This window comes from Cupressus sempervirens, chromosome 5, assembly GCF_028749045.1.
Source record: "Cupressus sempervirens isolate cs-2001-9-10 chromosome 5, ASM2874904v1, whole genome shotgun sequence".
Classification (NCBI taxonomy): domain Eukaryota; kingdom Viridiplantae; phylum Streptophyta; class Pinopsida; order Cupressales; family Cupressaceae; genus Cupressus; species Cupressus sempervirens.
This window is the reverse complement of record NC_143122.1, coordinates 985,011,918-985,156,096: the sequence shown is the minus strand read 5'-3', so window position 1 is coordinate 985,156,096 and position 144,179 is coordinate 985,011,918. Positions and strand designations below refer to the sequence as shown.

Below are 144,179 nucleotides of genomic sequence, written 5' to 3'. Positions count from 1 at the left end.
CAAATTCTTCAGCTTCATCACTTGTCCTCTCCCCTTGCTCTATCTTCCTCAATTCTGGTGCAGTCCTTGGGCTACTTCAATATACAATTTGGAATGGTGATCTACCAGTACTCTTATTTATAGAGTTATTGTAAGAAAACTCTGCTTGTGGTAGATTCTTGGGCTTATCCCCAACTAAACATCTCAACAAATTGCTCAGAATTCTATTTACCACTTCAGTCTGTCCTTCAATCTGCGAGTGATGTGTAGAACTAAACTTCAACTCTATTCTCAACTTCTTCCACAATGTTGTCCAGAAATATCCCACAAATTTAGTATCTCTGTTAGAAACTATACTCCTTGGGAGACCATGTAGTCTTACCACCTCTCTGAAAAACAAGTCTGCAATATGGACAGCATCATGAGTTTTGTGGCATGGAATGAAATGTGCCATTTTGGAGAACCTATCAACCACCACAAATATTGAGTCATTACCCCTTTGTGTCCTTGGCAATCCAAGAACAAAATCCATACTTATGTCCTCCCACGACTTTGATGGAATAGGCAATGGCTAATATAGTCTAGTATTGTGACTAAATCCCTTTGCCACTTGACAAACCTAACAATTTTGTACAAACTTCTTCACACCCTGTGACATTTGAGGCCAAAATAATGTTCTTTCAGAATGGCAATGGTCTTATCTCGACCAAAATTTCATGCCATCCCTCCACTGTGTTTCTCCTTAATCAAATTTTCTCTCATGGAACTCCTTGGAATGCACAATTAACTGCCCTTGAACAACATACCATCTTGAATCAAATAGTCTAGCCACTTGGTTCTATCTACAGCAACAGGCTCTTTACAAGCTTTCCATGCTTTAGCAAAATCAGGATCCTCAGGGTACAGATTTGTTAGGAACCTGTGTGTTCCTTCTGTTTATTTTATTACAGTAGAGTTGTTGGACGCATATGCTTTGTAAGTCGTCCCGTGAGTTTATTTTATTATCCCACATGCATAGGTAGTATTACTTTTCTAGATCGTACCCAGTATATAAGAATAGGTTGAGGCCCTTGATGGGCACGGACGAATTTATTGTATTGAGCTTGCTCAAAGGAGGTTACCCCCTCGAAGTGGCCTGCAATCAGTAGATTTATTCTGAGTTCTGCTATCACTTTGTATTCTGTTATTTCGAGCATTCTCACGATATTGCTATAAGGAGGTTCTTCTCATCTGGTATCAGAGCACTCTCTTGGGCTCGCTGGGTGGAAATTACATCAATTTTTTTTTTTTTCTGTCATGGCCTTCAGGTTCCTCTCACTTCTAATATCTCTTGTTATTGCAATAATTCATTTCAGTTGTTCTGTCTGTGAGTGAATTTTTCTAAGTCGACTGTTAAGAAAAAAAAAAAAAAAAAAAAGAGTAAAAAATTTTTCTGTTTTTTAGTCGTAGCTTCCTTGTTTGCTTTCTGTTTCTGCTCATACTTCCGCAGAACGTCTGCAATATCGTTTCGCATACTTCCTTCCTTGGCAACCCAACCCCAAATTTTACATATCAAAGCCCTAAATCCCTCATTTATCTAATTTTAGGGTTTGCCCTATCTTTTTCACCTCTCATCCAATCGCCACCAAACTGAGCCACAAGATTCAATTCCTCATTTTGCTCCCTTATCCCTCTTGGACTGTTCGCCTCATTTCGCCTCCCTACCCTTGAAACCCTCATTTTTCTTTTTCCCTTGTCCCTAGATAGTCTCCCACCACCCGTCGAACACCCATTTCCTATATGAGTTTTACCCAAATCCAAGTTTGCCGTAACTAAAAAAGTTTTTGTTTCTCATCTTCTACCCATTTCAAAAAAAAAAAAAAAAAAAAAAACCCTTGTTTTATGGTTGTTACGCGTACAGGAGCAAAAATCATGGAAGAGGAAATTGCATCCCTCAAAACCAGACTTCAAGATCTGGATGACAAAATTCTGGGTCTTAACTTTCAGCAGTCAGCCATGAGCCGAAACCATTCAGGAGATACTGGGTCCTCTTCTGGCAATTTTCGTGGACCAAAGCTTGATTTTCCACGCTTCGATGGTTCTGATCCGACTGGATGGATCTATAGGGCAGAGCAGTATTTCAGCTTGCATAATACTTTGGATAACCACAAAGTCTCCCTTGCATCTTTTCATTTGGAACATGAAGCTCTTCAATGGTTCCGTTGGTACATCAAGGCTAATGTAGGCCCAACGTGGAGCGAATTGTGCACCCTCATTTTGGAGCGCTTTGGCCCTAGTTCCTTTGATGATTTCACAGGAGCACTCACTAAACTGCGTCAAACAGGCACTGTAAGAGAATACCAGACAGAGTTTGAAAAATTAGCTAATCACACAGAGGGCTTGTCTGATGAATTCTTCCGTAGTTGTTTTGTCAGTGGTCTGAAGGATGCACTTCGCTCAGAAGTCAAAATGTTTTGACCTACTACAATGATGGAAGCCCTTGGGTTGGCTAAGTTAGCGGAAGACAAGATTAGTGCTCTACAACGCTCCAGATCTAATTTTGTTCCATTCAGAAATACAGGTTCTCACAACCCTCCAGTCATACCAGCTCCCAGAACTACTCCGATCAAGCACTTGTCTGAAACAGAGATGCGAGTTAGGCGAGACAAAGGGCTTTGTTATAATTGTGATGAGAAATGGTCTCGGGGCCATAGATGTGTTCAGCAAAAGCTCTATCTCTTGGATGTGGATTCTCCACCGGAACTGGAAGAATATGTAGATGCTCAGGAAACAGTGGATGCTGAGGTTGAGCCTCACCAGCCTGAACCTCCTTCCCCAGAAGCTCCACCAGAGATATCTGTCCATGCTTTGGCAGGAGTCACTACTCCACAAACCATGCGGGTCCAGGGTTTCTTCAAGAAGATCCCTCTTACTATACTCATTGATTCTGGTAGCACTCATAACTTCATTGATCCACGAATAGCCAAACAGGCTAATTGCTTTATCCATCCCTGCTCTAGCTTTGAAGTCATGATTGCCAATGGGGGCACTTTACCTTGTAAAGGGAAATGTCGCAATGTGCGTCTCTCTATTGGAGCTTATAACATGCGCTCTGACATGTTTGCCTTACCCTTAGGTGGTTGTGATGTGGTTTTGGGTGCCCAATGGTTACGCACTCTTGGCCCCATTCTCTGGGATTTTGCTGAACTTTGGATGCAGTTTTCAGCCGAGGGGCACCAACACACTTTGAAAGGCTTACAACCAGGGTCTCTCAGCATCATCAGTTCACACCGTATGGAAAAACTTCTTAAGAAGAATTCACATGGTGTCATCGCTCAGCTCCATTCCATTCAGATGCAGCCATCAGCAGTCTCTAGCACTCCTGCCGATCTCCAACACATTTTGGACAAGTATTCTGGTATATTTGCTGAACCTGTGGGATTACCTCCTTCTCGTCCAGAGGACCACCGTATTCAGCTCCTTCCTGGCAGTGTTCCGCCCAACATCAGGCCCTACCGCTACCCATTTCATCAGAAGACCGAAATCGAGATACTTGTCCGTGACTTACTGAAGCAAGGTATTATTCGCCCTAGTACCAGTTCCTTTTCTTCTCCAGTTCTGCTTGTTCGCAAAAAAGATGGGTCATGGCGACTCTGCATTGATTTCCGAGCACTTAATTATCTCACTATAAAGGACAAGTTTCCCATTCCAGTTGTTGATGAACTTCTTGATGAACTTCATGGGGCTCATTTTTTCTCCAAGTTAGATCTTCGTTCTGGGTATCATCAAATTCGGGTTAATGAGGAGGATATACCTAAAACTGCCTTCCGCACACATGATGGTCACTATGAATTTTTAGTCATGCCCTTTGGCCTCACGAATGCTCCTTCAACATTTCAGGCAGTGATGAATAACATATTTCGACCATACCTCCGAAAATTCATTCTGGTCTTCTTTGATGATATCCTCATATATAGCAAAACTTGGGCTGAGCATCTCCATCATCTGGAGCTTGTCTTGCAACTTGTCTCTGATCATCAACTCTGTGCAAAACTATCTAAATGTGTGTTTGGCCAGGAGGAAGTGGAGTATCTCAGGCATATTGTTGCACACCATGGAGTGCGGGTGGATCCTACAAAAATAGATGCCATGAAAACTTGGCCGCATCCTAAAACTCTCAAGAGCCTTCGGGGTTTTTTGGGGTTGACTGGCTACTACCGCAAGTTTGTCAAAGATTACGGGAAAATTGCAGCACCATTGACAGCTCTGTTAAAAAAGGATGCCTTCTCCTGGACCCCTGTTGCTGAGACTGCATTTGAACAACTGAAACAGGCTATGTGCAGTACACCTGTTCTCGCGATGCCAGATTTTTCCAAACCCTTCACTATTGAGAGTGATGCTTGCGGCAATGGATTGGGTGCTATTCTCCTGCAAGATGACCATCCTATTGCGTTCACTAGCAAAGCCCTCTCTGGTAAGAATCTAGCCCTCTCTACTTATGAAAAAGAAATGATGGCTATTTTGCATGCTGTACAGAAGTGGCGGCCATACCTCTTAGGGAGTCATTTTTGCATCAGAACCGATCACCAAAGTCTGAAATACTTCCTGGAACAACGGGTATCCTCTCCTACACAACAGAAATGGGTCAGCAAACTCATGGGGTATGATTATGAGATCACCTACAAGAAGGGTAAGGAGAATATTGTGGCAGATGCTCTTTCTCGCACATTTGATAATCAAGCTTCCCTTTCCGCTATTTCTAAGCCCATTCCCAATTGGTTAGCGTCTGTTCAGCAGGGCTATGACAGTGACTCTTCTTTATCTCAAATCATTCACCAGCTAGCCAATAATCCTTCTGCTATACCACATTACTCTTGGGATGGTGCTTCTCTTCGATACAAGGGTCGGCTAGTGCTTCCTCAGAACCCAGCTCTACATCAGGCTATTTTTTATGAACTCCATGCTTCTCCTTCAGCAGGGCACTCAGGCTTCCTCAAAACTTATGAGCGAGCAAGGAGAAACTTCTTTTGGAAAGGGATGAAACAGACGATTCAACAGATGGTGGCTGAATGTGATACTTGCCAACGCCACAAGGGTGAAACGACCCTCCTTCCTGGCTTGCTCGAACCATTGCCCATCCCTACACGGATTTGGACTGATATTTCTATGGATTTCATTGAAGGGCTTCCTAAATCCGGTGGCAAGACAGTGATCTTGGTTGTGGTTGATCGTCTCTCGAAATATAGTCATTTTTGTGCCCTCAGCCACCCCTATACTGCCTCCTCTGTTGCACAAATCTTCATGGACCAGATATTTCGTCTTCATGGACTCCCTTCTTCCATTGTCTCTGATCGTGATGCAACTTTTACCAGTCATTTTTGGACTGAACTGTTTCAGAAAACTGGCACCAAACTGAAGATGAGTTCGGGCTATCACCCACAAACTGATGGTCAAACAGAAATTGTCAATAAATGCTTGGAAACTTATCTTCGTTGCTTCACTTCCGAACAGCAACATCAGTGGGCCAAGTGGCTCCCTTTAGCTGAATGGTGGTACAATACCTCTTACCACACTGCCTCTAAAATGACTCCATATGAAGCAGTCTATGGTCAGGCACCTCCAGTGCTCCTTCCCTACACTCCCAACAGCTCACCAGTCCAGGCAGTTGACATAGTTCTCCGCAGCAGGGATCAGATTCTTCGTACCTTACAGGATAATCTTCACATGGCCCGTAATCGGATGAAACAGCAAGCAGATCAACACCGTTCTGAGCGCTCATTTCAAGTTGGGGATATGGTTTTTCTTCGTCTACAGCCATACAAACAATCCTCCCTAAAGCTGAAAGGGCGTCATAAGCTGGCCCCAAAATTTTATGGGCCTTATCAGGTTCTGCAGAAGATTGGTTCAGTTGCTTATAAACTGGAACTTCCTCCTTCTTCCCGCATTCATCCAGTCTTTCATGTTTCTTGTCTAAAGAAAGTTCTGGGTACCACTGTCAGAGCACAAACTACTCTCCCTGAAATGGATACGGAAGGATCCATTATCCTAGAGCCGGTGGCAATCATTGACCAGCGCACTCGCCAGCTTCGCTCTCGCTCCATCTCTGAGGTCTTGATTCAGTGGCATGGCATGCAACCAGAGGATGCTACCTGGGAACCCCTTCTTCAGATTCAACAACAATTTCCACACCTTAAGCTTTGAGGACAAAGCTTTTTTCTAAGGGAGAGGGGATGTTAGGAACCTGTGTGTTCCTTCTGTTTATTTTGTTACAGTAGAGTTGTTGGACGCATATGCTTTGTAAGTCGTCCCGTGAGTTTATTTTATTATCCCACATGCATAGGTAGTATTACTTTTCTAGATCGTACCCAGTATATAAGAATAGGTTGAGGCCCTTGATGGGCACGGACGAATTTATTGTATTGAGCTTGCTCAAAGGAGGTTACCCCCTCGAAGTGGCCTGCGATCAGTAGATTTATTCTGAGTTCTGCTATCACTTTGTATTCTGTTATTTCGAGCATTCTCACGATATTGCTATAAGGAGGTTCTTCTCAAGATTCTTGAGTTCATCAAACCCAACTACTTCAACTTGCATTATTGTAAGCAACAACTACCTCCTACTTAATGCATTTGCAACCCTATTAGATTTTCCACTTCTATGCTTCAACACAAATGTATAACTCTGCAAGAACTCTACCCACTTCATATGCCTCTGATTCAATTTACCTTGGCTATTTAGATACTATAATGCTTAGTGATCATTATATAAAACAAATTCCTTTGGCAATAAATAATGCCTCCATTTCTTTAAGGCCTAAACTATTGCATAGAACTCTTGATCATAAATAGAATACTTATTTTTCACATAATTCAATTTTTCACTAAAATATGCAATAGGCTTACCTTCTTGGCTTAATACAGCCCCAATAGTGCTACCACTAGCATTACAATCCACCTGGAACACCTTTCTAAAATATAGAAGTGCTAACATAGGTTGTTCTGTCACCTTCTTCTTCAGTATTTCAAAACTTCTCGCAGCTGCCGTAGTCCATTTGAACTCTTTTCTGTCCCCTCTTATTGTGTCAGTCAAGGGTGCACATATGCTACTGAAATTCTTAATGAACTTCCTATAAAAACTAACCAAACCATGAAATGATCTTACCTCAGTAGAAGACCTTGGAGTGGGCCATTCCAAGATGGATTTTACCTTCTATGAATCCATTTTGAGACCTTCAGGTGATATAACAAACCCCAAGTAGACTAATTCCTTTTTAGCAAAGGTACACTTCTTCAGATTAATTAACAGTTTCTCTTCCCTCAACCTCTCAAGAACACTACGAATATGCAATAAATGTTCTTCCAAAGTCTTGCTGAAAATTAAAATATCATCCAAATAAACAATAACAAATTTTCCCAAGAACTTCTTAAGTACCTCATTCATAAGCCGCATGAAGGTGCTTGGGGCGTTCGTCAATCCAAAGGGCATGACTAACCACTCATAAATGCCCTCCTTGGTCTTGAAGGTAGTTTTGCACTCATCTCCTTCTCGTATCCATATTTGGTGATAACTACTCTTGAGATCTATCTTTGTGAAGTACTGAGCTCCACTCAAACAATCCATAAGATCATTCATTCTTGGCAAAGGAAACCGATACTTGATGGTTATCCTATTTATAGCTTGAGAGTTTGTACACATCCTCCACTCTCCATCCTTCTTTGGTGCTAGTACTATAGGTACTACACATGGACTTAGGCTCTCCTGAATCAACCCCTTCCTCAATAGCTCCTGAACCTATCTATTTAGCTCCTCAGTTTCAGTAGGAGTCATCCTGTGAGCAGCCTTGTTAGGAAAACTAGGTCCTAGGATCAAATCTATCTGATGACTGATTTGCCTTACTAGTGAAAATCCTTCTGGAACATTATTAGAGATGATATCTCCAAACTCACCTAATAAATCTAAAACTTCAAGTGGTATTTCACTACTACCTTCTTTATTTTTCCTAGGAATCAAAGCATAGCACATACGCTGATGTTTCATGCCATCTAAAAACTTCCTTCCATCAACAAGATAAATCCTAGCACTGCTACATACCTTTTCGCCTTCCTTTTTCATGGGCTTCAATTTGTGGCAAACTCCATCCTTTGTTAGAGAGTATGTGTTTGCATGACCATCATGTACTACATGCCTATCAAACTGCCATGATCTAACCAACAATAGATGGCAAACATCCATTGGAATAACATCACGGAGAACTTCATCATGGTAACTCCCAATTTTGAACTTCACTAAACATTGTTCACTTACCAAGACCTTATGATCATCCTTCACCCAAGTGATATAATAGGGTTGGGGTTGTTTCTCCCTCTTGAGCTTCAGCTTAGAGACCATCTCCTCTGATACCAAGTTATCAGTGCTACCACCATCAATGATCACATCACAACATTTATCCTCACACTTGCACCTAGTACGGAATAGACTCCTCCTTTTCCCTAGTTCAATCTCACCACTTAGTAGGACCCTTTCATTTACTAAAGTCTCTCCTCTTTTCGCATCCTCTAAATGTTATGATTGTGCATCCTCATCCACATGAGCAACCCTAGCTTGACCCTCAGCTCTCCTATCTATCCTTCCTTGTCATTGAGGGCATTCAAAGGCACAATGACCTTCTTCATTGAAATGGAAATAGGTACCACAAAAGCCTCCTCTTCCTTGTCCACATCCTCTACCTCTTCCTCTCTGATTTCCAAAGTCTTGATCACGGGAGCGGTTGAAACCCTCGTTCCTCTAGTTTCTGCTAGTACCCACATCTTCATTTATCTTTTGGATTTCATTTCAGCCTCTAGATAACCTACCACTACCCTTTCCTCCTTGACCATGCCCTCTTTGTCTCCCTTCAAACCTTTTATTTAGCTTCTCTTCAACTCATAGGGCAAACTGGTATGCCTCCTCAACGTTGGTCATTCTTACCAAACTTAATTCCTCTTGGATGCTAGGTCGCAACCCACTGATATAATGAGAAACCTTCTCCTTATTTTCTTCTTCATGCCCCACTCTAATTAGAAGTCGATAAAACTCCTCTGTATATTCTTGGACTGATTTTCCTACTTCTTTTAACCCATGTATCTTCTTAAATAAATCAAGCTCGTAGTCAACAGGGATGAACTGCTTCTTTAGTTTGTCCACCATGTGATCCCACCTTGTGATCTTCTCCTTTCCTCTTCTATTTATTTCCAATTGAACTTCTTGCCACCAAATTTTGGCATGTCCTTTCAGTTTGGCCTTTGCAAACTTAACCCTATCTGGATCCTTGATATCCTCATACTCAAAGTACTCTTCTAGTTCATTGATCCAGTCGGTCAACTCATCTGGTTTCAGATTTCTTAAAAATACACCCACATCAATTGTAGGTATTTTCCCAATCTTAGTAATGGCCCTAAAAGCCTCTCCTCTGCCTAATTTAGAACTTCCCCATCAACTTCCCCTTCTGGTCCAATTTCTTCATCTTCATTGTCATCCTCACTTTTCGTCACCTGTAGTAACATTTGTTCCCCTATGGAGCTCCTCCTACAACACTTGCACCTGCCTTTGGAGGGCTCTAACCTCCTCATGATTAATAGCTTTGGCCCTTCCACCATGCTCTCTTCATGGAGGCATCTTCTTAATTCAAACCCATAACCACACAGTCATAGTGCAAACTGCCTCACAATTGGCACTCTATCTAAACACTCAGAAAAACTTGCTCTGATACCACTTGATGCGGTCAAGCCAAATGATAGAATGGACATAACAAGAAAGGGGAAAACTTTATTAACTATGTAAATATGCTAATAAATTTATTATAGATAAAATAGACTTCAAAACATACCCTAAGGGGTTACAATAGTATAAATTTGGAGATAATTTCTCTTTTTAGTACCTCCTCTCAAACTCCACTCTAAATTGCCTTTTACAATGCCAAAAATGTTCTTAAATAGACCCCAAAGGGTTAAGGATTAGGAATACATTCTAGAAAGTGCTAGTTGGCATCCACCGACCAAATAGAAGGCTCCAAAAGTCACATTAGAAGTCGGCACAAAATTAGAAGAATCCAGAAACGGTAATCAAACTTTCGAGAGGCATAACTTTTGAACCGTACCTTCGATTGACAAGCCGTTTACATTTTTGAAAAGCTCTCGAAGTGCTCTATAGCCCTATGGACCAGCTACACTTGTCCCCCATTTTTCAGCCCTATTTGATGTCATTTAATGCCCCTAACTCTACTTTGAAGCATTCTTAGGATGTCTCCAAAAATCAAAAAATTGTGATAACTTTCAAACTGTGGGGCTTTTTGACCTGATTCTTTTTCTGGAATGCTCTAAATTACAATGACAATCATTTGACCAATTTACACCTTCTAGTTCACCAAAATGATGGCTCAATTACATACTCCAATTTTTCTGACATTTACATGTATCCCAAGGTGATTAAAAACTCTAACCTAGAACACTAATAGTGGAACTATGAGAGTTGGAACCTTTATTTGACCCAAATGGATATCCAGAAATGAAAACACATGAAACAAAAACTAAGTCTAAGTACATTTTTTTGGGTGACACAAGATTGCCCTTATACCTCTGGATGCTCCTGCATCACTTAAATATGCATTTAATGCAAGGGGTTTATTTAATTTGTAATCTCTAGGATAACTTGTGGCTTAGTTGGGTATAAGTAGGGGGTTTTGTGGAGTCTTAGATCATTTATTCATTCATGGAGTGATTCATTCATTCAAAAGAGTCAGTATGGAGAGTAGTTGAAGAGTGAGTTTTCTTAAGTTTGTGGATAGAGCATCGAATGTGAGGTAGTTTATAGTAGGATTATAGTGGAGATATGAGTTTGTGAGAAGGGCTAGTGGCTATGGTTTGGAACCAAGGAGGTTTCTTGGTGGCTTGCAAGCATAAGTTGAGATCTTGGAAGTTTCTACCATATTGCTATTATGTTACAAATCTGGATTAGCTAGGGTTTGGATTGGATCTTGAGGGATCTTGTAGAACTATTATTGTGATTGTTGTTGTATTTGGTCATAACCTGGAAGGCCTTACATCCGAGCATATTGCATGTAAATAGTTATTATATGAATAAAGAGTTGTGATTTGGTATCAAATTTTGCATTGTTGTCATCTTGTGTTATGTTTCCATTGTGTGTTTTTTGCTAAAAGATAGGACATCTCCTTTGGGGATTCTCCTACCTTGCATTGTGTCAGGTGGTATCAGAGAGAAGGTTGTTCCTAAGTGTGTAGACAGATCATCAAAGTTGTGGCAATTTGCACCAGGACTTGGGTTGGAGAAGTAGATCTCAGAAGATCTTTAATCTAGTGGTGGAGTTTCTTTTTGGGGTCCTAGGTCTCTTGGTTGCATGGTGGCAGATCATGGTTTTGACTTACAAATTATAGAGGGCTCGTAGATGGATCAATGGATGCAAAGATGGAAGGTTGATCTTTTTGAGGCATAATCATAAAGAGTTTGCATAATGTGTATTGTAGATTCATGTTCTTGGACTTGTGATTTGGTTCCTGATTATCCGTACGAGGTGATAGGTTGTCATCTGACTTGTAAACAATTGATTTTTATCACAAGGAGCATGAGAATGATTTTTTTTCAGAGGGTTTACGAAGATTTTGGGAGATAGCTCTAAGAGGATTGGACCCTAGGATGATTGTGAATCTATGTGATGTGGTGGAGATGAGGCTTTCGTAGATGTATGCTAGGTTTGAAGCTAGCTTGGTTGATCAAGTTAAGGATGGGATAAGGAAGGCATTCCATAGATGTTTGTGGAGTTGGAGTCTACCAATCCAGAAGAGAGTTATATGGCTGGTTAAGAGACTTGTTCGAGAGAGAAGATGGCATAATAAGGTCGACGTAGAAGAGGATGGTTTTCTTGATTAGTTTGTGGAGTTTGATACAAAACCTACAGAGTAACTAGAGGTTGTTGCTAAAGGTATTTCTAACCTTGTTGATGTTGGAATTTAGATTGGTTTTCATGATCATTTGGTTGAGTCTGACATGGAGATTGCAGAGCACTTGGTCATGGATGATCTAGTTGTTGTTGGTGATGAGTTCTATGTTGTAGAGAATCTTGTTGTGAGCAATGGCATTTTTGGTGTCGTGAGTTTGGAATATGTTGATGGAGATCTTCATATTGTTGTTGATGTGGAGTTTTTTTTTTTGGTGCGGATTCACTTGTTGATGATTTACTGGTGAAGCATTATGTTCAGTTTATTCCTAGGAGTGAGCATACTTATTGGGTGGTTGAGATTCTATTGTTTGATAGAATGATGTAGATGTGGATGATTTTCATGTTGGTTTGGAAGCCTTTGGTAAAGATGAAGATGGTTTTTGATCTTTCTTTGGGCATCAAAGTGTGGGATACACTTTTCTATTTACCTAGGGAGTCTAATGCAAGAGCATCTTGGGTATGCTTGGTGACTACTTTGTATTTTATGGGAGGAGGCTTAGTAGTTGCTTTGGAGGATTCTTGGACTAGTTCTTGGTCAAAGAAGGACTAGTGCTCAGCATGCTCTAGGAGCTCGACATGGTTTGTTGTGCTTAGCATGTATTAGGATTTTGTGGTCACTCCGTAGTTTGTTGGGGCCAACTAGAGGTCTTGGTGCATTTAATGCATGTAGCATGTGATTGTGTCATGGATCGATCTAGGAGTTTGTGTGGACCTATTTATGGTCTTGGTTATCTCTCCTATGTGCATTTAAATCTATATTATAAACTTGCAGCTTGTCCTAAGTATTTTGTGTGGTTATCATGTGTAAATTGTAGGTTAATGTGAGCGTTAACATTTTTTATTTGATGTTTGTTGTGAGCTGACTTGTGTTTTAAATATGCATTTAATGCAAGGGGTTTATTTAATTTATAATTTCTAGGCCAACTTGTGGCTTAGTTGGGTATAAGTAGGGGGTCTTGTGGAGTCATATACCTTTCATTCATTCATGGAGTGATTCATTCATTCAAAGAAGTGAGTCTAGAGAGTAGCTAAAGAGTGAGTTTTCCTGAGTTTGTGGACAGAGCACCAAATGTGAGGCAGTTTACAGTAGGATTATGGTGGAGATGTGAGTTTTTAAGAAGGGCTAGTAGTTTTAGTTTGGAAACAAGGAGGTTTCTTGGTGGCTTGTGAGCATAAGTTGAGATCTTGGAGATTTCTACCAGATTGCTATTATGTTACAGATCTAGGCTAGCTAGGGTTTGGATTAGATCTTGAGGGATCTTGCAGAATTGTTATTATGTTTGGCCTTAACTCGGAAGGCCTTATAGTTAGGCATATTGCATGTAAACAATTATTATATGAATAGAGAGTTGTGATTTGATATCAAATCTTGCATTGTTGTTATCTTGTGTTGCATTTCCACTATGTGTTTATTTGTCGGGGGCTAGGACATCTCCTTTGGGTATTCTCATGCCTTGCACTGTGTCAGTTAAGAGTAATAAGGACTATTAGGTCCACCTTGTTAAAGGATTTGGGACTGATGCACCTATTAGGATGAATCAGTGGATTGATCTCTAAAATACAACTCTAATTGCTATTGGAGATCCTTTCAAGTAAAATGATCACCTGACTTTGATAGATGAGTCTCTTCCTTTACATATGTTGCTTGTAGACTTTTGAATGATTTGGCCTTGTACATTCTCTTCTATACAACATTTTTCAACTCATTACATATATATTTTGGATAACCAAAATACCTTATACTTATATCCATCCAAATAATTCCATCATAGGTTTGCTACAATATAAACATTTCAAAAAACAATCACCAAGTTGGCTTAGTACTGTAACTTGGGTCCAATGGCTTACTCAGGCGATACTGAAGACACTCGAGCACCACTATCACCTTGGCTAACTCTAGTGTTTGGTTGATACTAGATGCTTATTTTATACTGATCACTTCGTAGACACTTATTACTTGTTTCACATTGTTCTGACAACTTGATTATCATCTTAGAATAAAACTATTTTGTTGACTTGGTTCTCACTGGAGCTCAATAGACACTGTCAACTCAGTTGACACTATAGCTTGGTGGGAACTATCAGCTCGGTTGACACTTCTTACTTCATGTAAGGTTAAAATTGTTTTCTTGGTTCCTTTATGAGATTAGTTAACACTGTAAAATGGTAACTCGGTTACTACTATCTTTCCATTATGACTAAGTGTTTTGACACTAATTAACAATATATCTTACCATGAGATAAACAATCTCCCCCTTTGACATTAGTGGAAAAGACACTTATCATGCACAAGATCTAAAATTCAAAATTTCTTTGGTCAAACTCCCCCTTTGAGTATGCTTTGTTCTGTAGCTCGATTTGCACTGAAGACTCTACAATTCAATTTGAACTAAAAACTTTGTCTTTTATTTTTCAAAATTATTTTTGTTTTTCTACTTTTTACGTATCTTCCTTGTTGTAAATATTTTCTCCTCCTTATACATATCTCCCTTGATATGTATATAAATATGTACATTTCCTATACTTTCCCATTTAATGTACTTTTCCCCTTATTTTGTTGCAAATACCAAAAATTTACAAGGTTATGCCAAAATGAGAAAGAAAGTCATGGTGTACCTTCAAAACCATAGAAAAAGTCTTATCCCAGTTATCTTGTAGCACTTTCAAAATATGTAGATCAATCTGAAGCTCTACTGATAACACATTCATGTGATCTAGAATTGATAGATTTGTATCTTTGACTAGTGTCCTTGCATGATCCATTCTCTTCTGCATAATGTCCATGTGGGGAAGTGTCATACTTTGTATATCAACTAATGTTTCCCTTATTCTGCCTTCTTCCCTTAGCAGTTTTGCCTAAAGATCTGTCAAAAATCTAGTTTTAACAAAATGATTTGAACTGGAACTCAGATTTAGTGCCAACTAATTTGCACTATCCGTCAAGTCCATATCAATCTTGGCCAGTTTATCTTTTATTTCCTTGGTAAAGTTAGTGGAATCACTCAACTTAACAAATAAAAACACAACATTATTTATAGCATTTTCTAATGTAGAAATTAAAGTAGATAACTCTACTTGATCAATTGTTATTTTCTATACTACATTCTCTAGCACTTTATTCTCAAACTTCCTTTTAGCTTTCTCAAGAGTTTATCCTATCCATTAGTGTCCTCACTAAATTTATGTACAATATCAATTAAGTGATCAATGATAGGGTCTTTTTCATTTACCTCTATAGATAGAGCATCTAGAAATATTTATTTGATGTCTTCAAAAACTTTTCTTCTATCTCTTTCAACCCTTAGCATTCATTTTTTTTCTCTTTTCTTCCATAGTTCTCCCAAAATATCCATTTTCTAGGCAGATAGATTTGATTGGTCCCAATTTGGAATCACAATATCCTCTTCTAGATCTATGCCATCAACTATCTTCTCTTTACCTTTACTCTTGATAGCTGAAGAAGGAATGATCTCTTTGCCTTTGTCAATTGAGTCCTTTTGTTGTTGCTCAGTTGAGACTATGGGAGCTTATTGCTCAGTTTTCTCTAGGAGAGAGCTCAGTGAAGGTGTAACGGTATTCACTTCATAGCTTGGTTGAATTAGATTCAACTCAATGGATTGTTGATCAGGTGTTGCCTTAGGTGGAGTGGAAGGAAGTAATGTCATTACCTCTATAGTAATCTTCTCAAGATCAGACTCTTCAATTTTCTAAACCTCTAGTAGGTCTCCCTCTTCCTTGATATCAAAAATATGTTTCCATGTGTTTTTTGTGGACTACAAAGCATCTTCTATCTTATTTGACAAAACTTGAAAAGTTTTAAATCTAAGAGTTTGTTTGCTTTCATATTTGGATATTTCCTACTTGATTTCTTTGTCAGAGAGATTAGGCATGAGACTCCTTAGAGTCTTCCCTCTAAAATCCTTCTCTTTTTTGTTGCATTGTCTCAATGGTGAGATACATCCATCAGCAGTGCTTTAGGAGTTTTCCCTTTAAGTTTATAAGGGTCATATTTCCATCCTACCATCTTTTCAACTAATGCTTCCTCAATCTATTTCTACTCTCTTTGCTTCTAGAGTCATACTTGAAGTATTTAAATCCTGCCATATCCCTTTCTTCCCTTATATTTTTCAATTATTTCTCAAAAGTAGGGGGTGACTTCTTCAAAGAAATAATTGGGGTGTTATCTTCATCTGCATCATCCTCATCCTCATTGTCTAGCCTTAGTTTCTTCCTCAGTTTCCTTGGCTCTGAGGTAGTAATCATAGGAGTAGACTTTGGTATTCTCTTTGGTGGAGGTTTGTATGGTGTCTTTGCCTTCTTCTTGTAAGGTTCCTCTACCTCTTATTCTTCATCTTCTTCTTCATCTTTCTCTTATATATCATCACCCTTTCCTTCAGTGAGCATAAGAGGTGAATTTGATTTTGCAAGTTTCTTCCAAATGATTTCTAGCCTCTTCTTTCCTCTCTTCATAATTTGAGGGATCTGAATCTCAAGTAAGATTCTTTTCTTTGCTTCTTCATATGTCCCAAAAATAAGTATCCTTGGGGTCCATGGGCTCATTGATGAGAGCCTCAATAATGTCTCTTGTTTCATCAATATTTACCTCATATTCTAGAGGTTTTACCCATGCAATCCTAGGTCTGATTGCTTGTATATGAACTTTGTCACAATCAACCAGGAATCATATATCTTGCTCATAATAACCTACTAGTTTCTTAGGGATCTTAAGCCTTCTTTTCATCCTTTCCTTGAAGTTATCAAAGTATGCATCAATGATCCTTTCAAAGTTCTCACCCATCTCATTCATGAATTCATTAATCTAATACAATATTGGGGTGTCCTTCTTCCAAACAACATTTCCTTTTGAAGGAAATAATTTATGTGCATACTTGCATGAGTTATTCTTGGAGGCATGGATGCTCTCCATGTTCTTGCTTAGTTGGGTGTGTTGAACCTCGCCTAGGTCAAATGATAGATTCTTCTTCATGACCTTGTATGCTAGGTCCACTACCTCACATGACATGCTCTTCTGGGGGCTTAAACTATAGATTTTATGTGCAATGACATGGATGCCAAACTTGATTTCCATGTCAGTCACATTGTTTAACTTCATGCCTCTTCCAACCCATTCATCTATGGTTAGCTTTTCTAATTATGCCTAACCTAGGGTTTTAGTAGCCTTTGACTACTCCATCATTGGATACCCTATTATCATGTAAATCATCTTCTTCATGATGGGATAGCTTTGCTCCAGCCAGAATGACATGTCATGGACTCAGCTTAGTATAAGCTTGATCCATTTGATTCAAAATTTCTTTGCATGTCGATGATGTGGGTCAAACCCTTGACCTCCAAATTCTTGTGCTCTAGCTTCAACACATCTGTAAGAATTTGCCTAAGGGAAAAATTCACCTAGGAACTAAGAACTCAAACACAAGCACACAGTAGACCAAAGAGAGAGAGTATGATCAGAATAACAATGTATTCAATAACTGGTTAAGAGTACACTAGGAGTGCCTGAATATAAAGGCCTTTGAGATACATTTAGAATGTCTCGTAATGAGCACCATGAAGTGTCATACAACCAAGCACATGTCCACCAGATATGAGTTATCCTCCATTAAGCACGAAAATAAGTGCGGTGATGAGAGCATAAGCCTACAAGGGTGTGACACATAAAACAGTGTTGTAGACACCATGTGCTTAAATAGAGTTGCATACTCCTATGTTGTCTACATGACAACTCAAAAGGTGTTCAAACTCCTAAGTGCCTCACCAATAAAAATAATAAAATAATGAAAAATAATTAAATAATGCATTAACCTAAGTAAACTTAAGTAAGTGTAAAAAGTAAATACTTATTTACACCAACAACCCCCCTTAAGTGCAACTTAGGGGAATGCCCTTAAGCTTACGAACTAGGATGAAGATGCATAATGGGTCCTGGCTACTAGGCCATATCAGGTACCCATGTACATAATGAAGATGAAATCTCCCATAAAGCGGGGAAAGAGGGAAAACCTCATGGGAAAAACCCTCTCCCAAAAAGAGAGATGAATAAGGATGCATCGATGGATAGAGTAATCAAGACCCCCCCATTATGAAATACATCCATGTATATACAAGAAAGAATGGAGAAGGACAAAACCTCCTATGAGGAAAAAATCCCCCCCAAAAAAGGAGAAGAAGGAGATGAGGTAGCCCCCCCCCCTTAAAAGTAGTGTGTCGATCAATGAGAAATGCTCTGATGTAGAAGCTGATCCATGACCTCTGTATGATGTTCCTCCCCTTTGGAAGAAACAAAGGCAAGGGTACCTATGAGATAAATCCCCTATATGGAGAAGAAATCCCTATGATGACTGGTATCTCTAAAACCTGTTCAAAAGTCCCTGTGTTGATACTAATGATGGGTTCCTCCAAAACTTCTGAAGAGAAGAGTAGATCGAACAAGGAAGGAGGTAGAACCTATCTTAGGAAACTAATAGTCTTCTCAAATGTGAAAGAGATCTCCTGCGGATGCTATAAAGAAGAATCCACAATCACACCAATCTGGAAGGATTGATCATGTAGAGCATGGAGTTGAGGGTCAAAGTGGGCCCTCGCAACAAGTGTAGAAGACTCCTCAACAAAGAGAAGCAAGAAATCATCATAAAAGTCTCCCATGTCTACTCTGTGTGACTCCAAGAACAGAACTAAAATGTTTGGTAAGAAATCATCACCTGGAAGACCATGAGTACCCTGCAGTGCTGAAGTACATGAATCTGTCACTGCGAAAAAGGAAGGAATATCCACCTCAAAAAGAAGACGAAGGTCATCAATAATATCTCCCACGTCTTCAATGTGAGACTCCATGAATAACTATGCAATGTCTGAGAGGAAGTCTTCACATGAAGGTACAGTAGGAAGACCTAAACTATCTTGTTGCACTGATTCTAAAGCATCTGTGGCTGAAATAGGATTAGTAAGAGTAACAGGAGTTGGAGGTGTGATCTCATCTAAAGAGGAGTCAGCTAAAATTGGAGGAAGAAGATCTTCTGGGAATGGAGGAATAGCTGGATCTCCATAATGCTCCCAAAGATACACCCAAAAAACATATGGATCAGATGACTTAATTTTGATCAGCTTTTTCAAAACTTTATATTCCATATGTAAATAGAGAGTACGCCAAATGATGTCACGCTAATCAAAAGTAAACTCAAGATCTAGTGCATAGGGCAGTACATTGTGCTGATGGAGATATCTGATAGCAAGTTGACTCCATTCATGATAGTTGTGTGGGGTCAATTCAATCAAATCTTCCTCTTCCATGATGGACCAATCAAAGAAACCTACAAAAAAAATCAAAGAACACCCCCTGAAAAAGTTGTTGTTGGCACTTGAAAGCCACTTGCCAATTTAGGGCCTATTTTTGAAAGTAATATTTCTGTTCATAGAACCTATAATGTGATTTCAGATCTAGAAAGTAGACAAAAAAATATGCACTTTCAAAAAAAATGAAACTTGATTTGGAGTCCGGATGAGCCCGTACCAACCATTTTAAGTGGCAAAATTTGAGATTTTGGAGTTGTAAAAAAATTCAGAAATAGAGATCTCAAACCACCTACATCAATGTGTAGATCACGAAATCCTACCCCAAAACAAAAAAAATTGCTCGCAAAAAGGAGTCTGTATGAGGAAGATATCGATGTTTGAAAATCGTTGTTGTTGTTATTTTTTCTGAATCACCGCCGCGCCTCCAAAAAACAAATGGCTCTAGATTTTGCCTTAGATGTCCGATTTGGACCAAAAAAAATCTGATCTAGGGGTTTTTGGACATTTTGAATGTGATACAAATATCAGATTTGCACCAGCAAGCTTCAATCTTCACCTGCAAAAAATCTCTCTTATGGCCCTATGGCCAAAAAAATTTCAAAAAATAATGCAGATCCAAAAAAATAGTAGAGATGTATATGAAAAAAAGTGTAGATCTGAAAATTAAATGTACAGATCTGAAATGATCATACCAATTTTGCAAATTAGTCCATCAGGTGCCAGTTTGCAAAAAAAAAAAGTTTGCCTCACAATCGACTTTGGCCTAGGGTAGGCAGCTTTGTAGCCGATTTTCACCGATTCAGCGTTTCGAATGCAATGGAAAGGTTAGATCTAGTGTTGGACAGTCCCAAGATTCGGGCTGGGGTGATGAAACAAGCGAGAGGTCTCGAACGGCTTGTGATGAGAAAATCTCCAAGTTGCTCTGATACCATGTAAGAATTTGCCTAAGGGAAAAATTCACCCAGGAACTAAGAACTCAAACACAAGCACACAGTAGACCAAAGAGAGAGAGTATGATTAGAATAACAATTTATTCAATAACTGGTTAAGAGTACACTAAGAGTGCTTAAATATAAAGGCCTTTGAGATACATCTAGAATGTCTCGTAATCAGCACCATGAAGTGTCATACAACCAAGCACATGTCCAACAGATATGGTTTATCCTCCATTAAGCACGAAAGTAAGTGCGGTGATGAGAGGATAAGCCTACAAGGGTGTGACACGCAAAATAGTGTTGTAGACACCATGTGCTTAAATAGAGTTGCATACTCCTATGTTGTCTACATGACAACTCAAAAGGTGTGCAAACACCTAAGTGTCTCACAAATAAAAATAATTAAATAATGCATTAACCTAAGTAAACTTAAGTGTAAAAAGTCAATACTTATTTACACCAACAACATCATTATCGCACAATGCACCATATGTCTAATCTAGCTCAAAATTCCCTAGTTCTTGAATAGAACAATAATAGAATGACCTGATGTCGTGAATGAGATGTACCTTGGGAGGAATTGATGAGTGAGCCCCTTGAGGATCCTTCTCCTCGGCAATCATTTGATACACTTTGAATTTTGGAGGAATGCAATTAGAACTCTTCACAAACATTTATGAACTCTTTTTTACCTTTACACTAGAAGATGTTGTCGTAATACTCAGTTGATGGACTTGAAGATGTTGACTTTGCCTAAGACTTTCGTTCAAAAAAAAATCTCTTAATCACTTTGGGGACTCAAGGAATGTTGCACTTGTAGTAAACTCTGAATTCACAATGAGGAAATAGAACTACGATTGCTCCCTTTTATCAAATTTTCAATTTTAGGGCTCCATTAATGCTTCGTACCTAGGTAGCTAAGAAATTCTTGGTTTGGTCTTCAACCTTTGAATGCTCAGCTAACACTAACCAACCATGCTCAGTTGAGTCAGCGACTCGGTTGAGTCTACTCATGCTTGGTTAGGTCTAAGGAGTAACTCGATTAGGCCTAAGGAGTGACTTAATTAGAACAAACAGCTCAATCAAGTCTAATAATTTCTTCTATCCAAGTGCATTTTTTATGTTGATCTAGACTTTCATGCTTGGATGATTGAAACTGGTGTGGAATATTAATTTGATCATGGCTCCAGTGGTCTCCTTGCCTATTCAAGTAGAGATAATTGAATCACCCAATTCATTTCCATTGGTGCAATAACATCACTATGTTCACTTGAATTCTCTAGATATTTCCTCACCCATTTCTGTGTCATTTTAACCCTAACCTTGTCAACCTTTGATTTCTTTTCATCTTCAACTTTACCTCTATTCATGTAGTTCTTTGCTAGATGACCAAGTTCTTTGCATACATAACATCTTTTGGTAGGATTCCTCTTTCTGAAGCGAGTCCTCATGTAATTGGCTCCAATGTGTCCATACTCTCCACATAGATAACATCTACACCAAGTGTTGTAATTCCAACCAAAGATTGCTTTATCTAGTTATTATGTAGGATTCTCTTTCTTGGTTTTGCACTCTGAAGATTTATGACCTTGTTTGTTGCATGTGAAACATTTTCCTTCAAACTTAGTTTTTTATGTGCATTCACTTTCTCTCCATGCTTGTTACAACTATAACATTTTCCATTAAACTTTGACTCTTCATTGCTCCAACATTTGATTGAATTATGTCTTGTCTTTCCATAATGACTGCATGTAGGTCTTTTATTATTTTGAGCTCCTTATTGTGATGACTCTCCTTGTTCAATGTATGCCAATCCTGCTTTCCCTTTGTGTCTATTCTAAGATATTTCAGTTAACTGATCCATGCTTTCTTGTGATCTCATCATTCTTTCATTGGTTTCTCTTTTTTCTCTAAGATCATTCTTGATTCTTTCATTTTTTGTCCTCATATTGATGACTTCTTTATTTGTATTATTTAGTCGATTTGTCCTGTTTACCTGATGTAGTGAAAGCTGGTGTATTTTATTGCCTTTTTCTTCTAATATGGAGTTGAATAGTCTTTTGTCTTCTTCTTCCATAATTTTATTATTTTCAGCTTGGTTCTTCTATTCCATGACTTCACATATCCTGACTGAATGTGTCTATTTTTCTCTTTTCAATCTTCTAACTTCTTCTTAAAGAGTAAGGTTCCTTCCAAGTAAATCGTCTATAGATGCATTTGTTTCATCTAAACTTATTTCTTTGCAAATATCTTCAATTATTTCTTCTATGTATACATTGTCATTCATCTTTTATGCCAATTCTTTTCTTCTTTTTAGGGATTGGGAGAGTTGATCCTTTAATTTCTTGATTTGTTCCATGGCCACATGTAGATCCAACTTTTCATTCTCAATGGCTTTCTCTAGCTTGTATACTTCCATTGTCTCTAATATTTTCTCTCAAAATGCTAAACTTCTGATAATATAACCTTGCTCTAATACCGATTGTTGGAAATGTAATGCAAACTAGGTGACTGTGAGGGGGGGTGAATCAGGAACTACTTAAACTTCTTTCACTTAAACCACTTTGTTAAGTTATCTAATCTACTTGCATGCAAGAAACATAAAGTAGTAAAGTAACAACACCATAACACAATATTTAGTAACCTAGAAACCCTCCAAGTAGAAGGTAAAATTGGGGTGGGGATGATAGCCACAATGCTTCACTACTGCAGTAATAAAGTTGGCTTGTTAAGGCTTACAATTGATCACTTCTAGTGATCTTACTCAATCAAGAGTAATAAGGATTGTTAGGTCCACCTTATGAAAGGATTTATACAATACAATTAAGTATGTATTCTGTTAGGCATTTCTGCAAAGGACTATTAGGTCCACCCTATTAAAGGATTTGGGATTGATGTACCTACTAGGATGAATCAATGGATTTATTTCTAAAATGCAACTCTGACTGCTAATGAAGATCCTTTGAATTAAATTGATCACCTAACTATAATAGATGAGTCTCTTCCTTTCCATATGCTTCTTGTAGCCTTCTAAATATTCTGCCCTGCCATATTCACTTCTATAAAAAGTTCTTCAACTATACATCTTCTTTTGGATAACCAAGATACCTTATATTTATCCAAATAATTCCTTCATAAGTCAGCTACAACATAAATAGTTCCAAAAAAAATCACCAAGTTAGCTTAGTATTGTAACATGGATCTAATGGCTTACTCGAGTGATACTAAAGACACTCAGTCACCACTGTCACTTTGGCTAACTCTGGTACTCGGTTGATACTAGATGCTTGGTTCATACTGATCACTCAGTCTATGGATTTGTGCTAACTAATCCCTCATTTTCTTTGTATTAGTGTATTCCTTCACATCATCAAATTTAGTGTAACTCATGGAAGATGCCAAATCTATCATCATTTGATTATGCTCATGCTTCTCCTTCATTTGTTCAATTGTCATGGGTCTAGGAACTTCAATGTATTTATTTTCTAAGTAATACAATGTAGAATCTCCAACTCTAGATAGATGCAATTTCATTAGTCATTGCTATGTTGGGAATTTCTCTTCATTCAACTTAGGTATCTCTCTCTTGTATATCTTGATCTTTAGCTTAATTCCTTCAAACTTTTCTTACAAGCACCAAATGCTTTGATAACAATTATTAGAATGATAGAATAATTTAGAGGTGGGGTGAATCAATTATCCTCAAGTATGATGTACCAATTCAACTTTTACTAACTTCAAACAACTTAAACAACCTCATAAAATGACTCAGTCTATTTAGCAACTCATCAGCAACTTAACATGTTCATTCATCACTTAACTCTATGTTTAGTATATTTTGACTTATAGAAAATAAACAACAATAAATAGCATGTATCACACAAATTACATTCACACATATATGACACCAAGATTTAACATGGAAACCCAATTTGGAAAAAACTGCCAAGTAACATGCTACCACTTTTCACTCTTCTAAAGTGAGCTCGATTAAGAGCTAACCATGTTAAAGGTTACAAAACACACTATTAGGTGTGATCTTGTTAAAGGATCTAATTTCCCTATTAGAAGTGGCCTAGTTAGAGGACTTTAGATCATTCCATTAGAATTATACCTTGATTAAAGTATTTTTTAAATGATTATTTTTTATTAAGTAAAATAGGTTTTGAAGGGTGCCTGAAACCCTGTACAAGTCTAAAGATTTTCAATGAAAGCATAAACAAAAGGTACAACAAACAAACGTTGAGCTGGTCACCCCCCAAACTAAGGGTAACCATGGTGACAAAAAGCTAGTCACCAGCCAAAAGAAAAGATCCAGCAAGGAGGCAAGGCCAGATGCATAACGATTTGCCCTTTGAATTAGAGCCTCCCTATTGTTAATTAAACCTTTATTAAAGGATTTTAACTGCCACAATGGTTGGTAAGTAATGAATAAGTTTGATATTCCAAGATACAACTCACATTATAAATTTAGATCTCTATTTGGTTCATTCGCCAGTTCATTGACTACTTCATCTCTAATCTAATTGGAAATCCTTCAAGAAAACACACTTCACCAATCTCCTCACTTTTTCGCTGCCACTCTTTCCTTCATAGGTTCTCCACAAAATTGCCAATCAACAATGAACTGACCTTAGAAAACATCTCTTATGCCTCCTTAAATAGGCGTCTTTGATCTTTTTTCATTTAAACATCACCATAGATGTTAGGGTTTGATTAGATTCAATGAATCTATCCATCATGTTTTCCTTCTAATCCTTTCTTGATACTTCTAGAATCTTCTCAATGAATCCTTTCTTTTGATCGCATAACAAATCCAATTCATGCTTTAGATATGCTAGCTCATCAATGCTTATCATTTATGTGTTTTGACTAATCTGAAAATTCAATTATGTTAGCCTCAAAATTGATTGTTGTACAATTTTTTATTTTTCTAACACTCAGTCATCACTTTGTTCTTCTACTCGATCAACACTCTGTAGTTCGGTCACTATTGTTCTATGGTCAGCTTTCACTGGCTTGCTCTGTCGCTACTATAGTTGCTTCATTAGATTTCTTGGCCATAACTATTACTCGACTAATATTGTTTGCTCCTTAATCTCTTAAGCTCCTTATTCTTCTATTCCATTAGCCTAGTAAAACTGTCACTTGGTCAAGCTTAGCATTTTACTCAAATTATTTTCTCTTCTATACATAAATTTCCACTATCTTCTTCACTTCATATAATAATTAAACAATGCATTATCTTGTCAAAGACTAACTGATCAAGTGTCCATTGTAATTCCAAAATACTCACTCATTTTTATTCAAGAGTCAACAACTTCGCTAGGTCATCTAGTTATCTCTCTTTTCAAATCCTCTTCATCAATCAACTGATATGGCACTCTAAACTATTTGTAAATGTCTTACTAGTAAGGTTTAACATCAATGAAAATATAACAATTGTTCCAAATGTAGTTTCTAACACAATTGAGCTAGAATATACTAAGAATTCTTAAGAAATTAATTCTTTTGAATTCTCTATGAAAACTGGCAGCAATTACCTAAGATAATAAAATATTGAAATGATTTTACCTTTGGGTAAATTTATTTTATAAGTTTGGGATCAACTTGAATGGTTTAGATTCATCCATGATGAGTGGTTAAGATCAATATTCACTTGATCCATGTGAGTTATCCATGTGATCATTCCATTATTATGGGGATTTAAGTCATTTGTCTCCTAGTTATGAGATAGAAATTAGGATATTTAATATAATTAATTAATTAATTACTCTAGGAAAGTTATTTAATTGCTCAAATTTTATCAATTAGGCTAAAATAATTACTTAATGGACTGATCAATTTGAACAACCTTCAATGTTAGATTATTTGAGTAATTTATTTTTGATTGATTATCCTATAAAATTGATTAAATTTACTGACAAAATTGAGTGATTGATTTGGTCATAGGGCAATTTTGATTAATTTGTCAATTTAGGCCTCTTGGTTGGACTAGTCTATTTTTAGGTTATCTTGGTTGTTAAATCTTTGATTGTGCGTTTTAGATTTGATAAATTTATCAAAAGTTTTTTTAAGCATAAATTATTCATCCTTGCCACTTCCCCCTCACTTGATTATCTTAGTGGACTTTACTTTCTAGCAATTAAGAGGCATGTCTTTGTAGAGGCATGTCACTTTAACTCTCATTAGTTATCAATAATATTTTCTTATTTTCATGATTAAGAATGTGGTTATAACTTATATATAATAATATAATATAATATAATATGTATATGTATGTATGTATGTATGTAATGTATGTATGTATGTATGTATGTATGTATGTATACGAGAATTTATAGAAAATGAGTTTGAGATATTTTGTAATGATAAAGGAATCAAGAGACAGACTTCTGCACCTAGGACCCCTCCACAAAATGGGATTGCTAAAAGGAGGAATAGACTTGTAATGGATTGTGTTAGAACACTGATGATAGAGAAGAATGTTGCTTTGAAATATTGGAGAGAAGCTGTCAGTACAACTATCTATACCTTGAACCGAATACGAGTCAACAAATGTACAAACTCCATAGCTTTTGAACTATGGTATGGATACTCGCCCAATGTAAAATATTAAGGTATTTGGAAGCAAGTGTTACATTCTTAAGGAGAACAGAAATTGAAAGTTTGATTCTAAAAGTGAAGAAGGTATATTCTGAGGCTATTTCACAAGAAGTAAAGCTTATAATTGTTTAAATATTAACACTAACAAAGTTGTGGAAAGTGCAAACGTGAAGTTTGATGAATATATAGAGTTACATGAAGCTAAACCTATAAAGGAACTTGAAGACTACAAAACTTTTTGTGTACTTCTATGAAGACATGACTAATGATTCTTTTGAAGTAAATCAAACATTGTATAGGTCTATGATTGGAAAATTGCAATATGTAGTTCATAGCAAACTTGATATTGCATTAGTTGTTGGGATTGTTGTAAGATTTTCTACAAATCCTAAGGAGAATCATTTGATGGCTATCAAAAGGATTATGAGATATCTTAAAGGAATAGAAAACTATGGTCTATACTACAAGAAAAATGATAAGTTTGAATTGAGAGCCTATACAGATGCTAATTGGGATGGAAACATTGATGACAGAAAAGTACAAGTGCTGGAGCATTTTTCTTAGGAAAAGGATTAGTCTCATGGACTAGTAAGAAACAAAATAATATATCACAATCTACTGTTGAAGTTGAATATGTGGTTGTTGCAGTGAATTGTACAAATATGGTATGGATCAAACAATTACTCAAAGGAATGAAGGAGGAGATTATTGAACCTATGATACTCTATTATAACAATACAAGTGCTATAAACATATCTAAGGACCTTGTGATGCATACAAAGACAAAGCATATTGCAATCAAGTATCATTAATTGAGAGAGATGGTTCAAAACAAAGAAGTGAGGATGGAATATGTGAATAGAAAAGAACAAATAGTTGATATATTTACAAAGGCTTTACCTAAGGATGCTCATGAGTATCTAAGAGGTAAACTAGGAGTGACACCCCTATCCAAAGCTACTTAAGAATTAAAAGTAGTGCCCTTCATCAACTGAGTTGAATGTCATATTTTAAAATTTGATGCAGTGGATCTTACTTTAGAAGCTGCCTAAAGTAATCAAGAAACTAGAATAGAAGATCAGTCACAAGCAAGGTGACAAAGGGAGAACCTGCATTGATCATATATACATGATGAGATAACAAGTCTTTGATATTGTTGTCAAAGAGGGAGAAAACTAATGAGCGAGATAGATAGGGAGATAGACATGAAAAATCTTAAGTAAACAAGGGATAACATACTATAGAAGGAGATACATTGAAGGAAATTGACAAAGTTCACATTACCCTACACAAAGGAAGGACACATAAAGATAGAGGGAGATATTTCAACACAAGGTATTATTTTTTGTTGGTATTAGTTTTCCATCAATGCCAAAGGGAGATTGTTGAAAAGAGATTCTTTGATGTGTGGAATCTATCATGGAACAATCATTATTTTGTCAATGTTGTCAAACCTACTACCTATTAGTAAGACGATAAATTTTTGGTCTAAATGTTATCATTTGTTTGATTGATGAAGTGGATTTGAAAAGGAAGGATAACAAGAGTACCTACAGAAAAGTTGATTTATATGGTGCATAAAAGGAGCATTAAGATCAAGTAAGACATGGATGATATGATGTATTGTGTATCTACTTAAGGCTGGAATTAATGGATACACTAGCCAAGTCTAGAAGAATAAGGAAAGCAAAATTTGTCTGTTAAGCTTGACCTAGTGATCACTAGGAGTCGAGTGATGTTAGTTCAAGCCGAGCAAAAAATCAGTTAGTGTCGAGAAAACTAAAGAAATAGTGTATGCCAAGTGAATTTAGTATGTGCCAAGTGACGGTAAAAAGATAGTATGTGTCGAGTAAATTTTAGTGGACGTCAAGTAACCTAGTGTGTGTTGAGCATTAGAAGCAAGTTATTGATGAGTGACATCAATAAGAGTTTGATCAAATATTTTCTAAATCTGAGCTGACAAAGTTGATTTCTTGGATTATGTGAAGCATGTGGAAGATAAGCTTGATGAGCTAGTGGCACAAAATTCAAGATAAACCATTTTGAGGTGAATTCAAAGAGGATTGTAGAAGTTTCTAGAGGGAACAAAATGGAAAGAGGGAGGATTCAATGAATCTAACCTAATCCTAAGATAGACAATTGTGGTTGAGCGAAAAAAATGCCTAAATTCTCTTTATAAGGGGATAGAAGGCCAAAAGAAACTATTCTCATGTGTGAGAACCTAACTAAGGCAAGGATTCTAGGGTGTTGCTTCATATGGTGGCTAAATAGAAGAGTCTTCAATTAGCATACAAAGAAAGAAGGCTTAAGGAAATGCATGCTTGAAGGGTAAACAAGTTGTTAGAGATAAAGAATATGAATCCTAAGTAGAATGGAGGATTGAACCAGAGATCTATAATCTACAAGTGAGTTGTGATTTGTTATCAGATCATGTCCTACTATTACTTTCTAACAATTGTATCAATTTGGACAAATCCTTTGGATTAAGGTTCACCTAACAATCATTTGTAAATCCTTTAACCGGGTGACATTCTAATAGAATGTTCTAAAGTCCTCTAACAAGGCTCACTCCTAACATGGTGATTGAAATCCTTTAACTAGGTCACATTTAATAGTATGTATTATAACCTTTAACAAGGTTGGCCTTTCATAGGGCATCACTTTAGAAGAGTGAAAATTGGTAGCATGTTACTGGTGGTTTTTCCCAAATCGGGTTTCCAAGTAAAAATCCTTGCGTCAAATTGTGTGAATGATTTTGTGGTGCTTAATTTTTACATTTTTACAAAGTTCTTCTGACCTAGGACAGTGACCTACGAAATCATGGAATTATTCAATGCATGTGTGATACATAATAAGGATATATGGATATGAATTTGTTAAGTGCTAAAATTTTAATTGGGATATTTGGACCTTGGATAACTAATTCACCCCCCCCTCCCCCCAGTTATTCTAAAGCATTCCAACAATACACAGACACATATGTGTGTGTATTTCTACTTTATTATCAATAATACTATTTCTCCATGGCAGTAATCATGAAGGATAGATATCAAATTTTTGGGATTGATAGGTCATTCAAACATTTGATTTCATTGACTAGAATCATATGATCGATGCTACAATAATTAACATAGAGGCCTTGTGCTTTCTTGTAGATCTCTATTTTATGTGAAAATGAGGTGTCCAAGGTTACTTCTATACTATTTTTAGGATAAAAAATAAAGCAAGCTGGCGAGGTCACTCAATTTTCAAAATTAAATCCCTGAGACAAAATTGGCCCAAGACCAAATATACCTGGGGTATAGGTCAACCTTGCCAACCTCAAATAATATGGGTCAACTAGGTCAACCTATACCAAGGTTATCCCAAGGAGGGGTATGTTAAAAATAGGGAATACTAAAAGTGAGGTGAATTAGTAGTCCAAAATTTTTTCCCAATTATAGATTTTAGCATATAACCATAAACTGACATAGATGAACAAATTAAAAAGTAAAGTACACAACACAATGTAACTCATAATATCATATTTTTTAACCAATATAATTCACCAAGAAATGATGCACTAATCCAAAAAATACTATCAAAGGAGTGTTGAGCTTGTTAGGAGTCTACTAGATACATTTAGTACATCAGTCCTTGCTAGAGGAATAGACCTTGTTGGAGGCCTTAACCCAATTAGGATTTGTATTACAAAAGGACCTCACTTCTCATTAAATTAATTACAATCTATATAAGAGGAATAGATATTGTACCAAAACTAACTACACTGATATCTTCAATATTTGATTAGTCCTTATATGTTCCTTGCATTTGATTGAATTCCCATATAATATTTGATAGCAAATGACCATCAATACATACATATAACAATATACATAAAGCTCACATAACATACTTATAACATCATGTCTCTTTGCATATCCAAAATGTCTTCTTATATACCCTCCACATTTCTCCTACTAGATGGCTTGATAGAAAAATGTGGAAACACTTATCAAAACTTTTTATCCAAACTAGGATGTCGTCCCTACATTTCCAAGTTCATGAATTGTCAAGAAAAATCAATTCCTTTGCCAAATTATTTGTTCTTTACCACATACGCAAATTCTGTGATAACAAACTAACTTCATGCTTTCTTATATTAATATTGGAAGACATAAATATGTCATATATGAACTCTATAATGACATAATACAAAATTGTGGCCAAACCTAGTCATTATTAACTTTAACCCTATTCCTAATTAAATCCCAACCATAAGTGAAATACTAAACATGATTGAATCAATCAAAAAATATTATACATGATTGAATAGTTGTACTAATTACACCCTAACCCAAATTGAACTCTAAAGTTATCTCTAAACTTGAACAAATCATAATCCTAATTGAACTTTTATTGTGAGCCTAATTATAACATTATTTTAACCCGTGTTGAACCTCACTACTAATTGGCATTTTATTCTAATTGTATTTCTAACCTTTACCCTAACTTTATTCAATCTCCAGTTAGGGTTCAATTTAGTAATTACAATTGAACCTTTGTTAGACCCTAATTATAATTAAACCAAAATATAACCTAATTTCAACTTTAATTAAATCAAAATTGTATTTAAAGCTAACCCTAGTCATAACCCTCAACCTAATTAAACTCTAATACAAATAGAACCCCCATTGACTATCGAACTTAATTTAATTGTAACTTTATGTCCATAAAGTCAAAACCTTAAAACAATCTTTAAATGTAATTCCAAATATAGCCCCAACTTTAAGTCTAATAAAAAACTTAATAAAACCCTAACCTAATTTATCCTTATACCTTTTTGAACCCTAACCTTCATTTGATTATAACCATATTTTAAGTATAAGCATAAAACATAAACCCTAAACTATTAATCCTAACCCTAGCCTTAAGTGAACATTAACCCTTATTGAATTTTATTTTTTATAAAACCATAGTTATAAGCCTAACCCTTATTAAATGTTAAATCAAACTAAATTATTCCCAAACTCTAATTGGACATTAATTTTAATTAATTCAAAACCTAACCTAAGTTAGGTCATAACCATGATTTATTCCTAATCATAATTTGACCTTCATTGAATTCTAATTTTACAACCCTAACATGGCTATATTTTTATATTTACCTCAATTGAACTCTAAATTTAACCCTTCCAAAACCTAGACATGACTAACCCTTATGGAATGGTAACTCGAATTGAACCCTTACCCTAATTAAAATAATGGTGGTATAGTAATAATAACTTTATAAACTAATTTACACATAAAAGAAGAATTATAAACTAATAAGATAATATAATAATAATATAGTCCTTACCTTATTTTATTTAAGTCTAAATAATATTTGTTAAATTGTAAACCACCAACCCTAACTCTAACCCTAAGAGTGACTTTAACCATAATAATAATCTTATCTAAAGTATAATAAAAATAAGACCCTATTATAATCCAAGCACTAATCCTAACTATAGTTTTACCCTAAACATGACTCTAGAATTAACTATATCTTTACCCCTAATTGTAACCCATTGTTTAAAAGTAAAACTAATTCTAATTGTAACATTTTTAAATACGTCTTCAATTTTAGAAGTGTCCACATGTCTTTGTTGCTACAACCTCTAATATATAGTCCTTTCAAGATTTTTGTGGGATTCCTAAGTGGAAGGAAGCTATGTGCAAGTATAGTTTCTTGAACAAGAACCACACTTGAGATCATATTCCTCTTCCTAGCAAAGAATTCTTTTTCAATGCAAGTGGATCTAAGAAAAAAAATCTATAAGTGCATAATTTGATAAGATAGAGAGAATTTTTCAATAGTTCTTGGTATTCCTAAATGGACTACAACTATATAGGAGTTTAGTTTCTTGATCAAGAACTATACTTGATATCTTATCCCCTTTCTGAAGGAAGGAAATTTGTTCAACAAATGTGGATCTAACAAAAAAAAAATGACAAGTGGAACATTGGATAAGCATAAGATAGAGATAGTTGAGAAAAAAAATTCCTGAGTTCCCTATGTTGACAATTTTAAGACCTTTGCACCTACAACAATGATGAGGTTCATCCAACATACACTTGTTATCATTGCAACACATCAATGGAAAGTTCACCAAGCATGTGTATAGTGGTTTCCTTTGTCAACACCTTTATGTAGATATATATACATGAAGCATCCATAATTTTTATAAGACATATTTTGCTTTGCAAACTCCAAAAGTGAGTCAATGACCTAAAGCAACCTCCATGGTTTTGGTATGTCAATATTAATTCCTTCCTTATCACATATCGGTTCTTGCATTGCCATTGAAATCTAAATGTTTAAACTCTATAGCAAGATGATTTACTAATGATTCTCTATGTTGATTACCTTTGAATCATGTTGTGTTTTGCATCCATCATTAGAATAGTGAAAACTATGATCCATAACAAGTTTTTGATGACTAATTGAATTTTGTTAATCTATTTCTAAAGATTGAGATGTCTACTTCCAAAATCTTTATCACATGGTCGAAGTAGACTCTAAATTATCTTGAGACTTCATAGAGTTGACAACAAAATTGCTTTGGCTCCCTTTCTTTCTAAGTTCACACTTGTGAATTATAGCTCTTCACCTTTCATTGATGGCACTTCATACCAACAACTTGTTGGGAATCTTGTCTACCTAACTCACATGAGAACCAACATTATAGATATGATGGACATGGTCCCATAATTAATGTGGGAGCCTAATGACATGAAACTAAAAGTAGCCATGCAAATTCACTACAATCAAGATACTCACAATTTTTGAATTTTATTGCACAAAAAATATTAATAACATTACAAGTTTTACCTTGGTTCTAGTCTTGTTTATCGGTCAAGTAGTTGTTTTCTTTTGCACTAAGGATATTTGACTTAATTAACTTCTCTAAGTCTTGTACTCATTGACATTTTTGTCACCCTTTAGCCCATTACACATAACAGATCAAAGACATGTTTCATGGGTTAAGCTCTATTTGTTTTTGGCCAAGAAAAGTTGTGTATTTTCGGCATTCTCAAGTGCATGAAAATATTGTGCATTTTTGGGCATCATAGGAGCTAGTCAAATGAGTTTTCTTGTCATAGGAGTTCTTTTTTGCTCATTCGACATTCACATGTCGAAAAAGAAATGTATTTTCATGTGTCCAAGGAATTGACATCAAATGAGTTCAGGCATCATAAGAAGCCTTCTCTACTCATTCGACATGTTTTGCTCAATTGATGTGCACATAGATTGAAACTGAGGTGTATTTTTGTGTTTTCACAACATCGTAAGTCATTTGTGTAGAAAGAGGTTTCATGTTGCAATGTTGCACCTATGTATTTTTGACCTTTTTGCATGATCATTGGTTAGTTTTAAGAGATAGAAAATCTTGTTGCGATGGTGTAAAAGACAAAATGGTTATCTTTTTGACCTTTTCGCATGATCGCGTGTCATTTGGGAAGAAGAAAATATTCAGTGTGATGGTGGGCAAGACGAAAAAGTTGTGTTTTCGTGCCTGTGTTATTTTTTTCTTGCTGTGATACGACCTGAGAACTTGATATTTATTGTCAAACTGCTTTTTGAGGTTTTTCACGCAATGTAAAGGTTTTTTACTCCTTTGTTGCCACTTGCAAAGGGTATGTACATGCTTATCTTGATTGGGGGAGCATTTATTAGCCCATTTTATGTCATTTCATGAGCATATTATTGTACAAAAACATATTTTATCTGATCTTTTCTTGATTTGCGCACTCTAATCTTAACTCCGATTGGTTGGAGTTTGAACTAAACTATTGTAATCTAAGTTATGCCTAATCCCTTTAAAAGGCAAATTTGTATAGATTTTCAGCTTCTTCTCTGTTGTATTTTTGCAATAGCTTTATGCTCTACATCTGTATTCCTTTGCCTTCCATAAATAGAAATCTTTGTTTTTATCTTATCTTGCTAGTCTAATATAGTGTGTTGTCTTTTGCCTTATATGGATTATTTATTTTCTATTCTTTCAAATTCATCTATTGTGTTTAGCATGCGTATGATTCCTTGGAATATAGGTTGGAGTCTAGATCTATGTATTTGGGAGCCTAATTCGTGTTTTGTCTAGCCATAGGCAAAGCTAGTAACCAAGTTTCAATCTAGTACATCACCTTTCCCTTTCAACATTTAATTTTTAGGCAACCGTTCTCCCTTTTTCTCAAATGCAGTAGTTTAGGTGCATCTTGATTGTAAGAAAGTCAGCATTCTCCAGAGATTCAACCTCAAAGTGCATGTCCCACACTTGGAGGTTGTTTTCATGTTATACAAGCTTGCTTGAGGGTCATACCTCGAGTGTGGGTGCAAACTTTTGTGTCAAGAGTAATCAACCATCAATCTTATTTTGTTACATCGAAGTGTTTTTCAAATATCAAAAAACCAAGGAAATTGAGGTCCACACACACTACTGATAGATCATTCATGTATAAATCATTGATCTTGGTTTCCACCTAACTTCTAAGTATATTGTAAGCATTTTCGCAAAACCTTTGATGAAAAGAAAATATCTTCATCTATAGGCTTCATTGGAAGTGTGGAGGCTTCTACATACAAGGGCTACTTAGTACTTTTTTACTTTGGGGACTTTTATCTCTAATTAGGTGTCTAAAGGCTTACACTCTCTCTTCTTGAAGGGTATTTTTTCCTCTTTAGAAGATTTTTGTGTAAATAGATACATCATAAAAAAATCATGTTGGACCCATCTTCTCTTCCACCTTAACTACTCTTAGAAAGGATGTTGCAAATTTGTACTTCCCTAATTCATATTTATTTTTTGTATCTTCTTTTAAATACTTTTAATTAAATTTATTTAAATTTAATTAAACAAATATTATAATCAACATTGAGACATCAACATTTTTCATGGAAGTTACCTTTTACTTTGCCCCCCTTCCTTATCATTCCTATCGCTAGGTTTATGTATACTCATTCTCCGAACTTTTATTTAATCATGTAAACTCGCAATGGTATGTTTTTGCAATGCTGTGTTGTATTTCAAGCGTCTATATTATTCTTTGGTATTTATTTTTCGGTTTGTCTCCCAACTTATATTTAATCTTGTAAACTCCAAATGATATATTTTTGAAATGCTATGTTGTATTTCAAACATCTATATTATTCTTAAGTATTATTTTTATTTTATTAGTTAGTTGCATTTATAGGTTAAATAGTTTACATTTCTCCCAAAGCATCTTATCATCTATTGTGTTGATTTTAACAGACTTAGATTTCACTATACAGAAAAACCATATGTTTCCCTTTCTTAAATTGGAAGTCATCTACCATACACCACCCAAAGAGAAGTGTCAATGAAAGGCAGGCAGCGAAGATTTTCTAGTTTATGTAAATTAGATCTGAAATAACTCGTGTACATTTATACTGTGATTAATTGGATCAATCCCAATTCCATGCACTATTGGAAGGGTTGCAATCAAATGTTTTAAAACGTAAGTAAAGATTGTGATGTGAATATCAGGATTTAACTGTGTGATTTTGAGTCAAACTCGATGACCCATGTTTCATGAGTAGTGATTCAACATGAATCCATCTCTCATGAGAATAAATGGAACACTTAGCACTCATTGGATCTAGGTGATGCTCACAGGGGTGAAGCACCGGGACTTCCCGGGAGGTCACCCATCCCAGTACTACTCCAGCCTGAGCGCGCTTAACTACAGAGTTTCCTCCACAGTTAAACCCAAAGCTTGCAACCCCATTTGCAAAACCTTCACCAAGTGTTGTGCCTTATGAACCATTCATTAGAAAGCCCCTTAAGCTCATCAATTGATAAGTAGGAGATGATTTCCACAGCTAGTCAAATTGTGATGTGAATATCAGGATTTAACTGTGTGATTTTGAGTCAAACTCGATGACCCATGTTTCATGAGTAGTGATTCAACATGAATCCATCTCTCATGAGAATAAATGGAACACTTAGCACTCATTGGATCTAGGTGATGCTCACAGGGGTGAAGCACCGGGACTTCCCGGGAGGTCACCCATCCCAGTACTACTCCAGCCTGAGCGCGCTTAACTACAGAGTTTCCTCCACAGTTAAACCCAAAGCTTGCAACCCCATTTGCAAAACCTTCACCAAGTGTTGTGCCTTATGAACCATTCATTAGAAAGCCCCTTAAGCTCATCAATTGATAAGTAGGAGATGATTTCCACAGCTAGTCAAATTGTGATGTGAATATCAGGATTTAACTGTGTGATTTTGAGTCAAACTCGATGACCCATGTTTCATGAGTAGTGATTCAACATGAATCCATCTCTCATGAGAATAAATGGAACACTTAGCACTCATTGGATCTAGGTGATGCTCACAGGGGTGAAGCACCGGGACTTCTCGGGAGGTCACCCATCCCAGTACTACTCCAGCCTGAGCGCGCTTAACTACAGAGTTTCCTCCACAGTTAAACCCAAAGCTTGCAACCCCATTTGCAAAACCTTCACCAAGTGTTGTGCCTTATGAACCATTCATTAGAAAGCCCCTTAAGCTCATCAATTGATAAGTAGGAGATGATTTCCACAGCTAGTCAAATTGTGATGTGAATATCAGGATTTAACTGTGTGATTTTGAGTCAAACTCGATGACCCATGTTTCATGAGTAGTGATTCAACATGAATCCATCTCTCATGAGAATAAATGGAACACTTAGCACTCATTGGATCTAGGTGATGCTCACAGGGGTGAAGCACCGGGACTTCCCGGGAGGTCACCCATCCCAGTACTACTCCAGCCTGAGTGCGCTTAACTACAGAGTTTCCTCCACAGTTAAACCCAAAGCTTGGATCTAGGTAAGTAAAGATATTTTACTAGAGATGGTTGGATTTCTAAATTTAGACTATCTCACTATCTCATTATTTAGAAACATGCTAAAGCATCTATTGAAGTTTTTTTTAATTTCGTTTATGTATCAAGTTTTCTTCATTACATCACTAATGTTGAAGCCTCACTCATTTTTCTATATGATAGATGGTGTCCTACTTTATTGAGACTGTTTACATCACAATTGAAATTCAGAAATCATACTGAAATGGTAAAAAAATATCCTACCCTGCAATGGAATCTTCTAATATAGAACTTCTGTTGAAGATATACACTCCAAAAATCCTACCCTGTAATGGAATCTTTTGAAATAGAACTTCCATTGAAAATATACACTCCAATTCAGTGTGTAGAACTTCCATTGAAGACATAAATTCCGATTCACTTCAAAAAGAAATTGAACAATGCTTTATACAAATTTCAGCATTTCTTTATTATTCTTAATGTGCATTAACTTATTTTATTTTATATAATTAATATTCATGTAATATTTTAATATCCATCCCACTAATCCTGCTTGTCCCCAAAATCTGAAACTCCATGAAAAATTCAGTTGTAGATAAAGACAAACAAACCTATCATTTAAAAAATTATCAAATAATATGAAATGAGAATTTAATAATTGAACACCTACACTTTGTACTTTCCCAAATCATATATGGAAATTTCACATCACTCTCAATTTTTTATTCTACCTTGGCAAATCCTCTACTTATAACTAAGGTTTCAGCATCACATTATCAAATATGATACCACATAAATATACTTTTTGTTATAGTATCCAAAAAATAGTGATACCAAAACCTATCCATTAAGTCAGTTCTATTGATGTGCTGATGTATACTTGAGGATTTAGTCATGTTTTATTGGTATGTTGATGTAGCTTCACATGATTTGTTATTTGTTAGATCTAAGAAAATACATTTCATTATACTAGGTAGTCATCATCAACAATAGCAACTTCAAACTTTTTGAAGTCAAAAATTTAACATTTTATTAACAAGAATTATCACAACTATTGAAATGTGCTTAAGCAATGGTTCCTTTCCCCTTTCCCCTGTCCCCTACCCTGTGTATGTGCACATATCAAAATGCATTTCAAAGGGCAAGTTTCACACATTTTACTCACAGACCAAAACATAAAATACTAAATAGCTGAGAGGTGCAATGTAATGACTGCTAGTTCGCATCAAGTTTGGTCTGATTAATGGAAATAGTTAATGATCTTTACATGCTTGTAGTGAAGACCCACTTGAGCTTTGTTACCTAGCGAAAATCCAACAAAAAGATTTCAAGACTTTACACTGCCTGTGACGAGGCAAACCAGCATCAACCAGTATTCCCTAACAAAAATTGGTTTTAAGCGTACAATTGTAAAAGGCAAATAATAATAAGCCTTTTGCCATGTCCAAGAACTAGCAATCGAGAAGACCAACTGTTCAATGACATCTGGTACTGGTACATTAAACGATCTTCTAATATACAATCAACGAATTAATCATTTTCCACTCAAAGAATTTGGAGCTTAGCAAGAACCATTGCTATATTAGGCACCAAAACTTATTGATGCTGAAAAAATCCAGCTCGTGAGGGAAGGCACTCCCGTCTTCAAAGATGAGGGAAATTGAAAATTAGAAAAACAAAATGTAGCCAAAAAATGTTGAGACGGCCACATCTTATCACCTCTGACAATCCAATGAGTTGACGTATCAAACAAAAATTTACCCCAAGAAGTTTATAGACAAGCAAGCACTGCTTCATACGCTATCCACCAAAACTCCTTGAAGCTGATTGAAATCCAGGGCATAAGCCCAGGCATCCCAACATTCAGAGAGGACGGAATCCTGCAAAGTTAACAATGGCACGTTAAATTAAGTATTTTCCGAAGTTCCTAGCATACTCTCTATCCTACTTGTCCATTCCCATAGCAGTTAGAACAACACACCTTCCCCCACTGAAGACTCTATAAACACTTGAAGCTCCAGATGATAGTGAAAGCCCCTTGAATGTTTTATGGAGGTGCAGAGAAAAGATTTCACCTGTAACAGACAACCTACTTCTTAGTAAATGGATAGGCCTAGTTCCTTAACATTGAATGCAAATATAACTGACTTTTGAATGTTTACTACAATAGCCAATCTGGCTATATTCCAAATAATGCAGGAAACTCGAAATTAAAGCATTTCTTCTCAATGGAAAAGAAATGATGCATACCTAAACTTGCAGAAATGATGCCTAAAGAAGAGACGAGGATCTCTGAATCATTAGACAGTTGAAAAGCTGATTTCTTGACAATTTCATCAGAATCCTTCAGGTTTCTTTCTAGACCAAATTCCTCTACTGCAGGGCATCTTGACATAGCATCTGATAATTGGCTGCTTCCTGGCCATATCTGTTTAAAAAATACTCCAGATGGAAATCTCTTTGGATGCATCAGCCAGATGGCTAGTTCAGCATAAGGAAAAGCATGGAGGCCTGATATCAAAAACTGGAAGCCAATACATGCTAGGCTGACCACGGTATTGAGGATGGTGAAGAAAACATAGAATACTGAAGTTGTAGGAACCAAAAGCAGAAGAGGTGTAAAAACAAGGGATCCAACAATATGCTGCTCCACACTATAATCAAAACTGTCAATTCTAGCGCGAAGAGGATTTCTTTTCCGTCCCCTGTTTAATACCCAGTGTCAATCTCAAAAGGTTTTCTAGAGGAATCAAATGTTAAAAAATTCATAAGAAGCTATTTTTTCAGATAGTATATAAATCTAAGCAACAAAGATGTCACCTGAAAAGTCGAGATAGAGCAGACAATGCTTGAATTTGATGCGAATATACTAGTGCCAATAACCAATGTAGCATGGATATGTGGAATGTTGCAAGCAAAATTACATCTATTAATAAAGCAGCTTGTATTGTGAAGCCAAGAAAGATTCCACAAACAGCAAACGCTTTAATGCCAGGCTTCAAAAGTGGTCCAACAAAGAACCACAATGCAGACCACACTTGAATAATATTGAGTGAAACCATGCCCAAAATTTGAGAAAGTTCAGTGTTTAGCTTGAACCCTGCTGGAACCCCCATCAACCAAACACAACCAGAACGTAAAATACTATCTGTAATGCCACAGGCAAATCGTAGGACCCAATCAGCTATAGCTTGACAATGAACAAGCAACAACATCCCTGTAACGTTTCCGATAAAAATATCAATGGCAATAGCTGACCACAAAGAATGCTTCAACAATGCAGTTCTATGAGCAACACCAACATTCGGTTGAAACCTGAATAACATGGCCTCAGATGGATCAGGGTAAGCCTCAACACACAAATTGCAAGCCAAAGTAAGAACCACTTCAAAAAACAGCAGATGAAAGATCCAAATGTAGGAAACAAATATGGAAGAATATTTCATATCAGTTATGTCTTTAAAAAACTAGTATTACCTGCAACTACTTTCTAGGAGAACAACAGGCCAATGCATCAACTGCCGACTACGGATTTGTAAATTTATTGATGTATGTCTGAATAATTTAGATAAGTTTGTATTCACAATGGAGAATGCTCTCTTACTTAAAATCTTGGAAATCAGCTGCAAACTAACATAGAAAAATACAGCAATAAATGCTATACTTGCAGCTGTCATTTTGCGCAGGATGACCATCATTCTGCAAGCCAAAGGTGTGTGTTTATTACAACTTTACATAAAGCAACAAACTCTAGTCAGTAATCTGGAGATAAGACATTGATCAAAGGGATTAAGAAAGCCCAAAGCACAGTATTATCAAAGGCTTCTCCACAAAAGCATTTACAGCAGAAGGTGCCTTACACTGAAATTAAATAAAGCTGCTTACAAGATACATCACTAGACTGTAAAAACCTCTCCACTATGTTCTCCATAGCGGTAGCACTATTCATTGCCAGTACAACCACATCCTGAAAACATTCTTATTCACATCAGCCACTCTTAACCATACATTGAGGAATTGTCTCCAATAGAATAAAATATTTTAATCATTATCAAAGCACATGCTTTACTAACTCAGCCAATAAACAAAACCAAATTTGTGAATGAGCAAGAATGGCCAAGAGCATGGAAATTTACGAGGTTAGAAGGCTCCAGATGCTGTTCAAGCTCAACTATCCAATTAGGCCTCGTGGAATGTTTTGCACCATTATGAACATTTGATGCTTTAGACAAGGAACTCCAAGACATAAAAGAAAAATGATGGCTACCATATCTTGGCTGCTTGTACATTACTGTCTGCCAAAACAAAATTGAGTTAGCATTTATGGTGAAGTTAATTATTTTTTCTTAAAAATCTATACATGTTTTAAAATATGGATTCGAACTCGAAGTTAAAAATATATATCAATTCACAAAATAAATTTAAATTGTATGCAAAATAATGTTAAAAAACATAAGAAATGAGTTTAGAGAATAAATAGCTAGGAAAAATGTTGACACAAAATTGAAAATAAAAATAAAAAGATTTTCAAAATACAAATATTAGAAAAAATATTTCAGAAATAAATTAATGAATAAATCAGCACCGAATATTTCCTAGTGGATACATAACAAAAAAGTATAGCCATCTAGCAACAGCCTATAGCACAATGGTAAAACTGCGAGCCTCTTATCTTGGAGGTCTTGGGTTCAAGTTTACTCAAGCTTAACAATTATAATTATTCTCAACAAATAATAATAATTAATCTCAGGTTCGGCATATTATGCATCAAAGAAAAAGAATGGCCATCATTTACCAGAAACTTGTCCATGAAGTTTAAGAATGGCCATCATTTGCCAGAAACTTGTCCATGAAGTTTCAGGCAAGCAACTCACCAAGGTCCAAACCTATTTAGCTCACAAGTCACGCAAGTGATGCAACTACACCATATGTTTTTAAGCTATACAATAAACTAAAAAGAATGAAGCATCAAAGCACAAGGATCTGAAAGCTAAAATGCAGAAAGAAAATGGCCAAAACTTACATACGTGTATATCAGAGGAACAGATTGATCCCTCCCTGAATAAGTTGCACAATATTGGAATCCATTTAAGTTCTTTTATTGGCAAGCTCTCAGTCTCACAGAACAATTCTATCCATATGCTACTCTGAATTCTGCACTGCTGATACTGTTTGACCAATAGGTTTCCATTATTCCACAGACCATTTAGATCACCTCCACTGTAAGTGCTGGAAGAATTTGTGTGTGCCTTTAGCCCCTCTTTCCTGGTATTAGGTATTACTATTTTATTTTTGGTTCTCTTTGTTTTGTTCTGTAAATTCTTGCAGCCTGGATCAAAAATACAATGACCAACTATAGATATGTTTGCACACTCCTGCAAGTTCATAGGCATTTGAGTTTGTGTGGAATCAATGATAGCCTGCAATAAGAAAAAGCATACTGACATTAGTGATTCAAATTGTACTATCCAATTCCATAACTATACATACATATATACATATATCAGTGTCAGAAAATCACACAATATTATTCTGTCAGATATCGGAGTGACAACTACAATGAGGTTCATCTCTTTATGTAGAGTTTGGGAGATTCTAAATGCTTAAAAGAGCAATACTAACAAACCACTTACGTTGGAATAGACCTGCTGATTGTTTAGCCAAATGGGCTTCTAGTCATGATCCGAGTTGGAATATTAGGGATAGGGGGCAACTGTCCTTTGAGATGGTGCAAGAATTTGATGATCTTGTTGCTCAGGATCGAGCTCCTTGTTGAGCTCTCCTTGTTGTATTCCTTTCTGTCTTAATAAATTTTTACCCCTCTTTTTGCAACAAACTACTTACGTCACTACAGTAACCTTACTACAAAGGTAACCCTTATATTCTAGCACACCCTCCTAAGGCATTCTGTGCTAAAAAACAACATACTAACAGTGACTAAAAACTCAAATTCTATGAATTGATTTTTCACCTCAAAAATCATGGCTTGTTGCGGTTTGTTTTGGAGCATTATGCTCATCTACAAAGTTTTGGAGCATTATCCAAAGTGCCATCAGCAAATCTTCTCAGCATACATCCTCTGCTCTAGATTTGGAAGGCTCCTAGAAGAAAAACATTCAATGCAACTATTGCCACAAGTTTGGGCACATGAAGGTTGAATGTCAAAAGCACTTAGCTGGCCTATCTAAGCAATCTGGTTCACAGCCCACAATGAACAGAGCGGAGCACCTTGAACAAACAGAATCTGTCTTTTACCCTTTTTGACAACTTCATGCTCTAGATAGAATAACCATTAAGGGAGGGTATTACGATAATAGATAGTTTCTATTATCTCTGTTTAGTATCTAATGGTTATCTATTGTAATCTTCTATAAATATTAGAATGTTTCGAATATTTAGTTTTCTATTTCTAGAATAGAATGTTTCTATTCTTTAGTTAATTGTAGATAACTGTTAGTTTTCTTAGTTAGAATAGAATGTTTTTATTCTTTACAATTGTTTCTTAAGGAAACATCATTCAGTCTCTTGTATAAATTGATCTCTCGATCACTCTTAATAACAAGAAAATATTTTCCAATTACTTTGTAATATGCTCAACTTAGAAATTTGGGAACATACATTAGAATGAACAGAAATAACTATAATGATTTATTATTTGCCTCAGCTGAAATCTTACAAGCAAGTTTATATAAATCTGACCTGAAAATTAGTATCAACTTGTGATGAATAACAGAAATTACATACACTGATCTGAACCATACAGCAGCAAATGATTCATAGATTGTCTTCCAACAATAGATAGAATCCAGAAATCCTCCTTATCGTCCATACCAAGCAAGAAACAACAGTTGGTAGTTCTCAGACCATGACACTGAAAAGGATCTTCCACATCCAGAAGAAATACAATCTTCAGACATCCAAAACTGCAATTTGCTTGGGCTCTTGTATTAGCTTGAGTACTTCATTGTAACTTACCATGGTAATTCTTGCTTTGCTTTAGTGTTGCTTGATGATGTTTTAATATCCTTCACTCATTGCACTTGTAAGCTCTCCTCATGAATATAGCTTCCCATTTACTATTATGGGATCCAAGAACAACATCATATGAAATTACGTCCACCTCTACTTCTACACATGGAGCATTAATAGAAAACAAAAATTTGCCAACTCTTAGTTGAATCTCCACATCTGTCTTGACCAAACACAAAGGTTAAGGTTGAGGATGATCATAAACCTTCAAAACAAGATTTCTCACTATCTCAGCTGAAATCAAATTGCACTAGGAACTGGATCTGCAAATGTTCTTATCCTTGTTGTCTTCAGTTTCAGTGCCCTCATTTCTTATTCAATCATGACATCCATTTGAGCAATGCATCCTCATGTCTTCCCTTGTTTCAACCTTTTCCTAAATGTTAGCCATCAACTTCTTCGAGTTTTCCTTGGGCTTACTTTTCACTTGTTTTCACCGTTGTCATTGGTATTGCAGTAAAAGCAATGATTTTTTGTCTTTACATTGATAATCAGCAACATTGGTCTTCTTTCCTCTCCATGTTTTGATTGATTTGCCTTCATTTTCCTTGGGTTGCTCTTTATCTTCTTGTCTATTTTTAGAAGATTCCCCCTTGCCTTTCTTCTTGTCCTCACTTGTATGATATGCCAAAACACAAGATGCGTTAGATATTTGTTAAGGATATCTTTTTATTCCAAACTGATGCTAAACAACACATCTTGCCTACAAATTCAGTAAGCTTTTACACTTCAACTAGTACCTCACCAGGTCAATACAAATTCTTCTGAGTCACCAAGACCATCCCAACATAGATTGTTAGTTTCTTCTTCTTCTCACAAAAAGAACGATGGCTCTGCCACCAAACCAAAGTGTGTCCATTCATTTTCAAGCAAGCAAAGGAAACTGTAGAAGCTTCAGTCCTATTTAAGACACTGATACACTTGCCTTCGCTTGATTCAAGGGTTTAAAAATTCTACATTAACTTGACCTTCAACAAATTTGATGTCAAACTTGGTCTCAACTATGGAGTTGTTTCAGATTTTACTTCTGGTTTTCATTGATCACATCTACACTCGAGTTCACCCTTCTCTTCTTTTGCATCGTCTCAAATGCCAAATTTCTTGACTAATGTTCATATTAGAGTATTTGTGGATAATTGCTCTTCAGCCATTTGAGCTTGTTGTCAAGGTATATACATTTGCTTCTAAGCGACCAGACCATTGTTCCCATGTGACTTTCTAGGACTGAAGTCCATTAATGCCACCCATCATATTTCATCATTAGAACGGTTCCACTCTTTAGACTTTTTGCCTTACTACCTTATCCCAATCATTTAACCTCACCTTTCCCTTGCTTCCCTACAAGTTTAGCCTGCTTTTACACCAAATTGATCTATAATTTCCTACAAAAGTATACTTTGTGAACCACAAATCAGTTAAATATCATTTGCTTAAACTTAGAGTTGGGCATTAATCCATTGGAAGCTAAACGATGTATACTGATTTGAATACTAAGGAACAACAATATTTTCACCTAAGAAACCCCATTTTGGAGGAGAAAACCCAATTAGGTAGGTGCCAATAGAAATTCTTCCTATTGTGTTACTTGTAAATCAATACAAAAGGAGTAATTACAACTACAATAGTCGTGTCAACCATCTTTCTGGTTCACCATGAACTGTGTGCTCATTAATGACGTTTTTCCAAGACAACCAAGAAGCTTCAACATACTTTAAATCTCCCCCTTCTAGTAATGCCCTAGGCCTTGTATACATTCAAAGCCTCCCATATTGCAAATGAACATCAAAGGTCAAACTTTGGTCATACTCTATAACGAAAACTCGCGTCATGGAGTTTCCACCGCCTAAGTCAAATTTGTTGTAGCATTTTCCATTGGCACCAACAATTACACTTCATTGGTTCAAATTAACAATTTCCACCTTTTTGACCAAGCAACAAATTCATCTATCTTGAAATAGCAAGTGCTTGCCCATTTTCAAATTCAAAAATAAAACATTATTTTGTATCCTAAGTTCACCATGATTCTTCTTTAATCAAATGCACATGCTATCCTCCTCTCTACTAAGCTCAACTTCAAGTTGATTGTCTCCCTTATTCTAAATGCTAGTATACTATATCATACACGAGGAAAGTGAAAGAGTGGTTGGACAATTACAAGCCTATTTGCAACTCCGATGAACATAGGCTCAATTATGAGATTCCTCTATGCTGCAATTATCTAGGAATTGCACGACAAGTATCCATACAAAAAAAGGTATTTCAAGACAAATGCCACCATTTACGTGCAACAAGATTGTTGAGGAGTTAGATTAATGTTTTACATCACCAATTTGTGCACTAGGATTGCAGCAGACTTAGATTGTCATTATATATAGTGCCCTCGCTTCTACAATATCTTGTTCTGGGAGCACAAGCCAGTTTTCAAGGTTTTTCATAAGTTTCCAAATGCATTGGGAGAGTTCCCATGTTTTTGGTGACCTCCATTCGCAGTTTCAATGAATTTCAACAGCAGTTACTATTTAAATTAAACGTTTGCATCGCAAGATTTTTCTAGGGTTTCATGGTTCTCTTTGGTCCTTTATGGGTTTTTCTTTAGTACTTATGTTTTGTATTCACAGTAAATACTTGCATGGCATCGACCTTCATGGGGTTTTCTTGTTAATTGATGTGCTCATTTAACTACAGGCAATGACTCAAATCGATATTGCCCTCCCAACCATCAACAATAAATAGCTATGTCTCCTTGAGCACTTCTTTTCTAAATTGTCTATTGTAGGATAGTGTGTGTTCAATGCCAAGAAAGGAACATTCAATCATCCTTTATAACTATTAGTATTGCCCATTCACCAAGAGTCACCGCTCTTCCAAGTCGACCCCTTTATTTAGTGATTGTTAATTATTAACAAATTGGTTCATATATTTGTCTAAGGCCGATAGGCTAATTAGATATTTATGTTCTCTATGTCGGCCTAAAGCAATCTAACCATAGCTACAACATTAACACTCCCTCTTAGCTAGAGAGGATCCTTCTCGATATTTGAGTTATGTAGTCATATCCACCATAGCTACCACTGGAGCGAGGGTCCATCATGGCTACTCCAATGCATGGAAATGCAAATGAACACACAAGTGCTCATCAGAAATCACTCAACGCAATGTCATCGTCTCATCATGACATTCACCGTGGCTACTCCCGTAGGGTGAATAAACACGAGAATTATGTCATGGAGTTTCACATAACATCCACCATGGCTACTCCCAAAGGGTAAAACAAGGGCTTTCACTTCATTTTTCTCCATAACAAAGAGGAATGCATTAACAAAGGCTTACACCTCAAACTTCTCTCTCATAAAGAATAATACATTAAGGGCTTGCACCTCAAACTTTTCTTTGGCAAATGGGTTGGTCAAAATATCGACCATCTAATTATCAATGCTAATGTACCTCAACTGAATAGTATTCCTTATACCTCTAATGTTGTTATACTTGATCTCCACATGATTTGAACTATCATGAAATACAAGGTTGGAGTCTACATCACTCTTGGTGAATCCCAGACTCAACAAGTATCCTTTTATCCAAAAAAATCACGAGCTAGGTGTCAACATAAAGGCCTTTCAGCCTACATACATGGGACTCCCTCCCATGAATCATAGTCCTATTATTGCTACAATTTCCCAAAGAGGAAATCGATCATCATATCTCACTAATGCAACTTCTATCTCATGACAGAACTAGAAAAATCATGGTCCAAATGGGAAGTATACCTAATCACTGGGGAAACCATCTCAACATGGTCCACTCCATCTAAACCAATATGACCAAGATCCTCAGATGTCAACTGAAGCAAATCCTCTAGCTACTCCCTTAGACACAAAAGCATATCTTGCTCTAAGAATGCAATCATGGAAGATCTCTTGCTCAAAGAATGAAATCATGGAAGATATCTTGCTCTATGAATGCAATGAGGTCTAAATTGTCTCTAATGCCTCTAATGAATGGTGAATCAGCATGGTCCATTGCTACTACTAAGAAATTATGATTTTCAATCTTGACCTTATTCCAAATCACTTTAATCAATTCATCTTGTAGATTCTTAGTCAAAGTAATGGACATAGATCTAGTCCATCGTGTTCCAAATTGTATCTAGAACTGAGCATCCTATGTCAATTCCTTCTGCAACAATTCTTCAATTTGGACAAGCAATTCTACTATGGGATGTATTAGAACTAAGTCTGTTGTAAAAGGTCTCCTCATCACAGGCACATGATTATTTGTTCAATGATCACAATATTGTTCGCAAGAGTAGTTAGCTATACACAAATGTGCATATCTAGTTCCATAATAACATAAGTAAATGTAATAAACCGTGGACTTATCCTCAGGTTTGGATACATCAAACATTGGAATCAAGTTGCAAAAATTGAGTTGCATTACATGCAATTAGACATTGGACAAGTCTCTAATTGCAACATTACAAAACACGAGCATTGACCCAAGTTGTCTAACTTCTGAACTTAGCCCACATTACTGACCAAACATCGGGAAGTACACACTACATCGGCACTTGTGGTGCAAGCTCGCCCAAGCAAACATTGCTTGACATGTCAGACATCAGTAGACATTGCAAGGACATTGAGCTCTCAGACATCTAGAAACATTACGCACCAACATTGTCATAAGAATTATTATCGACAATATCACCCACACACAAAGTTCCCCACCACCTCGAACATGACATCACACAGGACTCCAAGTTGATTTGTGTGAGACTTTCAACTCGAGAGACATTCATTGCATATGGGCAAAATCAAATCATCGAGCTCGCTGCCATCCCTAGTGACATTAGCATCTACATTCTTGCAAAACATCATTGGGTTTGCACTCAACATGACAGTTTTCTACCATCACCACAAGCCGCTTTCCCTTGCTCGGCGACATTGCCTTAGCCAATGAGCGCTTAGCTCTCACTTGCCCACTGACTCACCAATGAAGGGTCGTTACATTGGGTACCATGTGCACAGGTATTGTGGTGAGACATCAAAACCGTCACTACAAATTTTGGTTTGGCTCATCAACATCGCAGTGCAAAATCAAACACCCAACTAGCTGGTCAAGTAGGCATTATCCATCCATCTTGGACACCCACACCTCACAGGAAGGCACTCACACAGGAGCTCTATATCTTATAGCTTCAACCACTTCAAATCATGACCCATATCACACTCAACGCACATAGCGTGCAAGCATTGACTAAGACTCCCCCCAAACTACCAAGCAAACACTATGCTGCTCTTTCTTTATAGCAATCTTCCTCGGCAAGTCATTTTGAACCAATCACAGACGCACGGATCCACCAAACCCCTACATTGCCAGCACGACATCAACAAGGCATAACAAACATTGCATACAACTTCGTAGGTATAAAGTCATTAGCACCTTATATTGCCCATAGGCACAGCACGCAACTCTATTGATGGAGGAATGCAGAGACATTGAACCAAAATAATGAGAGTCAGAATCGGATCAGAATCGACAAGGCCGAATCAAATCGCGAATCGACCAAGAATTGGAATTGAATCGGACACGAATTGACAAATTTTTAAAACTGTTGAGATTTAGTGACTAACTTATTTCATCAACCCTTTATTGCTGATTCAATTCACCGATTCACAAAAAATTGTTTGGCTTGAATCAAATCGCATAAATCGTCATGATTCTCGTTACTATGCATTGAACAAATAACGAATTTGAAACTGATGTCAATTCTAACATAGAGATGAGTCATTCGTGGATTTGATGCGACATTGCACTCACATCCACAAACCCTGCATGGTTGCTACCTATAGACATTAGACAGAACTCAAGCAAACAATGACATTCAATAAGCCTGTGCACAGGCATCAACTCAAGTCGAACACCAATCTATTAAACTAACAACATGATCCAAGTACTATCAGTATTAGAACCTCTGCGATCTCTAATATCAAGCCCCTCTGACATTGCTAAACTGATGTCTGTTGATGTGTGTTTTATGACTCACCAAACAGTAGAACAAAATACCGAAATATCTTATCCTCTCTTGAATAAAGTCTTCTGTATGCTAAGATTGCTAGAAGATCATACAATGACTTCAAGGTTCCTTTAATGCCAGGTCTTGACTGTGGATAAGATCGCTGTGGATAAGATCGGTGGTTGATGTGATTTGCTGATGATCACAAGGGGCCTTACGTGTTTATTCATATTCATTTCAAGCCATAATGGATGTGGGAGCTATCTTAAGGTTTTGCAATGAAGCGCTTTTTTTGGATTTTTCACAAAATATGCAAAAATTAAATAGGATGGGGTTCAGGAATTCTATTCTAATCCTAAGGGTAGTGATAACAACAAATAGTATTCTAGTGGACAAATTCCTCAATTTACTGAATTCCGCTTCGCCAAGTTATACTACAACTAAGTGTGAACCAGTGCAATCTTCAAGGGTTATGCCAAAGATTTTCATATCACTGCATACACCATCATAAAGAACAATGTATACAAATGATAGAAGTTGAGCATATGGATGAAAGGGGTTCAAGCTAACTTTACACAACGAATTAGAATCACTAAAACGTCAAAAGTATGAACCAAAGGAATTCATCAATACACCATCATATTCTCCATTGTAATCACCAGACATTGACTATGCTAAACTTAATCTACTTGAAGAGATTTAGGAGAACAAGCAAGCACTAAGACACGTCAAGTATTCACCAAACTCTAATAAAAACTTTATTATCTTAGTGACTCATAGCAACAATCTCATAAAAATCTCCTCCTACAAATGAGAAAATGAGGCCTTTATATAGGTCCTCGATTACAACGGGTGGCCCGGATGATCACAATAACCGATGGCCGAGATCATGCCACATCAGCCCTAATTAGGGTTAGGGCAATGGAAAAGAATCTACATTAATGCCATAAGGAATCCACTGCTGTAGTGGGTAATAAATGCCCATCATGCATGCTAATTTAAGAAAGAGTGGGGTGTAATAAATGATCCTTATGCACACCCACTCTGCATTTAATGCATCTATCCTTGATTTCTTTGCCTGAAAGATTGAAATCGATCTAATACTATTTCCAACTCCTCTATACTGATGCTTGGTGCAGATTCTTGCTTGAATTCTAGAACTGCAATTGCTCTTTCTGCTTTTCCCAAGCTTTCATCCCAATCTGGTAGTAAGTCCTTAGTAGTGTTATTGTATTTGAGAAGATGGAGAAGTTCTCAAAATCATCTCTTCCATATACGTTTAGCTGAAAGAATTCCTCTAACTTGACTTTCAGATTATCAGTTGTCATTTCCTCTTTCCTTAATCTTTGTGATAACAAGGATGCAACTGCATTTGATATTCCTTGATTGATGTTATCAACAATCATTTTCCATCGACTGGATTCCCTGGTAAAGCTTTCAAACATTTCCTTAGCCATGTTCTTGGATTTTTGGATTTGAACTTTGATCTTTGAACCTTGAATGTCTGGGACCGGATCACTTAGTACTTTGATCTTGGTACTAGAATTTTGGATTTGAGCGTCTTTCTTGAATTTCTAGAACTAGAGCTTTCTCCTCCTTTTTCTTCAAATGCTTTCAATTCACTATTATGCCTTTTCTTACATTTTGAAGAATTCCCCATTTTTTTTTTATCATCATCAATCATTTTTCCAGTCTTGGGTACACACTTGAAGAGGGTGAAATTCAAGATCTGGAGGAGAAATTTCTAGCACTTAATCCTTTTTCATTTTTCCATGAAGGAGAAAGTTTCCAACACTTAGCCATTTATTCTTCCATGAAGGAGAAATCTTCAACACTTAGCCAATTTTCCTTCCATGAAGGAGAAAGTTTCCAACACTTAGCCATTTTTTCTTCCATGAAGGAGAAAGTTTCCAACACTTAGCCAATTTTTCTTCCATCAAGGAGGAATTTCTAGCACTTTGCTGTTTTTGCTTCTATGAAGGACAAATCTCCAACACTTAACCATATTTGCTTCCATGATTTCTAATTCTCTTGCTCGTGGAAATTTTGAGTGGTCATGGATTTTGTCCATGATGGAAGAACTCCGCAACAACCATTTTTCTCCAAGGCTGGAAATTTTGAGTGATCGGGGATTTTGTCCATGATAGAAGAATTCCACAACAACCATTTTTCTCCAAGGCTGGATTTTTTGAGAGATCATGGATTTTGTCCATGATGGAAGAATTCCACAACAACCATTTTTCTCCAAGGCTGGATTTTTTGAGAGATCATGGATTTTGTCCATGATGGAAGAATTCCACAACAACCATTTTTCTTCAAGGCTGGATTTTTGAGAGATCATGGATTTTGTCCATGATGGAAGAATTCCGCAACAACCATTTTTCTCCAAGGTGAGACTTTTTGAGTGATCATGGATTTTGTCCATGATGGAAGAATTCCGCAACCACCATTTTTTTTCAAGGCTGAATTTTTTGAGAGATCATGGATTTTGTCCATGATGGAAGAATTCCACAACAACCATTTTTCTTCAAGGCTGGATTTTTTGACAGATCATGGATTTTGTCCATGATGGAAAAATTCCGCAACAACCATTTTTCTCCAAGGTGAGACTTTTTGAGCGATCATGGATTTTGTCCATGATGGAAGAATTCCGCAACCACCATTTTTCTCCAAGGCTGGATTTTTTGAGAGATCGTGGATTTTGTCCATGATGGAAGAATTCCACGACAACCATTTTTTCTATTATCTTCATGCCTTTCTACTTTTGGATATTTCATGGGTGATTCCAGACTTGAGCATTTTTTTCTTGATTGACTAGCATGCTTGCTCATTCTTTTGGATATAGACACATGTACCCTTTTGGCTCTTTATCAATCATAGCTCACTTGTTGCAGAAATAGACCTGCCATAAATAGACATTCTAAAAATAGTAAGTTGTCCCAAAGTCAAAATAAGGCCAATCTGAGAGGTAGTGAAATTTACTAAAAATAGACTCACTAAAAATAGTAAGTTGTCCCAAAGTCAAAATAAGGCCAATCTGAGAGGCAATGAAATTTACTAAAAATAGACTTACTAAAAATAGACTTTCTAAAAATAGTAAGTTGTCCCAAAGTCAAAATAAGGCCAATCTGGAAGGCAATGAAATTTACTAAAAATAGGCTTACTAATAATAGAATTTCTAAAAATAGTAAGTCAAGACATTCAATTCTCAAACAAGCAAATAATTTCCATTCTCAGAGCCACATGGACAACACTTTTCACATCTAGCCAATTTTACCAATTCTCATTTGAAAGAGCGAACTTTAGAAGATTTAGCCCAATACTACCAAGAACAAAAGCCAAAAGGATAAGACCAAGAGACAAAAGGGGGCCCCAAGCTTGGGCGATGATGTGACTATTGGTCACAACATCTGGGGACTTCACGGGTGAAATGTTATAAAAATTTCAAGGATAAAACTTAATCTGAACTCAGAATCTTTGGTTTCTCAATCTTACGTTACCAATAAGAGAGAGAACAAGCTCAAAAAGGGAGAATAATCATATATTGGATCAAAACACATTTACTCTGCGACAACCTAAGTGTGTGCAAATGTATTAATTCCAGCTCGACAAGACCATTCAGAAATCCTAGGATTAATCATGACAAGTTATTGATTCCTCTTGACTTCAAAAGCATCCTTGACATTGTCCCGCTGCCAGTCAGGCGTCCATAGCCCCGATGGAGTTGTCGTTGTAAAACCAACGGAGATTGCTCCACTTCCGGTGAATTATTCTTTTGAACACCTATGGAGATTTCCGCGTACCCCCAAAGCCAATCTTATTATTTCATCATTTTATTTTTTATTCCTTTTGAATTCGTATTTCACTTTTTTTTTTTTTTTTCTTTTGGCTTGTAAGCAATGAAGCTTACCATGGGTTTAGGAGTTACAATGGTGCTGAAGCAAGATTTTAAACTTTTCACAAGTCATGACCTTTCCAAAGACACATAAATGGACTTAGAGCAATAGTTAAGAGTGTGAAATATGTGGCAACCTTAGAGTTCATGCGTCAAGACACAATGTATGATTAACCTTTCGAGTCAAGTATGTTTTCTAACCCACTGAAAATATATGAAGGATAGCCATGATTCTAATGCTCTTCATAACAATTATCCAAGAAATGAAATAAACAACCTTAGTGAAATCTTCAGATGAAGTAACCAAATCATCACATAACTCCACTTAAAAAAAAAAATTCTCACAACTATGAGCCACCTATCAAAAGCCAGAACCGAAGTCAAACCAAAAGAAGAGAAAAAAAACCGAACCACCCAAGCAAGACAACCTAGGAAAAAAAATAAAACAAAACAAACAAGGGAAAGAAACCTAAACTACGCAAAGCCAAAACTCCTAACTAGGAGAGGGGAGACAAACCAAAACCCCACCTAACTAAAAAAAAGAAAAAACAAAAACAAAAACACGCCACAAAGGAAAACCTAAACTAACTACGTACATGTTAGGTTTCTCAAAGAAAACCTAAGGGCAGAAATAATGCTTAAGGAATTGCCCATTGACGGGCAACTGAACTTCCTTTCCTGTTAGAGTCTTAAGCTTGAATGCATTATCTCCTAAAATTTCAGAAATCTGATAAGGACCTTTCCGCAGATTATCAAACTTGTCATGTCCACCTTTCTTTTCATGTGCCTTATCCCAGCGAAGTACCAGATCTGAAATTCGAAATTCTTTAACCTTTGCCATTTTGTCAATTCATCTCTTAACAACTCCTTGATGTTTAGCAAACTTTTCCAATGCTTCGTCCCTCTTCTCTTCCAAGTGCAATAATTGGGTCAAACGTGTCTGCACTCTATCTTCTCCTTCCATAAAATCTTGCATGAATCGTAGTGTTGCAATTCTTAATTGGATAGGAAAAACTGGAGACCAAATGATATGGAGATGTCCCCAAAGAACTCTTTATTCTGATCCTATCCACCCAAAGTGCGAATCTCAGCTGTGTATGCCAATCTCTAGGGTTATTGTCTAATAACTTCTTCATTGCACTCAATAGATTTTTGTTAGTTGATTCTGCCAATCCATTCCCTTGCGGATAGCGGTTTGATGAAAAGTTTAGTGTGATCCCATAGTCAAAAGCCCAGTTTGAGAACTTCAACAATCTAAATGCTGGCCCATTATCACATACAAATGCATGGGGACATCCAAACCTGGTAATGATATTTTCTTCAAGAAATTTGATAACAACCTCCATTGTACAATTTTTTAGTGATTGAGCCTCGGTCCATCTGGTGCAATAGTCTGTAGCAGTCAGGATATACTGGTGGTGTCCTGATGATGGTGGATTGATGGGACCGATGAAATCTAACCCCCATTTTGCGAACGGTTTTACTTCAATAACAGGTTGTAATGGCATAGCAGGATTTCTTTCACGTGTCGCAGCTATCTGACATGTGTGACAAGTCTTCACGTGTTCAAAAGTGTCTTTAAACAAGGTTGGCCAATAATACCCTGCTCTTGATATTTGATGAGCCATAGCCAGACCACTTCCATGACTAGTTCCATATTTACTATGAAAATGCTCAATGATGTGTCCAACCTCTTCCTTTCCAACACATCTTAAATAAACCCCATCATGATTCTTTCTATATAGCACAGATCCTTGAAGCATAAAATTTTGACTCTTCATTCTCAATGAACGCTTTTGAACAGAGTTCAAGTGTGATGGAGACTTATGGTTTAGCAAATAATGAACAATATCATCATACCATTCATCTGGGGATACTTCTTCTAACACATACTTGTTGTACTAATCCCGGACCAGTTGTAGACAAGGTTTGAGCTAGAGCTTGTCCTCGTACCAACTTCATTGGTTGTATATCCATGTCATATTCTTGAATAATTGCCATCCACTTTCCTCTTCTTTCTCCCAATTCATTCTGCATTAGCAAAGTCTTTACTGCTGCATCAGGAACTATTGCATAAACCTTGCTTCTTAGGATGTAATGTCGGAATTTCTTTATTGCTTTCACCAAAGCATAAGCTTGTTTTACAACATTCGGATATCTCAATTCTGCATCTTTCATGGGTGAACTCATGAATGCAATAGGATGTTCATCCTAATCGTCTGCCTTTTGGGTGAGGATAGCTGGGCAAGTATGTCCTGAGGCAAAAGAATATATATAAAAAGGCTTGGTATAGTCAGGACTCAACAAAACAAGAGCATCCACAATTGCTTGCTTGATTTCTTCGAATGCCTTTTTTGCTACAGGGGTCCAATCTATCCTTGCTCCTTTCTTTAGCATGTCATTTAATGGCCTTACTATCTCTGCAAATCCAGTTATGAACTTCCTTACAAAGTTAATTTTCCCAAAGAATGACTTTAATTCTTTCTTACTAGCTACCAATCCTATCTTTGATATTGCCTCAATGCGCTCAGGATCAATTGAGATTCCTCGTTCTGATATTACATGTCCTAACAATTTCCCTTCAGTGACAGCAAACATGCATTTCTTTGGATTCAAGAAAATCCCATATCTTCTACATCTTTGGAAGATTCTCCTCAAATCATTGATGTGATCTTCCCTATGTCGAGAGAATACTGTGAGATCATCCATGTATATGATGATGCATTTCTTTACCAAGTCCCTGAAAGCATAATCCATGGCCCTTTGAAAAGTAGCTCCTGCATTGATCAAACCGAAAGGCATTCTTCTATAAGCAAATGTACGCCATTTAATTGTGAATGCCGTCTTTAGTCTATCTTCTTCTTCTACCATCACTTGGTTATATCCAGAATAACCATCTAAAAATGACATCATTTGAGAACCGTTAACCACTTGTATCACTTCATCTAATGACGGCACTGGATAATTATCCTTCTCTGAAGCTTTATTGAGATTTCTAAAATCCACGCACAACCTTATCTCTCCATTCTTCTTTCTAACAGGTACAAGGTTGGCGACCCACGTTGAGTGTCAAACTGGGAATATAATCCTTGCTGACAATAACTTCTTCACTTCTTGATGTATTAGTGGTTCTAACAATGGATTCATTGGTCTCTGCCTTTGTCTAAATGGTTTACTATTTGGCTTTAACGGAATAGTATGTGTAATGAGAGACGTATCATATGTCTTCAGATCTTCATATCCCCAAGCAATCACATCAGGGAACTCCTTCATAAGCTTCAATATTTCCTCCTTTTATATGGGCGTACAAACTTTCCCGATAAATACATTCTTGACATTTTCTCTCGTTCCCAAGTTCACCTTTTCACATTCCCCTCCTTCAGTACTTTGGTACTTGAGGGAACTTAGTCTGTCGGCATCAAAAATTCTTTCTAGTTCAATCATTCCTTTTGGAATGGTATTTGTCCTTAAATTCATAATCTCATCGATTTCAAATTGAGCTTGTTGTTGTTGTTCTCCTTCATCTATGACTTGTGCTTCAAATACCCTCGAGCTTGTCAAAAAATCAAGAATATGCTTGTCATCTTCAAACACTTGAAAATTTGTGATGTTGTCAGGGACTGATGGTACTGAAGTCAGCTCAACTGTAAATTTCTTCACACAATCCATGGCTAATGGTTCTAATGAACTTGCAGATTGAGCCAAAGAGTTTGCTACTCGATTGCTTGTTCGACTTATCCTTTTAATATTGAAAGCATCAAGTATTCACCAAACTCCAATGAAAACTTTATTATCTCAGTAACTCATAGCAACAATCTCATAAAAATCTCCTCCTACAAATGAGAAAATGAGGCCTTTATATAGGTCCTCGATTACAACAGGTGGCCCGGATGATCACAATAACCGATGGCCAAGATCATACCACATCAGCCCTAATTAGGGTTAGGGCAATGGAAAAGAATCTACATTAATGCCATAAGGAATCCACTGCTGTAGTGGGTAATAAATGCCCATCATGCATGCTAATTTAAGAAAGAGTGGGGTGTAATAAATGATCCCTATGTACACCCACTCTGCATTTAATGCATCTATCCTTGATTTCTTTGCCTGAAAGATCGAAATCGATCTAATACTATTTCCAACTCCTCTATACTGATGCTTGGTGCAGATTCTTGCTTGAATTCTAGAACTGCAATTGCTCTTTCTACTTTTCCCAAGCTTTCATCCCAATCTGGTAGTAAGTCCTTAGTAGTGTGCATTGTATTTGAGAAGATGGAGAAGTTCTCAAAATCATCTCTTCCATATACGTTTAGCTGAAAGAATTCCTCTAACTTGACTTTCAGATTATCAGTTGTCATTTCCTCTTCCCTTAATCTTTGTGATAACAAGGATGCAACTGCATTTGATATTCCTTGATTGATGTTATCAACAATCATTTTCCATCGACTGGATTCCCTGGTAAAGCTTTCAAACATTTCCTTAGCCATGTTCTTGGATTTTTGGATTTGAACTTTGATCTTTGAACCTTGAATGTCTGGGACCGGATCACTTAGTACTTTGATCTTGGTACTAGAATTTTGGATTTGAGCGTCTTTCTTGAATTTCTAGAACTAGAGCTTTCTCCTCCTTTTTCTTCAAATGCTTTCAATTCACTATTATGCCTTTTCTTACATTTTGAAGAATTCCCCATTTTTTTTTATCATCATCAATCATTTTTCCAGTATTGGGTACACACTTGAAGAGGGTGAAATTCAAGATCTGGAGGAGAAATTTCTAGCACTTAATCCTTTTTCATTTTTCCATGAAGGAGAAAGTTTCCAACACTTAGCCATTTATTCTTCCATGAAGGAGAAATCTTCAACACTTTGCCAGTTTTCCTTCCATGAAAGAGAAAGTTTCCAACACTTAGCCATTTTTTCTTCCATGAAGGAGAAAGTTTCCAACACTTAGCCAATTTTTTTTCCATCAAGGAGGAATTTCTAGCACTTTGTTGTTTTTGCTTCTATGAAGGACAAATCTCCAACACTTAGCCATATTTGCTTCCATGATTTCTAATTCTCTTGCTCGTGGAAATTTTGAGTGGTCATGGATTTTGTCCATGATGGAAGAATTCCGCAACAACCATTTTTCTCCAAGGCTGGAAATTTTGAGTGATCGGGGATTTTGTCCATGATGGAAGAATTCCACAACAACCATTTTTCTCCAAGGCTGGATTTTTTGAGAGATCATGGATTTTGTCCATGATGGAAGAATTCCACAACAACCATTTTTCTTCAAGGCTGGATTTTTTGAGAGATCATGGATTTTGTCCATGATGGAAGAATTCCGCAACAACCATTTTTCTCCAAGGTGAGACTTTTTGAGTGATCATGGATTTTGTCCATGATGGAAGAATTCTGCAACCACCATTTTTCTCCAAGGCTAGATTTTTTGAGAGATCATGGATTTTGTCCATGATGGAAGAATTCCACAACAACCATTTTTCTTCAAGGCTGGATTTTTTGACAGATCATGGATTTTGTCCATGATGGAAGAATTTCGCAACAACCATTTTTCTCCAAAGTGAGACTTTTTGAGTGATCATGGATTTTGTCCATGATGGAAGAATTCCACAACCACCATTTTTCTCCAAGGCTGGATTTTTTGAGAGATCATGGATTTTGTCCATGATGGAAGAATTCCACAACAACCATTTTTTCTATTATCTTCATGCCTTTCTACTTTTGGATATTTCATGGGTGATTCCAGACTTGAGCATTTTTTTCTTGATTGACTGTCATGCTTGCTCATTCTTTTGGATATAGACACATGTACCCTTTTGGCTCTTTATCAACCATAGCTCACTTGTTGCAGAAATAGACCTGCCATAAATAGACATTCTAAAAATAGTAAGTTGTCCCAAAGTCAAAATAAGGCCAATCTGAGAGGTAGCGAAATTTACTAAAAATAGTAAGTTGTCCCAAAGTCAAAATAAGGCCAATCTGAGAGGCAATGAAATTTACTAAAAATAGACTTTCTAAAAATAGTAAGTTGTCCCAAAGTCAAAATAGGGCCAATCTGGGAGGCAATGAAATTTACTAAAAATAGACTTAGTAATAATAGAATTTCTAGAAATAGTAAGTCAAGACATTCAATTCTCAAACAAGCAAATAATTTCCATTCTCAGAGCCACATGGACAACACTTTTCACATCTGGCCAATTTTACCAATTCTCATTTGAAAGAGCGAACTTTAGAAGATTTAGCCCAATCCTACCAAGAACTAAAGCCAAAAGGACAAGACCAAGAGACAAAAGGGGGCCCCAGGCTTGGGCGATGATGTGACTATTGGTCACAACAATGTCAATCCTGACATAGAGATGAGTCATTCATGGATTTGATGCGACATTGCACTGACATCCACAAACCCTGCTTGGTTCCTACCTACAGAGGTTAGACAGAACTCAAGCAGACAATGACATTCAATAAGCCCGCGCACAGGCATCAGCTCAAGTCGAACATCGATTTGTTAAACTAACAACATGATCCAAGTACTATCAATATTGGAACCTTTGTGATCTCTAATATCAAGCCCCTCTGACATTGGTAACCCACACTGAAAATTCGGCAATTACACTAACATTGCTCATAAGCCTCCTCAACGAGCTGAGCAACACCCAGTTGAACAAGTTGTGAGAAGTTCCTATTGATCCTAAGCGATTAGATAACTAAGAGGGGGGATGAATTAGTAATTAGCCAAACAAACAATTTTTTTGCATTTTAACCTCTCAACCTAAATACATCAAATAAAAGCATTCATCACATGAAATCGTTCACATATTTGACATAGATATTTTGGTTACACAAAAATCCAACTTGGATCAAAACCGTGGTGGGGTAATTTGTACTCTTCTAAAGTAAGGTTTGTTAGAAGCTTAACGCTATTAGGAGTTTATAAAGACACTATTAGGTGCCACCCTATTAGGGGATTTACCTCTAGCCCTGTTAGGAGCTTTATCCTATTAAGAGTAGCCTTGTTAAAGGACTTTGAACACTAGGTAAAGTGTCACCATGTTAAAAGATTTACAGTAACGACATGTGAGGATTCAACCAATTAAGGGATTTCACCTATTGTGACTAATAGGGAACAACAAAATGATTGACCTATAAAACAGCACTACCCTACCTGATCAAATTCACTTGAGCTCTATCTCTTTTCAACACACTTCTCTATTTCCTAATTGGACTGCACCTTTCACTTCTTCACTCACACAAACTGGACCACAATCAACAACATCAAACTTGTCCTTCTTTCACCTACTTGTGTTGGTTTGCTTCTTCTACCGACTTAGCCAAACCCTAAAGTTCTAAACATATTACTGATGGGAAATTCAAATATCCTGCTCAAATCCAATTCCCATAAGATAATATCTTACGTTACAAATCAAATTACACTACCGCACCAACTAATTCATAGAACTTTGTGTGAGAGGTCAAACACATTTTGACCTGTCATTAGCTTCCTTTAAAGTCTTCTCCACAAACCCAACCTCGGTCATTGTGATGCCAGATCAACACCTCCACATGTACATCCGCATCACTAGACTATGACTGACTCATGTAGATTCATCACAACTTCACTAATGACTGCTTAACCAATGGTCACTCAACAACTCGCTCTTCTTTACTCTGTGTCACAACTTCACCTATCTATTACAGCTTCACCAGTCACCTATCCAACCTGAAACTATCTCACTTGTCACCTTTCTATCCTAGAAATGCTTTACCTGTCACGCAAATGAGTTGCTATCATAACTATATCAGCTTCATCATCTAGTGAACATAATCTTGTGATCACTCCACTCCATTCATTGCAAATTTGATAAACCAATCAAATCACCTATAATTTGTCACTAATTATTCTAGTAGTTGCACACTTCATCGATCATCTTACTCTTCCCTTCACCAGCAACAATCAACATATGTATCTCAAGGGATGGCCCCAATGCACTCTTGATGATCATACACGTTGATCCTTACTGCAACACTCAATTCAACATACCTATGCTTGGCAATATACTAGGAACAGTAGGTAAATAGTTAACATCAATGACAACACAATAACTGATCACCATGCAATCAAATAATCACTCTTATCACTATCATCACATCAATAGTTATGCCAACAGATCCACTGAGCTGCAACAAGCCAGCTCCTACATTGCTCCAACAAGAACAGCACAACATTCTAAGCCTCTACAACATTGCAACATCCAACTCGCATGTGCAGCAAACACCCACCGCCCATTTAACCTCATCTTGCCCTACTCAATGACATTGAGACATTGTAGGCAATCTGTCCAAACATTTCATTCCTCCAAATCGTCAACTTGCAATCCAAGCTCATTCTTGCTTGGATACCATGTTTGGTGTGCTTATTAACCACGAGCAATGACTTAATGAACAATAACTTAGACCATTGTTGCCCTCCCAACCATAGACAATAAACGACTATTGTCTTCGCTAAGCACTTCTTTTTAAAATCCTGTCTGTTGTAGGATTGTGTGTATATTTGATGGCAAGAGAGGAAGATCCAATCTTCCTTTATACCCATAAATAGTGCCCCTTCACCAAAAGTTGCCACTCTTCAAATTCGAAACCATTTAGTAATTGTTAATTATTTATAACTCGGCTCATATTAATGTCTAAAGCCGATAGGCCAATTAAATATTTATGTTCTCTATGTCGGCCTAAACGAATCCAACCATAGCCACAATAACATTAACATTTTTGGGTTGGTTCTCTTTGGTTGTCAAAGAATGTTGTTGTTTATAACTTTATAGTAAGTGCTTGCATGGCACCAATTTTCTGGATTTTTTTGGATTTCTTCTCTTTAATTCTCAAAGAACACTACTAGTTATAGCATATACTTGGGCCAGCATCGGTTATCATCTTCTAGCTTCAATGGGATCTGGCATGTTTAGTTCTCCATTTCCAAAAGTTTTGGCGAGTTCCTATAAGGGGGTTGGAATTATTTCTAAATTTGTGCACTTATAATTAAAGTGGCAAATTATTAACTTATAAATATTTTGTAATTCAAATCTCCTAATTTGATGTCTTATTTGTGGCGACTAAAGTTGTTGAAGTAAGGTGTAATGGGGACCTTTTTGAGGAAAATAAAATATTTAAAATTTGAATGCCCTAATTTCCCTCCAAACTTCATAAATTTGAGTTTGAACTCTCATTTCATCATCCAGAATGTGCACACATAACAAAATGATGTTGGAATCAACAGATTTTTCCCGAGTGTTGTTAAGGACAAAATCCAAATTCAGCCCATTGGTTTCAATGGTTAGAAATACAAAAATTTCAAAAAGCTTAAATTTTCATGGGGCTTGATGGTTGTTTGGGCCCATATTTACGGTAAATTTTGTGCAGTGTTAAGTATTCCATGAGGTGAATGTCCCCAACTTAGACACCTAGATTGTGGAGACTCAAGTTGTTTTAGAAAGGTGTTATGGAGGCTTTGGCTAGGGAAATAAAATATTTAAAATTTGAATGCCCTAACTTTCCTCCAAACTCTTTCAATTGGAATTTGGGCTCTCATTTCTTCATACAGAGTTTGCACACATACAGAATGTTGTTGGAATGAATGGCAGAAATTCTTCTGGGTGTTGTTGAAGATGAAAACCCTCTTCAGTCTGTCAGTTTTAGTGCTCGGAGATCCACCAGAGGTTTTGGTGATTCATGTTTTCAAAAATATATAAATCTTCATGGGGTTTTGATGGCTGTTTGGACCCATATTTATGATAAATTTTTTGCAATGTTTATGGCACTGCTTTTTTATGTGTTAAAGTTTGTAGGGTTATGTCGATGGTCAAACCCTTCTATAAGCTGGGCGTACACCTTAATTGATGCCCTAGGGCCTACTTGGTGGGTTGGTCCCATGTTTATGGGTATGCTTCAAAAGATACTCCTATGCTTGATGGCCAGTTTCCATGAGAATTTGTGTGGATTTCAATTAAGTTCAGATCCACTTTACATTGTTGATACTTAGGGATAGCATTGGTGAGGGTTCCATGCATAGGACTGCTTTGTTAAATTCAGAATTGATAGTGCTTCTGTTGTAATTTCAGACCTGCACAGGCTTATTTAGACTTATCTAGGGGTGGCAAAGGTTCCATGCATAGGATTGCTGTGCTAAATTCAGAATTGATAGTGCTTCTGTTGTAATTTCAGACCTGCACAGGCTTATTTAGACTTATCTAGGGGTGGCAAATCAGTTGGAGACTAAAATCTTATGTTATAGATTACATGGTTGTTGCCTTTTATTCAACTATGTTTAGTATCTTGGATTCTTGCTATTTTTAGCTCGTTATTTAAAATCTCAGTTTAATGGTCATTAAGGATCTATTTTTAAATTGTCTTAATCAATCTCAGTTTAATGGTCATTAAGGATCTATTTTTAAATTGTCTTAATCAGTACGATTGTTAGTTGTCATCTTTATTTATGCTATTTAGTTTTTCCATTAACACTTTTTATAGTATCTGTAAACTCTATATATTTGGTGTATTAATAATACAATCATATCAGTTTTTAGAGTTTCATGGTATCAGAGTGCTGAAGATTGATGGCTGCAGGAGCTATCTTCCATACCTGCGATGGCTACATCTGTATAAAGATGGTGTGCTTTGCTATGCTTGCTATGTAAATACAATGCATACTCTCTTCTGCCGTCAACATTAATTGCTCGCATATGGTCAAGTGACTTAGACTGCGAAACCTTTCCTTGCTGATCAGTTCTTCAACATGAAGAGTCGCAATGTGTTAAGAGTTGATGAGTAGTTATGGTTCGATAAATTGACGGACATGAAGAGTCTTCTTCACCAGTAAATGGAAGGACATGCGATATTAATTTCCGTCAGCATGTGTGTCACGGCAGTCACGTATTCTTGCACCTTCCTCTCATTCAAGTCGACAATAAAGGGTCCTATTTTTGTGTAGTGTTTAGAATTCGAAGTCTCTTGTTGTGTAACAGTTATCATTTAGTGACTCATTCATGGCTGTTGAGTCATACGAGAAAATGAAGGGACACTGCTATGCAATGTATGATATCCTGTAGCATCAGCTTTTTGAGTATCTCTGTGACATGTATTTGTGGATGATAATTTGCCAAGTATCACAGGTTACATGAGTCTCACACAATTCTGTTGGTTATCTGAAAAAATGATCAAAGTTTTAAGATCAAATAACGAAGGGAATATGCTTCTGGGGTCTTTAAAAAAAAAATTACTGAAGCGTGGATTAAGAGGGAGTTTTACGTTCCATAAAACCTACATTAAAATGGAGTTGCAGAAATAAAGAACAAAAACACTGTTGAGGTAGTGAAAGTTATGATTCATGATCAAAATCTGCAAACCTTTCTTTGGGCAGAAGATGTTCACAGTCAGTGTCCACATCAAATTTTGGATAATATCACTCCTGAAGATGCTTTCACAGGTATTATACCAGAACTTCATCACTTCAGAATTTTTGGGTGCCCTATTTATATTCATGTGCCTAAAGATAAAAGATCTGAGTTATAACCTTCAGGCAAAAAAGAATTTTTTGTTGGTTTAGTGAGTCTTCTAAGGCCTACAGGATCTACATTCTAGGACAATAATAGATTGAAATCAGCAAGGGATGTATCATTTGAAAAAGTAGCTTTCAAAAGATCTAAAGGAATCTCTGTGGAAATAGATAGAGAGAGAAAGAAACCTCGTAAATTTTCAGGCTATGTTGCATTAATGAGTCACATCACTAAGTCCAAACCTTCAAGTTTTGAGGAGGCATTAAATCAGCTTGTATGGAGAAATGCTATGACTGAAGAATATTAATCTATTGTAAAAAAATAATGTTCAGGACATTTTTCTTAGGCTTAAAGAAAAAAGTTGTTTCTTCTAAGTGATTGTTCGAAAGTGATTGTTGAAATCAAGCACGCAATTAATGGGAGTATTAAAAAGTATAAGATAGATTTGTGGCAAGACATTCCTCCCAAAACCAAGGTATAGAATATGAGGAGACATTTGCTCCTATACTTCAATATACTTCTATCAGTACTATCATTGCTATTGCAGCAGTTAAGAGACTGGAAATTACATCAAGTAGATGTAAAGACTGTATTTCTTAATGATGTGATTGAAGAAGACATGTTTATTGAGCAGCCAGATGATTTTGTGATTCATGAGAAGGAATCGCATCAATACAGATTGAAACAGACCTTATGTGGCCTCGAATAAGCACCATGTGCATGGTATGAAAGGATTGATCAATACTTATTGAACTTGGGATTCTTCATGAATGATGCAGATCCAAATCTTTAATTCAAGGTAGTGGGTGATAAAGCTTTAATTTTAGTTCTTTATGCTGATGATTTATTTCTTATTGGGGCACATAATCTCATTTTCAAATGTAAAAATGATTTAGCTTCTGAATCTGAGATGAAAGATCTCAGTCGTATGCTTTATTTTCTAGGACTAGAAGTGTGGCAAAGGCATACCATACTGAGATTATTCCAAGTAAAAGGAAATATTCTATAGATACTTTGAAGAGATTCGTGCTTGCTGGATTGCAAGTCCATGGCAACTGCTATTTAAAAATATTTGAAAAAGTACATAAACCAGTTCAGAATTAGTAGATACCAGCACATACAGACAATTGATTGGATCATTGATGTATCTAGTCAATACTAAACCTGATATTTGTTATGTTGCTAGCACTCTCAGTTCATGTGTGAGTTTAGACAAATTCATTTTCTCGCAGCAAAGCATATATTGAGATATTTGTGTGTTGCTGTGGGATATGGTATGAAATATACTTCTTCTGAAAATTTGAAATTGCAATGTTATTTTTATTCTCATTGGACCGGGTTTGTGCCTGATAGGAAGAGCACTTTCGGTTGTTTCAGTTTAGGTTGTGTTATGATTTCTTGAAACAGCAAGCAACAATCATGTGTGGTTCTCAAAGCACAGCAAAAGATGAATATATTGCAGCTTGTGTAGCAGGCTCAAGAAGCAGTGTGGCTTCAAAAATTTCTTGCAGGACTGTTTGGGCGGACTTTGGAACCATGATTCATTGTGATAATCAAAGTTGTGTGAAGCTTTCTGTTAATCTAGTATTTTATAGTAGAAACAAGCATATGGAGATTAAATATCATCATTTAAGAGATATAATTCAAAGAAAGGGAATTTTGCTCAGATATGTTTTGTATTGATGAGTATACAGCTGACATCCTCATCAAGGTTTCATGCTGTGGATGGAGCATAACTGGAGAAACTATATCTAATCCAGGTATTTGGAGTTGAGCCACTTTCCAAAGTGAAGTTTTCATATTTTTGAGATAAGGTTGGTATTGTGGAGAATGATGCTCTTGCTGAGAGAGTTGCGGCATCAATGATTATTTCTTTCTATATGAATTTTTCTTTGAGATGGAAGAATTTGAGGTAAAAGCTAATGCATTTATTTGAGACGGAGGAATTTGAGGCGAAAGTCCTTGTAATGCATCTTTCTCTGAGACAAAGAAATTTAAGGTAAAAGCCCTTGTAATGCTCTTTCAACTCATGGGATAAGCCTAGTGGATGTCACATTGAGAGGCTCCATTACAACATCATGTTGAGTGACTCCATGATGAAAGCTCGTATTTATATTTATTTCGTACATGACTATAGCCATGGTGAACATCATGTTGAGTGGCTCCATGATGCTATCACATTGACAGACTCTATGATAAATAGTATTTTCCTCACAAGTGGGTGAAGCCATTGTGAGTTTCATGTTGAGAGATTTTATGACTTGTGTATCTAGAAAAGATATCCCTTTTGCTAAGAGGGAGTGTTGAAGATTGATTGTAGCAAGAGTTATCTTCCATATTTGCAATGACTACATCAGCATACAGATGGTGATCTTCGTTATGCTTGCTATGAAAATGCGATGCATACTCTCTATTGTTGCCAACATTAATTTCTCTCTTATGGTCAAGTGACTTAGACTGCCAAAGAGTTTTCCTTCTTGATCAGTTTTCCAACAAGAAGAATTACAATGCATTCAAGTTGATGACTAGATATGGCTCAATCAATTGTAAAAAATGAAGTCTTCTTCACCAACAAATGAAAGGTCACGCGATATGTAACTGTAGTTAACATGTGTACCATGGCAGTCATGTATTCTTGCATCTTCCTCTCATTCAAGTCAACAATCAAGGGTGTGTGGCATTCAGAATTCGTAGTCTCTCATTGTGTAATAGTTAATCATTGTAGTGACTCATGTTCATATCTATTGAGTCACACAAAAAAATGAAGCGACACCGCAATGCAACGTATGACATCCTATAGCATCAATTTTTTAAGTATCACTATGACATGTATTCATGGATGATAATTTGTTGAGTATCATAGGTTATGTGTGTGATGTGATTATGTTGGTTGTAGTGTGTTCATTTTGGGCACTGGATAATTGTATGATTGTTCTCGTTGTTGAAGTATCATTCTAACCAGGGTCATTGAAGAAACCATTTTGAAACATCCCCTCGTCAAGAAATTCCATAGAACTATGTTAGCAACTATTATTGCTGATATAGTTTTGTGAAATTGTGTCATGTGATTCAGTGGACGTTGTTGTTTGTATGACAAATCTATTAATTTACTAGAATACTACAAAGGGGCATTGCAATTTGCAAGTGCTTATATAGGCTTCTTCGAGAGTGGAGACCTATAAGAAATCCATGTTTGATTGAATGTATGATTTAAGGTGCAACCTATTCTTCAGAAAGAATTTAATATCCCTAGCACAAATCAAAATGATTAATACTCAATTGGTTGTTGTTTTCCTTGGATTAAATATTGTGTTATACTTATAACCACACATGCCCCCATTGCAAATGGGGACACCCACTTTTTGCTTAATTGGTGTTGATGTGTGTTTTATGACTCACCAAACAGTAGAACAAAATACCGAAATATCTTATCCTCTCTTGAATAAAGTCTTGTGTATGCTAAGATTGCTAGAAGATCATACAATGACTTCAAGGTTCCTCTAATGCCAGGTCTTGATTGTGGATAAGATCGGTGGTTGATGTGATTTGCTGATGATCACAAGGGGCCTTACGTGTTTATTCATATTCATTTCAAGCCATACTGGATGTGGGAGCTATCTTAAGGTTTTGCAATGAAGCGCTTTTTTTTTTGGATTTTTCACAGAATATGCAGAAATTAAATAGGATGGGGTTCAGGAATTCTATTCTAATCCTAAGGGTAGTGATAACAACAAATAGTATTCTAGTGGACAAATTCCTCAATTTATTGAATTCAGCTTCGCCAAGTTATACTACAACTAAGCATGAACCAGTGCAATCTTCAAAGGTTATGCCAAAGATTTTCATATCACCGCATACACCATCATAAAGAACAATGTATACAAATGATAGAAGTTGAGCATATGCATGAAAGAGGTTCAGGCTACCTTTACACAACGAATTAGAATCACTAAAACGTCAAAAGTATGAACCAAAGGAATTCATCAATACACCATCATATTCTCCATTGTAATCACCACACATTGACTATGCTAAACTTAATCTACTTGAAGAAATTTTAGGAGAACAAGCAAGCACTAAGACACGTCAAGTATTCATCAAACTCCAATAAAAACTTTATTATCTCAGTAACTCATAGCAACAATCTCATAAAAATCTCCCCTTACAAATGAGAAAATGAGGCCTTTATATAGGTCCTCGATTACAACGGGTGGCCCGGATGATCACAATAACCGATGGCCGAGATCATGCCACATCAGCCCTAATTAGGGTTAGGGCAATGGAAAAGAATCTACATTAATGCCATAAGGAATCCACTACTGTAGTGGGTAATAAATGCCCATCATGCATACTAATTTAAGAAAGAGTGGAGCGTAATAAATGATCCTTATGCACACCCACTATGCATTTAATCCATCTATCCTTGATTCTTATGAGATTGTTGCTATGAGTTACTGAGATAATAAAGTTTTCATTGAAGTTTGGTGAATACTTGACGTGTCTTAGTGCTTGCTTGTTCTCCTAAAATTTCTTCAAGTAGATTAAGTTTAGCATAGTCAATTTGTGGTGATTACAATGGAGAATATGATGGTGTATTGATGAATTCCTTTGGTTCATACTTTTGACGTTTTAGTGATTCTAATTCGTTGTGTAAAGTTAGCCTCAACCTCTTTCATGCATATGCTCAACTTCTATCATTTGTATACATTGTTCTTTATGATGGTGTATGCGGTGATATGAAAATCTTTGGCATAACCCTTGAAGATTGCACTGGTTCATGCTTAGTTGTAGTATAACTTGGCGAAGCTGAATTCAGTAAATTGAGGAATTTGTCCACTAGAATACTATTTGTTGTTATCACTACCCTTAGGATTAGAATAGAATTCCTGAACCCCATCCTATTTAATTTTTGCATATTCTGTGAAAAATCCAAAAAAAAGCGCTTCATTGCAAAACCTTAAGATAGCTCCCACATCCAGTATGGCTTGAAATGAATATGAATAAACACGTAAGGCCCCTTGTGATCATCAGCAAATCACATCAACCACCGATCTTATCCACAGTCAAGACCTAGCATTAGAGGAACCTTGAAGTCATTGTATGATCTTCTAGCAATCTTAGCATACACAAGACTTTATTCAAGAGAGGATAAGATATTTCGGTATTTTGTTCTACTGTTTGGTGAGTCATAAAACACACATCAACAGAAACTGGCGCTAGGAGGGCCTTAACTAAAAGATTTCATAACAGTTTCACATACTGGAGAACATTAATTCATCCTCGCCCAAGGTACATCGAAGATCCTTGAGATTCACCCCGGGAGCGCACAAATTACAAGAGTTGAGTTTTGATCCAAAGCCTAGGCGAGGAAATAAAAAAGCATCTACGAGTCAGAATTCACCAAGCGTAGCTGATCTCACAAGGATATTCCAAACTCCACCACCTCAACATCAAGCACAAGGATCAATCCAAGGAGGAGTTCCACCAGGAGCTACACAAATTCAACAGTTATTTGTGCAAATACCTGTTTCACCTGCAACTGTCCAACAACAAGTTCCAGCAATGGCCCAGCAATGGCGTCCGCAGAATGCATCACCCCTTGCAACATTTGCTACATACAATAATATGCCAAAGAATCCTGAACACTTTTGTTCTAAATTCTTTGTGAATGATGTGAATCGCACTGCTGATGAACACATTAAAATTTTTGAGGATGTCCTCCAGAATAGAAACGTGCAAGATGAGGATGTTGCATGTAGACTATTCCCTTATTTATTGGGTGAGGAAGCATTTTACTGGTATATCAACCTACCTTCAAATTCAATACAGACTTGGCAACGATTGAAGGATGCATTCCTCGGGAAGTTTAGATTGCCTATCACCCCTGCAGAATTGTATAGACAATTTATCGAGATAAGGAGACAAGAACGTGAATCAATTGGTGCTTTCAATAACCGATTTCAAAGGGCTTATTCGAGATTGCGTGATCCATATCGCATAGGAGATGATGCAGCACGACCTATCTACTATGCAGCCCTAGACTATTTCACATCTATGTTTGTTCAAAAAACTCATCTGGCTCCTGCAAGCTTGATCCAAGCATATGCTGAAGCAAAGAAAGTTAGTTTACAATCACCAGCAACTACGAATGGAGCAGCTTGCTATTTTGGAAATGCAAAGGCATTGAATCAAGGAGTTTTGAATTATGCTCCAACTATCAATCCAGTTCCTGCCCCTCCGAGCCAGTTGGTGTTGCAACCCGGAGCACCTATGTCGCAGGCAATGCCCACACAACCAATTTATCTCCAGAACACGACAAATTCTACAAGGACCCAAGAGGAAAAAGATGAGATGAGAGATTTGATTGAACAAGTGAAAAAGTTGTCCACTGAGGTCACTTACCTTAGAAATCAAAATAATCAGTTGCAAAATGCACAAAGAAATTATCAGTCATATCAAGGTAGCAACCGAGGTTATCAAGGGAATACCCCTCCACATCATGATAGTAATCAAGGACACAACCAAGGATTCAATGAAGGTAATCAAGGATATCGTAATAATAACCAAGGTCATCAAAGAAGATCATGGAACACTAATCCATATAATGGAGGCGTACCATCACCATTGGATAATCCTCCATCTGAGAATCGCCTAGCTGATAAAGTTTTCTTAGCAGAAGCTGCACTATCTGGATGGTGTAGATTACATGAGACTAGTCAACATTTTGAATTACAGTGTCACGAATTTCAAAGAGCAGCGAATATTTTCAAGGGAGAAGTGAGGAACACTACCACATCTGAGAATCCTCCTCCTACGGGATATGAGATAGTACCCTCACCAAGATATGACCAAGCATTGGTTTTTGATGATTTTAAGTTTCCTCCTCCTGATTCTCAAGATTACATGCCAATACAAGCTAATCAGAAATTCCCACCAACTTCAGCAAATGGTCCTATAGAGATGCCGCGTTATCAAGTCCCACCAGAAAATCAACCTCCACCAGTATCCCCGAATGAATCACTACATAAGAATGGATTTTTATTCCCTCCTCTATATAATAGTGTCTTGGTGGAAGGGACAAGTGAAGTGCAAGCTTATCAACAAACATCTGGTAATACTCCAATAAAGACATATCAGAGGAATTATAGGAACCATGAGCCATTAACATCATCAGTTCCTCCAAATAACTTTTCAACTCCCCCGCATCCAAATGCGAACAATAATCCTGAGCCTCTCAGAGACTCCCCTGAATATCGACAACTCACAGGCTCTCAAGGAGATAGAGGCCAATCTCCCATGACAAATTCTTCACAAAATGATAAAGGAAAGAATAATCTTCAATCCTCTGCTCAACAAGGAGAACAAAGGAAATGTGAAAATCCAGGACAAACACAGAAAGGAAGTCCTTCTAGAGAGGAATTGAAAAGGTTGAGTTCTTATGTACTAGAGGAATTCAAGAAAATTAAAGTAAGTCTTCCACTATATGAATTGATGAAGATTTCAGAAATTAGAGATACATTATTGGAAAGCTTCAATGACGCCCCCACAAAGATTGTTTCTCAAAACGTATCACATCCTCCAAGAGGGGTATCCAATGTCCAACAATACAATTTTGCGCAAAACACCAATGTTGCAGATGATGTATCACCATATGCATCTAAGCTTGCTCAGAATCCTTCAAGTTTCATTGGAATGGTGCAAAACTCTCAGGATGATCAAAAGGTTACATCAAATGGACAAGTATCTTCAAAGGATCCATCACTAGAAATGATCAAAGATAATTCTCCTATAGTGGAAAGTTCCATGACAACTCAAAATGGGAGAAATTCTATACATAACAATGAGACATTTGATTTAAAAGGGCAGAAGCCAGTGGTTTTTTATCAAGGGAAGGAGGAACCTGCACCTTTCCTAGTATCTGTTAGAATTTTCGGAAAAATGTTACATAATTGTTTAATTGACTCTGGTGCATCAAGTAATGTAATGCCATTGGACATATGTAGAAAGTTGGGATTGATTCCACTTCAGACTGACAAGAAAGTCACACAATTGGATAAAACTGAAGTCCCAGTAGTGGGAGAGTTGAATAATATTCACATGCAATTGGCCTCTGATCCACGTGTTCAAAGTTGTATTGACATATCTGTTGTGGATATTCCTGAAGGGTATGGCATGCTTCTTAGTAGAGATTGGGCAAGGAAATTGAAAGGTTATATTGCAACAGACTTTTCACAAATGTGGCTCCCATGGAAGGGAATTCCCAATCAGATAAGGATAGAGAGCACTCCAAGGCTCCGATTGTTGATCACTGAGTATGGTGAACACAATGAGATCTTGTTTATGGAAACCACTTTGGGATCATATATTCCCAAAACTGGAGAGGTTTTAATGTTGCAAGGTTACAATCAACGGGGATGTCCTGATGTGACTCCAATTTTCGCTAAGGTACCAGTTATAGATAATTCAGAACCATCACTGAATGAAGGAATGTTTGAGAATTTTTGGAATTTCGTCCTAAAAAGCATTAAGCAGGAAGTTGAACTAGGAAAAGATGCATCCATTCAAAATCTGTTGTTACCCAACTGGTGTAGAATACATGATGCTTTTCATTCTGAGATATCATGCACCATGTGCAAAGAAGCAATTGCACAAGTTTCTAAAATGGTTCCACAAGCATGGATAGCAAAAAATGTGGTTAGAATGAACTCATCCTGTATGAAAATTTTAGACCCACAGCAAGAAAGAATTCGAGAAGGTAAAATAGGACAAGAAGAACATCAAAAAGAATCCAATGATTCAAAGGTAAGATCACCCATGGAATATAAAAATGATCAAGTATGGACTCTATCCTTTGATGGATCCAAATCAAAGAAAGGTAGTGGAGTTGGTGTTGAACTCATCAGCCCAACTGGAGAATTATATTTGGCAGCACATAGGTTGCAATTCCCTTGTATTAATAATGTGGCTGAGTATGAATCATTGGTCATTGGATTGCTCTTCACTATCAAAAAGGGTGCCAAAATCCTACATGTACGTGGAGATTCAGACATAGTCATTGGGCAGGTACGCAAGAAATATACATGCCATGATAAAAGATTGGGTCGGTATTGCAATAGAGTTTGGGACCTAATCGAAAGCTTTGATGCTTTCAATATTAAAAGGATAAGTCGAACAAGCAATCCAGTAGCAAACTCTTTGGCTCAATCTGCAAGTTCATTAGAACCATTAGCCATGGATTGTGTGAAGAAATTTACAGTGGAGCTGACTTCAGTACCATCAGTCCCTAACAACATCACAAATTTTCACATGTTTGAAGATGACAGGCATATTCTTGATTTTTTGACAAGCTCGAGGGTATTTGAAGCACAAGTCATAGATAAAGGAGAACAACAACAAGCTCAATTTGAAATCGATGAGATTATGAATTTAAGGACAAACACCATTCCAAAAGGAATGATTGAACTAGAAAGAATTTTTTATGCCGACAGACTAAGTTCCCTCAAGTACCAAAGTACTGAAGGAGGGGAATGTGAAAAGGTGAACTTGGGAACGAGAGAAAATGTCAAGAATGTATTTATCGGGAAAGCTTGTACCCCCATAGAAAAGGAGGAAATATTGAAGCTTATGAAGGAGTTCCCTGATGTGATTGCTTGGGGATATGAAGATTTGAAGACATATGATACGTCTCTCATTACACATACTATTCCGTTAAAGCCAAATAGTAAACCATTTAGACAAAGGCAGAGACCAATGAATCCATTGTTAGAACCACTAATACATCAAGAAGTGAAGAAGTTATTGTCAGCAAGGATTATATTCCCAGTTCGACACTCAACGTGGGTCGCCAACCTTGTACCTGTTAGAAAGAAGAATGGAGAGATAAGGTTGTGTGTGGATTTTAGAAATCTCAATAAAGCTTCAGAGAAGGATAATTATCCAGTTTCGTCATTAGATGAAGTGATACAAGTGGTTAACGGTTCTCAAATGATGTCATTTTTAGATGGTTATTCTGGATATAACCAAGTGATGGTAGAAGAAGAAGATAGACTAAAGACGGCATTCACAACTAAATGGGGTACATTTGCTTATAGAAGAATGCCTTTTGGTTTGATCAATGCAGGAGCTACTTTTCAAAGGGCCATGGATTATGCTTTCAGGGACTTGGTAAAGAAGTGCATCATCATATACATGGATGATCTCACAGTATTCTCTCGACATAGGGACGATCACATCAATGATTTGAGGAGAATCTTCCAAAGATGTAGAAGATATGGGATCTCCTTGAATCCAAAGAAATGCATGTTTGCTGTCACTGAAGGGAAATTGTTAGGACATGTAATATCAGAACGAGGAATCTCAATTGATCCTAAGCGCATTGAGGCAATATCAAAGATAGGATTGGCAGCTAGTCAGAAAGAATTAAAGTCGTTCTTTGGGAAAATTAACTTTGTAAGGAAGTTCATAACTGGATTTGCAGAGATAGTAAGGCCATTAAATGACATGCTAAAGAAAGGAGCAAGGATAGATTGGACCCCTGTAGCAAAAAAGGCATTCGAAGAAATCAAGCAAGCAATTGTGGATGCTCCTGTTTTGTTGAGCCCTGACTACACCAAGCCTTTTTATATATATTCTTTTGCCTCAGAACACACTTGCGCAGCTATCCTCACCCAAAAGGCAGACGATCAGGATGAACATCCTATTGCATTCATGAGTTCACCCATGAAAGATGCAGAATTGAGATATCCGAATGTTGTAAAACAAGCTTATGCTTTGGTGAAAGCAATAAAGAAATTCTGACATTACATCCTAAGAAGCAAGGTTTATGCAATAGTTCCTGATGCAGCAATAAAGACTTTGCTAATGCAGAATGAATTAGGAGAAAGAAGAGGAAAGTAGATGGCAATTATTCAAGAATATGACATGGAGATACAACCAATGAAGTTGGTACGAGGACAAGCTCTAGCTCAAACCTTGTCTACAACTGGTCCGGGATTAGTACAACAAGTATATGTGTTAGAAGAAGTATCCCCAGATGAATGGTATGATGATATTGTTCATTATTTGCTAAACCATAAGTCTCCATCACACTTGAACTCTGTTCAAAAGCATTCATTGAGAATGAAGAGTCAAAATTTTATGCTTCAAGGATCTGTGCTATATAGAAAGAATCATGATGGGGTTTATTTGAGATGTGTTGGAAAGGAAGAGGCTGGACACATCATTGAGCATTTTCATAGTAAATATGGAACTAGTCATGGAAGTGGTCTAGCTATGGCTCATCAAATATCAAGACCAGGGGAATTATTGGCCAACATTGTTTAAAGACACTTTTGAACACGTGAAGACTTGTCACACATGTCAGATAGCTGCGACACGTGAAAGAAATCCTGCTATGCCATTACAACCTGTTATTGAAGTAAAACCGTTCGCAAAATGGGGGTTAGATTTCATCGGTCCCATCAATCCACCATCATCAGGACACCACCAGTATATCCTGACTGCTACAAACTATTGCACCAGATGGACCGAGGCTCAATCACTAAAAAATTGTACAACGGAGGTTGTTATCGAATTTCTTGAAGAAAATATCATTACCAGGTTTGGATGTCCCCATGCATTTGTATGTGATAATGGGCTGGCATTTAGATCATTGAAGTTCTCAAACTGGGCTTTTGACTATGGGATCACACTAAACTTTTCATCAAACCGCTATCCGCAAGGGAATGGATTGGCAGAATCAACAAACAAAAATCTATTGAGTGCAATGAAGAAGTTATTAGACAATAACCCTAGAGATTGGCATACACAGCTGAGATTCGCACTTTGGGCGGATAGGATTAGAATAAAGAGTTCTTTGGGGACATCTCCATATCATTTGGTCTACGGACAAGATCTAGTTTTTCCTATCCAATTAAGAATTCCAACACTACGATTCATGCAAGATTTTATGAAAGGAGAAGATAGAGTGCAGACACGTTTGACCCAATTATTGCACTTGGAAGAGAAGAGGGACGAAGCATTGGAAAAGTTTGCTAAACATCAAGGAGTTGTTAAGAGATGGTTTGACAAAATGGCAAAGGTTAAAGAATTTCGAATTTCAGATCTGGTACTTCGCTGGGATAAGGCACATGAAAAGAAAGGTGGACATGACAAGTTTGATAATCTGTGGAAAGGTCCGTATCAGATTTCTGAAATTTCGGGAGATAATGCATTCAAGCTTAAGACTCTAACAGGAAAGGAAGTTCAGTTGCCCGTCAATGGGCAATTCCTTAAGCATTATTTCTGCCCTTAGGTTTTGTTTGAGAAACCTAACATGTACATAGTTAGTTGAGGTTTTCCTTTGTGGCGTGTTTTTGTTTTTGTTTTTTCTTTTTTTTAGTTAGGTGGGGTTTTGGTTTGTCTCCCCTCTCCTGGTTAGGAGTTTTGGCTTTGCGTAGTTTAGGTTTCTTTCCCTTGTTTGTTTTGTTTTACTTTTCCCTAGGTTGTCTTCCTTGGGTGGTTCGGTTTTCTCTCTTCTTTTGGTTTGGCTTCGGTTCTGGCTTTTGCTAGGTGGCTCATAGTTGTGAGAATTTTTTCTTTTTTTGCAAGTGGAGTCATGTGATGATTTGGTTACTTCATCTGAAGATTTCACTAAGTTTGTTTATTTCATTTCTTGGATAATTGTTATGAAGAGCATTAGAATCATGGCTATCCTTCATATATTTTCAGTGGGTTAGAAAACATACTTGACTCAGAAGGTTAATCGTACATTGTGTCTTGACGCATGAACTCTGAGGTTGCCACATATTTCACACTCTTAACTATTGCTCTAAGTCCATTTATGTGTCTTTGGAAAGGTCATGACTTGTGAAAATTTTAAAATCTTGTTTCAGCGCCACTGTAACTCCTAAACCCATGGTAAGCTTCATTGCTTACAAGCCAAAAAACAAAAAATAAAAATAAAAATAAATAAAAATAAAAATTAAAAATTAAAAAAATAAAAATAAAATAAAATGATGAAATAATAAGATTGGCTTTGGGGGTACGCAAAAATCTCCATAGGTGTTCAAAAGAATAATTCACCGGAAGTGGAGCAATCTCCGTTGGTTTTACAATGACAACTTCGTCGAGGCTATGGACGCTTGACTAGCAGCGGAGCAATGTCCAGGATGCTTTTGAAGTCAAGAGGAATTAATCACTTGTCATGATTAATCCTAGGATTTCTGAATGGTCTTGTCGCGCTAGAATTAATACATTTGCACACACTTAGGTTGTCGCAGAGTAAATGTGTTTTGATCCAATATATGATTATTCTCCCTTTTTGAGCTTGTTTTCTCTCTTATTGGTAACGTAAGATTGAGAAACCAGAGATTCTGAGTTCATATTAAGTTTTATCCTTGAAATTTTTGTAACATTTCACCCGTGAAGTCACCAGATGTTGTGACCAATAGTCACATCATCGCCCAAGCTTGGGGCCCCCTTTTGTCTCTTGGTCTTGTCCTTTTGGCTTTAGTTCTTGGTAGTATTGGGCTAAATCTTCTAAAGTTCGCTCTTTCAAATGAGAATTGGTAAAATTGGCCAGATGTGAAAAGTGTTGTCCATGTGGCTCTGAGAATGGAAATTATTTGCTTGTTTGAGAATTGAATGTCTTGACTTACTATTTTTAGAAATTCTATTATTAGTAAGTCTATTTTTAGTAAATTTCATTGCCTCTCAAATTGGCCTTATTTTGACTTTGGGACAACTTACTATTTTTAGAAAGTCTATTTTTAGTAAGTCTATTTTTAGTAAATTTCATTGCCTCTCAGATTGGCCTTATTTTGACTTTGGGTCAACTTACTATTTTTAGAAAGTCTATTTTTAGTACGTCTATTTTTAGTAAATTTCATTGCCTCTCAGATTGGCCTTATTTTGACTTTGGGACAACTTACTATTTTTAGAAAGTCTATTTTTAGTGAGTCTATTTTTAGTAAATTTCACTACCTCTCAGATTAGCCTTATTTTGACTTTGGGACAACTTACTATTTTTAGAATGTCTATTTATGGCAGGTCTATTTCTGCAACAAGTGAGCTATGATTGATAAAGAGCCAAAAGGGTACATGTGTCTATATCCAAAAGAATGAGCAAGCATGACAGTCAATCAAGAAAAAATGCTCAAGTCCGGAATCACCCATGAAATATCCAAAAGTAGAAAGGCATGAAGATAATAGAAAAAATGGTTGTCGTGGAATTCTTCCATCATGGACAAAATCCACGATCTCTCAAAAAATCCAGCCTTGGAGAAAAATGGTGGTTGCGGAATTCTTCCATCATGGACAAAATCCAGGATCACTCAAAAAGTCTCACCTTGGAGAAAAATGGTTGTTGCAGAATTCTTCCATCATGGACAAAATCCATGATCTCTCAAAAAATCCAACCTTGGAGAAAAATGGTTGTTGTGGAATTCTTCCATCATGGACAAAATCCATGATCTCTCAAAATTTTCAGCCTTAAAGAAAAATGGTTGTTGCGGAATTCTTCCATCATGGACAAAATCCATGACCACTCAAAATTTCCACAAGCAAGAGAATTAGAAATCATGGAAGCAAATATGGCTAAGTGTTGGAGATTTGTCCTTCATAGAAGCAAAAACAGCGAAGTGCTAGAAATTCCTCCTTGATGGAAGAAAAAATGCTAGTGTTGGAAGTTTCTCCTTCATGGAAGAAAAATTGGCCAAGTGTTTGAAACTTTCTCCTTCATGGAAGAAAAAATGGCTAACTGTTGGAGATTTGTCCTTCATAGAAGCAAAAACAGCGAAGTGCTAGAAATTCCTCCTTGATGGAAGAAAAAATGCTAGTGTTGGAAGTTTCTCCTTCATGGAAGAAAAATTGGCCAAGTGTTTGAAACTTTCTCCTTCATGGAAGAAAAAATGGCTAAGTGTTGGAAACTTTCTCCTTCATGGAAGAAAAACTGGGCAATTCCTCCTTGATGGAAGAAAAAATGCTAGTGTTGGAAGTTTCTCCTTCATGGAAGAAAAATTGGCTAAGTGTTGGAAACTTTCTCCTTCATGGAAGAAAATATTACACGCCATAGGTGTGTTTGTAGTTGTCTAAATTTTACTCGAATATCTGAGTCACGAGGTCTTATTGATTTCTTTCAGTGCTAGGATTTTATACTGTGCATTTGTTGCTTTGAGGTGTTGAATTTTATGGGAAAACAATTATTTTGCTAAACAGGTGAGGAGCTAGAGAAATACATCCAAGAAGCAGGAGATAAGCTGGTACGTAGCATGTTCGTTCTTATGAAATGGGGGAGCTAGATGCCCGTATATTTTACTGGTCGCTAAGTAGATTGTGTTGTTGTTGGCACAGGTGGTGGTTGATGTTTCAACTACAACCTGTGGACCGTGCAAGCTTATATATCCAAAAGTGGTGAACATGAGCATCGAGTATCCAGATACTTTATTTTATAAAATCAACGGAGACAAAAGCAGCAGCACTAGGGTAAGCCCATTGTATCTCAGACATTTCATGTATGAACTTTTGCTTTATTTTTTCTTAACAAGTTAGAGGAATTCTTTCAGCTAAACGTATATGGAAGAGATGATTTTGAGAACTTCTCCATCTTCTCAAATACAATGCACACTACTAAGGACTTACTACCAGATTGGAATGAAAGCTTGGGAAAAGCAAAAAGAGCAATTGCAATTCTAGAATTCAAGCAAGAATCTGCACCAAGCATCAGTACAGAGGAGTTGGAAATAGTATTAGATCGATTTCGATCTTTCAGGCGAAGAAATCAAGGATAGATGCATTAAATGTAGAGTGGGTGTGCATAGGGATCATTTATTACACCCCACTCCTTAAATTAGCATGCATGGTGGGCATTTATTACCCACTACAATAGCGGATTCCTTATGGCATTAATGTAGATTCTTTTCCATTGCCCTAACCCTAATTAGGGCTGATGTGGCATGATCTCGGCCATTGGTTATTGTGATCATCCGGGCCACCCGTTGTAATCGAGGACCTATATAAAGGCCTCATTTTCTCATTTGTAAGGGAGATTTTTATGAGATTGTTGCTATGAGTTACTGAGATAATAAAGTTTTCATTGGAGTTTGGTGAATACTTGACGTGTCTTAGTGCTTGCTTGTTCTCCTAAAATTTCTTCAAGTAGATTAAGTTTAGCATAGTCAATGTGTGGTGATTACAATGGAGAATATGATGGTGTATTGATGAATTCCTTTGGTTCATACTTTTGACGTTTTAGTGATTCTAATTCGTTGTGTAAAGTTAGCCTGAACCTCTTTCATGCATATGCTCAACTTCTATCATTTGTATACATTGTTCTTTATGATGGTGTATGCAGTGATATGAAAATCTTTGGCATAACCCTTGAAGATTGCACTGGTTCATGCTTAGTTGTAGTATAACTTGGCGAAGCTGAATTCAGTAAATTGAGGAATTTGTCCACTAGAATACTATTTGTTGTTATCACTACCCTTAGGATTAGAATAGAATTCCTGAACCCCATCCTATTTAATTTTTGCATATTCTGTGAAAAATCCAAAAAAAGGCGCTTCATTGCAAAACCTTAAGATAGCTCCCACATCCAATATGGCTTGAAATGAATATGAATAAACACGTAAGGCCCCTTGTGATCATTAGCAAATCACATCAACCACCGATCTTATCCACAGTCAAGACCTGGCATTAGAGGAACCTTGAAGTCATTGTATGATCTGCTTGCAATCTTAGCATACACAAGACTTTATTCAAGAGAGGATAAGATATTTCGGTATTTTGTTCTACTGTTTGGTGAGTCATAAAACACACATCAACAATTGGTTAGCATTTTGCATAAGAATGGTTCAAGTTTGGAAACCAGGTTTCTACCCTTAGAACGAGGGGTTTGTTCAAGATGGGAAAGTGATAAAAAAATTCTTAAGGTTGTAAGTAAAGTACGCTAGAATGAAGAGGAACTTGGAGGTTAAAAGTACTTGAGAATCCTAGATGAAATGGGAAAACCTTCAAGTGAGTCTTGCAAAATCAAGCGGAAATCAAAAAGAGCACTTCACATTTGCATTGCCTTGGGATTTGTTTTACTCATTTCCAACACATATCCGAAAATCAAACCAACACGATTATCATTTCCAAGATTCTCACAAAATCCTGCCAAAATGTAAGAGAAATGAATAGCTCAAAAGAGTTTGGAGCTTAAAATGAATGATTTTTCAATTCGAGATAAGATTTTTTGTTTCTATATTTCAAAAGGATAGAAAGGAAAATCCTCAAACAAGTAAGGAAATCTTGAACAAATGGTGCAAGGAGGATACAAAAGCTAGGGCCAAAGACACACCTAACTATCCAATAACATTGCTGAGTAAACATAACGGAAGAAAAAAACACAAAGAACAACAACGAGAGAAGGAACAACAAATACTTTATTGATTAGCTGTGAGGCCTTCCAAGGTACGGTCAACAAGATTTACGCAATTCTAAACTTTGAATGTTCACAAATCCTTAATTCGAACTTCCAGCTCTTCAACTTCGCTCTCCCATCCAGAGTCTCTAAGTGATACCTAACCTAAACCTAAACACCCCTATTTATACTTACCAAAACAACTTTCAAAAGATTCTAGATCTTTACATAATAGAAGGTCGACCTCAAAACGGTCTACACACATCCTAGGACAAGATTCTAACATTAAATTCACGATCCAAATTAATTACATAAGTCGGCTCAATTTAAGAACCAATCACAGACAAACTCGGTCAAAGAAGGAACTGAGTATAAGCAAACATCAAGTTCACTTGGCACATGAAGGAACACTTAGCCACCAAAGCACTCGGCCAGTGTTTACCTTATGGGGTAAATAAATTAATGCATGGTTTACCATATGGGGTAATAAAATTAATGCATGCAGACAACAGACAAGAATATGTAACATAGCAATACTCCTGTTATTCGCATATATGTCAAAGAGATTACCTAATGCTTATGATGATTACAATCATGATCCAAAGTTGTACATATACCATCCTGAAGAACCTTCTCGAAGAGGCCCACCGGCTACATAACAAAAACCTTCCCAAAGGGGCCCGTCAACTGCATAATAATTATCGACGACATCAACCTTTCCGCTACACAATATTTACCGATGACATCAACCTGTTGGCGACACAATATTTACCGACGACATCATCCCCCCCAAAAGAAAAAGTCGTCTCCAGACGACAATTACAAAATATTCGAGACAGATTAACAAAATGAAATACATTAACTGACAAACTACAACAAAATAGATTTGTTTCTGTCACACCACTTTCACGTTCGTCCTATGTCTGCACCAAACTGATCTCCAAACCACATTGCATCTGTAGCCTCTGCTGACACAATATTGTCTCCTTAATCACGCTGACCTTGATAGCCACCCCTGTTGCTTTCTCTACTTCCAACTCCTGGGTACCCTGAGCCAAGTGTCGCTGTACTGCCTTCAACTGGATGATCAGCTCCTCCCGAGCTCTTTATGCATCCACCAAAACAGCGTCACGTCCAACACCTACTCCAAGTGCCTCAAAGCGTATCACCCCTCTCGAAAGGCTTGCTCTATTGTTCTCTCTACCTCTGGTACACAAACAATCTATGCATGTAGCAGCTCCAAGTCTCATCAACTAGTCACACTTCCCATGACTAATAACTGCACCAACTGGGGGTCTAGGGGGCATCACCCCTAGCAGGGTCAAGGGGCAGCGCCCCCGCCACCAAGACCAAATTAGCACTCTCAAACCCACACAAAAGTCCATGGAACACAGCATTTTTGGCATTTTCTTCCGATTCCACACTCTTTCTGGCAACTGATTATGTTTTACTACCTGTTTTTGTCTTTCCCTTCCCTTTGGCATCATGAGTTAGTCATTCTAAATTGTTTCAATCTGTCGTCTTTTTTTTTTTTTTTAAACCTCCTGTCACCCTTCTTCTGTGACTGTAAGGTGGTCTCTCTCTGTTATGTTACAACCTCGCTGCCAATGTACAGCTACACAATGGATTGCTTCAGCCATAGTCGTACCATCTTCTTGCTACCGTACGGCCTCCCCACTCTAACTATTGCTAACCTCCAAGCAATCTGGTCGTACAGTCATACGATGCTCTTACCTTTTCTGCAACTTTCCCAACCATGGCCATACGGTGTGTCCTGATTTATTCCCCTATGCTCCAAGTTTGTACGACATACCCTGCATTGGATGGTCATACGGCATACCCTCCTTTTTGCTTTCCTGAAGCCGTACTCGTACGGTTGCCGTACAATGTAATGCTTAGACATGGCTTCCCCTTCATTTGTTTGTCGTATTGTCGTACAGTACACCTGTTTGGTCGTATGGTACTTCTCATGTCCGTACGGTAAGCATTTACCTAGCCGTACGATGGTGGCCCCTTGTTCGTACGGTGCCTTCAGCCTATATGGTTTTTTTCCCTTGCCATGTGCTTGTCGTACAGTGTACCTCCAAGTCTCTTCCTGCAAATTTCCAGCCATATGGTGTATTCTTCTCTTTTTCCTGTGGGTCAAAGCTCTCTCTTCTCCCACCAGTATGTTTTTTGGTTCAATATCATCTCTGAGGTTCATGGTTTGTTCTGTGGCTTCTTCATATTTTATCAGCTTATCTCCACTAAACGTATGGGCTAGTGTTTCATCCACCTGCGCTTCTCCTTCCTCTAGTTCACTATATTCCTCTGGGAACTCATTTCTTCCTTTTTCTTCTTCAACGCCCAACATGTTGCAGCTCGAGAAGAGTTTGTAATCCTCCATCTACAAGTGAAATAGTTCGTTCATCGAATCTAGATCGTCCTCATTCAACCCTCCTTCCAGTCTCAATACTCCCTCTTCATCAAGTTCCATTCTCTTCTTCCCCTCGTCATCCCCTCCACCTTCACTTTTGGAATCCGACAACACTGCCTCCTCGCCTACCATTTGTGTGTGCAAATCAATAATGAATCGTTGTCCCCTACCTTCCATTAATAGTGTATTCTTCTCCCAGTCATGCTTAACCCTTGCTTGTACAAGCCATCCCCGGCCCAAAATGGCGTCATATCCTCTCCTCTTTAGCGGGATGACGACGAAGTCAAGTAGGAACGGTTGTGTTCCAATAGTCACTGGTTGTGCCATCAGGATTCCCAACGGTTTGATCCCGTGTTGGTCTGCTGTGAGCAACTAGAATGTAGGTGGCCACAACATCGGCTGTCCCAACTTCTTCTAGGTATCTTTTGGTAGGACGTTTACCCCTGAACCTTTGTCCACAATTGTGTCTAAGGACTGTTCCTAATATACCCATCTCGACAACCGCCAAATGCCGTCCGGATGTGAGGGTTAACAGCATTGGGTCCACTGCACTTGCTCCGCTTTCCTTCTCCCTTTCGTCCACTGTACTTGCTCCACTTTCCTTCTCCCTTCCATGTTCTCCTGGTAATTTAGCAGTTGGAGCGATGTTTGTTAGTGCCGATCGAAGTTGAGGCATTGCGAGCAGCAAATCATTTATTTTGACTAGTACTTCTATTTGTAATATCTGTCATATGATGTTTTGTTCTGCACAGTTCATTGTTGAGGTACCGATAGTGCTCTTCAATTGTGATTTCTCCGCTTGAGTTGCTTTCTCAATTTCTGCCTGCGCTTCTTCCAATCTCTTCTTTTCTTTCGTCGGGTCGGGGTACAATTTTGCTTATTTACGGGTGATTGCCAAGACTTCTTTGTTCGCACCGATGCTGATCAAATTCACTCCCGATTTCAGGCACTTGGCATCTTCATGATCTCCCAAACTGCACCATCTGCATAACAACTTTGGTGTATTCACTGATGTACAATTTCATGCAAAGTGGCCCCACAAACTGCATGCTCGACATTGAACCATTGGGCAGCCATTCACATCATACTGAATTCGGCTACAGCCCCCATTATTGTTGTTGGTATTATTGTTTTACCCTCTTCTATTATTTCTGTACCCACCCAAAGTGGCACCATCACTACTGGTGTTTCCGCTCTATCCGAACACAGAAGCTTCCAATGTCAGGAGCACTTGTTGAGGTCCTCTCGTTTTCATTTTGAAGGGGCATTCTTTTATGGAATGTCCCATAATTTGGTAGATCTCACAGAATTGATTCTTCGGACAAGATCCCTTCATATGACCTTCTATCTTGCATTCAGTGCACCATAGCTCGTTTCCCTTCGTCTCTTTTAGCATATTTTTAAATTCCTTCATCATTCGGATCATATCCTTCTGGAGAGCTTGGACCTTTTTGCTGCCATTTTCGTCATCACTACTATCTTCTTCCGCAAACACATCATCTGAGTCGGATGATGCTACTTTTCTTCTTCTTTTTCGTTTTCCGTTCACTCTCCAAGTCCATCGCCGGATTGTATACTTCGGTGTATGATGATGGCAGCACAATCTTCATTTTCTTCCTTAACTTCGAGCATAGTCCCTCAATGAACTATCGCTTTTTCAGCCCATCTACCAGCTTACTGTCCATTTTATTTATTAATTCTTTGAGCTTTCTAGCATATACACGAATGGTTTCATTTTTCCCTTGCTTTGTGGTGTAGATCTCTACTACTCTCTCATTGTCGTCCCGCAACAATTGAAACTCAGTGATGAACTCCTTTTAAACTCCCACCCATGTTAATTTTTGGGGATCGGCATCGGCAAACCAATCCACTACTACACCCCTTAGGGTTGCTGGAAATTGTCGAACCCACTCGTCTGTGTCAGTTACACCATTTGCTGTCCAAATTGTTTCGCATGTCTTGCCGTGTCTAATTGGATCGTCCATTCCATCACCATCAAACTTTGGTAACTTCTCCTTTGGTCCTGCCATTATTACTTGATTTTGTGGATGGGCATTGTTCAATACTGCTCCTCAAGCATTGTTCGGCACTGCAACACTGGCACTGTTCTGCACTCCAACACCGGCGCTCTATATCCCGACAGTTTGCACTACGACACCGACGCTCTATATCCCGGCGGTTTGCACTCCGACAACATCGCTCTGTACTCCAACACCGGCGTTGTTTTGGATAGTCGTCTTATCAACAATTGCATTCTTTGGTGAAGAAGGGTCTTTGTTAAGTGAAGTTGTCGAATTCTGAAAGTGTATCGCAGACGAAGAGTTCACTCCACGCTCGTGCTCCCTTGACACTCCAAGCCATGCGAGTTAATTCTCTTCCATCTAGATTCTCTTCCCTCGGTTTATACAGGTTTAGAAATTCCTCCCTTGCTTCTTCCACCAAATCCAACTGTTGTCAAGTCTCTTCCAACAATTCCCCAGTGCTTTGGTGTCTGTTGGCAATCTGTTGAAACCTCCTTTTGCGCTCAACAACTTGTGCCAAAATTAAATTTTCTTGTGCGGTGTGTATTTCATCTTTTCACTTTATCTTATTTCTATCCTTGTTAAGCTGATTTGGCATTAATCTTCATTCCTCTGCCTTCATTCCAGGTCCATGGGGCAACAACGCCAAATGTTTACCATATGGGGTAAATAAATTAATGCATGCAAGCAACAGACAAGAATATGTAAAACAGCAGTACTCCTGTTATTCGCATATATGTCGAAGAGATTACCTAATGCTTATGATGATTGCAATCATGATCCAAAGTTGTACATATACCATCCTAAAGAACCTACCCAAAGGGGCCCGTCGGCCTCATAACAAGAACCTTCCCAAAGGGGCCCGTCGGCTACATAACAATTACCAACGACATCAACCTGTCGACTACACAATATTTACCAATGACATTAATCCGTCGACTACACAATATTTACCGACGACAACCAGCACTGAACAACTCAAGCAACATTGAACAACTCAACCAACACTGAACAACTCAAACGCAACTGCAGCTCCGCAACCACTGGAACTCGGCACTAACAAGCAAAATGAACAAAGATGAGCATGATAGCAAGGCAACCCAGAATGCTCCTGCATCAATAAAGACGCAAAATCTAAGTGAATTACAAGTAAACAACAAGGTATTTTGCTCGTTTCCAGCTCCTCGCTAAAAATCCAACCTAAATGTTGGTCAGTGACACCCCCCCTCCTTGCTATATTTTTCCAGCTTATAAGTGAATTTTCGACCTCAACAAAAGGCTCAATTCAAGATAAAAAGACGAGTACTATCAAGAACAAGTCCGAGGAAAAGATTTTTAAAATGATTGAGGATGAAAAAGAACTTTGGTGAAGAATCAAGATGATGCAATTCGGAAATATGAGCTATCACAAACAATCAAAATTTGAATAATGTTGAGTATCACGAGATGTCTCTTCTTTGTAATGAAATGGAGATGTCTACAAGATAAGCATGTTGAGGTTACGACCACCCATCTTCAATCAATCGAAGGATTCCAACTCAACATGTCCAAGTTCACCCAACTAGACTCATTCACAAATGGATATAAGGAAAGCATTTAATAAAATACTCCAAGCAAAACTCTCATTAGTTCACACTTAAAAGGCCATATATTCAAATATTTTGAATTATCTCATTTGACATTAAACATTTATTGGTGGTGGTTGTGACAAAGCCTAATTAGGGTTTCAAATGAATTATCTTGGTCATTGATTTGAAATCCTTCAAGGCTCTTCATTGTAATTGAGAGGTCTATATAAGGCCTGACCTTCTCATTGTAAGGGATTGGTCATTAGATATCAAGTAGGAGGAGGAGGAGGAGATAATAAATTGTTGGCCAGCATATGCAATTTTAATTGAAGATATGGTGGATCCTTGTGCGTTGCATCGACATTTTGCATGGTTTCTACTTCTCCAGGTTTTAGTTAAAGATAGCTGATTATTAATGAATTCACTCATCTAAGCATCATTTGTTGATATCATTGTCCTCCAGTGTTACCTTAGATTTCTTTAAACCTTTTACTTTTTATCTTTCTTTGAAGTTCAAGCTGGTTGAGAAAATAATTACCAAGAAGAATAGCATGAGTCCCCATGTGATTACCATCAAGAACACATCATATTCACTAATATCAACATAAAGTTGCCCATTCACATCGTAAACCTTGGGGTTGCTTCACTGATCACACATTTACTACCTTTTTTAGCATTTGAAGTTTCCTTGATCAAGAGAGAATAGGATATTTAGTATTTTATTCTGCATGTTGGAGTGGTCACAGAACTCGCATCAACATCACCAAAGAGGGAAAAGGACAAAGAGCATCATTGGGTACGATATGGGAGTCTTTTGGCTTGCTCTAAATTCTATTCTTCAGAAGTGTGTGTGTCTTTTTATGTTACTTAGTGAGCTTAAGTTATTAGTTATGGGCACATCTTTTAGGCAAATAAAGTGACTTTAAGCCAAAAGACTTAAGTTCTACCCATGTCATGTACTTTTACGTGATTTGAAAATGCATGTGACAAAAAGGATAAGGACACTTCAAGGAGCCTATTGACTCATTTCTAGGATCTCAATGTGGAATGTTGGATTAAGAGGTGTCGAATCAAGATCTGGGATTCATTTATCTCTTCGGGGGCTATTATATAAGTATTTGGAGCCCTTTAAGAGCTCATTATGTGGAATGTTGGATTAAGAGGTGTCGAATCAAGATCTGGGATTAATTTATCTCTTCGAGGGCTATTATATAAGTATCTGGAGCCCTTTTAGAGCTCATTATGTGATGAAGATTTCTATTTACTGATGCTGCACCTTCTCTTGTGGATTGAAACCCTTAAGCATCCCTGATTTCCATGAAACCTATGGGTTCTCCCTACTTGGTAGAGTGTCTTTTGGGCGGAAGAACTCTAGTTTGTGAAACCCTAACCATTTCGTTGTAAGTATTCATCAGGTTTGAAGACCAATTTGAAGCAGAATCTGAACGCTGAAGACTCCGATGTAGACTCATCTACAGCTGTAAACCGTCAGTTTGTTAGCACTCTGTGCACAGCTACTAAGGAGCACAAAGAACAGACCTAGTGTTAGCCATTTTGGGAGCGTAGCGCTACTTTGAGGGTCAACTAAAGTTTGGAAATTATTCTTAAGTTGAACCTATCCAAATCATTTTTGCATTAAAAATCTGCATATTTATCTCTGTTTTATCTCAAAATATGTAAGAGAAGTAATTGTATTTTGATTCTGAATATTCAGGACATAAGGGTTTTGGGTTGTAATTCTCAAGCTCAAAAATAATCTGAAATCTATATATTTTAGCTGCACAAATCAGATATAAAATCTGAACAGAACTCTGAGTTTGTAATGAAAACATTTATATGCAAATAAATTTCCAGATTTTGTGCCCTCGTTTGCAGAATATTTTTCCTTTTCATTGAGTGCCCCTGTTTGGGGATATCACAAAGAATTTTGCCTGGTCTCATTAATGCAAAGATTAGAAACTTAATTGTGAAAGATGTCAAAATGCTCTTGCATAGATTCATCCCTTGTTCAAAGTAACAGTGCAAGCCTAATGTGTTGATCTTCATTATTCCTACCTTGATGCACTGATGTATGTGAAAGATGTCAATGGGCAACTTCTAGAAGGGCAAAGGTAATCTTTTAACAGTTGGATAAATGATTTATCGCAAAGGTAATCTTTTAACAGTTGGATAAATGATTTATCGCAAAGTACAAACAAAGGAGACTAAGCCAGTTGTGAAAATAGGGTTGTCTCAATTGACTTGTACCCTGTATGGTGTGGAGACACCAAAGCATTTGGAGGAGGCAGAGTTCTCCAGGACATTGCACACGCTCATGAAGCTAAGAAAAGTGACCAATGCTTGCTCTACTATGTACATATTGTTGTTCTAAATCTTCTCAATATCATCACAATCCCTCTTCTATCATTCTTTAGAGCATGTTCAAGGTCAGTGTCAGCATAGATTTGTTTTTCAGTTTAGATCACTAGAGGAAGGTATGTAGAAGGGTCACAAGTTTAAAGCTCTAACTTCCCATTGCTTGAGCTCGTATGAATGGGCATACAAACTGAGACACAATACAAACTTACAAAGTGCATTGACTCTAATACCATTGATACGAAGCCTTGAGTGGTGCCCACTGGATAGGAAAACTTAGCAGACTAAATGTACTATGTAGATGAGTAACTGTGAGTTGCACATGCCAAGAACTATATCAAACTGCAACTAAACAAGGAAAGACAGTTTAGAACAATTTAGACACTTCAATGGGAATTGTAATGAAATATTTTACCATGCAATGGTTTTGTACATGATCTCAGAAATGGATGTATTGGATGCCTAAGCGATCCTATTGTCCACTAAACTTAATTGTTAATTGATTGTCTCTCTTACATATATTATCTCTACAAAGAATGGTAGTATAAGGTATTATATATGTGGAGGGTAAAGGAACAAATAGAAACTTAAAGGGTAAACACAAGACTTTATGATAATCGATTGATATTCAGTGTTAAACAAAGAAGAGGAATGCTCCGTAAATAAGCAATTACCAGATCTTTTCATAATGAAAATAATCAATAACCAAAGATAGAATAGAAAGTTACTAAACTAATTAAACAACTTACAAAATGGAAAAATTAAAAAAAACTAATTAACTAACTTAAAATAAAAGTTGCCTACATAATCATTATACTAAATATTACAGAATTACTTTCATACCCTCCCTTAATGGCCACTGCACTAACTACCTATCATGAGGTTTTCACACTATCCCCCCATTGCAAATGGGAACCTCTTCTTTTTTTTTGGCTGGTAGGCTTAGGTGCTGGAGTGAGTTTGGCAACAATCTAGGACTTAGAATGCCTTCTTGGATCAAAAATTGAAAATTCATAGAATTTGGCTAAATCAGGGTGTGAGAGGTGATGTCTATCTTGAGAACTAAAAATTGTCTAAGTATTATAATGAGAATAATTTTGCAAAATATGGCTAAGTCTAGGAGATGGGAACAAGAAAAGAAGTTGGGCTAGGAAGAGCTGAAATTTGGCCCAAGTATAAAATATTGGAGATGAGACTTGTTTTCCTACCCATGTAAATCTTGCTCCTTTTTGAGCTGAGTTGTGTTTTGCTACCCGAGTAAATTTTGTCATCTTTTGCTGACTCGCTACCACTGTAACTTTTGTCTCATTTTTAGTTAAAAGTTGCCTGCATAATCATTATACTAAATATTACAAAATTACTTTCATACCCTCCCTTAATGGTCACTGTACTAACTACCTGTTGTGAGGTTTTCACACTGTCCCCACTGCAAATGGGGACCCCCTCTTTTTTTTTGCTGGTAGGCTTAGGTGCTGGAGTGAGTTTGGCAACATTCTAGGGTTATGCCTTCTTGGAACAAAAATTGAAAATTCATAGAATTTGGCTAAATCAGGCTGTGAGAGGTCATGTCTATCTTGAGAACTAAAAATTGCCTAAGTATTTTAATGAGAGTAATTTTGCAAAATATGGCTAAGTCTAGGAGATGGGAACAAGAAAAGAAGTTGGGCCAGGAAGAGCTAAAATTTGGCCCAAGTATAAAAAATTGGAGATGAGACTTGTTTTCCTACCCATGTAAATTTTGCTCATTTTTGAGCTGAGTTGTGTTTTGCTACCCAAGTAAATTTTGTCTCATCTTTCGCTGAGACATGATTCGCTACCAAATTAACTTTTGTCTCATCTTTAGTTGAACCTACTTTTGCCACCTAGGAGATTTGTGTCTCATCTCACGATAAGTAGAAGCATCATCCCATTTCAAGCCTTGGAGTTGTAGCCCAATCTTATCACAAAGTGCCTTTAGCTTTTAAATGGCAAGTTGAGACTACAAGTTTGTTGCAAATGTGTGTGGCCTTTTAAATGATATTGGGCTCAAAATTTGAGGCAGGACAACCTTGGAAAATAGTGTATGAGCATGGGGATTACAATTCAAATTTACCATTAGAATTTGATGTAATTAAACCTTGTGTTGGACTTTCGATTAAATATTTCTAGTGGCAATAGTTCGGATAGAAATTAACTTCAAATTAAGGTAAGACCCATTTCACATCGATTTAAAAAACATATATAAGGAGAGAGATAATGACAAAATTAAAAAATAAAATAAAATGAAAATGGGTTTTAAATTGAGTTGGGATTAAAATTTATGTCAATTTTGCAAAATATGAATTGATTTTTCATATGATTAATTAATTCATCCATTATGGCATAGAATTTATCCAAATGGCATCAATTTTAACAAATGGGAAATTAAATTAATGGAAAATAAATCATAAATGGTAATAAATTAAATATTTTGCAATCAAATTTGCATTACCCCATTAACTTGTTTTTATTTAAAATTAAAAATTGCAAGTTTGTGATAATTTTCTAAGTCTTATTAAAATTATCATTTAAAATTTCACAATTATTTATAAATGGTGGTTTTCCTTGCAAGTTAAAAAATGATGAGGCAATCATATCCTCAATTAATAAAAACACGTCAATTGTCACATGGAAACAATTTGTTGAGAAGGTAAGGTGTCTATGTTCATTATATGAGAAAGAAGATTAGGATAAGGAACACATTTCCCAAGGTGATGGGGTGGTGTTGCCTACAATGTGCTCTCTTCTCATTGGCCCATGTGTCATTTGTCCTTATCCAGTTGTTATGGATTTCAATTTTCTCATTGGTCCACAAAATAAATGTAACTTTTCTATTGGCCCACATGGTGGTGCTTAATTGTAATTGGTTGAGCATTTAATATTTGTAGCAGGTGGTTATGAAACCTTAATTAGGTCTTACGTGGATTAATCTTAGCCCTTGATTTCAAATCAATCTTGGCCACTCATCGTACTAGGGATTACTATAAAAGGCCAAGGCCTCCTCATTTGTAACTAATAAGTTTTAGAGTAAAGTAGGAGGGGTTATGTTGGAGAATGGTTGCCAAGATAAAACCAAAATTGCTCTATATTCATTGTTGGTCTTGATGGTGGATATATATGATCATTTTGGAGTATCGCATGATTCTTTGGATCTCTCACTTAGATTAAGATTACATTTTATATTGTTTAGAAGTAGTGTATTTGATGAGAGTAACTGTGGATATTACTTCGATGAATCAAACAAATCTTGGCCACTAGCTTTTTGTTGATTGTAAGTGTACCTTGTGTGGTAAGTCGATGATTGAAAGCACTTTACTTCAATTGCTATTCAATCTTTAATTTGCATCCACTTGATGGGATTGAAGAGGGGATATTGATGTGAAAACCATTTGTGTCTTCCCTAGAAACTTGCACTAGGTGGGTGGAGTCATTGATTAAGCTACCTCTCGTAGAGTCCAAGTTCATCCATGCTTCCTTACATTTATAGAAATAGAAGTAGAAATAGAAGTTAAAAGCTTAAGTTTGAGTTGAAGAGGAAGTTGGAAAATCAAACTACATTTTCATTGGACATTGTGAAGCCAAATATTTAGAAATAAAAAGATGATATACATTAAATGAATAGCATAAGTCCCTTTGTGATAACCAACATATTACATCACAAAATTGAGTGGATTCCACAATTAAGAAGGAACCATGAAGTCATTTCATGATCTTATGTTGCAAGCTTAGCTTGAGAGATGACCTTATACCAAGAGAGGATTGAGCGTTTGATGTCTCACTCCAAAACATTGAGCATTTGATTTTGCATGTTGTAGTCGAACAAAACTCACATCAACACTACCCTACAAAAGATTTGACATAATCTACAAGTCATTTAGCCATAAATGCATAAAAGATTGACTCCTTTGAAAATGCTTTGCAACATGAGCATGCTCCTACAATCCTAACTAGTTGGACTTCTAATCTGCTAAGCGCTTTCTACCTATGTTACCCTGAATTTTTGGGACAAAGGAACTAGTTTCCAGGACAAATTCTTTTCCCAGAACAAGTGACAAGTATATGTGTATGTGTAGAGGGAAATCTGAGATTTCAAATAAATTCATGAATAGTATAACATGGTAACAATCATTATAGCAACATAATAAAGTCGATAAATCTAAAATCAATGATCATTCATCGAATCATCATAGAACATAACAAAAATGAATCAAATGAGACTTAAAGTTCCAATTTCATATATTCGTAGATATGATTTATTGAAACAATATCAAGTGTCATTTCATATATCAAAATGTGCAAAGCTTCCAAGTTCTAACAAAATAAAAAGTATCAAATCATATATCAAAATAAATTACCATAGCATCAATGTATCATATAGTGTTGGAAGACTCAAAGTCTCAAAGTCAAAATGAAAAAAAATAGAGTACGTTATTGCCCCTAGTCGTGATCTATATCAATGTAACTAACACTATCACCCTGAGCCTCAAAGGTTGTATCATCCAATAGAATGTCAAGCAATCATTGAATCATCCTAGACATGACTAAACATGCTTAGGGTTGCCTTGAGGTGTACAACCCACATTAGATTAAAAAAATTGCAAACAAATTATGAAAATGACATACAATCAACCGTCCTCAAGATGGTCAGGGGGGGTTGTCCCCAACAATCTAGCAGACGGTCAACAATTTTTGAGATTGGTGTTGATCATTTTCTAGTTTTAAGGATGGTTTCCAATTTTTTTGCATGACTAAGGATGTCTTGGAAATGTTTCTAGTTGTACCCTCATCTTGAAATTGTTTCTGTTAATGTTATAATTATGTCGGATAAATTATATTACATATATGAGATATATAATATATGACAACTATTATATATGAAATAATTAACTTATATTAAGAGTGATATATATATATATATATATATAGTTTTATAACCATTATAATATATTAAGGGTATATTACTTGTGTTATAAATATAACTAATGTAAGTTAATATGTTAAAGAGACATGCCTCTTTATTTCACATATATATTCATTCATCTAGTAACTTGGAAAACACATTAAAATTCTACAAGTGCTATTACAAATTACAGATCCTATTTCACTAACATGGTATCAGAGCAAGTTCCCTACCTGCCTGTGAAGTTTAGAAGGACAATATGGTGAAGTGCAGGAATTTAACATTTAAGGGTGTGTTCGATTCTGATATTTGAGCCAGGTTGCTAAATGCTGAATTCATTCTTGGAGTACATACTGCAATAGAGACAAGTTAGCATGTACAAATATATTCAAGCAACATAGAGAATAAATCTTGATCGAGCCTTCATCATCAGAACAGAAAGATACAATCCATATTTGATCAAGCAAGTTTTATATCAGAACTACGTCTGACTTTGAGTTGCATAGGGATGCAACAACGTAGGCGGTATTCATAAGGATGGATCCTTATGCAAGACCTCAAGTCTGTAATGTCCCCATTTTTGGCTGACCTCGTATAGCGTGCCGGATTTGCCTATCCTTGACTCTCTTAGGCAAATGGTGTGGAGAGAGAGTCAATTTTGCGGATCAGATGGTCATATTTTGCTCTTGAAGAAGTGTTAAGAGGTTATATTTCATTATTATGTTTTATCGAGGCCTACATGTTATAATTTTAAGTTGAGTTGCACTTTTTATTTTATAAAATTACTTTATTATAAAAAGTGCATTATAATGAGATTTTATAAAGGATGTTTCTAGAAGTTATAGAAAAAGTGCATTATAATGAGATTTTATAAAGGATGTTTCTAGAAGTTCTAGCAGCTTCTTAGAAAAAGTGAATAAATAGAGGGCTGGGCCTCTCATTTGGACATGCTTGGATTTGAGATTTCTTCTACTTCTTCCATTGTGGAGCAAATTTGTAGTCTCTTGGGTCTGCAAATTATTATTTGATCTTTGGGAACGAATCACTCCCTTGGATTGGCGACTTTGAGGGTGTGAAATATCACCTGAATTGTTGCATTTGAGGAGTTGGTAATTCAGCCATCTCATTTGGACTTCATTGAGATTCAGTTATAAGGGTTTACTTTGGTTGGAATAAGGGTTTCAGTTGTGCCCTAGCATTTGTGGATTGATTAACAGGGTTTGAAGACACAGTTGTGCATTATTTTCAGACTACCAGTCCAGGGTTTGGACCCACGTTTTTGCTCATAACTCCTAATTGGCTTGACGGATGAATTTCATATTTTAGGGGGTATTTCAGCAACCCTAGGCGCCCAGATTTATTGCTTTTGGAGTAACAAAAAACGCTGCAATATTTTTATCTAGCAGCCATACCAGGCCGTACCTGTACGGCCCTGTCAGTTGGGCAGCAGCAGCAATTTCGTGAGTCGGTTTGGGGCAGATTGTGAGGTCTTCGTGTGGCATTAATTCAACATTCATATCCGGCAAAATTGGAGCTATTTCAGATGCACAAACTGAAGTTTTGATTGCCAAAATATTGCATGTTATGGATTAGAACAGTCAACACTGTCATTGCATAAATAGTTATTTCCAGTCATTAATAACTGTTGTAAAAGTTTCGTCATTTGCATTCCAAATCTGAACTGGGTTATTGTTCATGTCATAACATTGCATTGTCAAGAGCTTGATGTATTAGAAGTGCATAGTTGTGACAGTCTCTCATTGTAATCAGTTCTATTTGCTGTCATAAAATCAGAATTGCATTGGACTTCATATTTGAGTTTCATATTGTCATCTATCTCTTAGATTGGTAGTGTTATAATCTGGAATTGTTGTTCATACATTATTGGCATCATATATTGAGGTTTCGTTGTACAACAATTAATAATATTGCAGCCTTATTCGGTTACATGCCAACTGTTTGACAAAATTCCTAAGTCCAGTTTGAGGGTTTCAGTGGCCTTTATAGTAAGGGTCATTACAGTGGTATCAGAGCTATAAGTCCTGCCATCCTGTGGAGGTCTTATAGGGATTTTGGAACAGCCAGATAGAGAGAAAAATGTTTGACAAAATGAAGGCCAGTCCAGATCAGGGAAAGGAAAGATTCTTACAGTTATTAAACACCTTAGCACAGGGACAGCGATCAGCAGAGCAGAGGACACAGGAACAGAGTCAGAGATTGGAGCTTATGATGCAGATGATGGCTCGTCAAATGGGGTTGAACGCTAACATAGGTGGAGGAAATAATCAGAATGGTAATAATCAAAATGGTAACAATCAGAATGGGAATAATCAGGATGGGACACAAAATGGAGGTGAACAAGTTGGGAACAATTTTGGTCATGCATCCCAACAAGCTAGGACAGTGAGTTCGGGGCTCATGATTCCCACATTTCCTCCTAGAGCTCCAGAGCAGCCCGTACCTGAGCCCCAGATCACTGATATACAGGACCAGTTGAGGAGAGACTGGGAAGCCGGAGGTCCAGATTTTATTGCTGCAATTACCTTTAGGGAGTATATGGATGTGCGGATGAAGCATATGCCACGTGGACATGACAGGAACCAGAGCTATGAGCTACGGAAGAAAGTAGGGAAACTTCAGTTACCATATTATGGTGGCTCGGGGAAGTCTACAGCAAGAGCTTGGGTTCAAAAGCTTGACACATACTTTCAATTGCACCCTATGCCTGAGGAAGAAGCTATTAAGTATGCAGCAATTCATCTGGATGGGTTAGCACACAAGTGGTGGCATCATGGTATGGTTACTATGGGTCATGCACACATTACCTCATATGTGGAGTTTAAGGAGAGACTGATTGAACATTTTGATAGGCCTAAGGATCATACCTTCCCTATGACAGGAAGAAACTTGTATGAGGAGTTTAACAGACATACTGATTCGATACAGGGAGACATTAGCACATCTTCAGGTAATGATTTATCTGCATCATCTTCACAGGTAGAAGGGGTTACAGATGTTGTGCAGGCTGAGCCAGTAGTATTAGAAGGTGATATCACAAGTACACCAAATTGTGTGATTGACACAGATAGTGATTCCAGTACAGTTGGGCTGGATGAAGTTACAGCAGTTGAGGATACTGTCATGTTTGAGGATAGTACAGTTGATCAAATAGTGAGCATTCAGGACTTTGCAGAACATGAGTATCAAGCACAGTTGGATGCTTCTTCACATGAGATAGAGGCTAGTAGCTCTTCACTTGGTTTGGCAAGCCAGCTGAAGACAAGGGACAAGGATATTGTCGCGGCTTTATCTCATTATGACAGGATGCGTGGATTGATTGAGAATCACATTTGGATGATTCAACTACAGGAGAAACAAAAAGGAGTCACAACAGGTTCTTCTTGTGACGACTTACAGCAGATCAAGGAAGGCATGGAGGCAATGAAGGTAAGTTACATACACCTACTGTCAGATCGCGATCATCTCCTTAATCTTGCAGGCATCTATTTAGATGCATTGAAGAAGAAGGAGGAGGAGGTTGACCGGTTTTCTCATGAGCTGGAGGATACTCGAAATTCCTTGGTGTGTATTCAATTGGCTCTCCAGGATTCTCAGAGACATGTGGACGAGCGTTGTCTTGAGGTGAGCTCAGTTCGAGAGTTAGCGCGTATAGCAGGGACTCAGATTCCTTTTACAGTCAGATCACATGTTGATGATTTCTCAGAGATGATAGAGTTTACAGGAGAGTCCCAGGCTCTGAGTATTACAGATGATAGCTATTCTGAGGTTACTCCCTTGGACAATGTACTAGGGATAGAGTATAGGAGTTCGACCAGTCAGCACAATCATGTGTCTAGTCAGCTGAGAGTTGGCAAGTGAGACATTTCTATCGCTTGCGAGCATTTCGATGATGCTCGTCAGTTGTTAGCAGTTTATGGATGGGGTTCTCCTACTAGTGATGAGCAGGGAGGTAGTTATCTTTCTTTGACAGAAATCCACTCTTTATGGGAGGCTATCCGGATTTTGAGACAGGATTATATGCAGTTGGTAGCTGACAGAGATCATCTTATAGAGTGGGGCAGTACAGCATACGAGGCATTAGTAGTCAAGGAAGAGGAGGTGAGCGAGCTTACTTGGCAGCTCGAGGTGACTTCTGAGATCCTTGAGAGAACACAGTTGGCTTTCAAGGAGTCACAGTCTTGTTTGGCTGAGGTAACCATGGAGTTAGGGCAACTGCAGTCTTTACCAGTTTCTATACAGTCCCAGACTATGGTGTCTAGTGATCCGAGGATGTCCACGGTTGAGATTGCCAAAGACAGTGGAGATGGGAATGCATCCATCCTAGATACTAGTAGTGGCATATCTTGTTCCCTTCCACTAGAGTCAAGCTCGGTTGAATTGGGTGTTGCAGTTGAGCATTGTAGTCCGCTCGACATGATGGTGATCTCTACTACTGATGGCGTGGAGACTTGTGATATTGTACCAGAGATCATGTTTGATGCTGAGGAGTCGGTAGTTGGCATGGTTCCTATCAGTAGTACTACTCCTTTGGAGGTGTCTTCGGAGGTAGCGGCGAGTTCGGGCGTGGTTAGTGATCAGTTGCAATTAGTTTCATCGAGATTGCAGTCTGAGCCACTAACTGAGGTTGGTGCATTTTATTGGCCTTACACTGTGAAGTATACTCATCAGTTTACCTTTGATGACCATGTTGATGAGATGATGATACGTAGATGTACTTTGGTTTCTAGTGTTGGTCATCAGTTTTGGAATGGTTTGACTCCACCGGTAGAGAGTTGTGAGGCATATGACGTGGTGTTGGGTTTGGCGAGTGATAGCTGGATGGTTCATGATCAGGAGATTGGGGGTGATACTGCTGCTGTTGATGATTCAGCCGTAGTTCTTGTTTTCAATCCCTTGGCTATGCCATCTTCTCACTTAGCTAATGACCAGTCACAGTTGGTTGCATTATGTTTGCAGGATGAGTTGGTTGGTTCTTTTTACTGGCATTATATTTCAGAGTATATTCATCGGATTGCTTTTGATTCATGTATTCAGGAGTTGTTGGCAAATAGATTTGGTTTGAGTGATTGCTATCTATTGTGTGATGCCTATTGGCCGTCAATGGGGCATGGGAGTTATGGTGATGCCAGCATGGCTGGTGATCTGCAGAGACATGTTGACTCCAGTTGGTGTACAGTGTGTGGATTCTCTGCTCTTGGTGCAGTTTCATTTCGGAGTGTTCACCATTATTGCAGAGATGGATTGTGCGCTCTATGTAGGCCAGTGCGATGTGTTGATGACATTTGCTATGTTGATAGTTTCAGTTGTCCTCTCTACTTGGGTTTTGATATTTTCGGAGTTAATGTTTCATGGGTTCCTAACTGTGGTAGTTATGGAGTTAGAGTTCAATTGAGCAGTGGTTCACGATTCATTCATGGATTCCTCTTGGTTATTTTGCAAAGGATTTTGCAGGAGCTTGCGTTGGTTGACTGCAGTACAGTTCATGACTTCATTTGGGATCCAGGTGGATTGACTGGGTTGTTGTTCAGCCATTGCTTGGGGACAAGCAATTTCAGGAAGGGCGGATTGCAATGTCCCCATTTTTGGCTGACCTCGTATAGCGTGCCGGATTTGCCTATCCTTGACTCTCTTAGGCAAATGGTGTGGAGAGAGAGTCAATTTTGCGGATCAGATGGTCATATTTTGCTCTTGAAGAAGTGTTAAGAGGTTATATTTCATTATTATGTGTTATCGAGGCCTACATGTTATAATTTTAAGTTGAGTTGCACTTTTTATTTTATAAAATTACTTTATTATAAAAAGTGCATTATAATGAGATTTTATAAAGGATGTTTCTAGAAGTTATAGAAAAAGTGCATTATAATGAGATTTTATAAAGGATGTTTCTAGAAGTTCTAGCAGCTTCTTAGAAAAAGTGAATAAATAGAGGGTTGGGCCTCTCATTTGGACATGCTTGGATTTGAGATTTCTTCTACTTCTTCCATTGTGGAGCAAATTTGTAGTCTCTTGGGTCTGCAAATTATTATTTGATCTTTGGGAACGAATCACTCCCTTGGATTGGCGACTTTGAGGGTGTGAAATATCACCTGAATTGTTGCATTTGAGGAGTTGGTAATTCAGCCATCTCATTTGGACTTCATTGAGATTCAGTTATAAAGGTTTACTTTGGTTGGAATAAGGGTTTCAGTTGTGCCCTAGCATTTGTGGATTGATTAACAGGGTTTGAAGACACAGTTGTGCATTATTTTCAGACTACCAGTCCAGGGTTTGGACCCACGTTTTTGCTCATAACTCCTAATTGGCTTGACGGATGAATTTCATATTTTAGGGGGTATTTCAGCAACCCTAGGCGCCCAAATTTATTGCTTTTGGAGTAACAAAAAACGCTGCAATATTTTTATCTAGCAGCCATACCAGGCCGTACCTGTACGGCCCTGTCAGTTGGGCAGCAGCAGCAATTTCGTGAGTCGGTTTGGGGCAGATTGTGAGGTCTTCGTGTGGCATTAATTCAACATTCATATCCGGCAAAATTGGAGCTATTTCAGGTGCACAAACTGAAGTTTTGATTGCCAAAATATTGCATGTTATGGATTAGAACAGTCAACACTGTCATTGCATAAATAGTTATTTCCAGTCATTAATAACTGTTGTAAAAGTTTCGTCATTTGCATTCCAAATCTGAACTGGGTTATTGTTCATGTCATAACATTGCATTGTCAAGAGCTTGATGTATTAGAAGTGCATAGTTGTGACAGTCTCTCATTGTAATCAGTTCTATTTGCTGTCATAAAATCAGAATTGCATTGGACTTCATATTTGAGTTTCATATTGTCATCTATCTCTTAGATTGGTAGTGTTATAATCTGGAATTGTTGTTCATACATTATTGGCATCATATATTGAGGTTTCGTTGTACAACAATTAGTAATATTGCAGCCTTATTCGGTTACATGCCAACTGTTTGACAAAATTCCTAAGTCCAGTTTGAGGGTTTCAGTGGCCTTTATAGTAAGGGTCATTACAAAGTCACTCTCCTTGTCTTCTCCCTCCAGCAAGACCTTTGAATGAGCAAATGTTCCAGCATTGCAAGTCAGATTTCTTTCAGCCCTTGAAGTGCAAATCTAATTAGCAAATTAAGGATCCAATTTATGAGGATCATGTTTGCGAATCTGGTACGATTTTGTACAGAAATAATACATAACAAGGGCTGCAAATTTTGGTTATGAGCCTTGAGACAAGGGCTGCGATATATATAAGGACTGCGATATATATAACCTGGGATTTTGATTGCATGGGCTGCGAATTAAGGGCAGAATTGATGTGCGAATTGGGAAGCAATACATGACATCAATTCAAGGATAAACAATCAGACTTGTGATGTATTCTATCAGACTTATAGAGCAGATTGATGAAAGTGGCATTGATAATCAAGGGCAAATTTGGAAATCAGAAGTGCTGATTTGAGACAAGCCCTAGTGAGCAAAACTTGAAGCTGCCCAATATCATCGGGATTGTTTATTGACTATCGACCATGGAGATAAGTTGAAGGATTTTGTTAGGAACCAATACATGAGACCAATACAAGCTCATCATCTGCTTCCTCATCTTCCATATTTTGATGCTTTTGATCCTTGTCATTGTCGACCATATATTCATCGAGCAACTGCAAGAGATGAGTTTCTCTTCTATATTTCCGGCTCCCAATCACCTCCCTCACTTCAACTAGAGTCAAATCTTTCAAAGCGTGCTCAAACTAGGGTGGTGATTTTTCTTATTGAAAATATGTTGCAACATGGTGGTCATCCGTCCATTTTCAATGCCTTCAGGAGGTGGATCTTGTACCGAAAATCTGTCGAGGACTTGTGTGACAAAGCAACCATCTCTTGCCAGCATCCACGCAAGGACCTCGGGATGCATCCCCCTAATTTTCAAAATAACTTCTCTATATTCTTTTCTGCATATCCTCGCTCTTCAGCTTCTCCACCAACGATTGTAAGCTATTAAAATTCCACACACTTTCTGACTTCAAAGCCTCTAAATCATAGCGAACTTGTTCTTTTTGGAAATGTTTGGGACGGAAGCCAAAAGCTCTAGGACCGTGTAACCAAAAAGAAACTAAGGTTATAATGCCAACTAAGGTTATATGTGATTTAGAATAGTGAATGTTCTATTCCCATTTGAATCGTCCTTATACGGGAGCAGAAAAGATGTACTCAAATTGTTTGACAATTCTTACATGGAGGCATTTCTTGATTTGATGCATATGGACCTTCATTGGTCAAACTTATATTATTATTGCAGATAAGTATTTATTATCCTCGGGTATTGCATGTATCTACAAATTGTAGTCTCTCTCTTATTTTGTATTTTTATAATTACTATAAAGAGCTATTTGCCTTGATCTTTTCCTTTGTCTCTGAGGATGTTCTTGCAGGAAAAGAAGATTGGTACGTTAGGCATGCTACCAAATAGTGCGCAAACTCAATCTTATGATAGTAGCTCCAAAGAAGCTGTGATTTAGAATTCACGAATCATCTGATGATTAGGTTGGATAATGTGAGTTTCTTGAAGCAAATATCCTTGATGATTGAAATTATGAGAGGGAGTCTAACAGTTCATTAGAGGCAACCTTGGAGAAAGAGAGGGAGCAAAAATAAAAATAAAAATGCTTAAATCAAACTTTTTATGATATTGGTTCAGAAGGAGTAGACCTTGTTGATGGATTCAACACTAGTCATAAACTATAATAGCTAAAGGACTATGATTCATGGGATAAAGTCTCATGTATGTAGGCTGGAAGGCCTTTATGCTATCAAGATACCCATTGAACTAGGGAAGCATGACATGACTTGCTTCCAAGAGGATAGAAGGATGATAACAGATTTAGAGGAAGTCTAATACTTCATGGGAGAGAACCTTGAGCTAACAGGTCAGAAAAGTTGATATCAAACTAAGAGGGAGAAACCTTATTCTCTGATATGTTTTATGGTGAATGTTGTGACACCACCATATGACAGTATTCATGGAGACTTCATGTGAACATTTGATGTCATACATGTATGAGCATGTCCCTATGTACATCATGAAGAAGTGACGACTTCTAAATGATTATCACTTGTATTAGGAGTTGTTGTAAAGTGACACCCATTCTTGCAGCTCCCAATTAATTATCTTCATAATGCCGTCCAAGCTTTTCCCACACTGTGTTGAAAGCAAAGCCATAACCTCGCCCAACAATTGCCCACAACAAACAAACAAAATCGATAGATTGAGATACTACACCTTCAAATATTAACAACGATTGAAGCCCGTTTTTCATTAGTATGGTCTTAAGTGGCTTGAACCCAAGATAGCTTGTTTTAAATGGTTACTGCTTTTTAAAGAAGTGATTGCTGTCTCTATTCTCAAGGATGCAGACGACAATCCTTATAACTGATATGTAGATAATGTTGTTGGAACTATCAAGCATATGGTTTTTTGATTGCCAATTTGCCATTAATTGTTGATTTGTGTTTTGGGGAACTAGAAAGGAAGGGTTGCAGGGTTACTGCTTTTTAAAGAAGTGATTGCTGTCTCTATTCTCAAGGATGCAGACAACAATCCTTATAACTGATATGTAGATAATGTTGTTGGAACTATCAAGCATATGGTTTTTTGATTGCCAATTTGCCATTAATTGTTGATTTGTGTTTTGGGGAACTAGAAAGGAAGGGTTGCAGGGTTGCTAGGAATAATATCTCATGATGTGAAATTTTCTTTTTTGGGTTTATGAAATGCTTTGAGAAAGATCTAAACTATTTGTTTCTTACTTTGATGACTGAGATTGTGGAAGCTAGGAAGAGGTGTTTCATGACAAAAGAAAGATCCTTTCCGACTCTTGCTATGAGTAACTGTTGGACTGTGTAACATTATGTTGCGCAAGACTGATATAATTCAGGCAGCACGATGGCCACATATTGACAGAAATGGGAGTTCGGTGGAAGAAGGTGATAAGAAAAATGATCTAATGGAATGTAATCCTGATCCTGCTCCAGGTTTCAACAACACCATACCTATTACTGTTGTGACTGAAAATGTCTCTCTTACATCTCAGGATCCTGCTCAGCCAATTGACTTATTTAATCCTACTGATGGTATTGTTCAAAACTCCAATGTCCAAGTGCTAATGACCATTTTTCTGTGGTTAAACTTTGGCTGACAAGTCGGCACAAATCTTGGAAAGCTCTTTGGTGACTGTTTTCTCATGTTATAAGAAATATACTCTGTAACTGTAACTGATATTGCTAATCTTACCCAGAGCTTTTGCTAATGTTCTAGGTTGCACTTTGTGTAGAAGCCTGGGTATTGTAGTTTTGGTCATAGTTCTTTATTTGCTGAATAAAGCAGAATGTGTTTATTGGCTGCTTTGGCTTATATTCAATATCGTGTAACCTGTTTTTTGGTTGACTACAGTATAATATTACCAAAAAATTCAAAAGATCAATCAAGAAGAAATGATCTAAAATAAGAAGTAAACATGTGATGACCCCAGGGGTCGCCTGAAGCTTAATTTTGACAGCATCTCAAGAGGAAATTCAACAGCGTCCGGCGTCGGATGCATCACTGATTCATTAGAGATCATGGAGAGGAGCTTAATTGGGCATTGTCAAATAATTTGGCTTAAGGCACTAATGATGAATCAGAGATGGAAGCAATTGCTACTGGTTTGGTGTTATGCATCTCCAATGGAATAAAACAACCTTACACTAAAGGTGACTGACAAGTGCACATGAATGCAATCAAGTAGAAAAAGATAATTAACTGGGAGCTGCAAGAATGGGTGTGATGTAATTCAGTCCTTGGGCAAAATTAAGGCAACTAGATGACTTCTCATTTTCACAAACATCTTGAGAAGCAAATCACACTCCCAACTTGCTGGCATTTGAAGGAATTGATGGATCTGTTGGACAACTAATAGCACATTCACCATACACTTGGGAAGAACTATCATTAATCCTTGAAATGGATGCAGCAGGTAGGATTGACGTGTGTCATGTATCTGTGAGTAGTGCCTGAATGATGAAATGCCCCTCATTTGTTTTTAGATATTTCAGTTTCATTGACAAGAACAGGATCTTGTTTGATCAAACAATATAACTTTTTTAGAAGTAATATATTTAAGCTACCCCCTGCCTAGTGGTTACCCAATTTGTGTGCGTGTGTATACATCTTAAAGAATATAGAAGAGAAAATATACATATCATCCATTTTTAAAATTGCAATATGGACATGTTTTGACACACAGGGTCTTCAGTGGCTGGTCAAAATTTTTAATTAAAAATTACAATGCCAGATGAACACACGATAATTGTGTATGGAGCTCTGCCATTCAAGGGATAGTGCAATTAGCTGAAAGGTGACGTCGTTTTAACAGCAAACCAAATTCACATCTCCACTAAGTTGTTGAGCTCACAAGCATTGTGCCCCTAGAGAACCACTGGATTGCAGGTTTAGATCCCATTTCTATCAAGGATAGAGAATCCCTCTTGTGGTCCCACCATTACTGGGCTCGGTTAATGTCTAGACCTAAGCTAAGAGTCCGATAACATCCCCATAAATTATCAAAAACAAACTGTGCATAATCTCTGGGAGCCCACAGCCTTTATAACCAAAACAAGTGACTCGATTGCAGGTATGAATCCCATCTCTATCAGGGATGGGATCTCCCCTTTGTGGTCCCACCATCACTAGGTTCAAATAACGCCTAGACCTAGGCTGATAGTTTAATTACACACTATGAAAATTATCATAAAAACCATGTATAATTCTCCACCTTGTCATTCCCACCTTGCTTTCCACAAGATAAAGAATAAGGATAAAAATACTGCACAGAATGATCCACGTGCAAGGCTGGAAATTCCACTCCTTGAGCGTAAAAAAACAATAGCTTGAGCAAAATGAGGTGGTCAAAATGTGTCAAAATACACGTAAAAAAATAGTGTATTACCCCCACACTTTTCGGGACATACACAATGGATATGTTATACAAAGTGGCCTGCACAAATAGCTAAAAGACGAGCTTCATCAGGGAAAAATTCTGATGTGCCGGTACACGGCTGTCATCAAAAACATCAAATAAACATATAGAAAACAATGTATAATTCTCCTCATCCTTCCGTTCTCTTGTAGAAATATACCATACAAAACGACCTACCAACTTAGATTTAAATGCAGCTCCATCAGGGAAATTCACGGGCTTGAGCGAATGGGAAGATCTATAAGATCAACTAATCGTATAAAAACTGTCTCTTACTCGTGTTTGCCGTATAGAAATGTGTATGCTGCAAAAGGAGGCCCACAAACATTGCTCAAAGTACAGTATTCTTAAGTAATTTTGCGTCTGATAAAGTCTGCTTGATCTAAGGAAAACTGTGGTCGTGCCCTTGAGGAATACACACAATGTATATACTACAGACAAGTCCCAAAAACAATCAATTACGAAGAAGTTCAAGTCTGACAAAAACCTACGAGATATAAAATCTGAATAGGCATTGGAGAACTGTGGGCAAGCCATTCTGAAAAATACACAATCTGTAACTAGAGCACAGATGTGACTCAAAAAAGAGTAAGTTTGAGAGGAATCAAGTCTGAGAAAATCTGCATGATAAACCTGAAATCCGCGTGGGCATGCCCCTCAAGACCGTACACAATGTATAAAATGCGCGTAATTACCAATTTTAAATGCAGCTCATTCAAAAAAAAGGTATAAGTTCAAGCCTCGAATAAACGTATGACAGTGTGCATACGCGCATTTCGGAATATACACATTCTATATACCATAGAAAGTGACAAGCACTTCACAGAGCACATTTAAGAGGGACTCCACTCCGATAAAATGGGCATGACCTAAAACCCAGATACAAATGCAAACTGCACGTAAAACCCTTTGGGCATAAAAACGACGTATATAATTTACATAGTCCATTTAAGGCAAGAATAGCATACCTGCAGATTGGTATTAGTGGGATGTGAATCGGCTTCTTCTAATGACACGGAAGTTGCCACCACAATATCAATGGAGTTGCGGAATCCAGGGATTACCCACCCCAACAAGAGCATGATCTCTGGAGAACCCTCTGCCGCTAATATATGGTTTGGCCACCATAGCCTGCACTGCACTCTGCGAGCTGCTCCTCCCTCATCTTCCATTACTGCAATCATTTAGTAAGGTCGACAGACGTTTCTTGCAATCACCTTGTAGGCCTCGGTTTCCTGTCCCGAAATAGACGGAGATAGAACACAGCTTTAAATCCCGGTCATAATGAAAATATCGACCGTTGAAGTAAACAGAGCCGTTCCCGCCGGTTTTAGATATTTCTGGCGGATGGAAATACCGGAAACCGCCCGCTATACCACTTTGGTTGCCAGAAACGCCAAGCAAGAGGCTAGTGATATTTCGAGAGTTCTAAATCTGTGTAATGATGGAGATGAATCGGATGTTCTAAGCAATGTCGACGCCCACAGTTTGGATTGTTTTCGCTGGCTTTTCACTGGCTTTCAGAACGACATATATCATGTTATCAGATGATTAAAGTGTTCTTAATCGATGAAGCTTCCGAGCACCACGTCGTTCATGAACGATTTTGCCCCGGAATCTGCCTTAAACAGCCGTGAGTTTGAGGGCACAAAACTAATGGACTGAATCGGTTTTCAGAGCTTCAATTTATGACGGCCACTGCAGTCCCTCCATTATGTCAAAATCAAGAACACGCAGAAGGAATGACTTCCAAAATGCTCTCATGGGGTTTGAAATGACAAAATCTGATATATGGGTAAACCTGAATCAGCAAACAAAAAGCCCCAATATGGTTTGGGCATTCAGTAGTACTGTTTTGTCTTATTCTTATGAGACTACATAATCTAAATGATTATAGTACTAAGTAATTTTTCTATTTTAAGGGCAATGCATCAAATATATATAAATAGAATAAAAAATTGGATTCAGAGGCTCATTAGGGAAAGAATTCGGAAAGAAAACTCCAATTCACAACTAGTACAAGTGAATAATCCAAGATCAATTGCATTTACACGTAAAAGTAATTGATCTTGATAGTATTAAGTACTATAAAAAAGTGATTGATCGTAATTGAAAAGTGAATTGTAATGAATCACAATATCTTTGTACAATACATTGATCTTCTAGTTTCTGCGGTGCCTTCACATTTGTTACATAAAGTGGGTATTCAGTCCTCACGCCCTTGGTGGAAAGATTGGAAGTGATATCCAAACACCTCGGTAACCAGCTATAAGCCTAGGTTGGGCTACCTATGGTTGGTTCCTCACCTGCCCATGGTTGATGTTCTCAACCAATGATGGCATTTGCAATCTTCTCATCGCACTTGGAGTCATAGGTTCTCCACTATGTGGCACGCCATTATTGAACCCAAAATTGCGCATTTTGCCTAGTGTATTCTTTTCCAAGGCTTGCCTTTGGGCCCTCGGCTACGGCACCTGGGAGTTCTTGACCCCCGTTGCCCATTCTATGGTCAACTAGAATCTTTTTTGCACATTTTTTGGTTATGTAGATGGGCTTAGTGTTATTGATGGTGGATCCATGATCTCTTTTGCCCATTTCACCTAGAACCTTTTTCTTGGCATATGGTTCTTCTGGGTGATAATACGCAAATACCCTTCAAATACACCCAGATATGGCATGCTTTCAGATTGGAGATCTTATTTACCATTTGGAAAGATCGCAATGCAGTCATTTATGCCAACAACACACTTGACATTAATGTGGCTATGCACGCTAAAGCATGTATTTATAACAATGTCATGTTACAAATTCAAGTACAAACAGATAAAGTGGCCTTGGAGGTGCCTCACTTACAGGAGCTTTTGGCTCATTGGGGAAATGCCCCCTATATGGTTGTTCATGTTCCACCGGATTTGGCCTTTGGCAACCATACTCCTTGCGGTCACCATCGAGGACATAGTAGTTCTGCTCGTCGCTCACACACACCTCGCTCTTAGTTGCACCGCTCCCCCAGCGTTGGTGCTTTTGGTCAGTGTCACTCTTCTGGAGGTTCTGGTGATTGGCATTGCTCTGCCTCACCTCCCTGGAGGTCTGGTTCAAGGTGGTCCCCAATGGTTGTTCCTGCTATCGATTGGCCCTCTACTCACTTAGACCCCAAGTGGGTGTTTCCCCAGCTGGACTTAGCCATTTCTCCTCCCAGGCCTAAGGGAGAGAAATATGAAGATAACGCTATTGCTACTGATGACGGATGGGCTCCCCCCGAGCCATCTACTCACCCCACCCTTAAGTGGGGCTCTGATGATAAGGATCCTCCTTCCTTAGTTGGTGTTGCGCTGGCGGCATGATGATTTCTTTGTTTTCTGATGTTTTCTAAAAGTTTTTTTATTTATGAATAGTTGATTTCCAACCTGTGGCCATATGAACTCGCGAGGTGATCCTGTTTCCCCTGGCCCCTTTTTTTGTGAATATGTAACTTTATTGTATTTTTTTTAATATAAGGAAGGGACTATTCATCAAAAAAAGAAATTACTATTTTGTTTATCCTAAAAATGCAATTTTTCTTTTCCAAATCTTCCAAGGCCCTCTTCTATCTACTTGTCTCGCATCTAAGATGATGTGATTTGTTTCTCAAGTGTACCATTAATAGCCATCCCTTTCCTTTAATAATAGCCCCAAGATACACTTTCTCACCATTTTCCCCAATAGGATTAAATTCTTAAATGTAGTAAGCCTTTTCTATTCTAGTGTCATTAATTCACATAACACTCTGAATCTTCTCTAAAACAAATTTATGTATGCCCACATTTGTGCTAGGACACTCATGCAGCTTAATGTTCCATTTGTCCAACTATTTTTATTTTGCTTCATCCAAGTTTTCTTTCTACAACTAAGAACCTCTCCTTTCACAATTTTTGGACAGTGGTGGTCATGCATATTTTCCACCTTTAAGTAACTAAGTTATTGTTGAAGCCTCTCACCTTCCACTAAAAGAATTTCATGAGGCACAAAGGTTTTAACTTTGAGATTGTATATGATTAGATGTTGATGAATTCTCTCTAGCTGTCTCCATTTACAGTTTGACATGTTGCCACTCCAAACCTTGTAGTCATAAAGAACCACCGGTGTGACTAGCAAACCAAAAAGAGTCTTTTTGGTTTTTTGACCACGGAGTATCCTTTTTGCACTACATGTCTCCCAACTACCTTCTTTGAGTAACTAAATTATCATTGAAGCCTCTCACCTTCCACTAAAAGAATTTCATAAGGCACAAAGGTTTTTACTTTGAGATTGCATTTGATTAGATGTTGATGGGTTCTCTCTAGTGGTCTCCATTTATAGTTTGACATGTTGCCACTCAAAACCTTGTAGTCATAAAGAACCACCGGTGTGACTAGCAAACCAAAAAGAGTCTTTTTGGTTTTCCAACCACAAAGTATCCTTTTCACATTACATGTCTCCCAATTGAACTTATAATGGAAGTCAATCCTAAGATACTTGTATTCTTTCACAATTTCTAGCAAATTGTCTTAAAAAAGGAATGTAATGCTAAATGATCTCTTAGTCCTTGAGTCATTTTTTATATCAAAATAAGACCATCATTGTACAAACCCTACTACATTTGGCTGAATTTTCTAACATTTGTTTCCGACGGTGAGTCACATTTTGTTTTTGTTTTTTTCAATCATCCACCCCCAAATCATCGAAATATAGACTACTTATAACATAGAAGTCAAAATTTTGATGGTTACGTGGTAACATTAAAAAAAAGACAAAGACAAATTCATTTTCACAGTTGTCCATGCGGGAAAGGCACATTTTGGCAAGTGTAGGGTTTGAGCGTCGAGTTCACGTGAATCAATACTGCCTAGGTAAGGACATTTATTTAAAAATGAAATTGTTTGAAACCTTATTTATGTGGTTTGAAAATGGAGTGGAATGAAATCTAATTTATGTGAGTTTGAAACCTAATTTATGGGATTTGAAAATAAATTTGCCTAGCTTGAAACCTTTTTTTTTTTTAAATGAAATTGCTACAAATCTATGCAAAAACACCATCAATTACACCCTAAGAACATTGCAACTCTTGTCATATTTCAGCAGCACAATTTGTGGCCTCAATCTTTTGGGGATGACTTCCTATCATCACTAAGTTGCAACACAAACACAACCCCCTACCGCAACTATTCAACGAGCCCATTCCCATGGCATTCATATTACTGATTCAATATATTTGTTGACCCTGTTATGGTCTTTTTAATTGTGGTTTGTGGGGTTTTCATTTATAAATATAGGTGGGATTTGATGAGAAATAGCTAGAATTTTTCCATGGTGGGTAAGAATATAAACAATCACGAATGACCAAGCACTAAATAGTGCAGTTTCTTGTTGTACATGGATTTGATGTGGTGTTCTAACAGTGAGCTCTTATCTCTCCTATTTACATATAACAAGCAATCAAAATAATCATTTATTGATCTTATCTACAACCCCACAAACTCATTTATTTTACCATATAACCTAATTTTGCATTCACTTACTTTCTACAATTACTGACAACACGCGCATTCACTTACTTTCATTCATATTCTTCTTTGATCTATTTTCCCACCTCTCCTAACACCCATATAAGAAGTCAACACAACATCTCCCCACAACCCACATATCAGATTTTACAAGAGGCTAAATAGGTAGATTGAGAAGAGAATTCAATAATGGAGGCTCTTAACTTTGGTTACAACCATGATAATAGCGGTGCACAACTACCTCCTTGGTTCAGGTTTCATCCCATTGATGAAGATGTCATAACACATTATCTCATGAGAATGGTTTTAGACAACAGTTTCACAGGAAGGGTCATTGTTGAAGTGGACCTCAACAAGTGTGAGCCTTGGGAGCTCCCTGGTATGTTCAATTCCCTCCTCTATTGTTGGTTGTGTATATAATCTTGCACACCCATTTGATCTTGAATGATGATATGTGCATATTGAATGCTAACTATATGTACTAAGTACTCCAAAATCATTCATTTCTTACCTTCATCTATACACAATGTCTCTCTAATTTCTTTCTACTCCCCTGCCCATTTCATTTCATATGATCATCTGAAAATTGTGTCAATCTAAGCTCTCAACTATTTCCTCTCACTTGATCATCTCATAAATGCTAAATGATGATTATTGTAGAGTAGTTCCAAACGTTGATGGAAGTTATTGAAGGTTGGCCTTCCTCTTAGGGCCTTTGACTAGCGTTGACTCATGAACTTGACTATTGGTCCAAATGCCCTTATTGGGTTCAAAGGAAAACACATCAAACAACATGATGACCCAAAACACATCAAATAACTTGTTTGGGGCTACTTATGTTTCTAGAAATATAATAATGTTACTCACATATATGTTTGTTTGATTATAGATTTTTGTCTATGACATAGTTTATGCAAGGTTAATGATATGAGATTTGTTAATTAAAATATAAATAAATTTGATGTCATTTCTATATTAAATTATGCCTTAATATTTTAATCCAAGTTTCAAATCACGATAATATTGGAAAATTACAATTGGAACAATTGGTGTTTTTGAGCAATGTTTCTGGATTAGATTGTGTGAGTTTTTTTAGCATCAACGTTTCGGATCATACTACATGATCCATCATCAGGACAAGAGAACATCAGAATATGGAATGATGGATCTCTTGTCCTGATGATGGATCATGTAGTATGATCCGAAACGTTGATGCTAAAAAAACTCACACAATCTAATCCAGAAACATTGCTCACATACTAATGGATTGTGGAAATCTGATTATGTTAATTGGTGTTTTGTCATTGATGTCAAATCTACTCATGGGACATGTTACCATCTTATCTAAATGTCATATTTATTTGATTGGTGAAGAAGATTTGAGAGATTGCTCATAACAATAATACATAAGAGGAAAGGCTGAGTTATGAAAATGAAGCCTATAATGAACATTTGATTAATTAGACTTTGATAAGACAAAGTGATTGTTCATATCATAAATGTAAAAGCTTAATTGAGTAATAGAGTAAAAGATTAAAGTATGTTGAGTGATGTTAATGCCAACCAAGTCATAGTAAGTGTCAAGCAAATTTAGTAATGACCGAGCATCAATATCAATTGAGCAAGCTAGTGGATACCAAGCCAATAATTTCTATAGTGGCCGAGTGATTAAGTTATGACCAAGTGTCAAAACTTAGTGATTGTCGAGTGACAATATTTTGAATGTGTTTGAGAAATCATGATTTCTAGCCAACTAAGTTGATTTCTTGGGATATGGAGATCATATTGAATATAATATTGATGAGTTGGATCATTAAATTGAAGGGGAGGATTAGGTAGAACACTTATGATTGAGTTTGATGGATGAGAAGTTTCTAGAAAAAAAGGAAGATGAACATATAAAATGAATCTAATGAACCAGATCGTAAACCCTAAGATCAACGGTGATCATGGAAAATGACAAAGCAAGAATTACCTATTTAAGGAGGTATGGAGCCAAACTTTATACAAAGATATGCACACACTTATGCACATAAAGAAAGGGAGAACAAAACCGAACAAGGTGAATACAAAAGTGTGTGAAAGTGAAGCAAGAGAATAAATGTCTGCATAGATGTTGCTGAAGTTGATAAGTGAATATGAACATAAGGCTTAAGTTTGTTGGAAGGAGAAGGTTGACTGCTTGAAGGGTTGCCAAGCAAATCAAGGACAGAGATGAGAATGGGGAACTTATCAGTGAATCAACACGTGAATAGAATAATGATCTAAAAGTACAAAAGTGAATTGTAATCATACGTATCAAAACCCTATTTTTTTCTTTCTAATAATTGTGAACAGTTTGTATTGAAATCCCTTTAATCAAAGGTTGACCTAATAGTCGTTGAAGGACTTAACAGTCTATGTAAATCCTTTAGTAGGGTGACATTATAAATGGAATGATCAAAGTCCTCTGAGAAGGCCACTCCTAACTAGGTGATTAAATCCTCTATCCAGGTCACATTTAATAGTGTGTAAAGTTGGCTCCTAACAAAGCTCACTTCGAAAGAGTGAAAAGTGGTGACATGTTGCAGGTGGTTTATCCCAAATTGGATTTCCACGTAAAATCATAGTGTCAAAATTGTGTTGAATATTTTATGATGTTTTGTATTTACATGTTTACATTCAACAAAGTTTGTTATAATAGGACAATGAACCACCAGTAATTTGTTTATCAGTACACTAGAGACTGAGCAACAACAAGATAAGTTGAACAATGAATATTTAGATGTTTAATTGTTTAGATGGTACTTATAGACCTTGAGTAACTAATTCACACCCCCCCCCCCTCCCCTCTCAATTATTCTAAACATTTCTAACGATTGGTATCAGAGCTAAGTGCTTACAAAGAGAAGTTTGAAGGTACTTGAAGCTAGAGATCATGACTCACAAAAGAGAGGTACCAAAGCTAAACAAGGAGAACTTTCTTGCATGGCAAACTTTGACACGGTTGCGTATATCCAGTATCAGTGATGCTTTTATAAACTTTGTGGACAATGAGTATGTGAAAATAACAACTACTCCTCTAACAATTGAACAACTGAAGAAAAAGAAAGAACACAATCAAGCAATGTTGGAGACTACCTCAGCCCTAAGCTATGTTGAATTTGATGATATAAAAGAATGTGATAATGTAAAGAAGATGTGGGACAAATTTCTTAAGACCATATGTGGAGGAGATTACAATGTCTCGAGAGCCAAATCAAAGAGCCTGAGAGGTAAATTTGATGAAATGAGAATGATGAAAGGTGAGAATATAGTACAATACTGCACAAGAATCAAAAAATTTGTCAATGTTATTTGAGGTACAAATGGAACAATTGAAGATGAAACAATGATAAGCAAGGTATTAAGGACCTTGCTCCCTATATATGTCATTAGAGTTTCTGCAATTCAAGAACTGAGATGTGCTTTGGGTAACACTTTGACATTGGAAGGTGTAATTGGTAGACTTACTTGTTAGAGTGATTATTTATTTACGCTTATTAATTAGATCATCTTGATTTAATTAATTAAGTTGTTTATTACTCTAGTTTACTTAAGCTATCTCTTAGGTGCATATAATTAATATTTTATATTAATTATAATGCACAACTTAGTTTCTTTTCCCTTTTCAGGATTTCATTCACCTTTAAGGTTGAACTCTTGTATTTTCTTTTTCATTATCTTGGAATACGTTTTGCTCTCACTCCATTGAGATTTCCAAGTTGCATTTTTTCCCTCTTTGGTTTCCTTTCAGCACCAAGTTATTTGCATGCAGGTGTTCTTGGCGAACTGTGAAGTTGGTTTTTCTCAACTTCTACATGGTATCAGAGCTTCCCTGCTACTGCCTGGTTTGGATATCTTGAAGTTGTGATTTGAAGATGGAAAACCCAACTTTTCTTAGTTTTTTATCTTCAATTTGGAGGAGGCACCTTTTTTCTAGTGCACTTTGGACAAAAATGGATGTCACCATTATGCTTAGAAGGCCTGGTATAGTCGAAATTCATATAAAAATCATCAATTTTGGCCACAGTAGCATCTAAAAAAGATATTTGGCTTCCCAAGACAGTACAAATATATATATTTTTAAAATGTATTTTAAAACATTTTTTGGCAACTCCGTCAAGTGGCCACCAACATGCCACCCACGCTCCACCAGCACGTTGCTGCTATTGGCAAGCCACCATGGCCTGATTCGTGCCCCGCCACCACTGGCATACCGCCATCCTGTCGTCATCGCCACCCATTGATATCAATAATCTGGTGATCAAACTTTTTTTCTAACACTCTAGGTGGTGACATAATCTTTCCAGCGACTGGATTTTTTTGTCAAATTTTTTCTAGTGTATGTAATTTTCTAGAGAGCTCATTCTTTGGAGGAGCACTTGGGTTTTTGGCCGTAACTTGAGCATTCAGAGGTCTTCTCTCAATCTGAAAGAAGCACCAAAAAGCTGGTTCCAAGCTAGATATGATGATGCTAGTTTCATTTTATGAATTGGCTATTTGAGCTCCTAGTTTTGGCGTTGAAGTAGAGACTTCAGTTTCCTCCCTCTCTACATTGATGTCCACGTTTTCTTCTAAGTTCTTGTGCTTTCCTTAGTTATTTATTTGGTTTATGAGGGATAAATTTATACTTTGTGGGGGGTGCATTTTCCTTTCTATAATTTAATTCAAAAATGACCCTTCTACTTTCATTTTCTTCTCTCAATGTTAGACCCCTCTATGGCCCAACTGACACCACACAACTACCACAATTGGAAAGCACACGACTCAACTTCTTATGTCACATGGCTTATGGTCATGTCTAGATGAAAATCAACTTGTCCTGCAATGTCCCTTCAAGGTTCTTCAACACATAAACAAAATGGATGAAGCCATGGGATTGATTGCACTGAACATCTCCGATAGCTTCCTATTTCACCTTGATGGTTTGACCACTCCTCGAGCTATTTGGACCAAGTTTTGCCACTTATTTGGCACAGTGAATGAGTTTCAGGCACTACAACTTGATGCGGGGTTGACTTATTTGACACCTACCAATTTTCCCACCATTGAGGACTTCTTGATGAAGTTCAAATCTATGTATTCAGTTTTGCAGGGATGTGGGAAAAACAAGATAGATGATGAGTATTTTTTTCTATACTCTCAAAGTTGCGAGGATAGTATCAGATCTTTTCTTCTACTTTCTACTCCACTATGGATGCTTTGGGCAATAGACATCAAATGCCTTCTTTTGAGACATTATGTGATTGGTTGACATGGGAATAGGCAAAGATCCAATAGGTGGATGCTTCTGGCTCTTCCAGCCAAGCATTGGTTTCTCAGTCTTCTTAGGGGAAACCAAAACTGAAAGCCAAATCGAAGAAAGATATACCAAAAACTTATCCTAAACCTCTAGCTAACCCTTTCGAGGGTAAATCTTCTTCGAAGTCTACTGAGTCTTCCTCCAAGAGTAAGAAGAAATTAGTTGAGACCTGCAATTTTTGTGGAAAGGATGGACATCCTGTTTCTAGGTGTTGGAAATGTTTGGAGGCTTTAGAGGAAGCCATGCAAGAGCATCACATTTCTACTCCTAAGTCTTCATCCCCCTTGCAAGGAAAGGTCACACTCTTACTGCACAAGCACTGACTTCTAGGCCTACCTAGATTCTTAATTCTAGTGCCTCTCATCATATGACTCACACTCAACAGTTGGTCACCTCACTTGCTCCTTGTACTACTTCACATATTGTTGTTGGGAACTCATCACATCTTTCCATCTTGGGTTCTAGTTCTGTTGCATTAACTGGGGGTTCTCTTTAGGATGTTCTTTTTGTCCCTGACATCTTGATGAACCTATTATCTATTTATCAAATTTGCCACACTGGCTCTAGTAAGATAGTTGAGTTCTCACCAGATGTGGTTATTTAGGACTTACATGATTTTGAGTTGATTGTGTCTACTCGAAGTGTTGACTATGCATCTTACCTATACAGATTTGATGGATTTGAGTATTTTGATGCCACAGGTTCCTATCTTGTAGCACATGTAGATTTAGTAAGTAGACTTTGGCATGAGCATTTGGGCCATGTAAATCACAAATATCTTCAGCAGATGAGCACACAAGCACTTGTTCTTGGGCTTCCCCAAATTTCCTAGATAGATAGCGTTTGTCAGGGTTGTGCTCTTGGCAAACAACATAGTGATCCTTTTCCACATGGATCAGCTACTTGTACTTTGGCACCACTGGAGTTGATTCATAGTGACCTCATGTAATTTCCCACTCCTTTTTCCAATGCTAGATATGTGCTTACTTTCATTTATGACTTCTCTAGGCACACATGGGTGTACTTTTTAAAGTACAAGTCTAATGTCTTTGATTCATTTCGAGTCTTTGAGACATTTGTGGAGAAGAAATTTGGTCTTTCTATTTGACAGACATGCACAGATAATGGGGTGGAGTATGTGAACCAAACTTTCAGGGATTTTTGCTCTGAACATGGTCTTCAACATCAATCTTCAATGCCCTACACCCCTCAGTAGAATGGTGTGGTAGAGAGAAAGAACATAACACTTCGGGAGATGGCTAATTATATGATACAGTCCAGGTCCATGGATTTGTCCTTTTGGGTAGAGGTAGTCAATTGTGCCAACTATATTCAGAATTAGATGCCTCACAAGACAGTTTGGCATATGACTCCTAAGGAGGCTTGGTCTCATGTCAAGCCTGATGTATCTTCATTCCAAGTTTTTAGTAGTGAAGCATGAGCATTTGTACCCGATGCTTAGAGGAGAGCAATGGAGTGGAAGAGCGAACACCTCATTTTTGTTGGCTACTATGAGGATGTTAAGGCATACATGTTGTTTGATCCTGATTCTAAATAGGTCTTATTTCAACAGGATGTCTAGTTTGATGAGCACCTTCCTATAGTAGATACCCTGTCTCCAGAGTCTACTTCACTTACCACTACTCCCTCATCCTTTCCAATCTCTTTTTTGGATGATGAGGATGATGATCTTGGTGATCCCCATTTACGTCCACCACAAGATCCTCCACAGATGCCTAAATGGGCTTGTGTTATAGTTGAGGTTGCAGGATCTCTAGTTGGTGACCCTTCCACTTCCCGTCGCATTTGATCTCATACCGCGGGTTCTAGTCTTCTCAGTCATGCTATTTGTGATGATCCTTAGTATTTGCAGCGGCGACAAGACATTTTGAGTGGGACAATGCCATGGAGGAGGAGTATTCTTCTTTGATGAAGAATCATACTTGGGATCTTTGTTCTCTTCCTAAGGGAAGAAAGTTAGTGCGATGCAAATGGTTATGTCATACTAAGTTTGTTGTTAATGGTTCTATTGATAAGTACAAGGAACATCTTGTTGCGAAGGGTTTTTCACAGGTTGAGGGTATTGATTACACTGAGACATTTACCCCTAGCACCAAGATGAACTCTATTCACCTTGTCTTATCCCTCACAGCTTCTTAGGGATGGCCCCTTTTTCAGATGGATGTGAAGAGTGCATTCGTGCATGGTGATCTTACTGAGGAGATTTACATGGAGCAACCTTAGGGATTTGTGCAAGATTCCTCCTTGGTTTGCAGACTTCAACACTCATTGTATGGTCTCAAATAGGTCCCTCAAGCTTGGTATGAGAAGATGGACTCCTTTATGCTTTCTACAAGCTTTACATCCTGCTATTCCAATCCTATAGTATTCATTCAGCATCCTGAAGGTGAGATTTTGATCCTTGTGCTATATATTGATGATCTTCTTCTCACAGGTAGCTCATCCTCTATGCTTCAGGATGTTCAACGAGCATTGCTGAAACAATTTGAGATGACCGATCTTGGTCTATTACACTACTTTCTTGGTCTACAGATTGTTCAATTCTCTGCTAGGATCTTTGTTTACCAGTAGAAGTATGCTTTGACATGCTTTGACGCTTTGACATGCTTGATTGCAAGCTTGCTCCCACACCTTCTCAATCGGGTGTTACTTTGTCTACCTCTTGCACTTTTCCTTCAGTGGATAACACATTGTATCTACAGTTGGTTGGCAACTTGTTGTACCTAACACATCCTCATCCTGATCTCTCCTTTGCAATTGGTCTTGTCTCTCAATTTTCACATGAACCTCATGAGAGTCATTGGCAAGTTGCCAAACATATTTTGAGATATATTCAAGGCACACTAATGTATGACATTCATTACACATCAGGGACTCCTTACATTATCGGCTTCACTCACTCATATTGGGCTAGTGATGTTGATGATCAGAAGTCTACTTCTAGTTTTGTCTTGTGTCTTGGCTCTAGTCCTATCACCTGGTCATGCAAGAAGCAGCACGCTTGCGCACTTTCATCTACAGAGGTTGAGTATAGAGTAGCAGTGCATGCTAGTCAGGAGATTTTATGGCTTTGGCAGTTGATGACTGAGTTTGGTTTTCCTCCTAATCGTCCCACTATTCTGTGGTGTGATAATCAGAGTGCTATTCATATTTCTGTCAACCCAATGGAGCATTAGTGCACTAAACACATTGAGCTTCATATGCATTTCATCCATCAACAAATTCAAGATGGTGTTCTCTCTTTGGAGTATATTCCCACTGACATGCAGGTTGTTGACATCTTTACCAAATCTTTTGCATCGCCACACTATCTTCAGTTGCAGTCTATGCTTGGAGTTACAGAATTTTTCCTTGGGGGGTCTTGCTGAGGCCATCCTTCCTTCATGTTTTTTCAGCATGTTTGTTCTATCTCTTTTTGGAGAGGAGTTTTTCCCACTGGGTTTTCTCCTTTGTCTCTGGTTTACAGAGATTTCCTTGTTTTGGGTACCTGATCAGGCCTTGTTATTGGGACCCATTTTCCTGCTTTCATAACTTTGCTAGGTTAGCTTACCTCGTGAGCTTTACTTACGGGGAGAGTAATTATTTATTTACACTTATTAATTAGATCATCTTGATTTAATTAATTAAGTTATTTATTACTCTAGTTTACTTAAGCAATCTCTCAGGTGCACATAATTAATATTTTATATTAATTATGATGCACAACCTAGTTTCTTTTCCCTTTTTAGGGTTTCATTCACCTTTAAGGTTGAACTCTTTTATTTTCTTTTTCATTATCTTGGAATACATTTTTCTCTCACTCCATTGAGATTTCCAAGCTGCACTTTTCCCTCTTTGGTTTCCTTTCAGCAACAAGTTATTTGCATGCAGGTGTTCTTGGCGAACTGTGAAGTTGGTTTTTCTCAACTTCTACATTACTACCTTTGAGATGTCTAACTTTGATAGCTACACACCTACTATTATTGAATATTCTTTAAAGTCACAACTAATTGTTAGCAAAAAGAAAAGAAAACATGTGAAGAGTGATAGTGACAGTTCTGATGATGAGCTTGATGAACTTGAAGCACTTATTACAAAAATATTTGGAAGAGGTATAGGTAAATATAAAGGTAAATTACCTATTATTTATTTTTTCATGCCACAAGGTTGGTATATTGTTGCTAGGTGTCTTGATAGAGAAGGGAAGGATGAGAGAAAGGAAAGCAAGTACAAAGGAAGAAGAGATAACTAAGACTACAAGAAAAACAAGGATGACAAAGGTAAGAAATCTTGTTATATTGCTGAAGAAAAAACTAACACTGAATCATAAACTGATGATGATGAAGTTGTTTATGTTGCTATAAAAGAAGATTTAGATGAAGATGAGAAAGTTGCATTAATCTCATATATAAACAAAAGTGACACATGGATAATTGATAGTGGTTGCTCTAATCATATGATTGGTGATAGAGATAAATTTGAGAATATTGGTCCATACAAAGGTGGATGTGTTAAATTTGGTAATGATATTTCGTGTGTTGAAAAAGGTAAAGGTACAATTCAATTGACTGACAAGTTCAACTGTGACAATGTTTACTAGGTTGAAGGACTTAACTATAATATATTGAGTATTTCACAGCTGAACAAATTAGGATACAAAGTTGAATTCAATCAGAGGAAGGCCAAGATATATGATGTTGATGGTAAGCTAATTGGAAGTGGTGATTAGACAAGAGGTAACTTGTTTTATCTAGATTTATCTAATGAGACATGTTTTTTTGCACAACAAGAAGATGTTTGGTTATGGCATAAAAGGTTATGTCATGTGAATTTTGACAATTTGATAAACATTAGTAAAATGAAGAAAATAAGAGGATTGCCTAAACTAAAGAAGCCTGGCAATGATATGTGTAAACAATGTCAATTAGGAAAAATGACCAAGTCCAGTTTTAGGACCAAAACATACACTTCTACTAATATTTTGGAATTGGTTCATACTGACCTATGTGGACCTATTATAGAGATAAGTATTTCATTCTCTTTGTTGATGACTATTTTAGGACGATGACTATGATGTTTATCAAAGCTAAATCTGATGCTTTTTAGTTATTTAAGTGGTATTTAGCTAGAGTTGAAAAATAAATAGGGAAGAGTTTGAAATGTTTGAGATCTGACAGAGGTGGTGAATTCATTTTCAATGAGTTCAATACATTTTGCAATGATAGAGGAGTCAAAGAACATATGTCAACACCAAGGACCCCTCCTCATAATGGGATAGCTGAAAGAAGAAATAGATCAATAATGGATTGTGAAAGAACATTGATGATGGAGAATAATGTATCAAAGAAGTGATGGAGAGAAGTTGTCAATATTATTGTCTTACCCTAAACAAAGTACAAGTCAAAAACGATACAAATGCTACACCTTTTGAAATATGGTATGGATATTAATGTGAAATATTTCAAAATCTTTGGAAGTGAATGCTATATACTCAAAGATAATAGAAATGAAAAACTTGATGCAAAGAGTGATGAAGGTATATTCCTAGGGTATTCCACCAAGAGTAAAGCTTACAATTGTTTCAACTCTAACAATAACAAAGTTGTGGAAAGTGCAACTATGAAAGTTGATGAGTTTGTAGAAATAAGTTATCCTACATGCAATGAAGAACCTAAAGATTATAATGCATTCATATATGTGGATGATGGTGCTCCAAACATTCTAAATGAATAAGCAAACCAAACTGCAGCTTCCTAGTAGACTGGAAATGACAAAGTGCAACAACAGGTTGTCAAGCTACAGACAATGGGTGTTGAGCAACAAATTAAAGATGTTGAGTCACAAATAGGCAATGTTGACCATCAGATAGACAATGTCGAGCATACAGAAACTGGGCCAGAACCTGAACAAGAAAGAGGAAATGAGCTTGAGATTATTTTTCAAGATGAACTTGTTGAAGAACAGAGAAGGAATCCACCTTTGCTAGCCAAATTTGTGAGAAGACACCATCAACCTAAACAAATCATTGGTAATGTTGAATCAAGTTTTATGATGAGAAAAAGACTCAAAGATGATACATGCTTACTTTTTGAATTTGATCCCAAATTAGTAAAGGATGCTCTAGACAATAAAGATTGGATTCAGGCAATGAATGAGTAAATTGAATAGATTGAGAAGAACAACACTTGGACCCTAGTGCCAAGATCTAAAGATAAAAATATTATTAGAATTAAATGGGTTTTAAAAAACATACTCAATGAAAATGGTGAGGTAATAAGGAACAAGGAAAGACTTGTATGCAAAGGATATGCTAAAGAAGAAAGAGTTGACTATGGAAGAGACTTTTCCTCCTGTGGCAAGACTTGAAGGAGTAAGAACCCTGCTTGCATACTCAGCCTACAAGAATTTCAAGGTATATCAGATGGATGTCAAATATGCATTTCTGAATGGTATACTTGAGAAAGAAGCGTACATTGAACAACCTGAAGGATTTGTAGATCCAGACAAGAAGAATATGGTATGTAAACTGAACAAAGCTCTTTATGGATTGAAACAAGCCCCAAGAGCATGGTATGAAATACTCCATAATTATTTGGTGAAGATTGGTTTTGAAAGGACAAATGATAACATATTATCTATATTTGAAGAATGGTAAGAACAATGAAGTGCTATTATCTAAAATCTTTGTTGAAGACATTATATTTGGAGGAAAATAAGTACTAAGCAAATCATTTACTAATGAAATGAAGAAGGAATTTGAAATGTCTATGTTTGGTGAAATCAAATTCTTTGTGGGATTGCTTATATAGATCAATGATTGGAAAATTACAATATGTTGTTCATAATAGACTTGACATTGCATTAGTTGTTGGTATAATTGCTAGGTTTTCAGAAAAACCTAAAGAGAATCACATGATGGTAGCAAAAATGATATTGAGATATCTAAATAATACAAAAGATTATGGATTATATTACAAGAGAAAAGATAGGTTGGATCTGAAGGTATTCACTAACTTTGATTGGGCAGGAAATTTTGATGACAGAAAAAGCACTAGTGGAGGTGCATTCTTTCTAGGAAAGCGATTGGTGTCATGGACAAGCAAGAAACATATTTTTTTTTCCAATCAATAGCTAAAGCCGAGTATGTGGCAGCTGCAATTAACTATTCAAACATAATTTGGATCAAGCAATTGTTGAAAGGGATGAAAGAAGAGATTATAGATCTACTAGTTATCTATTGTGATAACACAAGTGCTATTGACATTTCAAAGAATCCAGTGATGCATACAAAAACAAAATATATTGCTATCAAGTATCACTATTTGAGGGAACTAGTTCAAGACAAAGAAGTGAAGTTAGAATATGTGCACACCAAGGAAAAAATTGTTGACATATTCACTAAAGCCTTACCTAAAGATACTCATGAATATCTTAGAGGTAAATTAGGAGTGATTCCCCCAAACAAAGAAACTTAAGGATAAAAGATGCATTGTATCAAATGTGCTAATTAGAATATCCTACACATTGATGCAAAATAGTTCTACTTTGGGAGATTGTTAAGGTAGACAGTCAAGTACAACATAACATATCAGTCATGGACAAACGATAGAAATTAGCCAGACATGTAAATATCTAAATACTCCAAATGTATGAAGTGTCTTTGGCATTGTTGTCAAAGAGGAGGAGATATACCATAAGAGGGAGATAATTGTCAAAGAGGGAGATTTATAGAGGGGGATTTATACCTTAGAGGGAGAAAATCAATAATCAGAATGAAACTAAGGATATCAATCACTCATGATAGTGGAATCTTTTTGATTGCATGGTAACAAAGTAGGAGAGCGTATTCTTGTACAGATATGTATTGTAAGATGTATCGAGGTGTTGCCATTAATGCCTAAGTGGGAGATTGTTGGAAACTTACAATTGAAACAATTGTTGTGTTCTCATTGATGTCAAATCTACTAATAAGACATGTTGTTATCTAATCTAAATGTCATATCTATTTGATTGATAGAGAAGATGTGAGAGATTTCTCATAACAATAGCACCTAAGAGGAAAGGTTGAGTTAAGGAAGGAAGCTACAATGGACATTTGATTAGTTAGAATTTTATAAGAAAAAAGTGATTGTTTATATCATAAATGTAAATCTTAATTGAGTAATAGAGTAAAAGATTAAATTATGTCGAGTGATGCTAATGTCAATCGAGCCATAGTAAGGTCAAAAAAATTTAGTGTTGACCAAGCATCAATATCAACCAAGAAAGCTAGTTAATGTTGAGCCAAGAATTTCTATAGTGATTGAGTGATTAAGTGTTAACTAAGTGTCAGAACTTAGCGATTGCCTAGTGATGGTATTTTGAACATGTTTGAGAAATCGTGATTTCTAGTTGACTTAATTGATTTCTTGGGATATGGAAATTGTGTTGAAGATAATATTGATGAGTTGGATCATTAAATTCAAAGAGAGGATTATGTAGAATACCTATGATCAAATTCAATGGATGAAAAATTTCTAGAAAAGAAGGAAGATGAACAGATACAATGAATTTGATGAACCAGATCGTAAACCATAAGATCAACGGTGATTGTGGAAAATGACAAAGCAAGAATTACCTATTTAAGGAGGTATGTAACCAAACTTTATACAGAGAGATGCACACACTTATACACACAAAGAAAGAGAGAACATAACTAAACAAGGTGAATGCAAAAGTATGTAGAGTGAAGCAAGAGAAGGAATGCTTACACAGATGCTACTAAAGTTGACAAGTGAATCTAAGCAGAAAGATTAAGTTTGTTGGAAGGAGAGGGTTGACTTCTTGAAGGGTTTCCAAGAAAATCAAGGGCAAAAATGAGAATGGGGAACTTATTAGTGAATTAGCACATGAACTGAACAATGATCTAAAATTGCAAAAGTAAGTTGTAATTATACAAGTCAAAATCTTACTATTTTCTTTCTAATAATTGTGAATAATTTGTATTGAAGTCCTTTTAATCAAAGGTTGACCTAACAACCATTAAAGGACTTAACAGTCTATGTAAATCCTTTAGCAAGGTGACATTCTAAATGGAATGATCAAAGTCCTCCAACAAGGCCACTCCTAATAGGGTGATTAAATCCTCTAACCATGTCACATTTAATATTGTGTATTGTAATCTTTAACAGGGTTGCCTCCTAACAGATCTCACTTTGAAAGAATGAAAAGTGGTAACATGTGGCTAGTGGTTTTTCCCAAATTGGGTTTCCACATAAAATCCTGGTGTCAAACTTGTGTTGAATGTTTTATGATGTTTACATTCAAAAAAGTCTGTTATAATAGGATAGTGAACTATTAGTAAGTTTTTTATCAGTACAGTAGAGTTTGAGCAACAACAAGATAAGCAAAACAATGAATGTTTAGCTGTTTAATTGTTCAAATGGTACTTATGGACCTTGAGTAAGTGATTCACCCCCCTTAAGTTATTCAAAACATTTCTAAGAACTAACTATGATCTACTATCATAATGGTAGATGAAACATTGATTAAAAACATCTCTCTCTCTCTCTCTCTCTCTCTCTCTCTCTCTCTCTCTCTCTCTCTCTCTCTCTCTCTCTCTCTCTCTCTCTCTCTCTCTCTCTCTCTCCTAGTTCATTGTCCTTGTCATAAACAATGACCCTTGCTTTGAAATACCCTCTATCTCCCTCGTAGAATTTGTGAGCATGTCAATGTTGGTGTCCATGCTAATCTATGACATAATCCTTAGAAAATTTATTGCAAAACACATTAATTATGTGTATCATTATTTGCATGAATGTCATTCTTGATAATATATATGAGTTAATAGTAGCACTTTTTTTCCAATCTATCATTTGATTTACTTATAAATATTTGATTTAAATTGTGTTTTAGTTTTTGAATCAAAAAGTAATATCCATTCAACTATCAATAATGATGTTAGTTAACAAATTTGTGATTTGGTTAGCTTAGTGGTTGAACATGAAGATAACACATGAATTTGTATATCCAAGATCTTGAATCTTTTATGGATCTATTGCATAATAAAACTTGCTATTGCATGTTTTCTTATTGCACTGTCTAATTATAATGTTATTCTTCTTCCCCCTGGTCTTTTACAGTTTGATATAGTTCTTGACATATAATTTTGATTTAAATTGTGTTTTAGTTTTTGAATCAAAGAGTAACATCCATTCAACTATCAATAATGATGTTAGTTAACAAATTTGTGAATTGGCTAGCTTAGTGGTTGAACATGAAGATACATAGGAATTTGTACATCCAAGCTCTTGAATCTTTTATAGATCTATTGCATAATAAAACTTGCTATTGCATGTTTTCTGATTGTACTGTCTAATTATGATGTTATTCTTCTTTCCCCTAGTTTTTTGCAGTTTGATATAGTTCTTGACATATAATTTTCTTTGAATCAAACTATTTTTACATAAATTAGTCATCTATTTTTACATGTCTAAGGTGGTTTTGGTTCAATATTTTTTGGTTTGTTTTGCAATTTCACTATGTTCTGGTATTTCAATTTGGTATATTATACTAAAACATCATTTCATAACTTATATTTCAAGTTCCATATATAACTAGGTCTAAGATGACTACTGTAGTGACATCATTTTGCTTGGTTTGTGATAGTTATAGACCAAAGTTTTGGTATCCCATCAAATCATGTCACATTATACAAGTGAAGAATAAAACACGAAGACACTTGCTAGATTGTGGTCTAACTATAAATGAAGAGGTGATGGAAAATATTATTGTCACTGCAAAAATTGCAAGGTCCTAAAGATTAGAAGAGTTAACATCAAAATAGCTAACATGCATTATAGCCTCCATGGTCACACTGAAGGGAGGTTCGATTATCATACATTGGTAAGTTGTTAATTATATTATTTTAATAATTTATAGAGATAATAAATATTTTGATGATGCAATCATAATATTGGTTTATTTATGTTGATAATTTTTATATAGGCCAACCTCCTTAGGGCACATGACATGGACCACCACAACATAGAGAACATGGATGTAGAAGTGGGAGAACATGGAGGTGTGAATATCAAAGATAAAGATAATGTTCTTGTGGAAGATGACAATCATGCGCTAGAAACACATTTGAAGATGATGGTAAAAATGCATTAATTCATGACACATTTGGTACTGACATTGGTGATGATGATCATGATGACAACATTGATGTTCATGATATGCTTCTACTTGAGAAGACATAGGTGGATCTTTATGAAGGGTCCCAAACAACTCTTCTTTATGTTGTATTGTTGTTTGTGATCAACTTGAAGGCTATTAATGGTTTATCCAACATAGAAATGTCTTGTATGTTAAGGTATGTCATATTTATCATTATAGTTAATAAAGAGTGAATCATGTGTTGTTAATATTGTTTATATTAAAAAATTATATATTTTTTTGTAGATTGATAGATGACTTTTTGTTGTCACTATCAAATATTCTACCTCACTAATGCCGAGAATTATATGTCATTGTGAAGGATATTGGAATGGAATATCAAGCAATAGACACTTGTCCCAATGATCATATTATATATCACAAAGAACATGAATTAGAATTTTCTAAATATCATATAAGTAGATATCAAATAGATCAAATAACAAAAAATGTGCCTCGTAGGATTCTTCGTTATGTTTCCATTATTCCACATATGCAATGGTTATTCAAGTGTAGTAGCTTGACCCAATTTATGGATTACCATGCACCGAATAAGTCAAGATGACTTTATTCAAATGCCTATAGATAGTTTGACATTCAAGGACATGGAGGAAAAGTGGTGATACTTTAAAGAAGAACCTTGTAATCTTAGGCTTTCACGAGCAATAGACAATATGAATCCATTTGGAAATATGAGATCTATTACTCGGTGTGGCCTATTTTTGCTATCAACAAAAACATTCCTCCATGGATTTCATTAAAGAGGGAGCACATCATGTTGGAAATGATTGTTACATTTATTTATTTTTATTTAATAGTTATGTACATGTAATCATAAAGTTTGCAATAAAATAGTCACAATAATTATGTAATGTTGTTGTTCATTCAATTAGGCAAGTACCAAGTTAAAGATACGAATGTATATATTGAGCCTCCAATTCACAAGTTGTTAGAGTTATGGAAGGGTGTCACTATGTATGACATCTATAGACCAACAAGACAAATTCAATCTCAATTTCATGTCATGCTTGTATGGATGATACATAATGCCCCAGGGCTAAGACATTTTAGTGGTGTGTTAAAGTGTTCCAATTGTACATGATAATTATAATTGAATAAAAATTATAACATGAGATACCATCAAAATAGCTAAATGACCTAAAGACTTCTAATCAAAATAGCTAAGAAACCCCCTATTTAAAACCCACCAAGGAGTTTTGACCATCACCAATTTTCTGATATTGAAAAAATTATTGGTGGTTAGAACTTCTTCGTGGTTTTTTGATAAGGAAGTTCATAGTTGTTTTGATTAGCAGTCTTATAGTCTATTAGTTATTTTGTTTTGATAACTTGTTGGGCCCATTCCCCCACCCATCAAAGTCAAAATTTTGCAAGTTGCAATGGTCTATAACCTAAAAGACCTATCCACCTCTAACAAAAATGCAAGCATGCATTTGTTTTTCACCTCCGCCTGTTGTCCATGCATATGGATTGTAGTTTTATTGCCCCTCGACTTGCTTCCTCAGAAGTACCATTCACATCTCATTAGAATTATAATGTATTATAGATAATTTCTGACACAAAATTGATGTGGATGCTATACACGCAACGACAAGCACATTAGATGTCTTGTCAATTATCGACGACATGACATCGGTACAAGCCCAATCAAATGTTTCTCATTATTCTTCTATTTTGACATCTTTGGGATGTACTTTGTGACATTGGTTGATGTTAGACAAGTGACTAATGAGTCAATTATCAGAATATTTGATACTCATTTAGAAACTATGGGTTTAGTCACGTGTTCGATGAACTAGTGTTGACTCATGCAACGAACTATCATCAAAAATCAATGCAAAATGTAGTAGTGAAAAGAATCTTCACCATATACCTTGCCAAATAAACATCTTCCTTATCTATTTTACTTAACCAAGTTTCTAGTTTATTGATGTATAACCCAAATAAGGTGGGAGATAAAGGATATCCCTGTTTAACACCAATGTCACTACCAAAAGATATGGACATTCCTTCACGAGTTCTGATTATGGCTCTAACTTTGTCATATAATTTGTGCACCATTTCTCTAAACTAATATAGAATACCCAATTCTTTCATTATGTTCCATAACTTATGTAGCCACCATGTCAATGGCTTTCTTGAAGTCTAGAAGACAACAATAAGCTTCTTCTTCCTAATTGTCCCCTATTCTCTCCATTAAGTGTCAAAGAGTGATGCAATGGTCAATGGTGGAGTGTCTAGGTCTAAAACATGTTTGTCCTCATGCCCCTTTTCCCTCACTTTCTATCTAATTTTTTATTCTATGTTCTATCATGCTCCCAAAATTTTGACAAGAGTTGGGTTAACCATTATAGTGCAGTAGATAAATGAATTATTGATAGTCCTCACATTTGAAGAGGGAAATAACCACACTATTTGTTTAATCCATTAGTAAAACATTGCAAGTAATATGGTTGAAGATTCCTTTTATGTGACACACAAGGTCTTATGCACCCCATTAAAAAAATCTGGCTTGCAACCCATTAATATCATTAGCTTTATTACTTGCCAATTTCTTAATCCTTAGCTTGACACCATCAAGCATAAATAATTCTTTTGATGTATTCACCATAGAAGTGATCTCCTCGTGTGGGTGTTCATAAAGAAACTTTGCATATTCAATCCATTATGCATATGTAGTATTGTTGTTTATTTGTTTTCTCATATGTTGGAGTTCTTTCCAAAACTTCTTGAGATCATGTGTTTTTGTGGGAATCAATTTTGTATACCACTTATTGATTTGTTTGTTTGTGCCTTTCCCTTTATAGATCTGTTTGTTACCTTACATTCCTCATCATACCGTGGATTTATCAGGAAATTATTAGTAGTTGTCTTTCTACTATGCGATCTTTTACACGTATTTAAGTCCTTGTGAATTATTGAAATCAACAAGCTCCTGTGTACATGCTCACATTCCTCATTAACCTTTCAAACACTATGAGGTTATTTATTTCGTGAAACTATTGCTCAAGCACTACATTGAAGATGTCCTTGTTCTGTTGACTTAAAAGGGTCTTACCTTTGTCAATTGCTTTCGTTTTTATGCAAGGATCTTGTTTATCATGTGGGCTATTTGAAGTGAAGTCCAACTCAAGATATAGAAACATATGGTCAAAGTTAATCTTATAGGGCACACATCAACGTCAAACATCTTGTAAACTTTGTGAGCAAATTACATAGTGAACCACACTCTGTCTATAAAATATTTTGCATGTGATACACCTTGACCTTGGCCAAATTGTCAACTCATTACAAATAACCATACAAAACACACTAAAAAACCCTAGTATTTCAGTTTCAAAATGTGATACACCTCCATTGTCATTTTTTGAGGCTCTTTTCCAAAATTAATTCCAACTCTAACATATTATTTCCCCCCTTTTCACCATTAATTAGTTACAAAAACTAGTTATTAGTTGTCCTAGCATTGAAATCTCCCATTAACATTATGTCAATGGTGGTGTTGAACACTAGAATATCTTTTTTCAATGATGCATATGAACCTTAATTGTCTAGATTCTACCTATTATAGAACATAGAGTTTTGTGGAGCAAATTAACATGCAACCAATCTAAAACTAATCACATTCACTATAATTTGTAGCCAAATATATTTGTTTATTTGGATCCTTGTTCCCAAATTTTACAAAATCATACCACTTCTCATGAATAAGCATCATAACCCCACCATGTCCTTACATGTCTCATTCCCCTTATTCCAAACAAAAAAAAAATCTTGCAACCTTCAAAATTTGGTACCTTGTAACCCTCGTGCTTGCGTGTTTCTATAAGGATGGTAATATCTTTCTCTTGCGTTATGAACCCCACCTCAAGATCTCTTCTCCATGGATAATCAATATAGTTTTAACTTACAACACTTAAGAAATCATGTGGGGCCCCAAATTCCAATTTCTCCTTCAAGAAATGTTCACTAATTTGGGATTTCATATTCTTCAACCAAGCCCATTTTCCTAACTTATTGTCATTTTCACCTTTATCCACTCCTTCCTTTGTTCTTCTTGTTAGGAAAAAGTTAAATCCTCATGGATAGAAATGTGTCCTCTAAACAACCTTCTATTCATAGGAATAATGTTCTTACCCTCTACACTTTTCAAGGTAAGTTGTATGTCTGTCTCTCCCTCCATTCATCCATTTACCAATCATGTTTTCTTAATTGAATACCACCCATTCACCTCATCTGATTACTAAGAAATTTCCTCATTTGAATGTTAGTTCTTTCATTTTCTCTAAAATCTTTCACTTCTTTAACAACAATATTTTTAACTTTGTCGACTTGGTGTTTAATAGCCCCTTTTTGGTTGCTTGTTGGTTTGCTAACCATTTGGGACCAAGATCTCACTTCTTCTATTTGTGCCCTTAGCTAAGGCTCTTTAGCTTCATATTTGCCAAGGTTGCTTGAATTTCCTTTATTTGTGTTTTGTCCTCTACTTTTGTTAAACTTGACCCCTTACTTCCAACTAATCTCTATTAATCCAATTTATATTTATATTTATCATTGTCAATATATAGCTGCTAGCAAGTTCATAATTGATCATTCATCAAAACTATGTACATCAACAAACCTAACCTTCCAATTGCTTCCAATCTACCTTCGACAATCTATCATTTTTGCAACACGCTTTGCTACCACCTTACACTTACTAAGCCATAACTTCTACTCTACTTATATACAAGATCACTTGCCACAAGTTAGCTTATTTGATCATTAATTTCCAAGACAAATAAAATGTATTACAAGCAAATAGATCAAGACTCAAATCATAAGAACAACGCCATATGAATACATCATGACATGTGAACATGCAAGAGCATCAATCAAACATATAATAATATAGAATAATGTACCAATTCACATTGCATATCACAAATTATCGTTGCAAGTCATATCTTGCTAACCTGGTCATTGAAATAGGAAAGCCAAAATATGACCAAACTAATCTTAAGATAATTCCATCTATAAAAATCAGACTAGGATGTGAAGCTAGACATAGGAAGTCTACGGTGCCTAGAACATGCCATAAGGATCACATAAGGAAAAGATCCGACTAGATCAATCGCAAGCTAAAACATTAGGAAAATTGTCCAAATGAACTGTAAATAGATAAATAGAAAGGAAAAATTTTGGGCGATGCAAGATTATCAACGACCTAAGGATTTTCTTGCATCAGACACTCAAGGTGATGCATGTGCATCATGTGGGACCATTTGATTTTCTCCTTCAATTTTGAAATTTTGGTCATTAGGTGTTTGCATTTAGGTGGATAGTGAAGCAATGGGTTGAGTCTATAAGAAAAGTGCCAATGGAGTATAGCTAAGTTGGAAAGTGAGTATAATGACCAAGATATTAGGTTGGATTATGGAACTAGTGATTGGATCTCAAGTAGGTATGCAAACATGGAATCCATAGAGCTAGGATTACACGTATGCATGAGTTGGTTTAATTGCAGTGGATGTACGAGTTACATGGTTCAATAAAGTCATGTAGATGAAGACTGAGGGTCAAGGTAGTTAGTGCTTGATAGTTGGATTTAAAGTTATAAAAGGTGGTCATCTATCCCATGAGCATATTGGTGTTTTCGGATTCATGATGGATCAGGGGAGTGCAACATGGGGCACTAGTGTTCAAGGAGTAGTGGGCATGATTTGGTAGCATGCAAACATGGACAAGAGACTCAAGGTGTCCCAAGGTGCTTTGGTAGTGCTAAGCATGTTTTGATAGTGTGTGCAATGGATAGGAGGATTGAGGGGTGCAAGTCACTTAGACTAGACATAGGGTTCAATAGGGGAGACTTAGGGAGTCCTAATATGCTCAGGAAGTGTAGCACATAGTTTAGGGAGCATGCACATTTGAACAAAGGGGATCTATGATGGTTCTATAGCATTAGGGGAGTGCACAATGGTGATCAAGATAAGGAGTTGAGATCACAATGGCTAATGTTATTAGCTTAGGTCTTAGGAGGAATGCCAAACATAAAAGTATATGTTGGCCAATATAAGAGGGATCAAATGGGGTTGGGTAGGAGTAGAGCCAGGGCTCGAGGATGTATAAGGGAAGCACCAAAGGAAGTAGAGCTAAGTAGATTAAACACGTTCTACTATTACACAATAATGTGTATTTATGTAGTCAAGTGGTAAACACTTGATGATTCAGAGTAGGACATAGTTTGTGAGAAATAAATATTTGGTATCAAAGTCGAGGTGAAATATTTGGTTGTTTGGTACAATGTGGTGTATGGAACATCATTTGAGGTGCAAGTATAGGCTTCTAGGAGTAGAGTGGTGCATGATTGTGTTGGGTACATGATCTAAGGAAGGTGTTATGGCATGGTGGTAAGCATGTCTTTCAAAGGATGCCAATAATGGATCTTGCATAGTTGGAGGTGGAAGAAAAAAGGGCGTGTTGTTTTTATGACATAAGTTGGAGATATGGTTCTTAGGGTGCCATCAAGGGTGGTTGACTCAATAAAAGTTAGTCATAAACTAGATTCATGCATGGGTAAATGTAGTGCCTGCCCCTAGGTCACATTTTTGTTATCATTGTCGAACTCTTTTGAGGGCTAGTTTTATGTTGATGGTTAGCAGCATTATTTTGAGACTATTAGATATTGTGCTATGGATTCAGTTGATATGTGATGAGATTACTCAAACTCTACATTTCATGTATATATGATGATTATTTAGTGATTTCAGTTATTGAAGATGATTAGTTAGAAGATTTATTATTATATGTGTTTTTTATGGATACTTACCCCATACTTGCATGTGTATGGTGTGCGTGTTTGTTTCCTTTCTATATGACGTTTCTGATGTGGTTAAGGAAGGGAGTTGTAGTCACCTGCTAGTCGGGATCTACACGATGCACCACTTCCTGCCATTGCCTGTTTAGTTTAGTATATATTGTGCTTGTACATGCATGATTTTTATGCAGGTTGCAGGTACCAGGTATCAACTTCCCTGAATTGTCAGGATGAGCGTACCCTATCACATTATCTCAATGGTAAGAGAGGGGAGATAAATTCTCAAGTCCAAATCCCAACCCTTTAAGCCATTTGTCTTAATTGGAAATTAGGACAATTATCTGAGTTGAGTACCCTCTGAATACGTTGGATGACGTAATTCATGATATTAACCCTTGGTTTGATTTTGTATGTATTTTGGCTATGATGGGTTTTCGTATTTTATTTTATGAGTCTTTGGAGTATTTTCTATTAATTAAGCCTAATTAAAAGATTTAATTAATGGTTTAATTTAATGAAAAATTAATATGATATTTTAATATTTATTTTATTTAATTAATTGGAAAATTAATATAGTAATTTAATATTTATTTTATTTAATTAATTGAGAAATTAATTAAACAAAATAAATAAATTTGAAGATAAAAGTTATAATTTTAAAGTTGGAATGTGATAATATTTATTTAAGTTAATAAATATTTTAGCAATTAAATTTTCGAAAATGAATTTAAAAGTGGAAAAGATATTAAATTATTAAAAGATTCTAAATTGCATGATGTGTACATGTGATTAAAATATAAATATATTAAGATTAAACAAGTGGAGATATTAAAGTTAGTGCATGAGATTTAAAAATAATAAATAAATTAAATTGAAAAGAGTAAAGTAAATATTATATTAATTAATATGCATTATTTTAATGTTTGCTCACATAGGAGTTTGCGAATTCTCGAGAGTTGTCATGTAGACAACATAGGAGTTTTCACTCTAAGAATGCACAAGTTGTCTACACTTAGGAGTTAGCATATTATTTGAGCACATGGTGTCTACAACCTTATGACTTATCTAGAAGGTTGGAGAAGACTCATGCTTAGTTATCATGCTTATCTTCTAGTTGTTTCTAGAGACATTCTAGATGCATCTTAGAGGCCTTTAAATAGAGGCTCTCCTTGTGTGTTTGGGACAAGCTTCAAAGCTTACATGCATTTGAGAAGCTCATATGCTTCTACATGCTCCTATGTTTCTACATGCTCCTATGCTTCTTCAAGCACTTCTAGTCACTTGGAGGTTTTTGGTTGGCTTGGATCTTGAAGGAATTGCGAATGTTGGAGAAAAAAGGGATTTTGTATGGACTTCTGAGGGATGGCAAATTAGCATCAGTGTCTAGGTGCATTCGTGATTTTCGCATAATCTATTTGCACTATTTCTCTTCTTGTCTTCATCGTGTCTGTTATATGTGTCTGATTATATTCCATGAATGAATCTTCAATTTTGAAATTGGAATCTAGATATTTTATTTGGTTGAGAAGAAAACAATAAAAAAAACTCTAGTTTCAATTTAGGAAGGAAATTAGATCTAAATCGAGTTTGGGTTTGAATTTAAATTGTGAAATTAGATTGACAAGAAAATTCTTAATAATTGGAAAGCCCTTGTTATTTATAAGTTATATATGTATTCTCTTTTTAAATATATGAAATTTGCACACACACACACACACACACACACACACACACACACACATTAAAATTTGAATAATGTCTTATAGCAAACTGCATATATATATATATATATATACATGTATATGTATATATACATATACATGTATATGTATATATACATATACATGTATATGTATATATACATATACATGTATATGTATAGATATATATACATATATATATGTATATATGTATATATACATATATATATGTATATACATATATATGTATGTATATAAATATATATGTATATATATATATATATATATATATATACATATATATACATATATACATGTATATGTATATACATATATATATATATATACATATATATACATATACATACATATATATGTATATACATATATATATGTATATATATCTATACATATACATGTATATATGTATATATATGTATATATATCTATATATATATACATATATATTTATATACATACATATATATGTATATACATATATACATGTATATATGTATATATATCTATACATATACATGTATATATGTATATATATACATATATATATGTATATATACATATATATACATGTATATATATACATATATATATGTATATATATATATATACATGTATATGTATAGATATATATACATATATATATGTATATATATGTATATGTATATGTATATATATACATGTATATATGTATATATGTATATATACATATATATATGTATATATATATATACATACATATATACATATATTTATATATTTGTTAAGAGTCACAGTAGAAATATGTATTAATATGGTGAATCGCAATGGTGGTAAACGTTTTTAAAAACGTTGTAATATATTAAAAAAAAAATTATGCATATTGTGGGGCGGGATACATCCACCTGTACCCATTTAAATGTATGTGTCGGCGGTCACGTACCTGCAACTGCAGACCTGTGACCACAGGCCAAGACTGTCCGGTCGGGCTTTTGAAAGCCACGCGACACACATATATTTATATTGTCATGCATTTTTAAACAATGCCAAATGCAATTTGTTAAAGGCTGTGAGTACGATATGGAACCCCCACCTGCGCAGCGAGTAATCACAGGGTACGGGGGGGGAATATTACTAATGATTCGTTGGTAATATTATAATGTATAACGTTAGCACATGAATTCAGTGGTAATGTTATATGTTATAATATTATTATATGAATTAGATGGTATGGTAATATGTTATGTCATTTTATATAATGTTATTAAGTATTAATAATTTTGAATAATTATTATTTTTATGTTATTTAAATATTAATAATTATTATATAATATTAATTAATATATATATATATATATATATATATTTAAAAAAAATTATTTATTAATCATTTTCTTTAATACTTTAGTCTAACATTTTAAATCTAATTTAATCGAATAAATTAGGGTGAATTATATTTGTTGAATTAAAATTTAATTGATAGGGAGTCATTGTTATATTATAACATTGCTATGATTTGAATTATTATGTTTCTAAAAATACGTTATGTATTATTAAATAAATTATTGATATATCTTAATTGTGCTAGAGTTAGTTAAATATTAATCAATGAAGTTTATGTAAAGTTTCTCTAGATCGATTATTATAGTTTCGATGAGTTTATTATTTATTAATGTTTGTTGAGTCTAGCAAATTATTAATAAATAATAGTATAATGGTCTAAATGATTATCATTAATATGAAATTGTTAAGGAAACATTAGTATTCATTGAAAGAGTGATGAAGGTGGTCATTATAGATTTCTTAATAAGATTTCCAATATAGCTTGTTATTAAATAATAACGAGTTATTATTATTGAACTATTAATATGAATATTTGTGTATTGGATTATGGTTGACTTTTAACGTACAAATTATAGTTAGTTATTAATCAACTGATATTTATTGGGTTGTTGATATGGATATGTAAATTATTAATTAAATTAATTAATTAGAGTTAATTAGATTTAATTAATAATTAAGTTATGTATAGAGTTTTAATTAATATATTGATTCTTTTAGTAAAGTTGTGAAATATCTACATCAAGGTTGATGAGTCTTATCCTAATGACTTGAACAAAGACTTTAAGTATTTTAATGGTTGTTTGTGAGGATTTAATTAAGAGACTTAAGTCTTAGTAATATTTAATTGAGAACTAATAGAATGGATTGTGTACCTATGTTAATTAATTGATTTAATTGATCATTTTAATAAAGTTATAATCTTCTTATTCAAAGATTGATAATTGGCTCTCTTACAATATAACGAATAATGATCCTTTGATTATGTTGAGAAGTTGAAGTAACATTAAAGAAGAGTTAATCAATTAGAATATGGATCTTAGTTAAATAAAGAGAACAATTTAATTAAAGGTCAATGATGATCAGTTTAATGAGCAAAGTATTTACCCTTAACTTATTCTTAGTATATTATTTTTAATTAATGGAAGGATAATGCAATCGGGGAAACAAATGGGTTGACTTGTAGGTCAAATGATTACTCTTAGTATACTTGAAACGAAAACAAGAAACCTCTACACTTAATTCAACTATGTGATTATAGTAAACCAAAATATGTGTTTGCATTGTGTTTTCTCTATGCTTCTTATTTTGGGTTTTGGGTTGACTAGATTGTTGACCAGTCTTAGGTTGTTACCAGAGGCTCGGGGGTTATGAGATGTGATGACATGTTGATCTTATTCGGTCTTGATCTTTCTAAACCCAACCATGGTTATGTGATGGAATGCTCTATGAAATGTTTGTAATTACTAATTGTTATAGTTGAGATTCTTATGTATGAGACACTTGATCTAACCATTTTTGAGTCATCGATCAATTATCCTTGAATTATTTTCCAGTCGCCATGATAGGACTGAAATGTTGATTTATTTATTGATGATGTCATGATGTGACGTGTTTTGACTCAACCATTTTGGAGTCTTCGATCAGTATGTTTTTGAGATATATTTTGGTTATTGAGAACCAATGGATACTTTTGATTATCAGTGATACCTTCAATTGCCAATAGAGAACTGTTGTGGTCATGATTTTCTATGAATACTTTTTAGATGCTCATGGAGATTTGATGCTTTTATTGTGGATATTTGATGATTCTTATTGTGGATTATCTTTTGGTATTTCTTTCCAGTCACTTGTATAGGACTGGGGTGATTTATGATTCCATGAGCTTAGGGTAGGTTATCTACTTGTAGTGTCGGGAAGTGGCTTGCAATGGGGGCCGAAGCCCTAAGTGGCTGCCAGGGTAACTCATTATAAGTTTTGTTAATAAGTAATAACATTTACACTAAACGGGGATTAAATGAACCTAAAAAGATAATTGTTTTGGTTCTCGCCCATGCCTCGAGTGCTTGTATAGAGTAGGATGGGAGTAGAGAGAATGCTTGGTTGCGACCTTGCATTCCATAGTATGCCTCGTCAGTATGAGAGGATACTAGTGGCCACATGAGGATCAGAAGGGACTCGTGGAGTTTAGCTAACTGCCAGGGTAACTTCTACATGATATATGCGATGACACTTTCTCGCTTGCATAGTAGGTTTCCTACATGTCATTGTGTGCCTCTAGGAATTAGATGTCAGTTTTGTGTGATGGAGCCTTGAGTTAGTATACTTTTAGGGTTCTTGGACTTAGAAAGTATTCTTATGCTATGTGGTTTTGATAGCCTGTTTGGTACTTGAGATTATCTCCTCAGCGCGGTGGGAGTGGACCACTTAGGTTCCACGTGGTCGGGTGGTAGTGTTTTATCACTCTTATCATTTGAGATCCGTCCGAGACACCGTGGCTGGAGCATTCTTGGTTGGTATTTATCTTCATTCTGTTCTTGGATCATTATGATAGATAATATACCTTATGATGGATGTATTTACTGGTATGTTTCTTATATTGATGATTTGCATATGTTAGATTACTTCCTGCATATGATGTAGTATGATTTAGGAGTGATATTCCTACTATGTTAATACCGATGATCTCTTCGGTGACTTGGGATGTTACGCATAGAGGGATGGCTAGGATCCACGATGGTCTAATGATGCTATTTACGGTTGGGAGGAACCGTGCACTTAGTTATTTATGTTTGTGATGTATGGTTATCTTTTATGATGGATGTTTATATCTTTATGATGATGATGTATCATGTATGATATGTGGTTTCATTTACTTTAATTGCATCATGGATTAATATTGGATGGTGATGTACTTTATTTACATGGATGTTTATTCTTTCAAGCCTTTCATACCTTGTGGAATGTGTAGTGGATGATTGAGCAATTTAAAATGTAATTTATGAATGTTGGTTGTATCATTGTTATTTCATAAGGATGTGATGTTAGATGAACGGTTATGATTAGATGTGATTCAACGTTAAGGGATCCTTAAAGAATGTAACTTGTTATGTATGTTATGTTTACTTTTATTTGAATTGTTGCGATTGCTTCTGTTACTATGTATAAGTTGTGAATGGTTTATCTTTCATGTTTCAAAAAAAAATGCTACAAAACTTAGGTTAATTCTTTGGATCGCTTGGCAGGGCATTACAGTAAATGTCTGGTATGCTAGAAGTATTATGTATGTCAAGGACAAAATAGTGCAAAGGTGTTGGACACAATCCAAGTGTAGAGCACCAAGTCATCTACAAATCCCTTTAGTAGGTCCTAATGTTTTGAGGATGAGACTCAGGTCAATGGGACCGGTGTCAAGGATGTCACCTATTTTAGAGTCGAGGAGGATGTAAG

General features: G+C 36.5%; 1 protein-coding gene across 4 annotated transcripts; it reads right to left on the bottom strand.

The window, feature by feature from the left end:
• Window positions 1-38,866: 38,866 nt before the first annotated feature.
• On the bottom strand, window positions 38,867-110,660 carry LOC149559231 (N-acetylglucosaminyl transferase component family protein / Gpi1 family protein). 4 transcript variants are annotated; one of them, XM_089833162.1, is made up of 9 exons: window positions 109,799-110,660; window positions 42,671-43,067; window positions 41,784-41,938; window positions 41,508-41,614; window positions 41,125-41,346; window positions 40,468-40,962; window positions 39,898-40,352; window positions 39,629-39,722; window positions 38,867-39,527 (listed from the first exon to the last, which is right to left on the bottom strand). In XM_089833162.1, exons 1-9 carry the CDS (start codon window positions 110,012-110,014, stop codon window positions 39,419-39,421), a joined length of 2,250 nt encoding a protein of 749 aa, XP_089689288.1. In that variant the 5' UTR covers window positions 110,015-110,660; the 3' UTR covers window positions 38,867-39,418. The 4 variants fall into 4 exon arrangements, with proteins under 4 accessions (XP_089689288.1, XP_089689287.1, XP_089689289.1 ...); XM_089833161.1 differs by having other exon boundaries at window positions 41,784-41,942; window positions 42,675-43,067; XM_089833163.1 differs by lacking the exon at window positions 109,799-110,660 and adding an exon at window positions 66,321-66,379 and having other exon boundaries at window positions 41,784-41,942; window positions 42,675-43,067.
• Window positions 110,661-144,179: the final 33,519 nt, after the last annotated feature.

Bases quoted from the DNA above. Each gene is read 5' to 3' on its own strand.
- LOC149559231 (XM_089833162.1), bottom strand. From the start codon at position 110,014: ATGATTGCAGTAATGGAAGATGAGGGAGGAGCAGCTCGCAGAGTGCAG. The intron at 41,347-41,507 runs GTAAGGCACCTT...TTTGGCTTGCAG, and splicing joins CAGCTTTATTTAATTTCAGT to AATGATGGTCATCCTGCGCA. The intron at 39,528-39,628 runs GTGTGTTGTTCT...TTAACTTTGCAG, and splicing joins AGAGTCTTCAGTGGGGGAAG to GATTCCGTCCTCTCTGAATG.